The 144179-nt window shown below is 42.8% G+C and overlaps 5 protein-coding genes across 9 annotated transcripts in view; all 5 read right to left on the bottom strand.

The window, feature by feature from the left end:
- Window positions 1-3214, bottom strand: part of atp6v0cb (ATPase H+ transporting V0 subunit cb) — a 7960-nt gene extending 4746 nt beyond the window's left edge. The window contains exon 1 of the mRNA XM_044014567.1: window positions 2933-3214. Within this exon, the coding sequence (XP_043870502.1) occupies window positions 2933-3005 (73 nt within the window). The 5' untranslated portion in view covers window positions 3006-3214. The remainder of the gene's footprint in view (window positions 1-2932) is intronic.
- A 2602-nt stretch (window positions 3215-5816) lies between these two features.
- On the bottom strand, window positions 5817-16507 carry tbc1d24 (TBC1 domain family, member 24). 2 transcript variants are annotated; one of them, XM_044014342.1, is made up of 8 exons: window positions 16419-16507; window positions 13390-14502; window positions 13074-13079; window positions 12723-12881; window positions 12466-12529; window positions 9309-9404; window positions 7398-7644; window positions 5817-6808 (listed from the first exon to the last, which is right to left on the bottom strand). In XM_044014342.1, the coding sequence occupies exons 2-8, from the start codon at window positions 14370-14372 to the stop codon at window positions 6654-6656; spliced, it is 1710 nt and encodes a 569-aa protein (XP_043870277.1). In that variant the 5' UTR covers window positions 14373-14502; window positions 16419-16507; the 3' UTR covers window positions 5817-6653. The 2 variants fall into 2 exon arrangements, with proteins under 2 accessions (XP_043870277.1, XP_043870279.1); XM_044014344.1 differs by lacking the exon at window positions 13074-13079.
- A 22095-nt stretch (window positions 16508-38602) lies between these two features.
- On the bottom strand, window positions 38603-85061 carry ntn2 (netrin 2). The gene is made up of 7 exons (XM_044014230.1): window positions 84838-85061; window positions 72494-73713; window positions 61369-61557; window positions 55395-55544; window positions 53239-53292; window positions 42714-42788; window positions 38603-42631 (listed from the first exon to the last, which is right to left on the bottom strand). Exons 2-7 carry the CDS (start codon window positions 73569-73571, stop codon window positions 42246-42248), a joined length of 1932 nt encoding a protein of 643 aa, XP_043870165.1. The 5' UTR covers window positions 73572-73713; window positions 84838-85061; the 3' UTR covers window positions 38603-42245.
- A 12591-nt stretch (window positions 85062-97652) lies between these two features.
- Window positions 97653-99504, bottom strand: nog2 (noggin 2). The gene has a single exon (XM_044014231.1). It carries the CDS (start codon window positions 98303-98305, stop codon window positions 97670-97672), a length of 636 nt encoding a protein of 211 aa, XP_043870166.1. The 5' UTR covers window positions 98306-99504; the 3' UTR covers window positions 97653-97669.
- Window positions 99505-121733: 22229 nt separating this feature from the next.
- The window catches only part of LOC122759595 (ankyrin repeat and fibronectin type-III domain-containing protein 1), a 133502-nt gene continuing 111056 nt past the window's right edge, over window positions 121734-144179 (bottom strand). For all 4 annotated transcript variants that reach the window (XM_044014527.1, XM_044014528.1, XM_044014526.1 and 1 more), the window contains 16 exons: window positions 138845-139042; window positions 137684-137797; window positions 137068-137165; window positions 134992-135082; window positions 132458-132565; window positions 128843-128942; window positions 128598-128730; window positions 128369-128488; window positions 127585-127800; window positions 126671-126837; window positions 126335-126485; window positions 125547-125715; window positions 125260-125426; window positions 124575-124782; window positions 123725-124458; window positions 121734-122580 (listed from right to left, as the gene is read on the bottom strand). In XM_044014527.1, the coding sequence (XP_043870462.1) occupies window positions 122278-122580; window positions 123725-124458; window positions 124575-124782; window positions 125260-125426; window positions 125547-125715; window positions 126335-126485; window positions 126671-126837; window positions 127585-127800; window positions 128369-128488; window positions 128598-128730; window positions 128843-128942; window positions 132458-132565; window positions 134992-135082; window positions 137068-137165; window positions 137684-137797; window positions 138845-139042 (3077 nt within the window). In that variant the 3' untranslated portion in view covers window positions 121734-122277. The remainder of the gene's footprint in view (window positions 122581-123724; window positions 124459-124574; window positions 124783-125259; window positions 125427-125546; window positions 125716-126334; window positions 126486-126670; window positions 126838-127584; window positions 127801-128368; window positions 128489-128597; window positions 128731-128842; window positions 128943-132457; window positions 132566-134991; window positions 135083-137067; window positions 137166-137683; window positions 137798-138844; window positions 139043-144179) is intronic.

The raw sequence follows: 144179 nt of genomic DNA, 5'->3' as shown, positions 1-144179 counted from the left end.
TGGGCCATAACCTACATAGCCAGAAAATGTAATTAACATCTGATGCTATAAAAATAACCCAATTGACAAAGATAATAAACAACTTTATAACCAACACAGTTATGAATATTTAAGTTTCTTGAGAATAATCACTTCTCTTTGCAGATCTTTGACACTGCATCTCTGCTATCTTAAGACTTATTTGCTCTAGACAGAAAGGAAGATGCGGGTCAATCTTCATATATGCGCATGGTAGTCAGCCATGTCGCCATCTTTTTTCATCTACCTTTATCCTAGGGGGCGATTATAGCAGACATTCCTGTCCATCTACAGAAAAACATGTGACTATAACTGGGCACTGTTTCCACAAGCTAAACTTAGCATTTGGTTTTCCAACTTTGAAGTAATATCAACCCCTTTGTTCAGGGACTAAATTATTTAAAATCTAAATAAATTCAGACATCACATTGAGCAACTGTCTTACATCCGACTGTGGATGGACACAAACATGTCCGGGGAAATACAAAAGGTTAGGTTAAAAAGGGTTAAAGGTTGCAGTTAAGGTTCCTCCATCTAATCTTTCCTTGTATCTCCTCACACACTGTCATTCTGGAACAATTGCAATGTTTAAATTCTACTCTCCTAATGTTGGATAAAGAACTGTCCTCTACTTGCAGAATGAATAAATGTGATGCCCCTGTAATGTCAGAACAGTATTTGCTGACAAATCAGGATTATCTTGCAAAAGAATACAAATGAAATAAAAGAAATAAAGCAGAACAACAGTTATTCACTCTCAGGGAAGGCTCTCCAGTTTTACAAAATGGCATTTTGGTTGTACGGTGTAAGAAGATATGAGACCACAGCATTATGATACACAAACAGCTGAGGAATGTCTAAAGCAAAAGCAAGCCGCCATCAACAATTGCACCTCTTTCAAAAAGGGAGAGAATACAATATGAATCTATGGTTACACAAGTAAAACCATAACAATAATATCCAATTTATTCAATGTGTGACAAGTTCCTGGTAGAACAACAGACATACCTGTTCTGGAAAATGGAAAGAGCCCACACATCTAGATTTGTCCCATGGGTAATACCTTGTGACAGTCACCTGCTCTGAGTCAGGCATCTCAATGGACTCACAACTGTCACCAGACTCACACCCTCTTACAAGCCCAGGCCAACAATTACTGAATGTTAGGTTCTTTAAGTGTGGAAAAGCAAGCAATTAGGCATGGATTGGTTTGGGGTTTCAAGGTATACCAGTTTGAAATGACTGAATCACAGTGTTCCTGTCTGTCACTGCAGGTTGGTTAAACACAGAAGTATGCCAGCCAGTAGTCTACGTGCTCTGGATGAATTGTTAACAATGAGAGGACAACAAATATTGACATTTATATGCCCAATGCAGATCTTTAGAAGTGTGCGCAGCCATGCTGCCTTTCACTACACATAGAATGGAGAATGGACAAAAAGGTAGAAAACCCATGGAATACCAACCAGAGCATCGTCAGCAGATATGCATTTCCATCACTGAACCACAAAGCATCTACATGCACACTATTTACTATGGAGTGCTTGAATGTACCAACAACATACATATCTTGTGTGTTGGGTTGATATTCCTGTTGAATATACTTCAATCTCTGACTATAACATAGGTGTGTGGATCCACACAACAGTTCAAATTATAAAAAGGTGGGGACATAGTAAAACACATGGTCAAATATTTTTTACAGATAATTCAAATTGTCTAGGACGATGCATTTGCAACAGAGGGAAATAGCTGAGCAAACATGGTTATGGTCTTAGGAAAAACTCTAGTAGCGCTGGTCCTGAAAACCATATACATTATCACAGCATAGTTTTCAGAAATTAAAATAAAGTTTAAGACGGCTATGTTTCGCATGACCTCAAATTTGATTTGTAAAATGTTTCGTAAAAGAGTTTATCATTAAAAAAAAGACATAGCAGTAGTGGAATATAATTACATCTTGTTAACTTATGCGTTTTTAGTAATATAGATACTGACAAAGAGATGGAAATTCCAAGTCCGAGGTCTCATCATGTGATAATCATGTGACCGTGTGTCATTCCTTTGGGCAACAAGGAAGTAATCCAGTTGGTTCTGGTTTCATGTGGCGATTACATCTATGAAGTGAAAAATGCACGTTTCACTTTAATAACTCGGTATAAAAGTGGACATTTACAGTTCGATCCACGATGATCGATGCTTCAGGGCATAGCTGCTCACGTAAACGACGCCATTTAAAAAAGGGTCGTCTCTGGTTCGAGAATTGTCAATTTACGATATATTAAATGACATGTCATAATAGTCGTTGCATACTGTTGTATCGCTGTTTTATATTATGAACAGCGCATACATGAATCTGACACGTTACATTAACAAAGTGAAATTCAGCCCAGCCCGTCCAGCCAACTACAACATGCTAACACACCCGACATCTGTCAGAGTACAGATACATGGAAATCATTTTGACACTATGAGAACAGGCCACACTTTCTAGTCTGACACGTTTATTTATATTATATTTCCTTTAGATGAAACGATCAATCGACAAAACAGAACCGAGCTAATGTCGAAGCCACTTCTGTAGTCGTCATCAGCGGGCTAGCTAGCCTTGACGAATCTTTGCTATCGGATGTACAATAAAAATAAATAAATACATGAATGAATAAAATAGGAGCGACAGACGTACTAATTTTAAATAAACGTTTTAATAACAAAGAGCCCGCTTTCGTCGCACAACTCTAAATGACAGTTCGAGTTTAGCATTGCGACATTAACGAAAGCTAGTTTGTGCACACACACACATACACACATACACAGGCACACCATGGCGGATCATTCACAGTTATATCCTGTTGTGATGTCTGAATGCATTTAAGAGGTCAAAACAACGACATTGTGAAGGTTTGATAGTTACCGCTGAACACCATCGCCGCAGAGGCACCCATCACTGCGAAGAACGGAGAATATTCGGGGGCTTGGGTCGCCATTCTTCCTCTTTGGTACAAAAATAAAATAAATATACAAAATGAGTTATTAGCGGTGGATGAAAACCTACGACAGACCACGGTCTAGAAATGTAGCCTCTGGTATAGCGAGTGCAGACTAACCACCTAACTAACAGTGTAAACGGGCTTGTCACGACTCCTCCGATAAATACCCGGCACAGGACAAAATGGCGAGGCGGAAAATGTCACCTGACTGGCAGTAACAAGAACCACACGGCTGCGCGTGTGTGTGTGTGAACGAGGAGTGGGGTGGAGACAACGTGGGTTCAAGAAACACTACCACAGCCCGAATATGTAACAATGAAGGTGAATTAAAGTGAGACATAGTGTGTTGCTCTGCACGTAAAGACAGTGCGTTAACGTTGTGTTTATGTGTCTTTCACTTTGAAGATCACCCCTACCACACACCACGTTGGTGTAGTCCACTGCAGGCTTTCCCTTAACGACGCTCAGAAGCAGGATGGAATTATAGAGGGGGTCTAATCTATAGAACTGTTTCTGTCAAATGTGTTAGAGAATCCCACAGTTGATTTGTGTGATCTGCCCAAATTCCCTGTCTTGTATTCTTTATTCACACACAATCCCTTTTTTGTTGTTTCTATGCTTCTATGCGGCATTTTGAATAACAATTGGTTCTCATTCTTACCTGGTTAAATAAAGGTCAAATTAAAAAAACGTATCATGTTTGAACGTGGACTCGTCCATGCAGGCAGCAGAGGGGGGGGGGTTACAGTCAGGTGAGGCATGTAGCAATGTGGAGAGAATTCACTTGCTGTGGGGGAAGGGATAAGAGAATCTCCATCCCACTGTAGTGACATGTGCAGGGTCTCACTGTGTGTGTGTGTGTGTGTGAGCCACTTACTCCTCTACCTCCATCCTTTCATCCTCCTGCTCTCCCAGCAATTCTAGGATCCTCAGCAGCATTAGAGAATGACTCCGCCCACATATAACTAATATTATGCTATGATTAAAATCAATATATATATATTTTTTCACCTCCCTCTTTCATTTTCTGTCCCCCATTTTCCTTTCACTCCAACCAGACTCAGAGATGCTGCACATCTCTGAGTCTGGTGGTTGCGTCAGATATTCATTCCTGTTAAAAGGGATTTGTGCTGATGCTTAGAGCTTGTGTCGTGTGAACGGTTGGGTTTTCTCTTCCCTCCAGAATATTGTAAGGTTTCTATGGGCCTTGCTATGTACAGTGCCTTGAGATAATGTATGTTAGGATTTGACACTATACCACTAAAATTGAATCGAGTCGCCGTCAGGCCTCATCACTCACATGCAGTTTCTATTCCTGCATCACATTATCTGGCCAACATCTTTCTCGATATGTCAATATGCAACATGAATTAAGCATTTCACGGCCCGGGTGATCTTTGCACTCCTGACCAAAAGGTCATGGAATGAGATGATTTCACTTTATTTTCTCCCTCTCTCTTGACTGAATATGTATCGATCTCTGTACATGTAGTAACATGAGAGTATGTGTTGTCTATGTGGAATAATAAGGTGTATATCGAGTTATCTGAGAGCGAGCGAGAGAGGGGAACAGCACTTCTGCGCCTGCTCTGGCCTCACTAACAGGAGACTTTGACCTATGACAGAGCAGGATTTAAGAGAAGATATACGTAGATAATTTTCCTTGAGTGATCTGTATCTTACGACACAAGTGCAGAGGACAGAAAGGCACAATCTGCAGGTAACACTCGCCATCTATCTTGTTTGTAGTTTTAAGGAAAAGACAGGAGCAAATATGAAAATCAGGGAACTGTGATGGATTCTCGTTAGAAAATGATTCATTCAATATACTGAGGAGGATGCGCTCAAAAACAATCATTCTGAAAGACCGATGCAGGGGCACCTTCACTTTCTCCAACAACCAAACTGCATTACGCAGTCTGTGAATCAAATAAGCATGTGCAAATAAAAGCATGTGAACAGAACAGTCTTCACAAAACAGAGACAATGTCTTACTACTAAAAAAAGGAACTACTTAATCTCTTTATGAGATGCTTCCTTCACATGCAGAGGAGTCACTACTTCTGTAAATGAATTTACTTTACAGTTTTACATGAAAAATCTCTCATGCATTGACATCGAGACTGATTAGTGTGCGGTGTGGCTCACATCGGCCTGTCCGAGGTCTTAAAATGATTGAATCAAATTCTCAAATCGTTGGTATAGTGCATTTCCTGAAATCCATGCTTTCTGGCCACAAGGACCCCGGCTTTATGGATATATTTAAACCTGTATTTGACTAATATCTGCTACAATATTTTCCAGTCATGCACATCATTGTCAACTTCCACATACACAAATAGCCAGTGTCAATTCAACATGTGTGTGTGTCATTCAGCAGTTGTTTTTAACTATTGAGACAACATTTGTAAAATAAACATTTGATGTGTAATATTTAATCTGTTGCAAAGAATGTTAACTTTAAATATTAGGTTGAACCTTTTAAGACACATTCTTCTTTCAAAGAGCAATGTAAAAAAAAAACATCTACACCTAGTAACACAATAGTACTGTGATAATGTAAAGTAGTGAATATACAATCGTCATTTCTGCATATTTCAATGGTTTAGTCAACAGCCGGTCATGCTAGCTCGCACCAAACAAAAGTTGAAGATTAGAGGGTTGGACGCATGGTCACAACTGGTCAGCTGACCTTTAAAAGGCATCTGGCACATTTCTGCTACACACTGAAGAAATAAAATCCTCTCTGCAGGGACAGGGATGTGACAGATGTGCAAGAGAACACAGACAATAAAACAAACACTCTTCTGAATGTATAGTATTGCTGTATTTTCACACATTAAACACATTTGTAGTCACTCCACTGATAGTTTACAGTAACACAGATACACAATGTACAGTTGTGGACTCACTGAGGACAAGATAGAGATATCAGAGAAATGTACAAAGGCAGTGAAGGATGTGCGAGCGGAGTCAATCTTCTTTACAAACACATCCTTTGTGTTGCGACGTTTAAAAGGATTGCAATGTTAATCACATTAGTATTTACTTTACAGAAGAGACTACCACTCATTCAAAAGAAAACATTCACATATTGCGCAAAAAGAGGAACAATGAAATTCACCACTGACACACACACAACCATGGACAACATGGACTCATTTAGCAGATGTGCACAATACGAGAGGGCTTGGATAAAAGTGAACAGGGTACCACTGAAGTACAACCTTTCATCACTTATAAATACTCACTGACAACAAACTTCACTCATTGTACTCGCAGTTTATCAGCAGTCAGAGCTGCAGCGAGATACATGTGCTCAGAGCTAAACCACAGAACATCATACAGCATTTACATCAGAACATTTCAATGTTGTAGCCCAGTGTTAACATGGATACTTTAAACATGCTGTGCTTTAATTACCTAGTTCACATGACTACACATTAAAAACAATTGGTACACTGTACTACAAAAAGGATAAATTAAAAAACAAGTTCAAAACACAAAAAGCAACTAGAAATATCACAATGTTTACAGGCTGTACTTTGCATTAAATTAAAAATAAAGTAATAACTAATTCATATATACATTTGTGGGACGAATGTCTGCTGTATGAAAGTGTATTGTGCCTTTATTTGTGCAGTATTATGGCGCCATGGTGTCCTGGAAACCCCAGACCTCCAGCAGTGACACTTGGAAGCTCTCTGCACACAGGGGTGGATTGTCAAAGGTGGTGCACCTGCCAGTGCGACCATGGTTCAGTTCTGCATCAATGTACAGAGCATTGCCTTCACCGCCCCCTGATCAAACACAAGATACAGACAATTGGGAATAAATGCTGCAAATGACTTATGATTCAACAAAAAAACACTGTTACATTAACATGTGGTGACACAGTGATGGGAAGTGTAGTTATATCAAGTACTGAGTTTTTAGCCATAACCACTCTACTGCACCAATGTGCATTGAGAAAATCAGTGTTGAGCTGGCAGGGACACAGGAGTGACTGGTGCGCCGCTGCTTTGTTCGGTAGGTTCTTGTCACTGATGTATATCTGAACTAAAACATCGAAGTCATACAATAACACATTTGAACCTGAAGCAGCAGTGGATTAACAAGTCCCGCCCATGTGCGATGATGTAAGGCTGTAGATTTCCTTGATAACTTTGGTGTGGGGAAACAGTGGTTTACAACACAAACTCCAGTTTCCTGTCAGTCAAAGCAGCAAACAAATCCTTTTTTACATTTACTTCGCCATGTTTCCACTGAGTGGAACGGTTCCGTTTGGCAAGTAACTTTTTATTTTACGTTTCCATTCGCATTCATGTCTGTATACACAGTGCAGTACACGACTATTTAGTTGTAGTGATTACACAGTAGTTCACTCACCTACTATGATGGAGTCAAAGTTTCCAGCCATGAACATGGAAGTATTGTTGGAGTTAAGGTTGAAGTGGCGAGCAGAGAGAAAGGGCGACAGTTCTCCAGCACACTTCTCTGGCTGTTGTAAGCTATTGTTGTCTGAGTTTTGACCATCAGAGGGCGCAGTGTCCACTGGAGGCTGATTCTTGACGGAGGTGGCGAGCTCTGGGTGACGAATCACCACCCACTCATAGCGCTCCACCTCTGGCTTTAACTGACAAGGGAAACACAGCACAGATTGCTACTGCAGAGTAGACCTCATCAACTACACAGTAAAAGTAAGTAGCATCGCAAATGTCTTTACATACAGATAAACACTTGATACTCATCAAAATCAGTTGAATGAATACTGAAAAAAATCGTAAAATATGACAGAAAAATATTATATCGATGGTTCACTAAGCACAGGCTTTAAGGGGAGACATGCACTGACATCATGTGATTAAAATGTGAGTGAGGGCTACACATTTTGTTTTTTCAAAGTAAAACAGTTTAGAGTAATTTTGTTTGTGGGGTAAACTTGAAGGCTGGTTATTATTTCCTTCATGAGAGCAGGAGGTTTGTGTGGTGTATTTGAACTGGCTGGTTACAGCTCTGTGGTTAACGATAAAAGATTTTAAAACCACTGTGTTGAACTGATACAGTACTGGTAGATGTCATTAACACTCAGCAGTCTGGTTAAGTTAAGCGTTATGATGTCAAAGGATAAGGTTAGTAATAACACTTTGTTTAGTATGTCCAAATGAATGGATGTCAATGCAGTGTGTGTGTCATATATGTATGTGTATATGTATATATATATATATATATACATACATACATACATATACACACACATCTATATATATGTATATATATATATATATATATATATATATATATATATATATATATATATATATATATATATATACACACACATATATATATACATACATATATACACACATATATATACATACATATATACACATATATATACATACATACATACATACATATATACACATACACATATATATACATACATACATACACATTCACACATATATATACACACATATATATACATATATACACACACACATATATATATATACATATATACACACACATATATACACACACACATATATATACACATACATATATATATACATATATATATACACATATATACACATATATATACACATATATATATATATATATATACACACACACACATGCTTTACGTTGCATCATCACAATTAAATCAAATACAACCATTGAAAGCTTTAGCAGAGGAAGAACAAGCAATGTACTGATTAAAAAGGTAGGCGTTTGCAAATGGCGCAGATCATAAAGATCCCAAGTGAAGACATGGACACAGATACAAAGACCGGTAAATGGCACCCTCCGGTGGCTACAGTGCCATAGTGCTAGTAAAGCACCCTCAGGCTTAGGGTTAGAGTCTGATTTGCAGCCTGTAGCTCTCTCTCTCTCACCTTGATCCTAACCCTAACAGCCACAGGGGTGAGCCCACTGTTAGCTCGGTGTCACCACAGCAGCTCTGTCTCCGTCCTGTCCTCTCCCTTGTGTCCTCTTCTGTTGTTCCCAGCAGCTCCATCTTCAACATCCCTTGTTCAATATAATCACTATCACTTCTCTGCACGTGACCAAAGAATCTCAACCTTGACTCTCATTCTCAGTCTCAGTCTGAGCTGTCCCTCAAATTTGCTCATGTCTAATCCTGTCCATCCCAGTCTCTCTCAAGCACTGTGGTAAATATTTAGACAGTTGTAGCCTTGACACATTCGCAAAAAAAGTAAACATTATTATTATTTTATTTTTTTTTACTGAAAGAAATTGAAGTTAGGACATTAAACGCAAACTCACCTTAAAAACAAAACATTCCCCTGTGCCAAAGAAACTTAATTTGTTGCCTCCTCTCTTCCGCTCCTCCCAGTCTGTAGACAGGAAGGCTCCACAGACCTGTAGCAAAACAAATGTTTGATTTGCTCATTCTCAAGCAGCAGCTTTCCATCTTTAACACAGCAATGGCACCAATAAAATTGTGAACTTTGACACCAATGCACAAACGTCCATCTAGAAAAGCAGATAGCTGCTGCGGACCTTTTCTGCATAAAAGAAAACAAGTGAAGGCCAGGAACAATGTGGACGTGTTACAGACACAACATGTAATATAGTTTTACTTGAATTACAGTGGGTACGGAAAGTATTCAGACCCCTTTTTCACTCTTTGTTTCATTGCAGCCATTTGCTAAAATCAAAAAGTTCATTTTATTTCTCATTAATGTACACTCCGCATCACATCCTGACAGAAAAAAACCAGAAATGTGGAAATGTTTGCTAATTTATTAAAAAAGAAAAACTGAAATATCACATGGTCATAAGTATTCAGACGCTTTGCTGCGACACTCATATTTAACTCACATGCTGTCCATTTCTTCTGATCCTCCTTGAGATGGTTCTGCTCCTTCATTGGAGTCCAACTGTGTTTAATTAAACTGATTGGACTTGATTAGGAAAGACACACACCTGTCTATATAAGACCTTACAGCGCATGTCAGAGCAAATGAGAATCATGAGGTCGGAGGAACTGCCCAAGGAGCTCAGAGACAGAATTGTGGCAAGGCACAGATCAGGCCAAGGTTACAAAAGAATTTCTGCAGCACTCAAGGTTCCTAAGAGCTCAGTGGCCTCCATAATCCTTAAATGGAAGACGTTTGGGACGACCAGAACTCTTCCTAGACCTGGCCGTCCAGCTAAACTGAGCAATCGTGGGAGAAGAGCCTTGGTGAGAGAGGTAAAGAAGAACCCAAAGATCACTGTGGCTGAGCTCCAGAGATGCAGAAGTTCCACAAAGTCAACTATCACTGCAGCCCTCCACCAGTCGGGGCTTTATGGCAGAGTGGCCCGACGGAAGCCTCTCCTCAGTGCAAGACATGTGAAAGCCCGCAGAGAGTTTGCCAAAAAACACATGAAGGACTCCCAGACTATGAGAAATGAGATTCTCTGGTCTGATGAGACCAAGGTTGAACTTTTTGGCGTTAATTCTAAGCAGTATGTGTGGAGAAAACCAGACACTGCTCATCACCTGCCCAATACAATCCTAACAGTGAAACATGGTGGTGGCAGTGTCATGCTATGGGGGTGTTTTTCAGCTGCAGGGACAGGACGACTGGTTGCAATTGAAGGAAAGATGAATGTGGCCAAGTAGAGAGATATCCTGGAAGAAAACCTCTTCCAGAGTGCTCAGGACCTCAGACTGGGCCGAAGGTTCACCTTCCAACAAGACAATGACCCTAAGCACACAGCTAAAATAACCAAGGAGTGGCTTCGGAACAACTCTGTGACCATTCTTGACTGGCCCAGCCAGAGCCCTGACCTAAACCTATTGAGCATCTCTGGAGAGACCTGAAAATGCCTGTCCACCAACGTTCACCATCCGACCTGACAGAACTGGAGAAGGATCTGCAAGCAAGAATGGCAGAGGATCCTCAAATCCAGGTGTGAACAACTTGTTGCATCATTCCCAAGAAGACTCATGGCTGTACTCGCTCAAAAGGAGCTTCTACTCAATACTGAGCAAAGGCTCTGAATACTTATGACCATGTGATATTTCAGTTTTTCTTTTTTAATACATTTGCAAAAATGTCTACATTTCTGTTTTTTTGCTGTCAAGATGGGGTGCTGAGTGTACATTAATGAGAAATAAAATGAACTTTTTTGATTTTAACAAATGGCTGCAATGAAACAGAGTGAAAAAAAGTCTATAATCTGACTATTAATTTTGAAATAGTTATTCCATAAAATGTTGATTGGAACCTGGAAACAACAATGTATCGTCCAAAAACCACAATTAAAAAATCCTTCAAATTAAATAGATCTGATTTTGAGGACGTTTTGCATGATTAGGGGTTAAACCAGCAGTCGGGCTTCAAGGACAAGAGAACTAACTTCAAGAATTTGATCATTTTATTTGACAATTTGAGTGTTAAGCAACATTATTCTTTGCATTACTGTATTTAATTATATTTCATTCGACTTACTTTTTTCCCTGATTGTGTTTATTGGTGTTGACTTTTACTATAAGCCAAAGTGTTCCTCAGGGATCATAAAGACAATTAATCTATCCATACTCACCATTTCCTATTTGCATTAGGTGTATGAGGTATGGAGGGACTGAGGCTTTGAGAGTGTGCACTCTGATTCAATTCAATTTTATTTATAAAGCCCAACATCACAAACACAATTTGCTTCGGAGGGCTAAGGAAAACCCCACAACGAGTCGTCTTTCAAAACAAAGGTTGTTGGCTCAATTCCCGGCACCGCTGGTGTCCTTGGATAAGACACTTAACCCCACGTTGCTCCGGACGGCTGTGCTGGCAGCTTGTGAATGGGTATGAAAGATGAGTGATAGAAAATGTGCAGCACATAGATGCACTGTGTGAAAGTGTGAGTGGGTCAATGGCAAAGTGTGAAGCAGCTTTGAGTGGTCATCAAGACTAGAAAAGCGTTATATTAATACAGACCATTTACAAAAACATTCTTGCAGGGGAAAAAATGGGAGAAACCTCAGAGAGCGCCACAGAGAAGGGACTCCTCCTCATCATATTTACAGAGAGAAGAAAATAGAGCATTTCACAAATCAATAACATCAAGAACAATTATCATCATCATCATCATCAATATTAGATCCATGTCATTCAGGGTGCGACACCCGTTATCACCAATTCACTCACAGCAAACGCCTGTAAAAGCCATGTTATCATGTAAACATGGGGGGGAGACGATGGTCTAAAATTCAAGGTCGTGGGTTTGATTCCCAGCTCCATCTCTGCTCCAAGTGCCACACTTAAGCCCACATTGCTGGGCCTCAAAGGGTGAATAGCAAAAATTGTAGAGTTGTTGTAAAGCAGCTTTGAGTGGCCATCAAAATGAGACAAGTGCTACATGAATACAGACCAGTTACCATGAAACATGTCAAAAGGAATGATGACAGACAGAGCCGTCTTTGTGTGTTACTCACATCACCATCTGTGGTCCGGATAAGGAGCAGAGTAGGTTCATAGCCTTCACAATGTGAGTAGAATCTGGAGGAAAGACAAACAGCTGAAGGAATCATGGCTCTTTTACATGTATGTACAGTATGTATTGTTGGGGGACAACAGTTAATGGCTGTTAAAAAGCAGGGCTACTGTGCCAATCTCAGCTGACATAGGGCGATAGGCAGGGTACAAGACAGGGTAACAGCGTTATTGCAATAACTGTGACAGCCAAATGTACCTGTTTATGCTGCAACCATGGGTAGAGGTGGTGAAGAGTAGCTGTGGTTGACACAGGGCAAAACGCTCAGGGATCCAGGACCAGATGTCCCGCATCTCCTTGGCACTCACAATATCAGAGGAAAAGGTGTCAGGGTTAAGTGCCAGCTGCACGTTCTGCCTGAGGAGGCCCCAAACATATGGACACAAGGAAATGCAGAGGTACAGTATAAGACGCAAATCACAGGGCTAGAGGTGCATAAACCATTCAAAACTATCACATTTAAAATGAATGTGATATATTGCCATGATGAATGAAAACCAAAGTGCAACTGTAGCGACATTAGTACTATATGTGCAGAAGAGAACCCACCTAGACCTGCGAAAGAACCAGGATAGTGAACACAGAGGTGGAGTACAGATGAGACGCACAACGACAGATGGAAAAGTGTGGCCCAAACCAAATAAAAAGAAAACAAGAACATGATGCAAGGATGACCATTCATTTTACAAACACAAATTGCATTTATAGTGAAGTACATTCATCTCATTTTTGTGAGTAAGATTCTTAGATACGTGCATAATGGTACGTGTGTGATGGATTAGACACTGTCACTGTAGTCCAATAGATTTTAAATAAAAATGAAACACTTCTACATACTACATAGAAATCATAATATTGACTGTACCGCGTCTGTCTCACAGTGATTCCCTTCTGCTTCAAGGACTTTTCATTTGTGAGCTGCAGCAGAGTGATCTCCTTACGGCTGAACAGACGGATGGAGAAGGCTTTCTCTAGCAGCTTCTCAGGTGTGATGGTGGAGGCAATGCCCTTGATAAAAGCCTGAATGTCTTCTCTGACTTTGCTTGAATCTTGCTGGTTGCCTGGAAGCTTTTGGACTCCTACTTTATGCTTGCAATAGAGCTTGAGCAAGGCTATAGCCACACGGTAAAGGACTTTGTAACCCTCCACTAGGTAGACATCAAAGACTCTGACCACATGGCTGAAAGGCAGGTCACCAAGCACCCAGCGTTGCCAGTCTGAGTAGACGTCCGACACATCCTGGGCTGTAGCTACGATCAGTTTGTGGGCAGCTGTGCAATACTTGCTGGCTAGGTCACCAAAGGTCATGCAGCTGGACTCATAGGCCAGGAAAGTCTGGTCCAGCAGTCGCTTGCCTGGCTCATTGCAGGACAGCATGCGGCTGACGTGCTCAAAACACTGAGCTTCACTTATACTGAAGTGCAGGAGCAAAGAGGTGATGGCTGGAAGTGACGGGCAGTGGGAGATATCTGGAAACTGTCCAGCGACGCAGTTGATAATCTGATGGGCCGAGGCTACCGCCTCAGCTTTCAGGCAGTACCCTGGCACAGGAATTCCATTCACAAACTCTGGCAGGGGGATGTGGGAAGAGGGTTTCTTAGTGGCTGCCTTTCCCATAATGTCAAGGTATACTTCTGCATCTGGGGTAACTGTACGGCAGGGAATGTCTTTGATAAGCTGCTGGTAGACTTGTGCCCGTAGTTTGTGGTTTTTGGCCCAGTAACCTTGCCGAGCCATGGCCTTGAACTCCTTCAGGTCTTGGCAGTCTACCTTGCTGGGCCCAGTAGTCTTAGCCAGATCCCCCATCTGGGCCCAGTCCACAAATGTGCCATAGTCCTCTTCAGCCATGATGCTAGATACTAGATGAACTGCTAGAGTAAGAAGAGGAGGAGAACCACGCTGGTGGTTTAATGAAAAATCTTCTGTCCTCCACACAGCAGATCACCAGACGATCTGTCTCATCTGCCCATGCCGTTCACTGAAAAACACAATGAGAACAAAGTTCATGATCGTAGACAAAACATTCACATCAGCAGCATCATCAGAGCATAACAAATGTATTTGTCAACTGAGCAACGCTTAGAAAGAATAATATGTTCTAAAATCTTTTGAATGTACAAATATCCGCCATTGGTTAAGTGCTTAACAACTCATGTTGATTGCTAGCACCTGACCACACGGGTTTATGAGTTAAGGATAATGCAAATACTTGTAAGGGACACAACAAAGAATGGGAATAGAAAATCTGTTCTGCAAAATCATTAACCATTTTTATTAAATTTATGATCTTCAGATGGAAAAGGGACACACTGTGCAATGTATACATCTGAACTTCTGAAGAGAAAATAAATCTAATAAATGAACAACTTAAACGGAATGTAGTACAAGTAACGCCCTATACAAACCCACCGCAGAAAACATTTGAAGCTAAAATAAATCTCCAACATTTAATCAGTCCGAGTTCGACAGTTAGGTATTTTCATTTAAATTTGTAGTGGTCAAGGAAATACTACTTTTACAACAGAAATTGTAATGCTTCACTATCAATATAATTGAAAAACTGTCGGTGCTTATCCACAGGACACACAGAGAAACGCTTTTCAGACACAATAAACACTCATAAAATGATTACACAACTGCATGTCACATGAAGACTGCGTGCAACACTGGCTGTATTTATGCTGACTTTACAGGAAGACTACTTTTTTTAAAAAAACACAATGACCTTCTACAATGGTGGACAAAAAGCAGACTTGAATTAAGAGCCAACAGCAACAAAGCAACTGCATCCCTTGACATCAATGTTAAAAGATACTGTGCACAACTTTTATTTCACCTAGCTGTTCATGAGTGACCATAATGGTAAAGACTTCACAGAAGCAAGATACTGAGAAGGATAGGTTCTTCAGAGCACGCCTACATTTTAAACAGCAGGTGACTACCATGCTCTACAGTGTCTTAAATACAGAACACTACAATTGTGTTGTATTGTTAGTCAGGTGTGCAGTCAATTGTATTACACACACACACAATGAAGTACATTGAATTACATTATTTCAAAATCACTAAATATTAGTGACGTAGATGTATATACACAGGAGATTGAGCAAAGAAAAGCCGGAAAGCAGCTAATGTTGTGCTTCAGGTAACACAGCAAATCAATGTTAGCAGGTGCTTATGTACACAATGTGGAAAAAGTAGATCTACCTGGAAGCATTTTGTTCTTCAAACCCTTCAAATAAAAACATCAAATGTAGTTTTTATTTGTCTTTTCCATTTGTGTACTAAACACACTTGTTAGCGACTGTTACTCAAGTGCAAGTTCCATTTCAAACGAAACATTTATAATATACTGTTGGTGTACTGGAACACACGTAAACACGTTTGCAAACTGCTAAATTCAAAAGGCTCGTTATCATACATGACGAATAATAAATACACAATAAAACACAAACAAATGAAAGAAAAGCTGCTCAAGCTGTGTGTTCAGTGGACGGAGCAACAACAGTGCACTGCTCACGGGGCACGGGATTAATCTAATAGTCTTCAGCGTACACACGCTAGCCGTAGCGTTAGCTAGCCGCGAGTTGTTCCCGCCAGTGCGAACAGAAGCCAGACACAACACAACTAATAATATAACACACAAGACGAGACACAAAGCAATGACGGACACAACAGACACAACACAGCCCAGCAACATATCAGCGAACGGTGCTGTAGCTGTAGCAGCAGCAGCAGCAAGCGGCGGCTAACATGAGTGCTAACAAGCAGGGATTCATCACGGTCACAGTTGTCCACGGGTCCTCCAGTTTATCCATGTGGAGATATTTCAACTGGAATTTGTGGCCCGGCGGTGGATTCAGAGTCTGTCAGACACATACTCAATATTCTTACCTGCACATCAGCTGAGACAAGAAGCCGCACGCACGAAATCTCAAGCATGCGCATTTGCGCAGTGTATTTCTTCTGCTGCGTCTTCTTCGCCTTCTTTCTTTCTTCCTTCCTGAGGTTTAATGGCGGTTGGCAAACAACGATTTGGTGCATTACCGCCACCATCTGGTATGGAGTGTGATTCGAAATGTTAATCCAGCTGAACTATTTCTTGAAAAAAAACAAAAAACTAATAATAATAATAATAAGAAGAAGAATAGCAAATAAATAACATATATATATATATATATATATATATATATATATATATATATATATATATATATATATATACATATACATATACATATATATATATATATACTACTAATAGCCACAACCTGGTACGGAGTGTGATTCGAAATGTTAATCCAGCTGAACTATTTCTTGAAAAAAAACAAAAAACTAATAATAATAATAATAAGAAGAAGAATAGCAAATAAATAACATACATATATATATATATATATATATATATATATATATATATATGTATATATATATATACATATATACATATATATATATACTACTAATAGCCACCACCTGGTACGGCGTGTGGATCAAAACGTTAGCAATTCCACTACTGAAAAATACATTTATACAAAAAGTAGTGAAAAACGTACAAGTCATATACCTTACATCCCAACGTGTGTCCTCTCAATCAACGCTGTGGTTTTAAGACATTTATGACATTGAGTTAGATTATGAATAGTGTGCTGTTTAATCCTGCATGACCAAATCTAACAACTGGATAGCACTCCTACGGTGGCCCTGAAGTGCAAATCACCAACACAAATAGGAAAACACAACAAAATTAACTAAAACACAACAACCTGAACTGAAATGTTTATATTTAGGCTAGTGCAAAAGTTAGAATATCAACTTCTAAACACATTGGATCTTTTAAACAGTTAAAACCCTCAACATGCTGCCTTGATAATCTGCCTACGAATCTCTTAAAATTACTTTTACCTGCACACCACAGTACTGAGACCGCACATACTGTATATATGAATAATGGAGGTACTTTTTCTGTCGTGAAGATGCAACCGTGCCATGTCAGGCCGAGGCGAGCCGGACCGAGTCAGACTAGTGCGACGGACTGTTTTTACTTACGCCGTAAAAGCTGAGGAGAAATCAAAGTTGACCTTTTGACCTTTTCCCAGGCCTCCGCTCCCATGACCTCACAGATGTGTACACACACATACTCCCACACACTCTCGCCTCATCCACCGGGCGTGAACAACTACAACATACAGTAGATAAACACTGATACACCTCTTAATGATGAGTCTGAATATATTTGCTTAAACCTCTTATATAAAGTCAGATTTTCTGTCTGTGCACAATGTCATAAGTTGTTGATTTTGTTTTTTAAATGTTATTGTTAGATGTTTTTACATTTAGTCACTTTTCTGTGTGTATGTTTTTTTATTTTTTATTTAGTTTTTCATGAATAATGAGAAAACTCAATATTTGGTCACTTTTTACAGATTTGAGAGCAGCGGCAGAACGTCTTTGCTCAAAGCAAAAATCCTGTAGAGGCCACACAACTAGTGCTGTCAAACGATTCAAATATTGAATCACGATTAATCGCATTAATGTCATAGTTAACTCACGATTCATCGGAATTAATCGCACATTTTTATCTATTCTAAATGTCCTTTGACTTCTTTTTGTCCCGTTATTTTTTCTCATTTTAAAGCTCTTATCAACATAGAAAAGTGGATCGGCTTGCTTTGTGCACATGCTTTTTTTTTAATTGAGACAATATCTCTGTCACCTGCATATTTGGAGTTATTCCTCTTATTGTGAGAGCCGCACAATAATAAGAGAGGCTGTGTATCAGCCTGTGGTGTGTGGCACAGAGTCGTCAGAGGCCACAGAGGTCGAACAGGAACAGGAAATGCGTAGATTCAGTGATTTTGAAATCATACAGAAAGCTAATATGTAGAACAGAATAGATTTTCTTTTACCATTGTTAGTATTTTACTGCCTCCCCTGACCGCACACCACTGAACTACATGCCTGAGGTGGCGCTGAGGGGAGGGGTCTCCTTTAAACCTGGTTAAGCGTCTTCTTCTTGCAAATTTTGAATCCAGAAATATAAATTATTCTGAATGAAACCCTGTTGATGAGTTGAAATGACTTAGTAAGTCCCTGTCAATACATCTGCATGGAGTTTGCATGTTCTCCCCCGTGTGTGCATGGGTTTACTCCCTAGGTGTGTAATCATAATAACATCTTCCTTTTGAATTGTTATAGTTTCTTGCATTTTTTCACCACCAAGCCTTTATCTCACGGAGGATACACACGTGCATTTGTCAGGAGCCCGACGATTCGAGTAAAAATCGGGACGGCCTACGACGCAGTGCTGTGACGCATCTTGAGGACATCCTGACGATGAATACACACATGGAGGACGCAGCCTTGACGATTGAGACACAGCTACTGTCACTACATCCTCCACACAACGGCTGTGGAGCTGTTAATCCCAGCTGACACACGGTGAAAGACATATTCACTCTCTGTTTTTGATCGTCCCTGTGTGTGAAATGCGCTCTCTCCAAACAAAGCTGCCTGGCCTTGTCACAATAACAGTCACTCGAGTTACACAGAGGGATTATGATGAGCATAACTCACGCTTGTTTTTCCTCTCTGACAAGTTACGGGAAAATACCACTCGCAGGATGTTTATTTGCTGTAATGTACGATTGTGTACTATGAATCACACTGGATCTGTGTTTCCATCGGTCTTTCGGTTTGAAATGTGTTTGTTCCAAGATGCACCACATTTGTTTGTCATTTCAAGTTCACTGGTACAAAGACTTGCTTTTGTTTAGTATTTGAACTGATACAAGCGGGGACAGTAACACACACGCACACACACACGCACACACACACACACTTACTTCCGTATACCTTTGTGGAATGTCACATGGAAATGAAAATGACCAAACACACTCACATCTGGCCCACTGCACTGACCTTTCCGCCTTTGTTCGTTTGAGCAGCCCGTGGCTAAGTGGAAAGGGAACTTGACTTGTAACCAGAAGGCTGCCGGTTCAAATCCCCACCTGGCCAAAAAGGGCTCTAATCGGGCGCTACTCAGTGTGGCTACCCACTGCGCCTAATTCTAGGATGGGTCAAAATGCAGAGGAATACTTTCCCTAAGGGGGCTCCTGCAACAGCCAACTGTGCCCTGAAGAGGGCAGTGTGGTCAAGCTTAACCATCCTTGGTCAAAACCAACATACCAGTAAAATACCAACAGCACGCTGAAGAAACCTGCTCACTGGAAATGACTTAATGTGATGAAAACATGAATTGTTTTATTGAGAGAAGATGTCTGTGTGTGTGTGAGAGGAGGTACTGTAAATATGTTAGGACACATGGAGACACCTCCTGTCTCCTCAAGCTCTCAGTGCAAACAGACTTGCAGAAGGAGGAGGAAGTGATTGACTTTACTACCATGAGAAAGCAGCTGCTTTGATTGAACATGGTTTAGGCACCGAACAACAACAACAACAACAACGCTGCTTCCTGGAAGCCAATAAAACAATGACAACAAATGTTTGGCCCATGGCTCCGTTTGGCTTTAATGATACTTGGTAACTATTACAGACTATTAAACTTTAAACGAAGAGGAAGAAAACAATGGCGAGAGCAAACCAGCTGGAAAAGTTGTCAAAAGCTGTTTCCAGAAATAGAAGCTGACTCATGGTGCAGCTTGTGTACTGTTGCATCCATCAGCAGCAGCAGCAGCAGCAGCAGCAGCAGCAGCACAGGACACAGAGCTGTTGGACAGAGTACATGTTCCAATGTTGCAGCATTCGATTTTCTCCAAATGTGATCTGACGGAATCTGGCTCACCTTGTGGGTGTCATGGCAGACAGCATGCACAGCAGGGGGGGGGGTTAGTTAAAATACTAACCCGAAGACAAGGCATTCAGATCACTGCAGCGCGGAGGACATCAGTCTGGCTGTGGGGCAGAAGGTTGGACACAGCAACCTAGTCACTGAGACAAGAATCACAGATTTGCACCAAGGTCGTCCTGTCCAATGTCCCTCCCTTTATTACTGATGATTTTCTCCACAGAGACCTGGCATGGGATGGTGTCTCCATAGGTTTTTAGTGTCTCACTGCAGACACTTCAACAACAAGAATGAGGAGCTGAACCTCCATGTTTATGTTAATCATTTCCCACCTTTTGAGGGAAGGGACACATGGTGAAATCCTGTCCAGTGAAGGCAACACCTGTGGGTACTGAGGTGGGGGCCTCAAAACCTGCCTGGAAAACCAACCACTATGAAATTGAGTGACTCACCTGCCAACTGGGTAACTGGGTCACCTGGGTAATTCCCTTGTAAGTCGCTTTGGATAAAAGCGTCTGCTAAATGTATACATGTAAATGTAAATATTGGCATTGAGGGAGAAGCCCTCACTGTCGGTGAATACTGCAGCGGTTCGACAGTTTTTATCCCAGAGCCTTCAGTGGAAAAAGGATGGAATAAGTCACGTCAACTTTATTTATATAGCTCAACATCACAAATACAGTTTGACCTAAATAAAATAGCTGGGGGTGTTCCTACGTCGCAAAATAGAGAATAGGTGAACCTTTAAAATGGAAATAGCTACATCCTTGTAGCTGTATGTACTGTAGTATATAAATCAAAAAGGAAGGTTTTTTAAGTCTAACTTTAAATACAGAGAGAGTGTCCACCTCCCAAACCCACAATGGGAGCTGGTTCCACAGGAGAGGAGCCTGGTAACTGATGGCTCTGCCTCCCATGCTGCTCTCATAGGGGTAGTTCTGTTGTAAATGTGTTTCTGTTAGCCTGTTTATCTGTTTAAAATCGTGTTTTTTTGTGATTAAAATAATAAACATAATAATAATCAAAATCGTGTTTTTTTGTGATTAAAATAATAAACATAATAATAATCAAAATCGTGTTTTTTTGTGATTAAAATAATAAACATAATAATAATCAAAATCGTGTTTTTTGTGATTAAAATAATAAAAATAATAATAATCAAAATCGTGGGGTTTTTGTGAATAAAATAATAAAAATAATAATAATCAAAATCGTGTTTTTTGTGATTAAAATAATACAAATAATAATGATCAAAATCGTGTTTTTTTTTATAAAATAATAAAAATAATAATAATCAAAATCGTGGGGTTTTTGTGATTAAAATAATAAAAATAAATAATCAAAATCATGTTTTTGTGATTAAAATAATAAAATAATAAAATCAAAATTGTGTTTTTGTGATTAAAATAATAAAAATAACAATAATCAAAATCGTATTTTTTGTGATTAAAATAATAAAAATAACAATAATCAAAATCGTATTTTTTGTGATTAAAATAATAAAAATACTAATAATCAAAATCATATTTTTTGTGATTAAAATAATAAAAATAATAACAATCAAAATTGTGTTTTTTGTGATTAAAATAATAAAATAATAATAATCAAAATTGTGTTTTTTGTGATTAAAATAATATAAATAATAATGATCAAAATTGTGGGGTTTTTTTTGGCAAAAAGCCGGCTGATTTGCCCCCTTTTTTTGGTGGCACAAAAGAGAAAACAATTAAACATGTGTTTTTAATTAGTGCAGGGCAGAGAGAAAGGGGAAGGCCTAAGTTTAGCCTGTGTGCTTTAGGTTCGGCCTTAAAAACATGCTGTGTTGTCACATGCACTCTCTCTCACATCTGCTCGACTGTGATGCGTTCACTGATTGTAAAATCTCATAAAATCTGCACGCTCAAAGAAACACATATACATTTCCCTGTCTCTAATATCGACACTCTGGCTTTCTCCAAATATTGAGGTGGACTTCCACAAACCTACACCCTTGGTTTTTGGTTATGCGGTCGGGTAACGACCCCCACAGATGTACAGGTTTTATGGGAGCTCAGCTCCTATTGGCTCCCACGTAATTCAAACACAGTCTTTCACTTGGTTTTTGCTGTTAAGTTTTTGGGGCTACAAGAAAAAATGTATTGAGAAAAGTGGCAACTTTTAATTTAACTTTCTAGTGAAGCCAAAAAACAGACGGGCTGGAAGCAGTGGCAGTGTTTTTAGTGAAATTCTTTGGTTACAGTTCAGGTTTTATAAACATAGTGATGACCTAGAGTCTTGCTGTCATCCCACATTTCTCCTTCTTTTGCACTCATTATGCAGTGGACAAAGTTCAGAGCAAACACAGATCTACCAGCTAACGCTCACTATAGGCCTGATAAAGTCACCTCTGAATTGCCTTCATTTTCTTGGGGTCCATAAATGGCCCTTTATTGCCCCAAAAATGCCTCAATTTCAGGTGGTTTTTATAGTGAGGGAAGGTAATCAAAGTAAAAATCAAACCAGTAAAACTAGAAAACGTGCATTTGAGAACAGAAGGAAAATGAATACATTTTGGCTTTACTTTTAAAAACTCCCATGTCACAGTAAGTGAACACAGATCTTACACGGAGTGTAAGTGCCTGACGACAACAACAACCCTGTTGTTTTTGTGCAGTGATACAAACATATGTGCCGAGCAAGACCATTAAAAGCAAAGTCTTTCAATTAATTCTAAAATGCAGTTCATAGAAAACAGTGGCTCACTAATTTCTCTTCTACTGCACCTCTTATCCTGGCCTTATAGTTGTTTTCTTTTATCAAACTTGGAGTAGTGTATTATTTATTATTATTACTATTATTAATATTAATAATAGTAATAATAATAATAATAATCTCTTGAAACAAGAAGTCAGATCATTGACAAATTAAAGATGGCTTATATGTTGTGAAATTCGCGTGACAAAACGTTAATTAGTCACATGACCTTTTCTTTTAAATACACTTTTGAATGGGTTGGTTTAATTGTGGCTAAAGGTACTTTTAAGCCCATGAGGTTATGTCTATCATGTTAGCATGGTGGTTTCTCATATAATAACATATAATAAATTACTGTTCATGCACATTCAGCAGCAGTTTCCTGCCTTTGGGTCTGCATTCAAACTCAAATTCACCCATTCACACATCCCTCATATCCACTCACACACAGCTGTCAGGAGCAGCGTGGGGTTAAGTGTCTATTTTAAAGAAGCACCTGAAGGAGGCAGGCTGTGTCACGATGGGTCACCTTCTGAAGACAACTGCCCCTCGGCTGCCTTGGATTCAGGTCAAGATTCAGGTCAAGATTCAGGTCAAGATTCAGGTCAAGCAGGCTCCTGGAGCGGCTCCTGGTGGAGGTTTGAAAATCACGCTCTGTCTGACCAAAGGGATGATCAGTGTGAGTATGTATTTCCTCCTCTGCTCGTGTCCCCTGCTGTGAGACAGTTTCCGGATCCACAGTTAGGGGACTTTGAGTCTTTGGGAAGGAAAACAATGTACAACATCAGCGTGAAGGTTTGACTCCCCCCTGTACAAAGCCCCCATTGAAAAACAGGTGGGTGACCTCCAGTGGACGATCGTGCACGGGGGCCATAGCTCCGAACAGGTATCTGGCACGCTTCACTCTGGACACAGAGTCGCTGCAGCATGCTGACGCGGGGGTTTCATCTACTTCAGACATGGTTCCAACACTTTGCCGTCTCTCTGTTCATCCACGGACCACATTATTCTGCTCGTAAAGAGCAGATACACACCTTGGTCAACTATAGCTAACTGGGTCGGCAGGAAAAACAAGGTCAGAGGTCAGGGTTCAGAGGACACAGTCAGGGTCTGTGTCTTTCTGCTGGACTCAGAGTAGAGTTTGGTTTCTACAGACTTACTGATAGTGTGTGATGTGCTGTGCTCATTCATCTTCTATCGTCTTTTAATGGAATCTCTCCCTCGGTTTAATAGTTTTATTAAAGTCATTTGTGCGAGACTGATTATAAAATAAATCAAATCAAAGCATTCTTCTCTCTTCCTTTGTTTGTTCCCTTCTCTATCCCTCTTTTTCTGTCTCCTCCTCTTGCTCTGTCTCTCTGAAAAAGGCAGATGAGCCAGGTGATAGTGACAGAGCCAGCTGTATGCCAGTTACCATGGCGATGACAGCTACCGACACAGGTGCTCAGGCAGCTGGGAAGGCTAGGAATGTGTGTGTGTGTGTGTGTGACAGAGATAGGGAAACGGCGATGGGATGGAAGGAGCGTGGGAGAAGGCTGAGGAAGGAAAGATAAGGTGAAAAGGTGGGGGCCAAAATCTGAACTCTCACCTCTTGCCTCGTCTGGGAAGTTCTCTAAACTCATAAAGTATCTCATTGTCGAGACGTTAGTCCATCGTTGTGTGCTGGTGTAAGTGTGTATAAGTGTGTATGAGTGTGTATAAGTGTGTATGAGGGTGTATAGTGTGAGTGTGTATAAGTGTGTATGAGTGTGTATAAGTGTGTATAAGGGTGTATTAGTGTGTATAAGGGTGTATAAGTGTGTATAAGGGTGTATGAGTGTGTATAAGTGTGTATAAGTGTGTATGAGTGTGTATGAGTGTGTATAAGTGTGTATAAGGGTGTATGAGTGTGTATGAGTGTGTATGAGTGTGTGTGAGTGTGTATGAGTGTGTATAAGTGTGTATATGTATGAGTGTGTATGAGTGTATATAAGGTGTATGTGTATGAGTGTGTATAAGTGTGTATAAGTGTGTATAAGTGTATGAGTGTGTAGTGTGTATGAGTGTGTATAAGGGTGTATAAGTGTGTATGAGTGTGTATGTATAAGTGTGTATAAGTGTGTATCGTTGAGCAGCTCAGACGATGTCAGCGTGTTAAACTGGAGTCACTCGTCTCTTTCTTTACCACAGTTGGATTGAGGTCCTTCTGTGTGAAGTGTGTGTGTGTGTGTGTGTGTGTGTGTGTGTGTGTGTGCTCTCTGGCCAAAAGCATGCAGTCACCAAACTGACCATAGGTGTGAATGGTTATTGGTCTCGGTGTGTTTGCCCCGACCTGTATGACGGCTGCTGCGGTGCACCTGTGAGACAGTTGCGGATGATACAACTGCCCTTTATTTTCCTTACCGTTCCTTTTCCTGGGAACATTCCAGTCTACTCTTCTCCTGCACCTTCTCCTCTTCGCCTCTTCCTCCTCCCCTCCCAACCCTATTCCCTCTCCTGAGAGCGGGAGGCCGCTGTGCCATCACTCATCACTTGGTGATAACAGGCACAAAGGGGGCCTTGGTGGCCCTGGCTGAGGCTACTCTATATGCACCGCCACTGGGAGAAAGTGGAGGAAAATTCCCTCCTTCTCTCAGTTTGCCTCCAGCGCTCCGTCGTCCCCACCTTCTCGGACGATGAAAACCCTGTCAGTGCGTATTAGGAAGGAATCGTGCTGGCAGACAGAAACACAATGATAAAATCTGTGTTTAATGGGCACACAATCAATTTATTCTGATGATCAAAGTCTTTGAATTCTTTTCAGTCACAATGGATGATTTTTCATACTTCAAGGGGTAGTTTGGGTTTTTGAAGTGCGGTTGTATGAGGCACGGACGGACATAAACGCAACGCACTGTGCATGCCCCGCCCCCTGCACCCAGGACCAGCTTGAGTCACGGACGCTCAGGCCATGTGATAGTGCAGGTGTAGGGTTTATGAGGTGTTTTAGATGAGAGGGTGAATTATGTGTGAGTACCTCATACAGCGACACTTCAACTACGCCTTTAAAATGCAGTCATGTTATCTATATAGGTCAAAGTTTGGATTTGCAAAAAGACGACCACTTTGAACAGTAGGTGATGTCAAAGAAGGGGGTCTGGGTTACAATGATGGCACAGAACCTAAGGAGTCTGGGATGGGGACCGGGCCATTAGGTAGAGAGTGAAGTGATTTTGTCCTCAGGCTGGCACAGCAACCGTCTCACTTCATGGTGAGAGAAAAACCAGCGCCAAAAAGGGTGGTGGGAGTATGCAGACTCTGAAATTGATTTCATGCTGCGGTCGTACACATCCCCCAGGAAAGAAGGATATGTGTGTGCAGTTGTCTGCAAATATGTGTGTGAGAGGAAGAGAGGCAGAGTATGAGGGGTCAGTGTGAATTCTGAGGGCAACACAAAGACTGGAGAGAGAGACAGAGGGAGAGAGGGAGAGAGAGACAGAGGGAGAGAGAATCAAAGAGACTGAAACATGAGACGTAAGAAAAGGCATGATGCCCTTTTTGCGTTGGCATCAAAAAAAAAGTGGAATTAGTTATTTCCACATTCTTTCAGTGAATTGGAGAGATTACAGTTCACTCACTCACAAACACTGACATCACTTCACTGACTCTAACTAAGACTAAAATATTTCAGTGATTATATCGTCACAAGTGTCTTAAAAATGAAGGATGGCTGTTGTTTCCCAGTGTTTCCCACACACACACACACACACACACACATCACAGATCCCACCTCATTTCTCACCAGTGCATACCTTTGAAGACAGCTTCAAATGGATGTGCTGCCCACGGTGTACAATGCCGCTTTTATTTGTACTCATTACATCGATCATGAACCAAGCTGCTTAGGACTCGACTGCTTTCTTTCCGTTCTTCTCGTCCTTCTTTGAGATTTGTGTGTTGTCTGCCCTCTTGCTTTTTATTTTACTCTATCTTTCCCTTGATCTCCTTCCTTCCCTTGCCCAGCCTCTCTCCAGTCTCTCTCTCTCTCTCCCTCTCTCTGTCCTTTTCCCCCTTCTTGGCATCAGCAGCTGCATCTCTTTTAAGACACATATCAATGGAACTGTCTGATACTTTCAAAGGCCTTTGTGTCCATCCTTTCTTCCCCTTAATTTGGTTTCTTCAAAACACTTTCCCATAGCATGGCCGTCTCGCCCCCCCCCCTCTCCAAGTACCCCTCTCTTTTCATTTTCCCGCCCTCTTTTTCTTCCAACTGTCCTACATACGTTGAACTGGAGAAGTTATCGGACACAATTACTACACAAGCATGTTCATACGAGTGGAATCATTAGAAATGTAAATAATATTAAACATGTTCAAATTCATTGACTTTTTATTTGACAAATGTGCTCAATAGTGACTCAGATAGATTTAAATATAACCAATGTAGCCGTGAACTTGGAGCAGAGAAATCCAGTGCATCCGGTTTCAATGCTGCCCTCTTCCCATGACTTCTCTGCCTGCATAGGTTTCTCCCGAGAGCTTCTTGTCATGGCAACACAAAACCAGGCGGAGCCAGCGGGAAGATGACCTCTGTACAAAAGTGTGTCTTTTTGTATTTGTTTTGTGCGACAGGTGAAAGACAAGGTGTCGAGGACACACGTCAAAGGTTTTCGGAGGCAGAAGAAAGTTGGAGGGAGAAATAAAAACATGTATGCAGCATTGTGGTGTCCTCACCTCAGGCAGATACATGTGTTTTTGATCTACTATATAAACAGACAGACTCCTTCACTATATCTGCATCTGTTTCTTCCCCCAAAAGCTCTCTTTTGTCTTTTCATCTATCCCATCACTGCCTTCTTTCACCATGCATATTGCCTTTTTGCATTTCTCACATCCCTTGCCAACATCTTTTCGACATTGCTTCACCTTTTGTCTCCTTTTACGCCAGTTCCTCCCGTGGACACATCAGCTATCTAACTGTCATCCACTCGACTGTGAAATCTTTGAAATCTTTTTCAAAGCATCACAATTGGGTCATGATGGGAAGTGTGACTTACCGCTCACATCCCACTGCTCTGAGGGAGTTCTGTCAAAAACATTTCCTTCTTCAGAGCCGCGCAGTTGTTTCCGGTCGATTTATCGTTTATTCGTTCTGCTTCGACTCTGATTGGTCGACTTTTTGCCGCGTTAATTTCATGCAGTCTGTGGTTAATTTGATTTCATCTGGAGGAATGTACCAAGTGCTAATGGGGGGTGTTCTCAGAGCACCCCTTGTTTTCAGCATTTTGGATTAGCCCAACCCATAAGAGACAGATCCAGTAGATTAAAGAACGTCCGGTGGTTGTATTTCATGTTGAGCTACAGTCAAAGACATCGGCAGTGTGGCAGCATTTTACAAAAATAGATGGCGATAAAAAAGTCGAACGCAGACTTTGCCAGCATCAGTTTTCATATCACTGCTTGACAAACGTGGTATATCATATAAAAACGGTAGCTTGTCAGAATTGGCTTATTTCAATGTTGATATTTCTGGTGGTTGTGAAGCAAAACATTGAAAAACACATCCTCACGCCTGTGCAGGTTTTGACGTGGTCTCTGTTTTGACAGCCAGAAGAGCACCACTTCACATCACATTTGAAATTCTTTGAAGGCCGAACGGTGGGGACTGTGGTTGAGTTACAGCCACACTACAACGTGAGAAGTTCATTCTTCGTCCACATGAGAAGCACTTTGCGTCCACACTGACAAATGTGAGCAGGAAGCTGATTTACTTAGTCTCATAAAAAGATTATTAATGAGAAATGACATTGGTTGAGTGTCAATGCATGAATTTATTATGTGACAAACTGTAGTGGCAAACGTAAACTGGGCTCGACTCATAGGTACTGTTTCAATTCCTCAATCACTAAGGGATACAGAGTCATGTTTGCACGTTTATTTCCACTTGCCGTATACGTCCAGGTTACATTTCCATCCACATCCAAGCCTCTCTCGGATCAACAACACATAGAAATATTTCCTTGATGTTCCAGGAAGTGAATGACGATTTATAGATCGAACAGTAACATAACGGTAGGAAAACCCAGTGCGATTTCCTTGCTTTCAACCAGAGTTTGATTACTGCAAACCAGCACAGACATCTGAAACATGGCTGGAATGTCCCTCATCATCAAGGGGCAGCATTTGGCCAAATTTTACATTGCAGTGAAAAAGCAAAAAAGAGGGGAGGAGAGTGGGTTGGAATGGAGGGAAGAGGAGGAGAAGGAATGTCAGGCTGGATGTGCCATTGGCAAACAAGAAAGTGGGTGCACTATACCAAATATAACTGCAGCAACCTAGTGGCACTAGCCTTACTTTAATAGTTCTCAGTCATGGCAACGTCCCAGAGCCATTGGGATGTCGCCTTGCCAATAGAGAAGGGAAAGCAATAATATCTAATAGCATAGAGTTGTATCTATTATAATCCTCTGGACATCCAAATATGGCAATATAAGGAAAGACCTTTACAGAAGATAAACTCCCCAATGTATGATTCATTCAGGACCCCAAATGTTATTTGATGATATAATAACTTGTGAGTGACTGTATGGTCCATGGCCTTGGCATGGATTGGTCAGCCCAACCCTCACAGCAGCAGCACAACTGCTAACTGTGTCTCTGAGGCTGTGTCAGAATACTGCTGATACTAAACAGACAGGCAGCCACAGGGCGCAGAGGAATGCAGGCCTTCGGTGTGTTTGTACTGCTGCAGCTGGACTCGGCCACAGGTATTTATGAGGCTGTGAGGTAGAGCACGCTGTATGAGTGGAGGTCCAGGCCATCTGCAGTCTGTCTGTGCTCTGTAACGTGTGAGAAAAGCTTGAGGACATACACGGCATCAAACCTGGTGTTTAAAGATGTCAAGACAAACAGTCAGAGGGAGGGAAAGAATTAAAACCTTGTACCGGAGCAAGGATGCAGCTGGAAGACATGTAGGCTATCTTGAAGGGTCGGGACACACTTCTATGCATAAATGCAACTGATGTTGACGCCAACACCATTGAAACTTTATAATTTGATGATTGTAAACCTTACCTTGTTTTAAAGTTGAAATTATGAAGAAGTTCTTAATGAAACTTGTATTTACGTTGCTTTCGGTTGTGTATTTGCATCATTTCCTTGTCCATGAGTCCCTAAAGTTTCACAACAAACATTGTTTTTCCTGAGCTCTCACAAACAGATCTCAAGAGTGCCTGCTAGTTACGTAACCGGCACGTCTGAACACTCCCTCAACAGCAGCTCCTCCTCCTGCTCCGGAGCTGCATCAACTGCTCGTGTTCTGTTGTTGGCTATAAAAACCAACACTCGGAATGGCGCTGTTTCCAGGGTGATGGCTGACCTTTCTGCCCGTGAGAGATCTTCCACTGTGAGGAGCTGTCCACCAATTGCGGTCCTGAAGGTGCTGAGTTCAGAGCTCATCTTTACATAATACACAATACACAGCAAATACAACACTCACAGCTACAAGCACAGACATGAGAAGATAAAAACAGATTGTTGTAAAAACCCACACCTAACTAAGAGTCAAGTTAAGTTGCATTTGAAAGACTCCATACCATACCATAGTCTGGGGGCCACTGCTTGAAAGGCTCGATCCCCTCTCATTTTGAGGGTGTGGGGAAGGACCAAGCATTGATTAGAGGATCTGAGGGAACGTGCAGGATTACACAATTGCAGCAGATCAGAAATGTAACCAGTGGCATGACTATTTAATTTTCTAAAAGTGAGAGCTAATATTTTGAAACAAATCCTGAGATGAACTGGGAGCCAATGTAATTCTGCTAAAAAGGGTGTGATGTGTTTACTGGTGTGGGTTAACGTCTAGAAGCAGAATTCTGTACAACCTGCAGGCAGTAAAGATCTTTCTGGCTTAGACACATAAAAAGGCTGTTTGCAGTAGTCGAAGTGGGAAGTTCTCATCTCTAATTCTGGTTTGGAGACAAAGGTTCTCAGCTTGGAAAAACATAATTTTTTTTGTGAAGCCCGGTGGAAATTCATTCAGAAAATACAATGATATAAGTTGGAATAAATCATTGAATTGCCTAATGTACATCATTTTGCATTAAAAAGAGTTTAAGTTCATCATCAATACATGTTAAAAACAACTGTCCAACAATGAAGTCATGTTATTACTTTAATATTGTATTAATTAATAGTGGGTAATGGTTATTGAAATGTTGTATTTAATATGTTAATTTGTTCATTATAAATGTTTAACATGTTGAAGAAGAGGAAGAAATAGCCACCGGTTGTGATTTGATTTTATTTTGAAAGGAAGAGAGAGAGAGAGACCGTGGTAGAAGCTGCGGTGAAACTAACTGTTTAATTAAAGTCTGTCACCAGTTTCGTTAGAGTGTTCGACCAGGACTCTTTGAGAGCTTTTATGGTGACTTTTCCGTGAGTTTGTGTGGATTACTCAAGCCGAGAAGAAGAAGAAGAAGAAAGTTAAGCTAACTGCTAACCTAGTAGCTAGTGATGCTACGCAAGACCTTGCTAACGCGCTAACGAGCAGTGACCTCTACGGTGAAGTCTGTGTGGAGTTGCCGTCGACGGAGCTGAGTGCCAGAGTGTCATCACCCTGCGTGTGTGTAGCTACAGCACCTGTGGATTAAGGTACCATTTCTTTGTTTTGGCCCTTGTGGTGAAGCAGCCATTGTGTTTTCAGCTACCTGCATCTTTTGACCTGGGTATTTAACTGTGTTTAACTTATTGCCGGCTATTTTCTTTTCTTTGGGCACCATAAAGTTAATGTTCAGGTGAAAACATGTTTCATTTGAAAAAACGGAAGATGTGTAACTGCTGAACTTAATTTGTTGAGTAAATAATTTACTATATGTTATGACAACAGTTGCGGTTGCTGACTTGAATATTTTAAGTTCACTAAGGATAAGAGCAATTTTAATTGAAAACTGTTTAAAGAGTAAAGTGTTTAGATATTGGGTTAAAAGCTACAGTGCTTTAAAATCATATACATTTACTGGATTAAGTTCATTAGAGAAACCCCAGCTCAATACTTAATAGGGAAAGAGCTCAGGTTAGCCACCTCTCATCATAGTAAAACACACTAGAGAGGCGCTACATTTGTTTGATGCTCAAGGGACATTGATGAATCTAAAACAACACCCAGATTCCAAAAACTTGACTTGATGGACGAGCCTGGAGAACCCATGTGTTGTCTTATAAAAGTAAGATGTTGATGCTTGTCAGACAGCTGATTAAGGAGGACGGTTTGTGTAACTCAGAGTCCTTGAAGGAGCAATACAACTGAATATCATCAGCATACGTAGGTGATAAGAAACATTCTGAAACTGACTTATTATCTGTCCCAGAGGAAGAATATTTAATAAAAACAGAATTGGCCCTAAAACCTAGCCCTGGGGTACTCCACATGTCACATGTGCTGTTTTAGAGAAGATCTGATTCGCAAACACAGTAAAAGTACTTTCAGTCAGATAGGATTCAAGCCAATTTAAGACAGAACCAGCTAACCCTAGCTCTTTAAGTCTGTTGATCAGAATCCTATGATCAACAGTATCAAAAGCAGCAGAAAGGTCCAATAAAACAAGGACCGTGTTTCCACCAGCTGCCATCATGATGTCACCGGAAACTCTGATCAAAGCAGTTTCAGTAGAAAGTTTTTTTTACTAAAACCTGACTGAAATTTATCCAGGTCATTATTTTCCCCCAGGAACTCAGTAAGTTCCTCTGCCACTATTTTTTTCCCAAGATTTTGGTCATGAATGGGAGCTTAGAAATTGGCCTGTAGTTCCAAAGATGGCTTTTTAATTGCAGTTTCAACAACTGCATGTTTGAAAACGCTTGAAAACATGCCAGTTGAAAGTGAAAGATTGATTAAATGTACAACAGAGGTGTTAAGCAGCTTGCTCGGGATAACTACTACTACTACTATGATTTTTAGCAGCAGAGAAGTGAGATTCTGGAGGGTCATAGAGTTAAAAGAGGACCAAGTAGAGGATGAGGACATTGCACTGAATTTTTTTTCCCTGATGTCTCTGATTTTACCCACAAAGAAAGAAAGAAATTCATTGCTTGTCTGTTTTATGGTAAACAGGAATTTGGGGGACAGAAGGTTAGACAAGGGAATCAATTGTATCAAAAGGATTTCTTTCATTAAGAGATTAAGAGATGATTTGGGAAAAATACTGGGTCCTAGTCTTCTTCAGCATCTCATTTAAAGATGCTTCTAAGATCCTTTAGGTAGAGTCTGTGAACCTCTAGATGTATTGACTTCCACAGACTTCCACTTCCTCATTTATCCGAGGTTTAAAAAATAGAGGATAAGAAGTCTGTAAAATTGGTAAGAAAGGCACCTACAAGGTCAGGAGGACGGTAAATTAAAACACATATCAACCAGTAAAGCCAGGGAGCCTGTATCTGTTCGAGCAGGATGGTCTGACGAGCTCTGATGACAAGTCCATAGTCAACAAGGAGGGTCAAGGAGGGCCCAGCAGGTGAATAAACCCGTGGTGGCAGCAACAGCAGAGCGTCCGCAGCCGATTCCTGGAGGGAAACTGACCGCAACCACGGGACGCATTCATGGTGAATGAACCGGTGACCATGAGCTCATCTCCTAATCACCTGCACGATAGCTCTGCAACCCCTTCTCCTGGATTTCGTCCCAGGCTTATGCCAGGTTGCAAAGAGAGGACGAACACAAACGGTGGAGGAAAACTTTGTCTGTAGTTCCCTGAGCTGTCAAAGGATTAGAGAAGAGGTTGCGATAAGAAATGATGATGATGTTAAGAAAGACAATTAAAAACAGTGAAAAGGCGACACAGACTAGGAGCAGCAGAGGCCATGCCAAACGGAGGCGCCATATTCAAAGCCTCCCAAGGTTCCAATACCTTTGGAGCAATTCTACATTAGCATCAATACTGGGAAGCTTGACTTTGTTCAGGTAAGCCCCTGCCTTAAGTCTCTGCTTGGGGTTTCTGGCATCTCATTCTGTGTGAAAACATCTCGTAGAGGTAAGAAGTTGTCGCTGTCCAGTGCTGAAACTTCTATTCCAGAGATTATAGGAGATGGAACAGGTTTTGTACCGATGTGTCTTTTTACCTTTCAGGTTGAGCTGGGACGTGAGGGCTTCGGAACAGAAGGTAGCAGTGGAGCCAGGATCTAGGAGAGCATACGCTTGGTGAATGATTGAATGAATACACTTGTAGTACTTGAACTGGGGCGATGGATAACACATTCTCCTGTTCCCTGATCCCTGTTTGACCACATAACTCTACTGATGCTCCAGATGTACCAGAGAGTCTTTCAGTGTCAGTAGACGCAGCATTTGTCTTTAGCATTTATTTGCAGGACACTTGGATGTCCCCGGGTAACTGCAGGTGAGACATTTTTAACCGTCTCTGCTAATGTGTCCTGTGGGGAGACATCCAAAACATATTCCTTTGGTCTTTAAAACATTGAGCTTGTTTCTGTGTGTTTGTGGTTTGACACGTGATCTAGTCTTTACAACAACCTTGCGTATGGTCCTGACGGTCACCAAAAACAGGTTCAGCTGCTACGCAAGATCTAAAATTCTAGCACTACGACTGTGCTCCTCTTGCTTTGCCACACCGTTTCTCTCTGAGCTCAAAAGGCAGCTTAAGCACAATGCTTGTCATGTTGGATATTATGTCTAGTTCCTACACGTATCCTCACATTTAATTTGAGACCAAGATAAAACTGTTTCCAAAGTTTTCCTTTAGCAACTGTTTTGCCTTTTGATCTTCTCTGTCTGGAGAAATGTTCTCACAGCTTTTGACTAGTTTTTGCACTCGTCCTTTTGTATACTGAATAAGGAACTGGACCCTGTTTGTCTTATTTTCAACCATATTGTCAAAGGAGTGAATGAAGGACTTGCACTCCAATATTTGCCCATCGAACTGTGGAATATTTCCTTGTGGTAGTGTGGACATAAGCTGTTTCACAACAATCTTTGTCAGGCTATTCTGATTTTCCAGTATTTTTATCATGTGGTCATGAGCTGAGCAGGATACAGCTGTTGTGGCTGTTGCTGGGTCTAACTACTGACTTCAGGTTGAACAACAGGCTGATTTTGACCTACACCAAAATCCAAAAAGGAGGACTGAAAGTGGGTTCCTGCTTTGCCTTTAACAACTGCAGCACTTTCATCATGTAGATAGAGTGAGCTTTGCAGCTTCTTAAGAGGTTGTACATCTGCAGCTGCTGATGCACATCAGATATGCTAGATTCATCTGATTACTGGCTCTTCTAGAATTAAAATAAGAGCTATTTAGTAAACTCACAATGAAGGGAAAGCGCATGTGAACTCGACATCAGGGAAAGACAAACCTTGTACATTGATAGAATTGGTGTCTTTAAAATAATGCAATAATAGATAGTAAGAGTAGTAGGCAGTAGGCTTTATGACCACAGAGTATTATAGTATTTTATAGTAGTATTATAATATAGAGGTTTTTCAAACATTCAATAAATACCAATTATTCAAATGTTTTGTAGAAAATGTGCAAATGTTCATATTAAAGTGTCTTTATTTGTGCCATTATTTGTGTTCAGTGTTGAAAATGTTAAAAATACATTAACCCAAATGGTGCAACATCACCAGTAATGAAGTTCCGTTCATTACAGATCCACACTGGATTCATTCAGAGTAGCAGGGGCAGCATCAGCGGCAACCACGGCTCCTGGAGGGGTTACCAGCACATCTTGTTCCACCTCATCTCCAGGGGAGAAAATCACAGAGGAAAAGGTGCTTAAAACTCTTCAGCGCAGTAAAAATAAATAAGCGTCCTGAGTGCAATAATTAAAAAAGTATTAGTGCACATGTTCAGCACTCACTGTGGCGGGGAAAAGGCTGTTGAAAAATGATAGTGACGATTCCCTCTGCTCTTTTTCAACAGAGTCCATAGAAGGACGTGTCGTCCCAATGATCCTCTCTGCAGTCTTTATGAGCTTCTGTCTCTCGGTCCACATTCACAGATAAGTGTAGGCAACCCTCACTTCACACATAACATCACATGGTAGCAATCAGAGCGGGTTTTGACAGACAAATTAGGGCAGTTAATGTCGACTGGAGATCAGCGCAGAGGTGGGGAAGCTGGTGCTAAATGCCAACAGATGGGGCCTGAAGTGGGTTGGCCTGGCCTCGTCTTATTCCTTACTATGTTATTGTTTTTCGTATTTGACTGAAATGATATTATGATATAATGTTTTTTTTTTTAAAGCTTGTATTATTTTGTATTTTTTTTCTAAGCATAAAAATGTGCAAATGAATCAAATGTGGTACTTTATTTATTATTATTTTCTCATGATTAGTTTCCAGTTTGTCTTGTCACACTCGGTCTAACTAGCGAGGACAAAGGCTTCTCCGTCTGACATCCTGTCAAACTGAACTGTATTTTAAAGAGCATCGCAGTGACTTTTTTTTTTCTCTCTTTTCTCTACAGATATTGGTGAAATAAAAGCCAAGACAAATTAGTAAAAAGGGTGCCCCATGCAGGATCATGAAACAGTGCACCACACACACACACACACACAGTCCTCTTATGTTTCAGGCTATGAAGAGGCAGATTCATCCCCATTTTCAACAGTACCCAATCAAACACAAAGCTGAGGGGCAGATTAGCAGCGGGCTTGTGCTGCAAAATGCTCCTATCAGGGACCACACTGGTTTTAAATTACTCTCCAGTCACTCACTTATTTTCAATCAGTCACTGGCACAATAAAACGTGTTTCTCCAACAAAAAGGAACCCCAAATTCCAGTTGCTTCCAGCCCCGTGTGGTTGATATCGATGATATTTGTGGACTAAGAGAGTTTTCTAGTGGGAACTTTTTGAAGTTCAATGAAAATATGGAAATATTGAGAAATGAAAGAATGACAGATGCATGAGCCGAAGTGTGGTCAGTCCAGGAGTCGCGTGTCTCCAGATGACGGCTGCTTTCACTCTCTGAAAAGAGATGCAGAGGGGGCGAGAGAGCGAGATCGCTGAATATTTATGATTCAAGTCCACACACATTTCTCACCGCAGTTTGGTGGTAAGTATACACTATTACACACACACACACACACAGACACACACAGACTGAGAGTGCAAGAGAGAGGCCCTGGCTAATGCTATTGTTGAGCTTTAAAGTACAGTTTAATGAGACTCCATTTAAAGTCAATGAAGCCACTTGAAAGCATGAGTGGTAACCCCCCCCCTGTCAGCCACTGGGGTGTGTGTGTGTGTGTTTGAATGCTTATATTTGTTACCTCTTTAATAATTTCTCTGCCATAAACACTGGCTTAGACCAGTAGTCCTCATGGGGACCAAAATCAGGTTCCACTGAGGCAGAACTGATTAAGGTTGTTTTCACACCTAATATTGTCCACTACACTTTATTACGATTGGGGGGGGGTTGCAACATTCAGCCGGTGAAACGAACCGAACCTTTTGAATAACGTGTTCCCCTCCTCGCCTGAGGCGGCGCTGCATCAAGAATTACTGAAGGAGAAAACTCGCAGGGCAACTTCTGTTTCTTTTTCCTCCCGATACCGATTCCGATACTTGCTGTGGGTATCGGCCGATACAGAGTACCGATACCGATACCAGTGTGTTATAATAAAAAACATATATCATACTACGCCTGCATGACTGTGATATGATTATCATTGGTGGTAAGGTTTGGCTCAGGTTAAACCCTCTGTAAAACGTTTGTTTTGACTCTGGTCCAAACACCGCAGCACTGGCAGAGCTTCATGTTTCCATGACGACTGACCGGGAAAGGTGACTCCAGATTGTTAAAATGAGTCTCTGAAGTAACGCTAAACTTTAAAAACAGAGGCATACATACGCAGGACACAGCTACGCTGGTTAGTTGTCGCGCTGCTCTTTTTGTTTAATAAACGGGCCGCTCCAGTTTGACGGTAGGCGCGCTAACGGAGCTAGCGCAGCCAACGGAGCTAACTGGTAAATACTGCCAAACCGCCGACATGACAAGCTAACGTTAGCTCCTTGTCTACAGGTGTCGGGTGATCGGTTCTTCTTCACACCTCTAAAACAGCGCAGCGCAACTGTTTCAAGAGCGGCGAAGAAGAACCGCGTCAGAGCTAACGGAGGATCGTATCGTCCATTTCACTTTTTTTCGCTTAGTGTTTTTATTTATTTATGTATTGTACGGTGTCCTCGAGTGCCCAGAGAGGCGCCTCCAAATAAAATGTATTATTATTATTATTATTATTATTATTTCAGACAGCAGGGTAGTGTGATACTTTAAGGGCATTATTTTCACACAAAGCCCTTTTAAACTTCACTTTCTTGAGCATTTAGCATAGCTAAAAAGCTTATTTAAAACATTAAATCTGTTCAATATTACCAAGAATCAACTTATGAAATATATAACTATTTCTTAACATGTTCATGTTGGACTCAAAATGTCAGCCAAAGCATCTTTAAATATTTTATATTTTGTTGACGTGTGTGTGTGAACTCTTGAGCTCTGTTCATTGAGGTTTCTACATTAATGACATCTACACAGAGACGGATCACCAAGACAACACATGGCTCATTAACTTATAATTTATTTATTTTTTTACCATTGAGAATAAAACGTCAGTGGTTCATTGCCTCAGAGAACATGTACAAGGAAGACTGTGATTCAAAAACAAAGTGAAGATAAGGGCTGACATTAGGGATCTCTTTGTTCTCAAATGAAGGTAGTTTTTGTCTAAGGGCAATAATAAAACAAAGTGGTGGTTGGTTGTAATAGGTCCTGTTGTACCTCTATGGGAAAATAAGAGGGTTCCATCAGCCCATGTCACTTTTTTTTTTTTTTTCCCCAAAATCATCATTTTGGCAGATGTTGTCTGGAAACAACATCCAGCCAAGAGGAATACATTCTCAGTAATATCTGAACCACATCTGACGCTCACAGAAGCACATGTTCCTGCTTTCTACATCCATATCACATCATCTGGTTTGTTCATCCATCAAAGAGACCATTTACAAAAAAACGACAACACAGAAGGCAGCGGCAGCTCAGTACATATTTACAACACGTCAAGACCTAAACAAGGCAAATGTGGAAATGTAAGTGACACAAAAACCGGGGGAATCCAAATTGATTTGATTATTATTATTACTCTTAAAACACAGGCCGAGGAGGAGAGCACTCTTTACCCTCCATACTTGCGTATCATTTGTTTGGGTATAGGTAATTAGACACACATTCAAGAACACAGCTGTTAATGCCATGATTGCTGCAAAGGGGGGGTCCACTACCATGCCGCTAAGCTTGTTAATGTAAAGCAACAAGACAGCTGTACCTACAAGGCTCACTAAATAGCTTTCACAAGGCATCGCAACCATCCCCCTAACATCTGGCATTCTCCTACGTCTTATCTTTATTCCACCGTCCGTGGTGCGCACTTTAAAACAAACAGCAAATAGGAAGTTAAAAAAAATCAAGGACAATACCATTTTGGAGGATTTTTGTTCAGTCCCAGTGGCGAGAACTGTGTCCTGGGCACGACGCCGTAAACACTTCAAACGCTTTGTGTGTAATTCCATTTAAGGCCGTCACCAGGAATGACGGGGTGCGGGGAGAGAAGTCACACAGGGTTACATGATCGTTTTGGGGTACGTAAAAATACAGCATCGTCTGTGAGGGTGTTCACAATCCGACTCGACACTTGTGTGAGTGTGTTCTTCACAGTTTGACATGCATTCACATCAGATGTACAGTGCAGCGCTGTATACTGTATTACACCGTTAAGGGGATTTGGCCACCACGGACTCCAAGGGAATGAGCAGAGCAGCAGACAGACCACCGCACTCAAAGGAGCAGAACCACAAGCCGGCAGGACACACCAGCCCCTCAGCACGGTGTGTTTATCCTGTTCTCTATTTAAATAAATTAAAATATACTTCACAGGTAGATAAACAGTTTGAGAACAACCAGACAGGTCTGACCTTTCATTATCTCTGCAGGGAATTTAAAAATGGACAATACTTATTTGGTACAGGGTGATGAGATTTAAGAATTCAGGTAAGCAAGTTGGGGAAGATGACCAAAGATGCTTTTCTTTGGGTTTTCATGCTCATGTTGGGTTTCTCTACTCTTTCTCTACTCACTGCAATGTTTTGATAGACCAGCAAAAACCACAAACACGCAAACATAGCAAAGCACACGAGGAAGGAAATACGATCCTTTTTTTGTCAATATACAATCAGTAAGCACGGAAAATGTCCCGGACTCATTCATTTTGTCGAAATGTACTAAAAACATGTCCATGTTGTTTATGTTACTGTGTTTTCATTTTACTGCATTAAAGGTAAATCTTTTTCAATCTCTTATTTTGGCAAACAAAAAGTCTGCCAGTCACGAGACACATTAAAATAGTCCAAGACAGTTTATAAAAAGAAAAAAGAAAGAAAAGACAGTGGTCACACGACAACATCTGGAAGGACACTGCACAGCCAAAGACATTTCCCATGAAGCAAAAACAGTCTCCCTGGAAACACTGTTCTGAAATCCCAGCCATTTGTCCACACCACTTCATCGTTCTTCCAGAAGAAGTGACAAGCAATGAATCACGACGGGGATGCAGGACTTTAGACCAGCCTGGAATGTGGCTCACACAAGCTTCCTTTCCTTTGTGTTCTGATTCAAATGAAAGATCCGGGTTTCATCTGCGTTGATGAAATAACAAAATAGGTACATACCTGCACACACGGAGACACATGAACACCACCGCAATGACTTTGAAATGAAGCAATGAAGATGTGATTCAAGTGTGGACTCTCAGCTTTAATTTGAGGGATTGAACATAAAGATGTTTACTTTTTTATTGTCCATTTATTAGGGGCTCGGAAATAACTGACTGGACTAAAAAGCATATGCGTTTGGTGGCTTTAACTTGAGATCCAAAGAGTTGTCGGTGTGAGTGAAGAAGACCATAATCTGGCCTTCCACTGAGAACACACAACAACAGTAAGGCTACGTTAGAACTGGCTCGAAAATATCTAAAAGAAAAAGAAAAAAAAAACGATTCTGTGGTCAGATGAAACAAAGATGAACTTGTACCAGAACGATAAAAGAAAAGAGTGGAGAAGGAAAGCAACAGCTCATGATCCAGAGCATACCACGTCATCAGGCAACTATATGGATGACGTCTGAAGTGCACAAGATTATAATCCTGTCAAACTGACTTCAAATTACAGACGGATAACGACGCAAAAACCTACTGCAAAAGCAACACGAGAGCTTTTGAAGGGAATGAAGTGGAATGTTCTTCAGTGGCCAAGTCAGTCACCTGATCTCAACTCAATAAAGCAGACTTTTCAAGTGAAGGCAGAAAGACCTGCAAACAGGCAACAACTGAAGGCTGGAGGCCGCAGTAAAAGCCTGGCAAAGCATATCCACGGAGGAAACTCAGCAAAGGTTCCACATTTCAGGCAGTCATCAAGTATTAAAACAAGTCTTTTATTTAGTTAAGTTTAGTTTAGTTTTAAGTAGAGGCCACGCTTGAATCACATCTTGATTGTTTCATTCTAAATCCACTGAATGTGTGTCTTTATCCAAATATGTACGTACCTAACTGTATAAAGAGTGATAAAAGAAATGATAATTATGCATGACGGCATCAAATACTTGACGTGAGAGCCTGTATGAGGCTGTCCAGTGGCAGCAGCAGTGGTGAGGAGACCGAGCATCGGCACGGTTCCTCATAGGACGAGAGTCTTTTGTTGTTAGAGTCAGTAGAAGTTACAGCAGAGACCTGGAGCACGTCGGCCCATTGTTTCAGTCATTCAACCTTTGACAGCAAACCGCGGAAGACGTGTCAGACGTGCAGCATGTCGTACTCATCCGAGTTCAGGCTGGACGTCACTGTCGGAGGTGAGCGGGCATGACTGCTGCTGTCATCATGGCATCTGATTCTGTGTCCACTTCATACCCTTTTTAACGGTCCCTTTTCAAGGCAAACCAACGGACACAAAGACATGAGAGTTTCAAAATACAAAGTAAAATAATTATACACTATACACAAGATGAGGTCCTGAAAAAGGACGGGGCACAAACAGTCTTTGTAAGTTGCAGTGTTCCACTGATCGGGGAGGAGAAGGGATTTAGAGAAGGTGGTGGGATTAGTGGATCAGGGTTCATGAAGGTGGTTGATGGGGGAGAGGTAGGGATGGACGCTGCTTTCCCATCATGCTTTGCTGCACTTCCCCTTCTTCTCTTTGCGCTGAAACTTCCTCAGACGTCTTGTCCACACATCCCTCCACTGGATGACCAGGCTGTTCTTATCAGCCACCAGGCCCACATGCTCTGTCCCTGGAGTGGTGGTCCCACTCCCGGGACCGACACCTGGACCCGTCACCTTGGCTGTTCCACCGTCGCTGCCACCCATCACCAAGAATCGCTTGCTCATCTGGATCTTGGGACATTTGCAGGCGAGGTCCTTCATGTGAACCCACAGGATGTTGTCGCCTCGTTTCAAAGGCTCGCCGCGGCTCTTGTACACAGACGCCACGCTCACCGAGAACTTGGCCCAGTCTCCCACTGTCTCCATGTCAAGCACATTCACTTGGACCGCTGTGAAGACATTCATAAAAGGGTCAACACTCCCAATGCTGTTTATTTGTCGATTATAGATACGTAAGTAAAGCTCTCTTACCATAATCCTTTTTGCAATATTTCTTCATGTTGATCTTCAGGTTGCCCTTCACTGGTTTACAATAGGATTCACAATCTGAAAAAAATACAAACGCCACATAACTTTTGTAACTGTCTTTGAGACAGATTTCATTGTTATAAACTGGAGTTCTTTAAGTGTTCACATTAATAAATAGGAGACAAAAGGGGCTGTACATTTATGCATAAGTGAATTAAATTATGTCTGTATAATAATTTTAATGTCACTTAAATACCTTGAAGTAAGGTCATTTTATTTTGAAGTGCATGCTCACATGACTGGGGTCAGTTTGAGGTTAAACTGAGGGATTGTGGGTCAGAAGCGGGAACACTGTCATGGAGACATGAGGTTAAGATTTCGTAAGTTTCTGCACTGTGTTCAAGAGGCGCACACGGTAATTATACTCATATTAATTGTTATATGTATTTAATTTTTGGTTTGTTAAAATAAGCCTCAATGGACTTATATGGACTTTTATGTTTGTATTCATAGTTTTCACGGTGTCTTATGATTTATTGATGTCGACGGCGAAGGAGAAGAAAATAAACAGAAAATCAAGACAGCTGTACGAATCGTGGCCTTTTTGTTGAACCTGTGTAGCTACAGTGAAAACGTACCGCCGAGGCGGCCAAAAGTTGAGAAGCGAGAGCTGCGAGTGTCCGAGCCAGCGGGAAGAGTGACTGCTGCCGCTACGTGGGGTTGTAACGTTCACGGAGCCGACGAGAGAGAGGACGTCAGCGTCATCCGCAAAATACGGCGATTTCGTTACGGCTTGCTGACGAGAGAGAGGACGTCAGCGTCATCCTCAAAACACGGCGACTTCGTTACGGCTTGCTGACGAGAGAGAGGACGTCATCGCCAACCGCGACGTACCGCAATTCCACCAACAGAGGGCAGAGTTTAACAGCAGGTGCCACAGCGCTTCACATATCCTTACCTGGTTTCACCTGGCATTGTTTACAGCATTAAGGCAGACGAGAGCAGCTCTGCAGTAAGCATTTGATTTGACAATGTCAAGCCTTCAACTGTATGGACATTTATAAATGTTGAAAGAATTGAACTCTTTGAAATTTGTTGTGCATTGCAATAGAGGTTTATAAGAGTAACTATTGCCACTGGTACATATACATGTTTGTAGTAATTTAGTGATAGACACGGTAACATTTCTATCTCGTTACAATGTCAATGCTTAGTGAAAAATCACAGTGTGGTGGTCCTAGTGAATCAATTGAGTTCCTTCAAGCAGAGTTATCAAGGTTAAAGGAACGGTTAACATTACAAACAGATGAGATCGAAATAGAGAGATTAGAGTCACTTATAGGTGATATTCATGCTAGAATACAAATTCAAAGTGTATCACAATCTGAGCCTACCTTCACCAGCAAAGTTGAACCCCGTAAATCCTCAAGAGATAGAAGGTTAACCCCAAAAATGCTGGAGTTGAAGCAACAGGAGGCCTCTCAAAGGGAGAGTAAATTTGTCATACTGTATGACAAGTGGAAAGGTCAAATTAAAGATACCCGCTCCTCACTCAAAGATGAGTGTTCTGACAAAGACTTGTGTCACATGATGGACGCTGTAGAGGAGCTAGAAACTCAAGTGAAAGACGCATATGGAAATATTCGATTAGTGTCTGCACCTTCTACTGATATCAGACGAAAAATGGATTCCTGCACAGCGGTAACTGCAGATGTGATGGCGCTAATGAAAGTACGCATGAGTGAAGTGGGGCTAGAGGAGTTTGATGCTATGGCAGAAAATGCAAGATTGCACATGGTACTTGACAGAGAGTATGCCAAGTCGATATTTAGCACCTCAAACCCTAAATCTTCTGTTGGTAGCCACCACTCAAGATGTTCATCAGAACAACAAAGCATCACAGCAAAAAGAGCAGACTGTGTTGCACAATATGCCGCAAAAAGGGCAGAAATGGAAATGGAGGAGGCAATCGCTACACAAAAGCAGGAACTCAAAAGACTAGAAAATCAGCGCGATCTTCAAGTGATAGCTGCTAAGATGAAAGCTTATTCTGAAGCAGGCTCCGGTGAAGCCCCTGGAACTGTATGCAGTGAGGTTAACCATTGTCCTCCTGTGTCTATTAAAAAAGAGACCAAAGAGAAACAATTACATCAAATCTCCAACAATGAACTAGCGAGCCCTGCTAACAATGAAGTTTCATTAGTACAAGCCTTACATGACACAATGGCTCTCACTAGACTCCCAGCACCAGAGCCTTCGGTGTTCTCAGGAGACCCGCTTAAGTTCTTAGAGTGGAGTACTAGTTTCAAAGCATTGATAGAACGGCGATGCACGAATCAAGCCGACAGGTTGTTTTATCTACAGAAGTACATCAGTGGTGAAGCACAATCAGTTCTGGAAGGAAGCTTCTACAGGAAGGATGAAGAAGCTTACAATCAAGCATGGGAGGCACTGAATTCACGATATGGCCATCCTTTTGTAATTCAGCGTGCATATAGAGAAAAGCTGAACAATTGGCCAAAGATCAATTCACGAGATTCTATTAAACTCAGACAATACAGTGATTTTCTGACTACCTGCAGCAATGCTATGCCACACATTAAAGGTCTTCAGGTGTTAAATGACTGCGAAGAAAATCAGAAGATGCTCCAAAAACTCCCTGATTGGGTGACATCACGCTGGAACCGTCATGTTACAAAACAGTTGCAGGGAACACATGAATACCCCAGTTTTAAGGAGTTTGCCAAGTTTTTGGCTCAAGAGGCAGATGTAGCATGCAATCCTGTAACATCCTTTCACGCCTTGAAGTCATCGGAGGAAAGGCCATCCAGAGATATGAAGCGTCCAAAGGCAAGTGTGTTCGTCACAAACACAAAGGAGCCAGATAAATTTAAAACAGTAATGAGAACACAAGGCATTGTAGAGAACAGCCTTAAAGATGCCAATCAATCCAAGAGGACGAACATGTCATTTTATTCTGCAAGTCCAGTTAAATGCATGTACTGCAGCGAAAGTCACTCCATTCATAAGTGTCAGACATTTACTAATAAGTCAGCAGAAGAAAAGAAAAGTTTCATACTTCACAAAAACTTTGTTTTGGCTGTCTTAAAATAGGACACAATTCAAGAGACTGCAGGAACAAGGCAACCTGTACTATATGTAAAAAACACCATCCAACACCGCTGCATGAGTATCGCAGCACTACCCCAGACACAACCGCTCATACTGTCCAGGCAGAAGAAAATTCATCTTCACTTTCGTGCTGTGTAGACAAAGGTGATGGTGGGAGCACGTCAATGATAGTGCCAGTATGGATATCATCAGTCACGTCCCCTGAAACAGAGAAATTAGCATATGCTCTCTTAGATACCCAGAGTAGCAGCACTTTTGTAGACAAGGAGGTATGTGAGAAGATGGGTGTAGATTTAGAGCCAGTCAAGTTGAAGCTTACCACTATAATGGGAAAAGATTCCATTGTTCAGAGTGAGAAGGTTAGTGGGCTTAGAGTTAGAGGGTTTACCTCAAGAAGCTTTATCAACTTGACACCTGCATACACCAGAGACTTCATCCCACTTGAGCGCTCACATATCCCGACTCCTGCAACAGCTAAGAGATGGAAACACCTGAATGCCATAGCACAGGAAATGCCAGAGTTGCTAGATTGTGAAGTTGGACTCCTGATAGGATATGACTGCTGTAGAGCACTAGCACCACGACATGTCATTACTGGAGGTGATGAGGAGCCATATGCAGTTAAAACTGACTTGGGATGGAGCATTGTTGGCAGCTCACTAAATATGGCAAGGTCAACAGTAGTGACAGGGCTGTGTCATCGCGTAGCAGTCAAAGAACTCCCAGCATTAACACCAGCTGCTGTCATTAGCGTCCTGGAATCCGACTTCAAAGACACAAATCCTGGAGAAAAGACAGTATCACAGCATGACATCCAGTTCACACAATTTCTGAATGAAAGAATACAGCAGAATACAGAGGGTCACTTGGAAATGCCACTTCCATTTAAAACACGTCCACTTTTGCCTGGAAACAAACAACTAGCCCTGATTCGACTGAGGCACCTAAAAAGAAAGTTTGAGAGAAATCCCAAATTCAAAGCGGACTATGTTCAGTTTATGGCAGGAGTCATCGAGGGAGGTGAAGCAGAAAGAGCTAAAGAGTCACCAGATGTTGGAAATGTATGGTACATTCCACACCATGGGGTTTATCACCCAAGAAAACCTGAAAAGATCAGAGTTGTATTTGACTGTTCAGCCAAGTATGAAGGCACAGCTCTGAATGATCACCTGCTAACCGGACCTGATCTCACAAATGGCCTGACAGGGGTGCTCTGCAGATTCCGCAAACATCCAATAGCCATAATTTGTGATGTGGAAAAAATGTTCCACAGATTTCACGTGAGCAGGGAAGACAGAAACTATTTGAGGTTTCTTTGGTGGGAAAAAGGTGATACAGAGTCAGAGCCAAAAGAATACCGCATGAAGGTTCACCTCTTTGGAGCAGCGTCCTCCCCAGGGTGTGCCAACTTTGGTATGAGGTACTTGGCAAGCAAAAATGAAGAAGAGTATCCATCTGCGGCCAACTTCATTAAAAGGAATTTCTATGTTGATGATGGCCTCATCAGTGTGGAATCAGCAGACACCGCCATCAAATTAGTGAAAGAGATACAAACTGTGTGTGCAAAAGGAAACTTGCATCTGCACAAGTTTGTTTCCAATAATAGGGAAGTTTTAGAGTCAGTACCCGACAGTGCAATGACACCTTCTCCTTTAGTGTGACCCTTGATGAGAAACGAGCAACACGGAGAGGAATTCTTTCAACCGTAGCCTCCGTGTTTGACCCACTTGGCTTTCTAGCTCCCTTTCTTCTTTTGGGAAAGAAAGTGCTTCAAGAGATGTGTCAAAAGGGCATAGCATGGGATGAACCACTGCCCAGAGAGTTGCAGCCACAGTGGGAGAATTGGCTGAAAGATTTAGAGAATCTGCAAAAACTCCAGATCCCTCGATGCTTTGCTCCTGAAACCTTAGGGAAGGCTCAAAGAATTGAGTTGCATCATTTCTCAGATGCAAGTAGCTATGGGTATGGGCAGTGTTCATACATCCGAGTAGTCAGTGAGGATAAAGTTCATTGTTCCTTAGTCATAGGCAAGGCAAGAGTTGCTCCCTCAAAGGTAGTAACCATACCAAGGCTTGAGTTAACAGCTGCAGTGGTGTCCTCAGCAATCAGCAGCATGTTAAGGGAGGAGCTGGAGCTCAAGGTGGATCAGGAGTTCTTTTGGACAGACTCAAAGGTAGTTTTAGGCTACATTGCTAATGAATCCCGGAGGTTTCACGTTTTTGTCGCAAATAGAGTCCAGAGAATCAGAGAAACAACTGACCCAGCGCAGTGGTATCACATTGACACTGATCAAAATCCGGCTGATCATGCCTCCAGAGGTCTCAAGGTGGCAGACCTGATCAATTCAAACTGGTTTTCTGGACCAAAGTTTCTCTGGGAGAGACAGATTACCACCCCAAAAACAACAACAGAGCTCATGGTGGGAGATCCTGAGGTAAAAACAGTTCAAGCATTGCAAATCAATGTACTCAAGGATGATAACTTTCTAGAGAGATTCACACGATTTTCTAAGTGGTTTACTGCTTTGAACGTAGTGGCTCGGATTCTTCAGTTAGCAAAAAAGAACAAATTATCAGAGCGCATAATGGTTGAGGACAGGAGAGAGGCTGGTTTGGTGCTTGTGAAACTAGCTCAGAAAGAAGCCTTCAAAGAGGAAATACAGAAGCTTAAGCAAGGAAAACTGTCAAAAAACAATAATTTGTTTCAGCTTGATCCGATACTGCAAGAGGGTGTCCTTAGGGTGGGAGGGAGAATAAAAGCAGCATCCTTACCTCTAGACCTAAAACATCCTGCTATCCTACCAAAAGATGGTGTAATCACACGACTGATCCTGGATTACTGCCATGAGAAAACTCAGCATCAGGGCAGAGGTCAAACACTTAATGAAGTGAGAGCAAATGGCTTCTGGGTGGTTGGTGGCAGTAAAGTTGTGGCAAATCACATCAAACAATGTGTACCATGCAGAAGAGCTCGCAGACCAACAGAAACACAAAAGATGGCTGATCTGCCTGTGGATCGTATCGACCCCTCGCCTCCATTCTCATTTTGTGGGATGGACTGTTTTGGACCCTTTTACACAAAACAAGGTCGAAAGGAAAATAAAAGATATGGTCTGATATTCACATGTTTTTCATTGAGAGCCATTCACATAGAAATGCTTGAAGATCTAACAACTGATGCTTTCATTAATGCCTTGCGCTGTTTTATAGCTATCCGTGGAGCTGTGAGACAGATCAGATCAGACCAAGGGACAAATTTTGCAGGGGCTAAGAATGAGCTCTCAAAGGCTTTAAAGGAAGTGGACAAAGACAGATTGGCTGCTTATCTAGCAGAGAAGCAGTGTGATTTCATTATGAATGTACCTGATGCTAGTCACATGGGGGGTGTTTGGGAACGACAGATCAGGACAGTAAGGAGTGTTATGAACTGGGTTCTCTCAAAGAGTGTTGGGAGGTTGGATGATGCTTCCTTGAGAACATTCTTCTATGAAGCCATGTCAATAATAAACAGCCGTCCACTCACCACTGACAGCATCAGTGATCCAAAAGGTCAAGAACCACTCACTCCGAACCATTTACTTACCATGAAAACCTCTGTCCCTCTGCCCCCTCCTGGAAAATTTGTGGCAGAAGATTTGTACACCAAGAAAAGGTGGCGCAGAGTTCAATATTTGACAGAGCAATTCTGGAGTAGATGGAGGAAGGAATATCTGGCAAACATCATTCTTCGGCAACGGTGGCACTCTCCACAACGGAATGTTAAGATCGGAGATGTTGTTATTCTCAAAGAAGAAGGGACTCCCCGCAATGACTGGAGATTGGGAAAAGTGCTGGATGTTGTACAGATGATGATGGTTTGGTGCGGAAAGCGACCATACAGATAGGAAACAAGAAATTAGGGAAGGAAGGTCAAAGGCTCACTAATTCGTCTATTATTGAGCGTCCTATTCATAAGTTGGTCGTGATAGTGGAAAGTAACTAAAGGTAGTTTCATAGTTCTTTAACACATACTTGTGTAGGGAGCTTTAAACTTTGTGTAGGGTTTGATAAATTACTAGATTTATTTAAGGTTGAAGGTTTTCATAAATCACAGTAATTTGATGGGAGTGTAACTGTCTTTGAGACAGATTTCATTGTTATAAACTGGAGTTCTTTAAGTGTTCACATTAATAAATAGGAGACAAAAGGGGCTGTACATTTATGCATAAGTGAATTAAATTATGTCTGTATAATAATTTTAATGTCACTTAAATACCTTGAAGTAAGGTCATTTTATTTTGAAGTGCATGCTCACATGACTGGGGTCAGTTTGAGGTTAAACTGAGGGATTGTGGGTCAGAAGCGGGAACACTGTCATGGAGACATGAGGTTAAGATTTTGTAAGTTTCTGCACTGTGTTCAAGAGGCGCACACGGTAATTATACTCATATTAATTGTTATATGTATTTAATTTTTGGTTTGTTAAAATAAGCCTCAATGGACTTATATGGACTTTTATGTTTGTATTCATAATTTTCACGGTGTCTTATGATTTATTGATGTCGACGGCGAAGGAGAAGAAAATAAACAGAAAATCAAGACAGCTGTACGAATCGTGGCCTTTTTGTTGAACCTGTGTAGCTACAACTTTGATGTTTATGTAGTAAAGCTACGTCGTCCTGGATGACCTGTAAACTCTTTACATCCGGTTCCCCTGCATGGAACTTTTCTGGGTTCCTGTCAGCACGAGTTCTGACAGGAACGACCGATGGAGAGCAAGACATCCATCACAAGAAAATGGTTACAAGTAAAAACTGCCTACAATCGACAAAATGGATTGGCCTAATGGATGAGATTTTGAAAAAGAAAGATTCTTTAGGATTTGGACCAAATGGACTGAGTATATAAAAGTGATTAGATCTTATCCAGGTGATGGTTAGAAGGTCAGAGGTGGTGTGCTCCCCTGTTGTGTTTGGTTTTATATATACAGTAAGTAAAAATCCTAGAAGGGGAATCTAATGTTTAGGTTTAACAGCTCTGAAAAGCTGTGCTAGTTTAAACACAAACCCTCTTGATTCTCAATGATTTATGGGTTATAGGTCCAGATTGGGGCAGGACGGTGTCTGGGTCCACATCCGGACTGCAGTCCAACTGTTAATGTTCTTTGTCGTAGATCCTCATCTCAATAAGAGAGATAGTGTTAAATCATCTCTTTGTTTTGGTAAAATGTAAAAAGAACTCTTTTCGTGTTCCCTTTATTGAATTTGCAGAAAAAACTGCGCCTGCACAGTAAATAAACTCAACATTTTAATGAACACAATCCAGTCCTGGTCATTTTCAAGGTCATTCACAGAAGAACAATATGTGAATCTATATACTGAGTGATTTTAAAACCTGCTAATGAATCAACATTCAAATCAAAGAGCCACAAATGAAAAAAAAGAAAGGTCAAGTCATTGACCGGAGCCTAAATTGGAAAGTTAGATGGAGGTTTTTAACAAGTTTTCCCCAGTCACTTGCCAACACTCTTTTCATGCTTCAAAACTCTCCCCTCCAATATACTGTATGTCCCAGCTAAATCATCTCTGGTGCCTATCATCTCTGCTGGTCTTGGCTTTAAGGTGCAGCTACAGCTGGCGCACAGCGAAGCCCCGCTAACTTGGACAGTTGGGGAAAATGTGCCAAGGACACAAAGTGGAAAAAAAGTGTAATTATTCCTTTTGCACAACTTCAAAAGAGGGGGACCCACCCTCCACTAATGTTTATTGTTGTCTATTTCAATTACTATCTCAAAGTAATATAACTAATTACATGTGATTACATTTACATTTTCTTAATTAATTTAAAAGTGGATGATTAAAACCATAGATCATTATTTTTGGAATCAGCCACATATTTGTTCTTTACACAAATAATAAACTCATAACAAAACATGATGAAATGTGTACAGCATGTGGAAAACACAATACCATGTTGACCTCACAATTTAGACAGCAGCGCTTCATAGATGAAACTATTCAAAAGTCAATGTTCTTTTATGTGTTCAAAAGTTTAACCATACATTATGAGTCTAACCTGGTCTCACCTTTTCAAAATCTCAGATAAACTAATGAAAGATTGCACCACAAGGTGGCGCTTCGAGGTCATATCTGGGAAAACGATATCATGTTTGAGACTAATGGTGAGGCTACATCTTACCTCGTTGTTCACTGTTGTTGCATCAGAAATGATCAGAAACTAAAGCTGACGTTGTCATCATCATTGAACCACTGAGGCATGAAAAGGTTTGCCGCTTCTTCCTCATGTTATTGTGTGTGAGTGCTTGCAGTTACAGCTGTAGGCTAGTAGGCTACGTAGCTTTAGACGTGTCCTCCCGTTCGACATCGACACCTTCACTGCCGGTGTAACAGTGTAAATAATTAGTTTTCATTGTTAAATTCCTGTTAAACGTGGGACTACAACCGCATCGTTGTGTATTTTATTTTGAAAGTCCACAGCGGAAGTTACTGTTGTATGCCGCTCATTTTGCTTAGCGCTCAGAAGCTAAATGTTACGCTGAGGGTAAGTTGTCCTGTTCGCTCGGACTTAAAACTCCGCTGTAAACGCAAACTATGATTCATATGATGTGTAAACTCGATCAGCATTTACTGTGTGATATGTTTGTCTGATGAAACGCTGGTAAAACCCGTAGTTTTAATGCTTTAAGGCGGATTGTTGCCGCAGTGTGTAAAGTGTTTACGTTAGCTCATGTGTGAAGCTAGCTACTAACAGCGCGAGGTGTGCGTGGTGTGGATGTACTAATACGTAAAAACTCCTCTTTTATAGTTCGAGCAGTAAAACACACTTGACATCTTATTAACTGCACACTGGTTGTGTATTTGTTATATATTGTTGTGTGTTTATTAATTTGTTAATGTGAAAACTGAACTTTGACAGGTGAATGCTCTGATTTAATGTCGGATTAAGGTGATGTAATTTGACTGTTACTCTTTATTACAAATCATTGAGGTATTTTATGTTTTTATATTTTATTTACAATTTATTTACAATTTACAATTTGTTTTTTCTAAGCAAATGATGCCACTATACGATCACTGCGCTCAGAAGCAAAATGTTACGCTGTGGTTTGACATCTTATTAACTGCACACTGATTGTGTATTTGTCCCATGTTGCAGAGATAAACCAGTCTAGTGCTCCATCCAACAGCAGCAGAGCATTATAAGTCTACTAAAATGTGTGTTTTATTCTGTCTGTATAAAGTGGTTTTTTCCAACCCAGGAAATTGTAATCATGGAAATTTCCAAAAGCAACTGTAATTTAATGACACATTTCTCCCAGTAATGTAACAGATTACAATCACATACATCTTGTAATAAATTACGTAACGTCGTTACTCCCCAACACTGCATACACTAACCTGCTGGCTCTTCTGTGCTGCTCACCACTTGTGTGGGGTTGACCACTGGGATTTCTGAAACACACGCGAAACACAGTTATTTCAGTGGTTACATGTAAATTCATCTTCAAAGTGCAACAGTGCAAATGATATGGACAAAGAAGTGAAATGCCTCTGAAGTCTGTAAAACAGCTTGACGGATGGGAATAAGATGATTTAAAGTGAGCTTCTTCCAGCAGTAATCTGCATCCATACCAACACACCTAAAACATGAGGGGGAAATAGCTGGTACTGGTCGACTGCAGGGTTATCGGTGGAGGCCATTCAGAGGGGTTTTGTGGTTTCTCAAGAAACAATCCTAATTAAGATTTTGGATCCAGAAGAGTCAAGGTCCAGTGAGCATGTTACACCCGGAGAGACCCCAACGCCTTATGGCTTGGATTCATATAATAAACTAGAGAATAAACCACAAAACCCCTGTGAATGGACGCTGATGCATCCACCGATAACCCTGCAGTGGACCAGTAGCAGCTACTCCCCCCTCCACAAAAGCAGCCATTTCCCCCAAGTCTGTCTGGTTCTTTCTGCAGAAAAGATGAGTTTTCTTACTCTCTTCTAAAACAACAGGTTTTGAACGTGTTGTACAATGCTTATATGACTACATGTGGCTATATCCACGTCAACTGCTGTGATCTATGGGATCTATGGGACTATGGGTGGAGAGATAGTCTTCAACACATAGAGAGCCACTGTTATTTTTACTATTCAACCATCTGCTCTAGAGCTGCATGTGAGAGAAACACCTTGGCATGGTGTAGCACAGCTTGGTATGGCACAGGGATGCATGGCCATAGTTTGCTTTGCTGGAGGTTTTCTTGTCCGTTAAAAGCAACGAGTCCCCATTCTGCCTTTTATACAACTTAACCTAATGAAAAGGCTTATGTCATCACATCAGCGAAGGCTGTGGTTCCAAATACTGTTACTGTTACTATCAGCAGAGTCACATGTTTCATATGAGGTACTCATAACTGCATGTCTACTGTGAGCAGCAGTGTGCTCACTCGCTCAGGTCCAAAACAGTGAAATAATGATCCAAAAGAGCCAGGTTCTTCACCATGGTTGTGGTGTGGAGAACCTGTGTGATATGCCAGTGAGAGTGGGAGGGCTCCATGTACAGTATGTGTTATGAGAGAATGAGAATCAGTAAAAGCTAAAGTGCTTGAGAGAGCGTTGGACTTGCATAAGAGATTGATAGGAACGGGACCTGAGATGAAGCTCCTTTTGCCACAGTGTTTAACAGAATTGAAGTACAACCACCATGGAGTATGACGTCACATGGACCAAATCAGCATTTTTACATCCCAGCACAAAGACCACTATTGCCACCATTGCCAAGTATTGTTACCTGACTTAAATTCAGTATTACTCAGCCACAAGTACTGGTAAAAAAAAAATGTGCTCAACTAAAAGTAAAAACTATTACTCTAAAAATCTAATCAAGAGTATAAATTACTTTTTAAAGTGACGTTTAATGCATTCTCAACAAAAACAAATGGAAACTCATACTACCGCAGTCTTTATAGAACTCATAAAGGTGCTTGTATCCTCTCTGGAAACTCTTCAGAACCTTTTCTAGAACCATTCTCTTTCCTCGGTGTGTTTTTTCAAATACAACGCTACAAAGATACAACGCTGATATCACCGTACGTGCTGGTGAGCATATTTTACACTGCATTTGGATGCTGCCTCCTTTCCTCCTGTGGTAAATAAATCATTTGTGTTCTCCTCCGTCACCTTCTCTGTGTCGTTGTCTTGATTTTCTGTTCACCTTTCCGAACGCAAACTCTCTACTGCGCTGGTCCTGAGTCTGCTGCTTCCATGGGCACGTTCACGCGATGATGACATTAACATCATCACTGACATTTCCCTTAGTAACACAAACTTACCTAACAAGGCAGAAGATGACTGTGTAGGCAAAACAGGCAACATGTTCTTACGATACCAAAGATCTGACACGGGTCATAAGGTCAGCCTTTTGTTAAAGCTCCACGGCAGAATGTGTGAATACATCTTACAATCCCACTTCATAAAAACTGAAACTATCCCAGTTGTTTTTATTACTTTAAATGCTGTTCATTGGTGTGATGGACGTCTGCATGTTCACGGTAATCACTCACTGATGCAGGGGGCCACGGGTGACCGGCTCTGCTGGTAGCCCTTGGCACAGCGGTTGCAGGTGATGCCAGTGACACCGTCCTTGCAGGGGCACTGGCCTGTGGTCTGATTGCATGTCTTGCCGGCTGCGCCCACAGGGTGACAGTCACAGGCTGGGGAGAGAGGAAATATTGTCAATATTTGTGTTCGTTCACCTGTTAAAATGTCACACACAGGACTGGATTTATTCCCTGGGTTTTACAGTCTTGGCATGGTCTCAGAGTGAATTACTCTTTAGCGCTTAAAGGACTATATTTAGACCCATGTTTATGAAAATGATGTCATCTATGTAGTAGAAATGTGAAATTATTTTTAATAAAAAATATTTTTTATTATTAAGTAACCTTCTTAATAAAGGATTGGTAGAAAATGTGTTTTTGGCTGATGTGGATGAAAGGCCACTACGACAGCCATAGTCTACACCCAGTGCTTCCTGAAAGTAGTCAGAGCGCTGGTTGTGTAAACACAGATCCCAGTGATGAGTTACAGGCTTGTGAATTACCCACGTTTTCTTGCTCTTCAAATGCTGCTAAACTGCTTGTTGTGTTGGACAAGTCAACCCTTCGTGCACTCATGGTAAACTGCCGTGGGAATAATACTCCTTAAAACTCCTTAAATGGACATCCTGGGGGTGTGTTTATAGGTCACATATTCAGGTTTTTTTTCGTCTTATGTGTGAGTCAAAGTCATGATTCGTTTTATATCACATTTTTAGCAATTAGCAATAATTGTGCAGAAGTCACAAAATACAGCGTTTTTTCTTTTTTGTTCATAAAAATGAGCCAAGTGAACTTATACTGTGACGTATTTCAAAATTTCACATATTCAATTCGATATGAAACATTTTTAGTACTGGTTGCTCAGGTGTGTTTATATAGTTGGTGAAAATGTTTATTATTATTATGATGTTTTTTTTATCAGATTGCCTTGGTTGTGCTGAAAAAAAGGATTTAAGACCTCTGTATAAACTGCATTTAAACATAGTAATGGAATAAAGCAAAAGTCTCTGAGTTCAAAGGGTTAAATAAAGGGAAAGGACAAGCAGGAAGTTCAGAGATTAGAGCGGTGCAAACACTGGCTGTGGGCTATCAACCACCCAAAGTTTGGAGAGGACACGAAATGAAAAAGCGGGAAAAATACTGTCACTACACCTTTATGGTGACAGTTAGCACTCTTTCAAAGCTGCTGTGGTGTGGACGAAGGTCACGTGGGGCAGGCTATTATGAAGAGGAGACTTTTCAGACATGATTTAAATGTGGACAAGGATGTTATGGTCAGGCCTTGGTTGAATTTCTTGAAGGACATTGAGCTCGTCAAATGGAAGCTCTCTTCACATTTGTGAGTTACTATACTGTATACTGTTGTTATGTGTTCTTGGACGGTCATATAGATTAAACTACTTTTACAGAGTGACTGTAATGAATGCAACTACCTATTATTGCATTATTTTGTGAATATAAATGATACTGACTCATTGATCCACCTGACCTCTCTTTCTCTCCCCTTAAGGCATATTTGGAGTGGAAAGGTTTGTCTTTCCTTGATGTGGAGTTCATATGCGTTCTTTTTCCTTCATTGTGACTTTACTAAATAGTTCTTATTTTAATTCTAGAAGAGACAGTCGCAGATGAATCTAGTCTATCTGTCTCCCTCAGAGCACCAAGGTCCATGCAGCCTGTCTCTGCATCTCTTTCTCTTTCTCATACTTGAAGGTGCCACTTTTATATATGGCCTTACTGTAGGCCTAATTGTCTTATTTGTATTTGCACAAACAGTATATTTTATTAAACACTGAAAAGACATCTCTTCCAGTGTTCAATCAGTGTTTTAAACATGGCTACTCTCTTCCATGTAGGCCACTGTGATTCATTTCAATTAATCACAAATCCGCATATGGTATGAATAATCATGGTGCGCCGCCACGGCCAAAAGTGCCCTGATTCCGCCTGTGGGCGGGTCTAAAACATGCAGATTTTTCTCAGTTGAGGAATAAAGATGCATGTCTGTCTTTGTGGAAATATTGAAATTGTATTGTTGTAAATGAGTTAAGTAGTCAACAAAAGTGTGGGACATCACTGTCAGGGGATCCAGGAGAAGCACAGCGTGCCCCCCTCTCTCCTCTTCCCCACTCTGGTGACACTGCAGTGTGATCACTTCCCCGAAAATCCAGTCCATGCCAACGGCAACAAGCACCGATCCGGTTTTCATGAGCTTAGTCAGGTCCAGGTGATGTCCTCAAGCAACGTGAGTTTTTGACTTTAAAGAGCTGAGACGTGAGAGCGCTGGCATGTTGGTCTGAGATGTCTGACAGACTGTTGACAAAGACATGTCCTCATTGATTGGGATGCTTGAAGGGTGAGGGTGGTCTGTTGTCCCTCTTCATGTGTTTGTCCTGAGAAGCACTTTGAGCTGCATTGATTCGTATGAAATGTGCTAAATGAAATTGTCCAGGCTTATCAAGAAAAGGCAAGAATATGCTCGTTTCTGTTCATGTGTTTATTTGTGTCAGACATGCCACCTGTTGACTGCAGAGGGGAGATTAAGTGCAGCTCAGATCTTCAGACACATATTTGCCTTTTCCAACAAGGCTAAGCAGTCTGCAGGTGTCAGAGTGACCGCCCTCTCTTTGAAGCTGTGCACTGTGTCGTAAATCTGATCCTTTAGTGTGCAAAATCCACCATTTGGGTCATGCAGGCCCACCAACCATTGAACTCAACCTTCAGTGACAGTTGGGAAACATGTCTGACTGAGCTAAAGTGAAAACACATCTGCATATGGTCGGGTAAGACACAGGATAAAGTTGAAGGCCAGAGGTCAAGTCAAGCGGGCTCTCAGAACCATCTGTGTGTTACCCTGCAAGTCACGTAACATATATCATCACCGTACCCTCTATCCTGATTCACCAGTCCGAGGGAGATCTTTGGCCACTTCTCCCATGTGGTGCATTTAGGAATGTTTAGCATTCCTGTAGTTTGTGTCCTCAGACTCAGACCCAGACCCAGGACTGATGTGAAACCTGAGGCAAGGCTTGAACCTGTCATCACTTCAACCACTTCAACCTTTATCACTTTAAATTGATAATCAAATCAATCAAAAATGATCTGCGTAGTTCATTCATACAGCTGTCTTGAATTAGCGATCAGCCAATCAGAAAATAGTATTCACTGTTGCTGGGCAGAGTGGACACTTTCGTTTTTTTGGGGGGTTCTTCTTATACAGAAATACACTGTAAATGTAGCAAAGTGAAGTACGATGTGGTGTCAACACGGGATATTTTATTCTGAAAAGTTACCACATGTTTTATTTTCCTACTTCCTCTCCTGCTCGTGCTGAATTATGCGGCTCTGCTGCGAGTGCCGCGTATCGACTCTGACCCCTCCCTATATTGGGGGTGTGGCTAGAGGAGGACGATTGGTGACGAAAGCCTGGTAAGAGCCGGCTAATACGAAAATTACAATGGGAGGAGCCAGAGAAAACAGCACTTACGCCCATATTTAACACAAGATACATAATTCAAATACTTTACACAAAACTACTAAGGGTTGGACCTGGATCACGAAATAATATTACACTAGTTTTAAACTTAAAAAAGGGTTTAGAGGTTTAGTTAGTCTTTAATGTTCCATGGGCGCACACATGAAGCACAGTGGGTGCTTGCACACATAAATACCACAAATGCCACATTTGGCAAATGCAAGTGAAATTAAGGGATTTTAGCACTAATTCAACATTTAAGGTAAAAAAAAATGAGCAGCTCCACACTCTGTATATTCCAGATTAAGTACAAAAACTGTGTCATTTGCCCTGAAGGCATAATCACTTCCATACAAAATTATCCCATTCAATTAGCTTTTGTCCACGATCGGCGGAGGAAAAGCCCAAAGGGAGCGGCAGGATATTTCCCAGTGGCCTGGGAAAGTCATTTGAATAGTGCGATTGCTGTTGCTTATGTTGAATTTGACCGAACGTGTACATAGAACTGTTGGCACGGATGAAGACGTGTGTTTACAGCCGCGACATCAACAAACCGCTTCGTTGAGAAAGTAAGCGGTTGTTGCGTTGGCGAGCGCGGCCTCACTTTTGACTTCACTTTGACACTGTGTGTATTTGCTGTTTTCAAGCAGCCTGTTTCACAATAATCCAGAGAAACCTTGTGTCTCGTATCAGTGGTCAAGTGACACCGGTTATATGAGCTGTAATCACATAAAAACCTGGTGTCGGGCCAGGCTTTTTTAATCTCTTTGACATTGTAAAGGGCTTGTCATTCATGCAGATCCGCTATGAATTGGGATCTCAGTACTTCTGTATGAGAGGTTAAGTGGTCGACGGACGTGAAGTGGTTTTTCTTCTTCAAATACTCCGGTTGTACTCTGACATCCATCTAAAGCAGCCTTGATTTGAAACAGACACGGCCCACTCCTGTTCTGTTTTAGAGCCGCACTGCCCTCCAGCCCTTTGCACTCCAGTCTCCGCTTTAAAAAAAACACCTGTGTTTTATTGTCATAACTCCGTTTCAGGGGGAAACACTCGCCTCCCTCAGCCATTGCACACGTCTGACCTCTGTTTTGACCTTGACACATGAAGAGAAAACAGGGAGGAGCTCAAAAATCAGAGCTGGAAATAAAGTAAGGGAGGAAGACAAAGACAGAGGGTAAGTGAGTCAGGGTGAGAAAAGGCAGACGTTGGTGAGGAAGAGGAGATGGTGGCCATAAAGTGATCAGGAGAAAGAGAGCAAATGCTGAGGCAAAGGACAGTGACAGCTCCGAGACTGCAGTGGAATTGCTCTAATCAATCATGAAGTCAGCTGCTGAGCAGATGCTCGGGACTCGCTGACTGTAACTACCGTCATATCTGGGTCCTTTGTGAGAGAGGACAGAATAACTGAGCTCCTGTTAGGATCTAATATGTGTGTTTTGGGGTCTTTTCTGCTTCGTATCACTTTATAAAGTCTTCACTTCTCCTCAGTGTGTTCAAATGTGTAACTATGAAATCCTTCATTCAGTGTTAGCCAAGCGATACAACGCCGGCCAATGAGGCCGCAGTAAACCAACACTTCCTGTGTCCTTGCAAGCGAAGAACCTTCAACCGCCAGTGTGGACTTTATGGCTTTCGGATGAATCCACTTTTTTGATACTAATTGGAACTACCACTTTAAAGGCTGAAACTTTTCCATAGGGTTTCGGTGCAGTAACAGGTCAAGTGACTTAAGTTTGAAGCAATGTGATCAAGTCATCGTGTAGTTTTTGCCAGACAAAGGGCAAGCGAGGCTTGATCTGCTGCCATTTCAAAAGCTCCCAGTGTTGTGTTACAGCTCGGAAAAGTGAGCAGAAGCCAGGAGGGAGATTATCATCACGACATTTAGGCTGCAGATCATCGTGGATATCAGAGTTTGGCAGCTATCGCCAACGCAGTTTTGCAGAGCTCTGGACGCGATTTCTTTTTACATTTACTGGGATCAACAGGACGAAAAAGCACTCCCTGCTTTTGATTTGAATAGTTTCCCGAGCAACGGGCACAGGAAACTGGTGTTATTCTTGAGTCTAGTGAGAGGAGCGAAATGCTTCCAGCATAAATCAGGCAGAAAAATATTCACTGCAAATGTGAAATAATAAAGGGGTAAAACACATTTTCCATGAGGAACGCCTCAGCCAAGTGATAATATGATGTGGTGTGTGGGGTATGGGGAACATTTGGTGGAATGGCCAGAGAAACGTCAGGCACAGTATCAATGTGTTTTCCTCAGCTATGCTACAGCCAGTGTAATGTTTCCAGTCCTGACGTGTTGCTGCTTTCAGTAGCTTTTCAGTAATAATCTGTGTCTGACAGTTACAACTCCCATAAACAGTCATTGTCATTTAAAGACGCTCAAACGTTGCATCCAAAGTAAAGCAGTTCAAAGAGTTACACGAGGAAAACAGAAGCGTGAAATACTCTCACCCTTGCAGGCTCGTCGGTGAGTGATGGGTCTGGCCATGTCCCTGTAAAAGCCCTCCTTGCAGTAGTGGCAGTGGCGTCCTGCGGTGTTGTGGCGGCAGTTCATACACACGCCTCCGCTCTTCCTCCCCGACAGCTTGTACAATTCCATGTTGAATCGACAGCGACGGGCATGAAGGTTACAGTTGCACGCTGTGGAGAGGAGAGCAGAGTTATCGTCGCCGGTCTGCGTACAGGCCGAATTCATGTTTATCCACAATGAATAGGGAGAGCGCGTGCTGCCATGGAGAGGAGATTTTCCAGTAAAACAGGATTTGTTTAGAATCTGCACTGTGGCGGGCGGCCTTTGGTTGCCATTCCAGAACTCATCAGTCAAAATGGATATTTGCAGAGCTCATTTTCTCCATTTCATCATTAATGAGTTCAGCTCCACTCAGCCAATTAGTTATTAATCACTGGAAAGAGAGGACATTACTTTCATGAATCACTGATGATGAAAGACGCCCAAGATCTATTAAAAATGAGTTCAGATGAAAGAGTGGGCTCGACCTAGATGTCATGGAAATGAGGGGAGCCAAAATATGTGGGACATCATACCAGCGCACACACACCAGCTCTTGACGTTATTGATTATTGAACATACATATATGTATATATATGTATATATATATATATATATATACATATATACATATATACATACATATACATATATGTATGTATATATATATATATATATATATATACATACATATATATATGTATATATATATATACATATATATATGTATATATATATATATATATATATATACATATATATATATATATATGTATGTATATATATATATATATATATATATATATATATATATATATATATATGCGAATGTCTGTTACCTGAAAATCAAGTATGAGAATAGTATCCACGTTGGTGTCCGCGTCTCTCATCGATATGAGTAAAGCGAGTACTTCAAACCGGAAAATATTACACACTTCATCAGTTATTATATGAAAGTGTTTGGTATAAGGTGGTATAAAGCAGACTTTATTCAATAATTACTAACCAACTCTAATAATCTCTTATTAGAGCATTTCTGTTTTCATTTTTAGTTTGATTTCAGCCAACAATGTACCTGCTGTGTAACGCCATATTAACTGTATTTATTGTAATAAAGCAAGTTACGCAACGGGTTCAATCCAAGGCCCTGTCCACACGTAACGTGACCAATATTACGCCGCTACACCAAAAACGGACACATTACAATGTATACAATCACAGAAACAGAGACTGAACCGAACCAGGGGAAAGGAAGGGAAATAAAAGAACACATGACTTGTTGCTATATTTAGGGACTTTTCAGACCCCCCTAGCAACAAATCACATTTCTGGCACATTCTCAGACTGAATTATATTTTTAAATATGCAATCAATCAAATATTCTAGATATAATGCAGGATCTTTTGTATGCTCTTACAAATCTGAGAGCCCCAGACGAGGCCTTTGACCCTTTGACCCCCTCATTTAAGAGCTGTCGAGGCGGTTTCAGTATGGCATCACAAAGTAGAGGGAAACAGAAACAGAGTTTCAGATGTAACTAAGTGGCACAAACAGCAGTAGCTCCTGTGTCCCTGTGCAAGATCTCTAAGGACTTTAGTGCAGGAGTGTGAGCTGTTTACTAAAACCTGAACTCTCCCTTTAAATGCCTTTCAGATTAACTGTGAAAACAATGACAGACTGAAATAATTAGATAATAATTGGGTGTGGGAAGCAGCTGTCTTAGTTTCCTCGACAAGTTTGAATCCTGTCGAGGAAACCGTTACGTGCTTAACAGACAGACAGACAGACAGACAGAGAGTTCCTTACATTTCTAAATAATAATAATTCTATGGGAACGATAAGGACAACATACCCAATGTCTTCTCAGGGGAATGTGACAAAAAATCATAGCAGCTATAGCCAGATGTGCTGGGGGCGGGGCATCTCAAACACACGCACAGCTGTGAACACTTGTGTCATTCAACACCTTATAGCGGAACATCAAAGCGATGGATCGTTTACGCAGCGACCGCCTCTCATTGATCGATTTACTGCCTTGCAACAAGATCAGCCAACAAAGTCTGAGGGAAGAGAGGATCATGACTGTGAAGAGTTAAATGTTTTCACATATGTGACAGAAAGGGAATAAAACATTAACTATAGTAGCATCAAGTTTGTGTATTTGTACACAGTCATTTTCTGCAACAACGTAATAATACTTTGGAAAAGACTGTGTATGTACTTGGGTTGGAAATATTATACATGTGTATATACAATTGCAATGTAACCATTTAGAAATGATCAGAGCAATTCATTTAATGTCAGGCATTATCATAACCATTACGCTGTAGAGACCACATGAGAGAATCTGCAAAAGAGAGAATCTAAAATATAAAACAACTCATTTCAGGTTAATCAAAGCCCTGCCTGGCTACTAGCTTGGCTAACATTGGTCCTTGAAAACTGGAGGGCAGCCCTCTCACGGTTTAGGGCCAAGGTGACCTGGTAAGGCCATATAACAAGTAAAAAAATGTCACAGTAAAGGCTAGATTATGTCCTTGGATTACTCAGCACGTCACTTCCAATCCTCAACCCCCTCTCACCACTGTAATGCACCTTACTGACCGAGGCCTTGATCTTCTGCTGCTGCCTTGAGTTTCCTCTCCACTTGTGTTTGCCACATCTTTAGGACCTTTTCTGGCTTTTCCTCATGGACACGATAACTTGGTCCGGATGTGGCAGAACCTTGGTTAAAGCCCACATAGACCGGAAGCTCCAATTAACGCTGCGTTTGTGTGTGTATCTGCGTCATTAGCTCGTTTACCTAAAGTTTCAGAACAACAGTTCAGCCACTGCTGAGAAAATAGTGTTGTATTGTTTTCCTGGGCTCTTGCTTAATTTGATGTCGTCATCAGTAAACCTCACCACTCCTCTCACCACCGTAGCGCCTCCTGGTGCAGGCACTAGTCCGGGCACATCCGGTTGCGTACATTCAACCGCAGAAGAAGAAGAACTACTCTCGTTGTAGCTGCTGAGATGCAGAGCATCCACCGTGCCAGAGGGGGAGCTGTGTATCTGAGAGCTGGCCTATCTATTACGTCACTTCCAGGTACCTGGCCAATCACAGGACAGTAGGAAAGCTCTCGTTGGCTGGCCAATCACAACACAGTCCACGTTCTGGGGGTGTGATTTTGGTCTGAAACAGCGCGGCTGACGAGAGCGTCAGTGAGGAGATATTTTGATCGGCTCGTTTGCAGCGATTAGGAGGTTTTTAACCATGAAAACAAGTTAATATATGTAAGTAGACCTCTATAACTAACATATATGTGTGATACAAGCATTCTCTGTCGCCTTTAAGGTTAGGCATTAACTGCTTAGGGGTCTATATATCTATATAATCTATATATAGAATCTCGTGTCTTCAGAAGAATAGCGTCACAACAAACCCTGTATATGTGTGAAGAGGCTGAGGTGTCCCTGGCACTGGGAAACACCTGGTCAATTAGCTCCTCATTAGAGCCAAAGCAGTGCACACAGAGCCAGAAACTGCTCAGTAAATCACAAGAGCAACAAAAGATAAAAAAAATACTGAGACAACATAAACGGATGAAGGTGCTGTTCCTGGAACGAGCTGCAGACAACAATCCACGGGGGAAAAAACACAAGCTGAGAACAAACAAAAAGCATCACCGTCCGTAGCCCTGCTGTGCACATTCATTGGTTTTTCCTGCTCTCCCACAGACTTATCTTTCACTTTTAGCTGTGACACCATGTCGCTGCTCCTCCCCCTGGTTTCTGTGGTTCACCTCACACCGTGGGCTTCAGAGTCACATCTTGGGAACCCTCTCAAACTGAGAAGCCCCTTCAGTCTCCTCCCACTCCTCCCCTAATACTGCTTCACTTGTTTGTCTCTGCGCTCACTTTCGTACCAAATCTTCAACAGTTTGGCCAGTTAACCTCTTCATATCTTCACTTGTTTCCTTTCCCATCCCGTTTCCTCGCCACCTTTCCCCTTGTCTCTCTGGATGGCATCAGCCGGGGACAGAGATTAGCCTGGATTGGGGCCAGGTTGTGGGGCCTGGTGTTTGTGGAGAATTGAGTCCATAGCTGTGTTCCCACTCTTTTTGGTCCACTTCACTTCACCACATCTAAACATTGTAATCTTTGCCTGCCTTTGCCTTTACACTCTTCCTCTGTCTCTCTCTTTTCATATTCTGCAGTTCAGAGCACGAGGGAAAGATCAGAAGACCGCTGTGCAATCAAATGATCACAGAGAATGAGACGGGAGAACCAGATTAACTATTAAACGCAGAATTTGTCATAATTTGACTGAAATTATCATTTTTTCCTGAGAGATTAGATCATTTAGCCCTGACCATATTCCAGAGGGGCCTTTATGTGTGTGGGACCAGTGCAGCAAGGAGGGGGCGTGGCCTGAACATGTGGCGTAGCATCCAACAAAGTCACTGTTATTCTTCTTACGTATCAGGTTGTTGACATTTCATTCAATTACAAATGTTTCACTGTACGTGTAAATACAGGGCAACATTTGAGATTGTTGACTCACAAGCGCCCCCTACAGATACCACTCAGACGCCGCGACACGCCTCCTCCTCAGATCAGGACAACGGCGATGTCATTGTTCATGTTCTTTCAGGAACTGAACTGATCTCACACAGTTGGGGTTGTTTGGTGGTCAGGTTTACACTTCTGCATCGTAACCACGGGGAGTTTCCACCGTCGCCAAAAATCTGCTGCGAGAGTCTCCCACTCGCGCGTCATTCAGACCCAGACCTCGCTGTAGCTGTCAAGGCGACGCAGGAGTATAAATCAGCTGAGAGCCGTGGACTCACTGAAAACAGGCCATTTCACCGGTGAGCTCATAGAAGCTATGGCTGCCAGAGCTGTGCTGACGTGAACATTCATGTACAGCATGCACGCGATGCAGGATGTTGGTTCCAGTGTAGAGTATGCAAATGAGCTTGAGTTCAGTTATAATTTGAAGTTCATTCAAAGTGAAAGTGAATTTTCTGCCTTTGGAGGAAGAAATTTCCCCGTATAACATGTATTGAATCAATATTAGAACAAAACGTTTCACTTCTCTTCCAATAATCTGTTGTGCAAAGAGCATTTTTGCTTTAGCAGTACAGATCACCTCAATATGGCTTTGTGAGAAAGCAATTTTCAAATAAAAATGGGAACTGTGCAATTATAACTCTAACGGTGTCATTTTTTTAAACAATAAATACATTTGGATAACAAAGAATACTTTACCAATATCAATAATTTGCTGTGCAAATAACATGTTCTTTGTATTAGCGATACAAATGGTGGCATTTTCTCGTCTTGGGTTTTGGTCGTCGTGAATCATTGTTTTCTTTTTGCCCCTGTCAGAAACCTCTCTATTATCCAAACCTTGTCACCAGTGTAGATTTTGTTGTGGTACGTCACTTAAATGACAAAAAAAATAAAATAAATAACTGTTGCCCCCCTGGAACGTTTCCACGCCCCCCCAGGGGGCCCGCCCCACAGTTTGAGAAAGGCTGATTTAGAGTTATTTGGTCACTATTAACACTTAGTTTTAAGTTTTGTTATGTATGTGTGTCATTATGTGTTATTAAGAGAGAATACGTATTCTTGTGGTGCAGAATAAGGCATTAATAAGTACTTAATAAAGAGCTAATATGTTACTAATTAATGCTGAATACGTGTTCCCTTATCTAAAGTGTTACCATTTCTACTTTGCAAGCACAGAACACAATATTCAAGGGCAAAGAGGGAAACATGAAAACACACTTCCCGTGCTTGCACAGAAGCTGAAGATGAAATGCAGATGAAATCAGGACAAAGATAGAAACAAGGCAAATCAACACTATTCATTCCATATAAATGCATGTGGAGACGTCTGCTACTGGTCAGTTAAAGAACTGCAGTAACAAGCAATTGACATGCGCTCAATGTTAACAAGGAGACACATACTTTGTCTTTAAAAGCCTCAGAACCTCAGAGCCACCAACCACACCAGCTGCTAGTCAAAAACCACATACGGTGTCAGGCAACAGGCCTGTGACAACAAGAAAAGAGGGAAACTGTAACCGAAACACAACAAATTCAGACAGCGACGTAATGAGACGGGTTCCAGAAGAAAGGAGGAGGAGAAATGCATGCAAGTGAAAGACGGAGAGTGAACTCTGTGACGCAATGAAACGGAGGAAGAGAGTGAAAAGCAATGACTGGCACCTCGGGAGGCGATTGCTACCATCTGTGCAAGAGTCCATGGAGTTCTGGGAGAGCGGGGTGGGCACATTAAAGCTCCACCAGTTTGCTTTGGCACCAGGATGAAACACCACATCACACCACTAGATTACATGTGGCTTTCTCACACATGCACATATGTGAGCCCATGCATATTTAGCTCCGGGGCGACCACAAAGCATTTACTAGCCGACGTTAATGCTGTTATTTTACACGTCGCTGTCCTAAACTAATGTTCCCATGCTTGCCGGGGAACATTTACGAGTGTCTTCATAAAAACAAAAAAGTGCATCACGCTGAGTTTTTAGGTCGTACGCAAACAACGCGATATAAAGCAAATGGATCTGTGTGAGCAGGTCTATGTGCCGTCTTAAACTTTAAAAGCTTACTGCGATTCAGCTTATTATGTCATTACTCGTGTGTGTGTGTGTGTGTGTGTGTGTGTGGCCATTGCGGACCCTGGTGGACTCGCACATACGGGTCCTGTAGTATCTGACTTCACCATCGGGTGGCAGTACAAGTCTGAACACTTTGGTTCCCACCAAAGAAGAAGAGAACGATGCCACAGCTCCCTCTGACACGTCGGAAAGGTTCTGTTGGGCCGGGGAGTCGAGGGTCGCTGGGTCGAGGCTCTCGATGAGGGGCTGCACACGGAGCATGTGTGTTGATGAAGTATACCGGGGCCTTTAAGCTAGTGTTAGTGACCTGGTCCGATACTCAGGTAAACGCGATTATGCCAAGGACATCTCGTCAAAACAAGACCTTAACCAGACCGGTCCAGATGCATCACATGCAATGAATGAGAAACAACTATAAAATATGTACCGTATTTTCCGCACTATAAGGCGCACCGGATTATAAGGCGCACCTTCAATGAATGGCCTATTTTAAAACTTTGTCCATATATAAGGCGCACTGCATTATAAGGCGCATAGAATAGACGCTACAGTAGAGGGTGGGGTTACGTTATGCATTCATTAGATGGAGCTGCGCTAAAGGGAATGTCAACAAAACAGTCAGATAGGTCAGTCAAACTTTATTTATAGATTACAAACCAGCGTTCTGACAACTCCGTTTACTCCCAACATGAATAAACAGCTGTTTTATGTGATGTGGTATTTCGTTTATCTTTTAACAACAGCAGGGTATAACATGTAGTGCAACATTTATATCACATAGTGGAGGGGAACTTTTCCTGGATTCAATAAACACGTAAAAAACAGTCTGATACTGTTACGGTAAATCAAACGTTAGTGCTATCACAATATAGTAACACTCGAAATAGTGCAAAGCAATAACAATATATAAATAACTCAACGTTGCTCAAACGTTGGGCGAATACGGGATCCAACATGCCCGGCTCTGTCTCGTCCGGATTATACGGCGCACTGTCGGCTTTTGAGAACATTTGAGGTTTTTAGGTGCGCCTTATAGTGCGGAAAATACGGTATATATAAAATAAATATTCGTTCTTAATATAAGGACGAAGGTATATATTGAAATTCAATTTGTACTTCTGTGGTTTTCTGAGTTGTTGTTTTTGCTTCTGAACTTAATCAACTCAAAAGAAAATGAAGTTCTGCCTCTTTAGGACAGAGTTTGGTTCCAATGAGGACGACTGGTCCTGACAAGGTCAGTGCTCACACACACACACACACACACACACACACACACGGTAGGCTGACCGTATACAACAAGGCCCCACGACGCTTTCCACATCTCAACTTGTCTTTTGCTGTAAATGTGACATTTCAGTGTGAACGCTCTCCGTCATTAGCATAGCAGACGTGATTTTTCAAACATTTATTATGCAAAAAGAATAAACCTTTGTAGTGGTAATAAATAGTTTCTGGCAGTTTCATTTGGGGGACCTGGACTTATGAATAAAAGAGTACAGTGAACCGTTTTTACTACTTAAATATTCATCACCACACCCAGTCACTGGTGCAGAGCAGGAACACTCACAACCACAGCTCACCTTCATTCTGGCAAACCAAGTCCACCGGCCTCTACATGACCCCTATCTTTAATCCTATGAATGCATAACTGTATGCCTGGCGCAGAAATTGGAGCCCACTTGGCTTGCTGGGTCCTTTAGGGGTGGATGGTGTCTGAACCCTGGGCTCATAGTGTCCCACAGCAGTACTTTGGACTTTCTGCAGCCAGACGGGCTAACACGTCTGCATACAGAGCTTCTACAGCACCACAAACATACTGTCATTGACCCTCCATCTCATACAATGACTCCAGCAGACTCGATGAAGACAAGATATTTACTTTTAAGTAAACATTAAAGTATGGTCGTGATAGCAGAAAGGCCGATAATCCTCGTTCTGTCCTATTGCTCACAGAGAAATCAGATGCACTTTCTTTCAGCCCTAGCTAAGGATCTGTAAACCAATGTCCTGCGGCGGCACCAGAACCTGAACGTTTAGACCTTTGAACGATCAAACCGGCCTGATCTGTTTAAAACCGCCTACACAATAATGGTTGAAGTGGTGAAATATGGCTTCCAGGCAAACTCTGCCCACTCTGGATTCCTTCCACCCTCAGCTTAACCTTATCACCACCCCACAAAGATCATGATCTCAGGCCCCAGGTCTCTCAACCCCCACCTCCCCACTCCTCCAACCCAAACACCCCTGTAGCCTGTGGAAGGCGCGAGTGACACCTATGGGACCCTCCAGCTTTGTAACCCAATACTTTTACACACTTTCCTCGTCCAAATACTTGCACATCACTGCCACAGTGCAGGAGAGTCCAGAGCCATTTGTGCAAATCAGAAAGAAAAGTGAGCTGGGGGGGGGCTGGCACATTTTATGTATGGGCTTTTATATAAACAATAAAGCCTTTTAAAGTCTCTCCTGATATTTTGATTATATGCTGGAACAAGTTCTACTGGAATAAGCTGTAAAAAAGGCTCTCGTAACATGAGACTGGGGACATATGGGACAAAGTTTGGTGTGTTTCTGGATGTTTGATCAGGTATGATGTGTAATGTGCATTACGCTTTAACTTCCCTGTATCAATACTAGGATTAGATCACCAAAGTTGAGGAGATTTTTGGAAGCCACTGTGACATTTCGGAAACGGCTGCGGCGCATTGGAAAGTTTGAGTGTGGAGACGTGTGAGTGAAAATGCTGTGGGACTTAAAGAATATCGCTCTCAGTGGACACACTGTAGGTTTATGTGTTCCTGTGTATGGGAGCCAAGTCAATGAACGTGACACGGTCAGATGAGACGCCAGTGTGAGCAAAGGATCATCAAGTGTACGCTATACTAACACCCACAATGAAACGTTCAAAAACGAAAGCAATGACTGACATGCGTGAATCTATAAATCCTACAACGGTCTCTTGACACTTGGCAGGTGAGTTACAAAGGACACCGCGCAGTAACAACCTCCATGTTGTTTGGATAAGAAATGCCAGAGATATTGGATATAGGTATAGGCTCTGGTTGGCCCACCATTTGTTACACCCACAGTAATGATCTGTGCTAATTAGCTAAGCTAACAGGCCTGTCGCCACTTGTTTTTTTTCAATCTGACTTCATAGATACCATTGAACGCACCGGTGCACTGTGGATTTGAATCTATGATATGGATGAGCGATTGCTTCTGCCTGGCAACGCGGTTATTTTAAAAAGCCCATCTGGATGTTGAGCTAAAGGAGGAACCTTGAAGAAAGACTGCTTGTTTGGGTAGTAGCATCTTCATTATCATTAATGAGGATCCCCCAGTCAGAGTTGGACGATGTGGCCAGGGAAAGAGAATTCTGGGGCTCTCTCGGTCAGAGTCGCCACATGCTAAATGCTAACACATTTACTGTATATTGTGCATAGCATGATACAGATTTGAATTTAAAGTCAAATAATTCAACTTGAGCGTGTGTCATATCGACTTAAAGAGATGTCTTGCTGAAGACCAGTTATTTTTCCATTTGTATTTTCCTTTTGTGTATTGTTCTAGAATTGTTACCTTTAATTGAAGTGTTGTTGAACACCATTTCTGTGGTGTGTCATTTATTTGTGTTGGTAACATTTTAAATTGGGGAACAAACATTCACCATTAACTACATGCTTTTATATATATATATATATATATATATATATATATATATATATATATATATATATATACATACATATGTACATATATATATATATATGTGTGTGTATATATATATACATATACATATATATATATATATACATATGTACATATATATATGTATGTGTGGTTATATATATATATATATACATATGTACATATATATATATATATATGTATGTGTGGTTATATATATACATACATATATATATAATATCTACTAATAAAGGGCTAGTATGCTACTTATATGCATGTTAGCATATAGCTAATGGTGAATATGCGTTCCCTAATATAAAGTGTTGTAAAGTGTTATAAAGTTGAACCTACCCCAGCCATAATACTACAAACCTTTGTTCCTACATAATCAGGTGGAGCAGTAAATAGAAGAGGCTGATCAGAAATGAGAGGACAGGATGACACTGAGAAATGTTTTACCAGGACTAATCTCAATAAGTCCAAAAGCACATGAACTTGTAACAAAAAAAAAACAATTTTTCTTAAATTCCTTGACCTTACATCAAGGTTCTTGCATAAAGAATGTTCATGTGTAAACCTCTGAAGGATATTTCGCTAAAGACAAACATTGTGTTCTGCATTCATCTTCTTTGTTCTTCAATTAGTCACAACTGACATGACTGTATTCTTGCCATAATTTGTTTCAGAGCGGGCAAAGTAAAACAACATGAAAAGCTCATTTAAAAAAAAAGATGGAAGGACTTACGCAAACACTCATTGGCCTCGCGGGCGTTGGCCCTCTGCCACGGTCGGTCGTAGTGGAAGGGTTTGCAGCGGTCACATTCAGGTCCTTCTGTGTTGTGTTTGCAGTCACACACCAGTCTCCCTTCCTTCTCTTTTAAACAGCGGGACGCATGTCCGTTGCATTTACACCTCCCACCGACCTGGAAGTCTCCCACTGCATAGAAATACGACGGCAGCGTGGATGGAACCGCCATGGGGTCGTCGTCTCTTCCTCCGCCGTTGCTCCCAGCCCCTACGTCCCGCGGCGGCTGAGGCCGGTTGAACACTACACGGATATCGGTGACCGTCACCCAGTCTTGAAGGACCGGGCTGTTGTCGTAGTCTTTACCAGAAGGCCGTCCATCCAGAGTGCTGAACGCGATCAGTCCTCCAGACAGTGGGTAGAGGTCAGTGTGGCCATCCGTGCACAGAGCCTCCTGCTCATTCTGTTTAGTAATTGTTGCTTTGTTGGGGCGATTGTACATGCGCCGGCACTGTGACGAGTAAAACTGGTACGGCATCCAGGTTTTGCCATAGTCCATGCTCTTGTATATGGCCAGGGACTCAGGTCTTGGCGAACAGAACTGCAGGCTGACATAAGTGATCTCAAACTTTTTACCCAAGGACAGTGTCAAAGTCACATTGTACGGTGAGGTGTTCAGATTTTCTGACTGCCAACAGGTGAGGTTGTGGGCTGAGTTGAGGTCAGTGAGGTAGGAAACCGGGTGGGCACGCCGAGGGTCAGCTGCATCACAGATTTGACACGTGCGCACCGAAGGCCGGTCGTCGCCCCGCTCCACCACGCTGCAGGAACGAGATGGAGGTTGCCCGCAAACACTGGACACCGTCACCTCTTTGCCAAAGGCAGCGTTGATAAACTCGGGGATACAGCGGCGAGCCGCACCCGTGTCATCATAGCAAGGGTCTGCAGGTGTCTGCTGCCCTGCGAAGGGATTGGAGGCACTTTGGGTAGAAAATGAGCAGAGCAGGAGGCACAGGCCCAGCAAGCACCTCCAGGATTCCTTCATCATCTTTGTGAGTGTCTGTCTATATCTGTGCATGGAGGAGTCTTCGTTTGTGCGAGTACCCAAAAGTCCAGGGTGAAAAGAAGGTGTTGTTTGTGTGACTCTCTCTCATAGGTGTGTTTGACCGTGAGTCAGTGGGAGGGGACTGTCTTTAGTTCACTTCACACCGGAGTGCTTCCTGCAACACAAACAAACAAACATAGACATATTTGAATTATAGAAAGTGATTTTGTGTCTCTTATATATATGTATATGTATGTATATATATATATATGTACATATATATCTATCTCTATATATATATATATACATATATATATATATACATACTGGATATATATATATATATATATAAACTTACTGGATATATATATATATATATATATATATAGGAATAAGCTACATAGAAATAGTCTTGGAAAGAACTTGGAAAGAACACTAGATCTGACCAGTGGACTGATAGAGGATGAGTGCAGGGGTGGATCCAAGTGCAGAAGGAGAGGGGGTAAGGTAAGTGCCAGGACAGAAGATGCTCTTGGAAGAGTCGGGTCTGTTCTCACGCACTAGCGTGGAACGCCACATGAAAAGAGTCTGGATTGTCTTGTGCGGGGCGTTTACGGACACCTGACACGAGAATCAAACTAACAAACAATAGATAAGTTAGACAGACTTAAAAATCATGAACATTCATTAATCTCCATCATTTCTCCATCATCTCAACAGCACTGCCGAAAGCGGCATCACAGACGCTGCTGATTCTAATGATTCAGTTACACTGAAAACAACTGCTTCACAAGTCACAAGTCACTCGTTTGTGTGTGTGTGTGTGTAAAATGAAGTCACGGCAGTTTCATGCAGCGGTGCAGGGATGACTCCGCCCACGTTGAGTAGGTACTATAGTAATGAAAAACCATATCTTATGCAGAGGTGTGCGAGGGATTACACAGAATAAGTGAACCTGTGTCCAGTCAACTTCTGTTGAGTTACGTGACCTGCTTGGTTCGCTGTGAGGCAACAATATTAGTCACTGCAGCACCGTGTGGCTCCTAAAACTATGTTCAGTGTATGGAAAATAGATATCAGAGAATGTACAGCAATGATTAATGACGTGTCTGGAGACGGGGAGGTTAAAGTGGACACACACAAGGACACACATGCTGACACCGTCTGAGGCACATTTCCATTAGCATCTCATTAACGACGAGTTAATGTCTTAGAAAAGAGGCAGTGGTTAGGCTCTGAGGGAGAAAGTAGAGCCGCGGAGTCGATAATTAGTTAAATGCGTCTCAGGATGTAAAAAAACAGATGCGAATCCTCATATTGTGCAGCCCAAGGTAGAAGTGACGAGAGATGAGGGAAGAAAGAGACTTAAGAGAATTAAGAGACGTGGGTTCACTATAGAGACAAGAACAACCAGGTAAAGGAAAGCATCATTTTAGTGGCCAAGAGGGAGAGGAGGGACACGTGAGAGGAAACAGTGAGGGGCATGACAGTGATGAAGCACAGATGATTCCGAGTGAAGACAGAGATGAATGGAAGCAGAAGGAGGAGAGAGGGAAATGGCAGAGACCAGGAAGGAAGTAGACGTGAGAGAGGAAGAGGTAGATTAATAGATTAAGGTGGAAGAGAGCTTTGTGTGGACGTCGGATGACTAAATATGGTGCTGTCTTTGTGTCAGGCATGTCTGGCAGATGAGTGTGTAGGTGAAACACAGAGAGAACAGGCTGTTTAATTCCATTCTGTTTGCCCAACAGATGCAAGCCTTTCAGCAAGTGTTAACAACACAACAAAAAAAAACACTGCAAAATGAGAGCCAAGTCCACAAAATCCTTCTGAATCCATTGCCAGGATGTAAGCACAGCAGTGTGCCTGGGTGACCTTTGAAATGCACAAAATGCATCGCTATCAGCACTGACAGTGTGTTTAACAAGCCACAAGTTTGCTTAAGTGGAGACAGACATTGTCTTTCATTAAATGGAGTTGAAGCACTAATCGCTGCCGGCTCAAGTCTCAGCGATGCTTCAACAAGACGATGAGAACCACGAGTGCAACATTTCCACGAATCTACACATGACCAGATGAAGCTTTTCAAACATATTAAGTATTGTTTTCAGTGTCTGTGTGTTTGTGTTTCTGATTTATCCACTGGGTGTCACACGAGTGTCCTGTTATATTAGATCTGTCTGTCTGTCTGTCTGTTTGTGTTTCCGCCCTTGCCAATATGACCATATTAGTGTGAATGGGTTGAAATGAGCCATCTCATGTTTCTACATGTAAACAAATGCTGTCAAGATGAACACATTATTATAAAGCCACATTGCATTTACTTCCTGCGCTAACTGACCGGTGATTCATGATGATCCTGCAGATTCACAAACACGCTTGAATCTTCGTTTTGAATTTCGTTTGAATCTGCAGCTCGTTTCTCCTTCTGCATGTGTGTAGGGTCGTTACGGATGTATCAGTCAACACTCATGTCAACAATTAAAAAGGTGGAGGATGAATTCTCAATGAAACAATTAAAACAACATCTTGAAAGACACAACAAAACAAGACGACAAAATGGTCGGAACATAAAATCAGACCTCATATCATAATATTGATGTTATATTCCACAGCTGCTTAAATGAATCCTTTATCCATTAATAAACACTGAATAAGTCCGATATCTCATTGACTTTTTCTTAATAAAGCATGCTTTAAAGCATACATCCATCCTCAGCTTGTAGTTGTGATTTCCAGTGTTAACATCCTCCTGTTGACATTTCCATTCATTTTAAACCTGAGGCTGAAACACACGCCTCGCACCACGTGGCCTGCAAAAGACACGCAGTTCTGTGGCAACTCAGCCGTATACAAGTGAAGAGCTGCAGGGACAAGTACAATTTGCAGGGCCAATTTATCATCGCAACATTCTTCTGTGGATTACTGGCATGGAAAATGGACTTTGGCTGGAGAGCGCTTCTCCCCAGTGACTAAGCTACTGCAGCATTAGATCATTTAGCCATTAGTATTATGGGCACAGTATAAATGGCTGAGGTTTGTCTCCTGCACTTCAAAACAAACACTATACAGAAGCCAGGTGATGGACAGCAAAGGGAAGGTAAATTAGATCACAAAGAGGTTGTGAGGAACAGAAGGAGTGACGGAGCTGGGGGGGGGGTCGGGGGACAGGCACAGGAAGATGACAGGGTGGTCTCGTGGTTTCAGCAGAGACATTCTGGGAAAGATTTCTTCTGCTTTGTCCTGTCACTGGGAGATCATCCCATGTTGAGCTGTCTCTCTTTCAAGTGTGGGCGCCTCTGTCAGAGTTCACAGATTAGGAAAACACAAGTTGCTGAGAGGCTTTATTTGGCTTGGGCGTAAAGGGAGCTGGAGGAGGTGAGGATAGGCGATGGACAGCTGCGCTACTTTGTATCCCTAGTGGGAGCCTTTCAAGCTGCTCTAAGAGTTGACGTGGTGGCCCCCACTCAGACTGCGAGTGATTGGAGCTCCTCTGGGTTTCCTCTCTCAGATGACAGCGTGCTGAGGCCCCAACTGCTGCCCTGCTGTCCTTTCAGCCTGCTGTACACAAATCCCTGGTGGGAATATTAGTGGATGCCCCACAGCCAAGGAGGAGTTTTTGAACGGACTAACAACGGGGCCACCTCCGTTCTCATTATCATAATGGGCAGATGCATAAAAGAACAGTGAGAGCAGTGACAAAGTCACAGAAGGCAGACAACAAGGGATCGTAAGCATGCTTGTTATGGCCCAATGAAAAAATCATATGTCTTTTTATGGATTTTAAACAATTGTTAACATTGTGAGCTGGATATTTATCCTTTGATAAAACTTTGGTTAGTAATATAATACAAAAGACAGAGTAAAGTAGTAAAAACTGTATGACTGATGAATTGATTTTTGTTTGAAAAACATATTTGACTATGAAACTCAGTTTGAAATAATGCATTTAAAAAATCTGCATTGTTGATATTGATATTGTGAGGCCCCATCTAGTTTTAAATCTGTAACAGAAAATATTGAAATTGAAAAAGTTAGTTTCCCAAATCAAAATCCAAAAAACACAGTGCACAGTGGTCACGGTCACGTCTCCAAACCTGTGCCTGCTGCAGCGTTTTGCAGCTAACAAGTACCTGCTCGTCTAACGTGAGCTAGCTAAGCGAAGTTAGCTTAGCCCAACATTTTTTTAAACCCTTCTGAACTTGCTGTCTGGTTCACATCTGCATTTGGGTCCCGTTATATGTTAAATACTCAAAAAGGAATGGGACATTATGAAAAATAAATGTCCCAATAATCCTCAACAAATTATTTCCCATTCACAATGTTATAGCAATAACAGTAAAAATCTGCTTTAAACCCTCGAAAGGGCTCTAAAAACACTTCATATTTTTATTTCATCATTATAAATCAGGAGAGTTTATTGAATCAGGAAGATCAATGTCCTAGCAGGCCCGAGGTTATTAATGGTCTTACTTTGACTTGACGGTGACTGACTCCATCATGCTGTTTGCATGGCGTGTCTGTGTTGGAGGAGGGGCAATAATTATGGATGTCTGTTACAGGAAAACTAACACAGTTATTAGAACTGCTGAAAAACCTTCGTTACATCTACCTTTAGTAAATGGTCACTCAATGACCAAGAGTAAATTAAGATTATCTGGGGATGGGAATCGGTATCAATATCAGTTTCGGTATCAGTGCCAGTGCCAGTATCAATGTCAGTATCAGTATCGGTATCAGTGCCAGTGCCAGTGCCAGTATCAGCATCTGTATCAGAATTAGCATCGGTGTCAGTATCAGTATCGGGGTCAGCATCAGTATCAGTATTGGTGTCGGTATCAGTATCGGTATCGGTATCAGTATCAGTATCAGCATCTGTATCAGTATCAGTATCGTGTCGGTATCGGTATCCAGTATCAGCTCGTCAGCATCAGTATTAATCAGGGGTCAGTATCAGCATCATCGTATCAGTATTAGTATTGGTATCAGTATCAGTATCGGGGTCAGTATCAGTATCCGTATCTGTGTCAGTATCGATCCAATATCGGTTAAAATCACTGAATCGGATATCGAACAGATGAAAATGTAAAATCAGATATAATCCAAAAATCCTATAGATTGAATGCTTCACTATGCACAGACTGTAAAAATGTCAATAAATATCAGAAAAAGCATTTTAGCTGAGTCATGTTTAGGCTGGGGCCACACGGTTTCCTGCATGTTCTCCACGTGTGGGCGTGGGTTTTCTCCGGGTTCTCCGGCTTCCTCCCACTGTCCAAAAACATTCAAGAGGGGGATTAGGATTGGATTAAATCAGGTCAATTGGACACTAAATTGACCATAGGTGAGAGTTTGTCTCTATGTGGCCCTGCGATGGACTGGCCAACTGTCCAGGGTGAACCCTGCCCACTTATGTCAGCTGAGATTGGCACAGCAGCCCCGAGTGGTAGAAAATGTTTATTTCTTCTTTTTGTGAGAACAATGTCTTTGAAGTGACTCAGCACAGATGTGTCATGGTTCATAAATGGTATTGGTCGACACTGGAGTTTGTGATATCGGTGTCGGACACAAACCCGTGTCATCGTCCCATCCCCTGCTGCAACCGTGAGATGATGATGTCACAGGTTCAGGCGTGTTTAGCATTCGTTCTGCCTTCGTCTCCTGCTGTCATCTCTCTCCTTTTTACCACCTCCCCATTGCCTGAGTCTATTAATCTTCATCATCATCACCAGTGTCTGGACCCATAGCTACTGTTCAGGGCAGACTATCTCCCCCGTCATGTCCAAGCATCACTCACTGAAGACATTATCAAATCTGTAATAAATGACTTCTCCCTCCTAATTGAAAGTGTTTCTCACTGGTTCTCATCACCGAGACCTTCAGCGTGAGACACTGCAGGGAGAAATATTCAACGCCCAGCAGAGGAATGCAGCCGCTTCTGTAGCCCGGCCCACACAGCTGGACCAGAAACCGACAGCAGTTCCACAGAATCTGATCCACAACCAAACAGAAGAGGAGAGACTGCAGACAGCAGGAGACGGAAAATCATGTTTCAAAGACAGGAGAGTCGAGCTCGCGTGAAAGTCTTTGGACTGCTTGTGTGCATGCACACAATGTCATATAAATAAACACAGGGAAATTATGAAAGGACACCCTGTGGTGTACAGTCTCTAAATGAAGTGTGCGATGAGAAGAGGGCAATCGCATCCATAACGTTCCAGGTTAAAGGGATTGTGTTTGTATGAAGAGTGGAAACTACAAGATGAACTCAAGAATTCAAACATCAAAGTCATAAAATAACATCTGCTGTAAGAATCAATGCTTTTCTCCGTGGACGTGGTGCAGAGAGTGCTTTCACGCCGAACCCAATTTGAACCGGACAGCGAATTCAGACGGAAACAAATAGAAATACCTGGTTCTTCCCTGTGAACCGTGACATCGCAGTGACTGACAAGCATCATTATGTTGCCACTGCTGTGTTACTGTGTTAACATCCTCCCACTTTGGTTCCTCCCACTAAATTGAAATTGTGTCATGATTAGAGCCGAAACAAAAGCTTTTTTATCATTATTAAAAGGAGATTTCTGATTGTTTCCGCTTCTTAAATGTGAATATTTTCTATTATAACAAAGAAATCATTTAAACTGAATCATTTTGGTTTGTGGACAAAAACAAGACGTTCGAGAGCTTCATCATTTCCAGGTTTGACGAACCTAAATCATTTATTAACAATACGAATGTAACAATAACAATGTTTGAATCCAGGGTTGAATAAGGTCTCATGTCTGATGCTACAAACACGTCTACAGTGCTAGTTGTTGCTTTAGCGGATTCCTAGTTACGTCCCCGTCTTCATGCTGTGTGCAGAGCTGTCCTGCGACACAGTTCACGCGCGGCGGTTTTCTTGTGGACAACGCTAAAGAAGCGGGTGGGGGGGTTTCGAGTTCATGGTTACTGTTGGTCAGCGGAAGCCTCGGGTTAGCGGGAGGAGCTAACGTGTAGCCATGCTCCAACGGCTACGACCACAACACTGTGGACAACAGTGTACGTGTGACGGGACAGTAAGTGTGGTCGTGGAAGGACATCCCCTGCTCTCCAACACTGAGCAGATGTCACCATAAGGTGGACTTACAGAGAGACGCAAGAAAATGCCGAGAGGTTAAAGGTCACGTGGCGCCGTGCTGTTCTCAGAGACTGTGTGTGGACCGCAGGCTGCTTGAATGAAGCGTTCCCACACACTTGAACCACAGCTGGGAAACAGTGGTCAGGTGAGGCCGCTGAGGTGTTCTCCAATAAGAGAGGAAGTGGCTTGTTTAGAAAAATGAAAGGACTGAAGCAGAGAAGAGGTGAGCACTCCTTCTAAAGCCTTTGAAGCTGTGGTAGGCAGAGCTGTGGTTTCCACAAAAGCCCCCTAACAGGAAAAAAGGTCTCTCTCTTTTTTTTTTTTCCATTGCACAAGAGAAACCTCTGCCCTGCAGCCAAAAGCAAAGACCTGCTTTGAACTCACGGGGAAAAAAAACAAAAATCATTTTATTAAGTGCTTGGAATAGTTGCCTGCTTGTGTATATTACACTTACACGTGCTCTCAAGTTGTTGGATTCACAATATGTGCCCTCACTTACACACATAAGGCACATTGTGAAGGATGCCAAAGCTTGTGACTCACTGGACAACTCCCTTTCCCCTTTCTTCCATCTTTCCCCCATCTCCCCACTGCACTCCACTCATTCTCTTGCAACGTCACTGTTAAGGTTCAGCAGCGGTAAAACCTCAGAGAGTAAAAGGAGAGAAAGGCACGAGGTCTGTTAACTCTCTGTCGCCTGGAACACGCAACACACACGCAACACACACGCAACACACACGCAACACACACGCAACACACTGCAGAAGCATGTTCTGATATGACCGGCAGGTATTATTTCTCTGTGCCTCTCCAGCGCTATAAATAAGTGCTGTCAGTTAAACGCGTTATTAACGACGTTAGCGCAAACCCAATTTTTTTTTTGGCCTAGAAAACTTTGTAGTTTGACCATGTAGTGACAGAAATGCCTTTGTGTAAATAAGATAAATAGCATAAGGACTGTTCTATAGGAAAGGCTTGCTGTGGTGCTATAGAAAATAAACTTGACCTTTGGGGGTCAATATAGTGCATGCACACATATATATATAAGGCATTGGTATAAGTGTCTTTTAAAAATTAGTCTTTTTTTTTCTATTTATTTTATTTTATATATATATTTTTTTTATTATTATTTTATTATTATTATTATTCTATTGTGTGATTTTTATTCCTTTTGTACTGTGTGTCTTGGACCTTGAGTCTGAAAATAAAGCTTATCTATCTATATAATTGTAGGGGACACACTTCCCTTCACTTCACAGCATAAGCAACTCACACGACGCCGCATCAAAACGACAGGACTGTTGCCCCCACGGTCACAATAATAAGGTGTTTTATCTTGTACAGCCGTCACTCCACTACAACACTAGAAGTTGCTGGCACAAGTGACACATTTCAGTCAAACTGTCAAGAGGACACGCTCTGTTCGTGGGATCGCTGGTCCGACTTTATGGGAGCAGTCTGCTATTTTAACAGTGTTTTGCTTTGCCCTCAGCACTCGCATGCTATTAAACTGTCATCCAGATGGACGGCTTAGCGACCAGCTAACAAACATGCTTGCATAGCACTGGAAAGCTAAAGAAATGTTTTAAAAAAAAACATACAAAAGTAAAAGAAAATGCAGAGAAAAACAGAGACACAAGGAAACTTATCCAATGGATCACCTCATAAAGTCGACACCTGCTCAGGGTTTTTGGAAAAAAATGCCAAATAATTCCATCATGAACCTAAAATAAAGCGATTTATAAAACAAATGCTATCTTTTATTTGATCTTTTTGCAAAAACTACAGTTTGAGGGAGACTCTGATCTCTCCTCTATCCGCAGATACCACCCACTGCTTCAGTGGAGAGACGACAACCTGTGTACAAACACACACTGTGTGCTCTGAGCGTCTAAAAGAGAGAGAGAGCCACACGTCGTCCCGATCACGTCGATAAACTTGTGCTTGTATCAAATAATATCATACACTGACGGTGGATTTAACATGATTAGACATCATTAGAGCTTAGATGAAGAAAGGAGCAGGAAGTCAGAGCTCCCTGTTGTTCTCAGTGATTTCTCTGCTGACTGACCCATGTTTGTCGTGCGCCACTGTCAATAATGTGATGGTTTATATGGTTTAAACTGTTCATAATGTAAAGAAAACCATAATAATACAGATACACATCGAGCAGGGTCCACAAACAACCTTCACACACTCACTTTTTAGACGCGTTTCTTGGCGACGGCCCATTTATTGACATTAGAAAATGTAAGTTTTACTGTTGAATACTTCAGTACACAAGGTGTATTGAATAACGTGACATATGTGTGTACACGTACACATCATGAGGCAAAACTGCCAAAATTATAAAAGGTATATTACATTACATGTCATTTAGCAGACGCTTTTATCCAAAGCAACTTACAATGGAATTGAGTACATCAGCCAGGGGTGGATTCGAACTTGCAACCATGATGTCTTTCGCACACAGGGTACCGGTCTTAACCACCAACTGCCACCTTTTGATAATAGCCGCACCACAAAATGAGGTTGTCGTTGGAGTAGTTTTTATCAATATAATAATTGTTAAAACACTTGTTTTGTATGTTTTGAATAGTCACAGTTATTGATCGACATTTCATAATCAAGAGAATGATGGAATAACCGAATACTCGTGCCCAGTCCTAGAATTTATATATTGTTCTTATTGAAAATAACAAATATATAATGGCCCTACAGTGCAGATATAGAATGTAGATCGGTGAGACAGACGATTCGTTAGTTGGTTATGGACGAAAAGTCATTTTTGTGTGATTTATTATTATTTAACAGTTGTGTTTTATCAGATGAAGGAAAAAATGATCAGCCATTGGCTGCCTGGATCTCTAAAAATCTGCGTCGACCATAGAAACCATAGAATCGACGCCCTCTTGGTCAAACTCTGGCCACGTCAGACGACCCTGAGGTTCATCTGAAGGACATCCATCACACACGTCACACAACAACACATCTGGGCTGACTGACGGAGGCGGAACACTATCGCACAAATACAAATGCATGTATGTGGTTTTGGTCTTTGTGGACGTCGTTGCACAAAGTGTGTAGTCGTGCACCCGAGGATGAAATGGCAGCTCCTTCGTTCCTCTGATTTTGCACGTGCACAATTACCAAAACACCCCAATTCATCAAGTCAACACAGACATACGGATCCAGCACGACTTCACCCCTCTACGTCTGAGGAATCGCAAAATGTAACGCGGATGAAAATGATCTGCCGACATGTTTGTGCAGCTTTCTTCATCACAGTCACACACACACACACACACACACGCAGGAATGAAAGGAAATCTGCACTATGTTGCTTTGGATTAGCTTCCACATCATGTGCCCTGAGCAGCACCTGGCTCCACCTCCCTCGCTGTGATGCAGGTCAATCATGGTGATGAACTGCACCTAAAACCTGACCCTTAATTTCCGGATGATTCCGTGTGGCACACAGTGGTTCACAGTGATTCCAGTGAAGTGGGTCAAGTGGCTGACATTGCTTCACTTTCACCCACAGGCGTGTTGCTGCTTCAGTGTGAAAAGCAGGGCTTTTGTTTCCTGTCACACCTTCCTTGCCCACGGTGCACTGAAGTGTCAAATGAAGCCTCTAATCACTTCAGAACACTGCACTTTTTCTTTCTTCAGTATATCACACACAGGAGTGGCGTCAAAGGGGGAGAAAAAGGGGGAGAATGTGTGACAGAACGCATGCACTGGCAGCTCTGAGGAGGAAGGGAGCAGAGAGGAGAGCTGCTTGTTTTGGCATCGCTTCTTGGGTCCGAGTCCAAGTCGCTATTAAACCTCACTGGCTCCTTAAAGCCCACCTCTTGAACCCCGTATTAAACCCTCCACGCAGACTGTTGTTCTTGCACTTTCGCTGCGACCCGCGGGTCCGTCACAGCGGAGGAGGGTGACACCTGTCTGTGGGGTCAGGTCCTTTTGCGCAAAGGCGCACAAGTCTTTGCGCTTTTTCCTCCAAAACAACGCCAGTCACGGGTGACACTCTTGCTTTTAAAAACCACGGACCCTCTCGTGGAGCAACCCGTTACGCACGCACGCACGCACGCACTCCTCGCTCGACGCGCTGCGAAAACAACGTGACAACTGTGCTGTGAGTGATGCGCGTTTCAACAACAAAAAAAAACTTACCGCAGTGCAAGTGATGGCCAATGTGTGTCAATTTCAGGAGCGCGTCCCCTGAGGGAGATCCTCCAATTAGTCGAGGTTGTCCTCCGTTAAATAAACACAACAACAAACAAAAAAGCACGCTCCCATTCGAACCCGCGCGTCCGCTGTTTCACATTCGCCTCGTTGGAATATTTAAATAGAAGAGAAAACACATGATAGTCGAGAAAGAAGCACTGCGCCCATTCACACACGAAGCTCCAAGCAAATGAAAGTACTCCACTACATCCATATGGTTGTAAAGCAAGTCCGGGCTTTGGCTACTCCCCATTCAAATTAAACCCAGATTTCCCAAACCGTGTGTGTGTGTGTGTGTGTGTGTGTGTGAGAGAGAGAGAGGGAGAGAGGGAGGGAGGGAGAGGGAGAGCTAATCTCAAACCAGACCAGTTTTCTTCACACAACTTTCATTTTCACTTGGATCCGCTTCAAAGATGAGACCCGGTCTCCAGCAGCAGACACACCTGCTCTCACCTTCAAGCGCGGCAGAATCCGGCTGATCCGGATGCGCGTTCCCGTGCCGCCCGCTGCTCCAGGTGCCCCGTGGCTCGGTGCCGTGTTCACACGAGGACATGTGGAGGTCGTAAAGACAACGCGCTGGACGCTGAACCTGTTGCGGCAGCAGCGACTGTGAACTGTGGGGCCCCCGAAAACAAGAGGCAGATGCGGGCTGTTAAAACGGATTCACCCTTAAAGTGTTAAAAGGTCTGGCACACGTGTTGGACGCGACACACGCTCGCGCCAAACGTTAATAAGTTTAATTAGAGCTTTATATTTAATGGGAAATCAAATCAAATAGAAGTTATTCATAATAACACGAGAATGTGTGAAATATCCATATTCACTCATGGTTTGTTGGTCTGTTTGTATCCATGTGTGTTTCTGTCTGACAGCAGCAGCTCCAGGTAGAGAGTGTGTGTGTGTGTGTGTGTGCACCTTTACTGAACTTAATAACATTACTGTGAATGTCTAAATCACGTGTCAAACTGGTGGCCCGGGGGCCACATGTGGCCCACCCACCACTGATGGAATAGAGACAGAATATAAAATGTATTGGCCGACAATATCTTTATAATAGTCATTCAGAAAGACATTCAGTTGTAATCATTGCTTTATTAAATGTTTTTATTAGTTTAAGCTGTTTTAATCACAATTATCCTCGTCATTATTTGCTGAATTTTCAATTCAATTCTCCGTAAATATGTTTTTATTGTGAATCATTTCATATCAAAACAAGCACTTTTACTTTATAATTCTGTGTAATATCATAATGAATATCTTCTTTTGACCCCCAGCTACTAAATAGTTGTTTTTTCTACTTTTTTTCCTCTATGTCGGCGCCCGCTTGACCAGACTAGATGCTCATTGGCCCCCAGGTCATTTGAGTTTGACACCCCTGCTCTATTCCATCACCTCATGTAATCGATTGGAGTGATTTACAAGCTCCTGACTCAGTATCCCCTGCATTTGTATTTAGAATTAAATTGAATGTATGGAGCTCTGCTGGCTGGTGGCACACAATCCTATCATTGCAACAGACAATGCCAGTTTGTTACTGGCAGCACATGCACCAGGCAACATGTCCCTCTGCCAGCTGTATTCATGCAGTGAAAAAGTGTCAGGGTTAAGGTTGTGCTCCGCGATGCCAAAGCACTCGAGACAAGCAAAGAGGAGAGAGTTTGATCGCTGCCATAAAACTGCCCTGAAAAGCCTTCAGAGAAGCTGCAGCGATGGAAACCCATGAGCAACAGATTCCACTGGTTTGTATCCGGTTCACGATGCAGCTTCTACATGCTTTTACGGAGTAGGACGAGGGAACGTGTTCCAATACTGTTTACTTCAAATATTTGTATCGTGCTCTTCTTTAAAAGCTGCTCAAATAATAACAATAATACACACTCACAATTTTACAGGAGGCTTTCGACCATATTTGTGCTTTTTAAGGGGCCAGGACTGACATAACAAAGTGTCACAGTGTAGATTATCCCTCCAGATTAGACTGCTCAGTGCAACAACCAGCAACAGGGAGCTCTCCTCGGTTCTTGTATTTAGATGAGTGTGCTGGTGTTGGGCTCAGGGTCCTGGGTTCCCCTGCAGAAAATGTCAGCCTCTGTTTTTTTCTCACTTCTTTTTTTGCTGTTTGAAACTTAAGGAGAGGAAACCCCGTGTGTTTCAGTTGAGGAAGACTGCCCTCTTGTGGCGAAATAAATAATTATAGCACTCACTCAGTCAGACTGACTGTTGTTTCAGCTTCTTAAACGTGAATACTTTCTGCTTTATTTGCTCCATATCACAAAGAAATCATTCAAAACGGAATCATTTTGGTTTGTGGACAGTGAAAGCATACAGGGAAAGGTCAAAGGTCAGAGGCCGAATGAGCTGAACTCACTGGATCCAGGAATAAAATGATGACATTTGCCAGCTTGTTGGATGGAGCCCCAGACATGAGACGTCTACAAACACACTCTTTACACACCTGCCAAAAATACCACCTGTGGAACGAGTCATTTCTTACCCGACCAAGTCCAAGACCAAGCCATAATTTTGCCATTGCCATAGACAAATGAAAACATTTGGGTTTTGGCAATTTCAGGTTTTACTTCCTGGTATTTACATCTGGAACGTAGAATATTGCACCTTTTGTTTGAACCCACTCATATATACTGTAGATCCTCTCTTTGGTGTGGGAGCTCCTGTCATTGCTGCCAGTCCTCGCTCACATCCATCCTCTTTGTGCAGCACATTCACTTCCACTTTCCAGTGACTTGCTGCAAACGGATTCAACAAAATAAGGAAGACCAGCTCTGCACCAAGGAGGCAAGATGATGTGTGACTTTGAGCACCTTGGCGACCTCTTCTCTAACTGCCACCGTCTGCTCCTCAAAACTCACCTCATGAACTTATTGAGCACTATACTTTGTTTTTAGTTAAAGGTGACATAGAATGCTTGTATCACACACATATGTTAGTTATGGAGTCTACTTACATATATTAACTTGTTTTCATGGTTAAAAACCTCCTAATCGCTGCAAACGAGCCGATCAAAATATCTCCTCACTGATGCTCTCGTCAGCCGCGCTGTTTCAGACCAAAACCACACCCCTAGAATGTGGACTGTGTTGTGATTGGCCAGCCAACGAGAGCTTTCCCACTGTCCTGTGATTGGCCAGGTACCAATAGGTAGAATATACCAGGTAGAATATACGCAACCGGATGTGCCCGGACTAGTGCCGGCACCAGGAGGCGCTACAGTGGTGAGAGGAGTGGTGAGGATTTTTGATGACGACATCAAATTAAGGAAGTGCCGATCCACTTCGCAGAGCCCAGGAAAACAATACAACACTATTTTCTCAGCAGTGGCTGAACTGTTTGTTCTGAAACTTTAGGGTTTCATAAACGAGGTCATGACGCAGATACACACACAAACGCAGCGTTAATTGGAGCTTCCGGTCTATGTGGCCTTTAAAACGTCTCTTACAGAACACACTGTGTGTATATGTACAGAGACATTAATGTAAAACCATTGCAGAATAATCAGGTCTCAGATACTGTACTGCACATATTGGTGTAGAGGAAGTTTGACAAAATACAGGGTCACTGGGTCCGGTTGTAATTCACTGTATTCTATACATGTGAAAAAGCTTGTGTGTGTTTTTGTCACAGTTTGGGCTTCCACATGAGAGTAGAGCTTGACACCTGACATCAGAACTGTGCTCTCGTAGGTGCCTTCGCTGTTTCTGTGAATGTCTTTCAGTGAGACGGGGAAACCTCTGTGACCTTAGACAAGTGGCCCAAATACAGGAGTGTGGTGGCACCCAACCAAGTGATAATTAACGGCTGCTGGCAAGAACCCCATTGAGGAGTGGTGCATCAGGGGTAGGAGGGATTGGGAGAAGGTTTGGGAGAAGATGGGAGAAATGGAGGCCAAAAAAAAGAGATAAAATGCGAGACAGGATGTCAAGGGTCTGTGTAAAAAGGAAAATAGCACACACGGCTGTGAGTGGGAAGGGATATTAAGATATTATGGGTGTAATACCTGAGTGTGTCTCTCTCACTCACACACACACACAAACACACTCCCATTTCTTGGGGCGTGTGGTATCAGTGTGTCAACATTAAGGCAAGAGAGCTATCAATAGCTCTTCTGCCGGTATTATGGTCCCATCCATCACTCTGACTCCTCAGCTCACACTGATGACTCCACCGCAGAGACTTTTTAAATGAGGATACCTTGAGGCCACAGCTCGGACTCTGCTGTAACCCAATCCGCTCTCCCGACGACTCAGAGGATGTGTGCCGACCTCAGTGTGTACATGTGGGGGTAGAGTTGGGAGGGTACTGTTGACTTGCTGGGAAATTATTTCTGGATAAGCTGCTCACGTCTGACAGCAGCGACTGTCAAAGATGAATTTGGGAACGTTGCTTCCCAGGTTGGTGTGTAGTACATGTGTGTGAGAGAGAGAGAGAGAATGAATGAGGGGATTGCTTGGAAGTTTGTTCTTTAATACGTGCATTCCCTGTCTGTTCAATGAGAAGGGGGTTCAGGTAGATCTCTGGTGGTATGTGGGGCCTTCAGTGTGTGGAATCCAGCATCATTATCCCAAAATGTTGCCAGCTGGAAGCGCTTGGGAGTTCCTATTTGAACTCTATGTGTGTTCTAAAGATGGAGAGAGACTGAAAGAGACAAAACACTCTAATGAAAGCTCGTGTTCTGGTTCTCATTCCAACTTGACATTCATAAGCAGCAGAATCTGGCACTGTCTTGCCGGTTAGCTAATAAATTTTAAGACCACAACAATGCCACCCAAGGCTACAGAGCTGCTTTATAAAGTCACTGTAATCCAGTGAGTTGGAGGTGGATGATAGCGGTGGTTGAATTAAAGTCTCTGATAGTAAATAATGACCAAATACAGCTGCAATCAATTGAAAGAAAACCTTTAACGTGTTTCAATATTTTTCCTTGCTTGTCTAATTTCATCAGGATCAAAAACATAATCACTACCAGTGTGGAGAGTAAGTCGTCACTTATTGTTCCATCCATGGTAAATGGAAAGTGCACTGCATGCACTGTATTTCATCCTTGTGCTTATTTACACCACCAGCAGCAGGTAGATCACTGTGTTTTGCTCCATGTCATCTTAATCTAGATGAACTGGTGGAAGCTTTGGAGTAGAAACGCATGGATCCCAGGTGAGGCGCTGTCCTGATGTCCTGATGGACTGGATATGGGGGTTCTGGTGAGACGGGGACAGTTGGATGGAGGAACTATGATGTAGTAGGGCAGCATGACATCTCTCAGCCTGTTGAAAATGATGATTATGAGAAGAAGAAGAAGAAGAGATGCCATCCTGACCCTGACATCTCCTCTCACACTATCGCATCCATATTATTGTTGAATTTCCTTGAATCGCGATTTCCTTCATCCATCGGTGTGTTTTTTCTTTTCTGTTCCACCTGTGGAATAATGTCCTCCCTCCTGATTGTCTGTCCAGCCCTGATCAACCAGTGTCATACAGTGAGTCAAGTTCAAATACTTAACTCGGGTTCATGCTAACATGCTATTAGTAAGAAAAAAACAACACCATAATAACCAAACTGCATTGGTTTGGAGGCATCAACTCCAGCCAGAGATAACGCTATCTTTTACTCACTAGAGGGCAGTGTTAGTCTACTTTGACATCTTCCTACACCTGTTACAATGACTGCCAAACAGGTCAAAGTAAAGAAATAAATAGAAATGGACATAACGCAAAAAAAGGGGTTCCACGTGGGGGATCATGGAGCGGCTGCATGAAAACATTGTTACATCATTTCTGAAGCAATAACATTAAATATGGTCTTGAGGCTTCAGTATCTATGGCCAGCAGTATTCTTCAGTGGTCAGTGGTCAGCTCCCCGTAGCCATTTCTGTCCCCAAAAGGCCTATTACCTTGAGTATGCTCAGTGTTTATGGAAACCCTGCTCTGGAAGTGTTGGAAATTGCTTCTTTCTTTAAGGGCTTAACGCAGCATTGCTGAATTTCATTTGGTATATTCTCTTGGCAGTTGTCCAGCTTATTACCATAGTTTCACACTGTCTTGTTCAGTGTGGGCTCTTTCAGTGGAAATATGAGACTAAATGTCCTCTGATTCAAACAAGTTCACAGTGGCGTTCCCATGGGATCAACTTTGTGCTGAAAAGCATCGTCCATCAACCTTTTGGCTCTCCCTTTACATCGAGGTCCCATTGACAAGTGCAACTCTCTCTCTCACACACACACTCTCACACACACACACACACACACACACACACACACACACACACACAGAAACCTGTCCCCTTTGAGTCGAAACCTCTTTAGCTATATATGTCCAGTGCCTAATTGGAGGTTCTCCTTTCAAAGGATTGATTATGTGTGTATGTGTTTGGAGGCGTCCTCTCTGTGCGAGGCTTAATTCAGTCCATCTCCAGTGCCAGAGGGGACAAAAGAGACACCCGTTCCCCCTCTCAGGGTGAGGGGGCTGTTGACACCAATAAATCCCTCCCATCTACTTCCTCCCCGGTGTGTTGGGGTTATGTCAGGAATGCCATGAAGCCCATTGTCTCCTGATGCTCTGTTTTTGGTAACCCATCATCAAGTATTCTTTGGTGCGCAGAGTCCCCGCCCCCCCCCTCTCTCTCACACACACACACACACACATACATGAACACATGCATGTCCACACCCCTCGGACTGTGTGTCCCCTCACTCTGAATAGACCACCTCAACTGAACAGACAGACAGGCGTCAGGACATCAGGTTGTGCATGGAGAAAATAAAGCTACTTATTTTGGCCTTTTTGTCTAAAGGGAGAAAGAAAAGGACACAAAGGACTAAAGTGTTTACGACTCCACACTTCAGTCCTGTTAGTGAGATCCAGTACGACGTATACTTCATCTGTATGAAACTACACATTTAGCATGTGCTTACTTACTTCTCTATCTCGTGTTCCTGATCTCTGAAAGATACGTGTGAACAATTCAGACTTAACCAATCATTAATCAGGCATATATGGTAAAAGGACAGTAGCTGCTAATACACTGGATTATCACAGTCTGGTACATCCAGCTCAGATATTGCACACAATCTTAATGCCAGGCTATTTATATAATTCATTTCCATTTTAGTAAATGAAGTCTGTATGGAGCGTGACACAAGGAAAGACCAGCCCTATATCTTTATTTATCATTTTAAAGATAGCTTTTTCAGCATTGGCACCTGTGGAATGAATGAATAAATGTATGAATGAATGAATTACCCACCCAAACATGGAAACTTTTAAATCTCGTCTTTTAACCCAGCATGAGAGTTGTGTGGTCTTTGTTGTTGTTTAGTCTTTTTATGTCTTTTAATGCTAATTTAGGCGTGATTTAGTGTTTTGTTTTTTTTAGAGTTCTTTTTATATTTTTTAACGTTGTGCTATAACGTTGAGCACTTTGGCAACCATGTGTTTTTAAATTGTGCTATATAAATAAACTGGATTGTATTTTTTAAAATTATATTTATTATATATATCCTTTTGGTACTTTCCCTTTGCTTTGCATCCAGTTCCATTTCTCATTTGTGTTTGCGATGCACCATGAACGAGTTGTCTTACATTTTTCCTCGGCATAATGACTTTAACGCACAAACGTTTTAAATGTGCTCACACACTAACAGCCATTCAAGACATTGTGTTTACATTCATTCATTCATTCATCCATTCATTCATTCATTCATTCATTCACTGAGCCTCTTCTCCCTGTCTGATGTGTTCACTGTAGTCACAGAGAAGTGATGTTGCTGCTTCCTTGTCTCACATGGCTGCATAAGAAGTGACACTACTGCTATTGACGTGTGTGTGTGTGTGTGTGTGTGTGGGAGTCAGAGGGAGTAGGTGGGTTGTACACATGTTGCGAAGTAAGGCGCTATTGCAGCCTAAAAAACTATTAGGCTCGGTAAATACACACTGTGGCGAAAGTAAACATTCTCAGCATGCCATCTAGGCACACAGAGGGGTATTGGGAGACAGCCGTCAGGCGGGGGGGAGATGGGTATGGAAAACAGAAATTTTACTTAGGGAGAAAACTTTGTGTGTGTGTGTGTGTCTTGAGTAGTTAAGTAAATAACTTAGAGAAAGTTTATTTGTACGTGTCTGTTGTTATGATGACCAATTATGATGGGGACGACTTGAGGAACACCTAATGTTTGTGTGGGCCCGTGATGACCGCTGTCACATGTCTATATTGGGATTGTGTGTGTTACAAAAAGAGGATCTGAAAGTTTGCCCTGTGAGCTTATTTCACGCTGTACTCGTGCTGGCAGTGGGGAGGAGCCGCTCAAAACATTATCAAGGTTGTGACAGAATTTGGACATGTCCAAAACCTAATGAAGAATCTCTTCCCAGCAGTTTATCCTGTACATTCTTTTTGATTATCAACTAGATAATCCAGAAACATGCTACGTGAATAGCACAATGGTATAAAGCAAAGGAGAGAGTGGAGGTAGTGGATTAAGAAAAGGCTTAAAAATACTTGGTAATAAAAGCATTCCAGAATATGCTTTAAACATATATGAGCGTTGTTCTTCACCTCGGGTAGAGAGGTTTTTGAGAGGGGCACTGAGGTCTTTTAGGTACAGCCAAGAAGTGCTACAAGCTGTGTTAAACACCAGTTGTGAACACACACAAGCCAGGCACAGGAGCAGTGGGCAGCACTTATCTGTGCCCAGGGAGCAATGGGGGATTGGGGTACCCCAGCCCTTGGCCCTTCCCAGAATTTGGAGGTTTGTCTGGAGGTGAGAACAAAAATGTTAGTCCTCCTCACAGCTCCCTTATCAAATGTCCAGATAGTGTCCAAGATGTCATGTATAAATGCAATGGGAGAAAGTCCAGATTATGTGAGGTGTAGATCACACCAGCTGTGCTTCACTCACCACCAATGTGAATGTGACTTCATTTTCTGATTCATCTCTGTCAGAAAATGCCAAAAGCTCAAATACACAGACTGCACTTAAGCAACAAGCCCAAAAAAAAAGCTGCAACCCGTGATTATCAATATTTGTAAGTGTCAAACAGGTCAGTAGTGTTTTTGAGTCAAGTGGACAAAAAAGAGCCAGCGAGAATAACTTGATAAAAGGATGAATGTACAGCCATACGTAGCTCAAACAGCCGTGGTGTATACGTCTGCTACTGATTAAGAAAAAGCTGCTCCATGCGCGTCTCTCTGTCTGTCTCTCGGTCATTCAGTCAGTGCTGACTGCTGCGCTGGAAACATGGCGCTCAGCTGTGGAGAAAAGGCTCACCTGATCAAACCTATGGGAACTGTCAAAGATAAGCAAAGGTCAGTCAAACCTTTGCCAAAAGTGTTCACTCTACGCTGATTAAGATGATCATCCACACACCTTAATCTGGCCACAGTTTCAATGTTCAGTTCAATCCCTACATTTAAACAGTTCCTCAGAAAGGAAGTTCTTATCTCATTTCTTTTTGTAGAATATAAAAGAATACTTCACAATCCACACACACACACACACACACTCAGGAATATTCACCCAGTTCCAGACACCACAGACTGTGGCTGGTGGTCTGGCCAAGTATACGTGTGTGTGTGTGTGTGTGTGTGTGTGTGTTTGCACTCCCCTCTGTGTTCCATCTGATATCCTGGCATCATCAATAACCTCAGTACTGCTGATTCAACAGCTTCTACTACCATGGGGTTTGGGCTTTTTCAGCCATATACCATTGTCTCCCGTCTGTCTGTCTGTCTGTCTCTCTGTCTGTCTGTCAGCCCATTGCACACCAGCCTGAGGCAACAGTTACCCACACACACACACTCATACTTACACACTCATTGTCCAGCAGAGACGGGGAAGTCTCCATCACAGGGTTTCCTGCAGATGCATCCCAATTAATCCCAATAATAATCCCAGTGCCAGTTTCATAAATAAGTATGTGGTCAATCTGTTATTCACCAATCTTTCAAATAGAACAACCATGTCTATAATAATAGAGTCATTCCCTCAAGATCTCTGCAAACAAAACTTTAATTTCAATTTGTCAGTTTAATAACATGCTTTTAAAAGACTTAGAAGGTTTCTTTGTAAGCCTTGAACGATGACTCATACGCCACACAGTGGTTTTCATATCAACATAATAATAATAATAATAATACTACTAATAATAACCATTTTAAAAAAAACAACATCATTACAACAAACACAGTATATGAATATGTGTGTTGTTGCTTCCTGGTGTTTTCTGACACAGTAAAACTAATTAATGAACTTCAGTGTGTGTGTGTGTGTGTGTGTGAGAAAAGAAAGAGAACTGTTAAGAAGTTATTCAATTGCTGACTTCATTGACTTGGGTTAGGGTTAGGGATTGTGATTGTCACAAGTGTCAACGTCAGATTATTTATACATGATGAAGAAAACTGCACAGTTCCTCTGTCACATGATCGCACACATTTAACTGTGAAAGCCAGAATTCTGTGTGACATCTGGATTTAAAGGAGGTGTCAGATGGAACTGTGACGTCATCCAATCAGACAGCACTCTCCATGACTGTGCGACTTCTATTATAATAATAATAACACGTGTGACCTGATCATGTGTAGCTGTGTTTTATTTAAATACAGAATGACAAACATCTTTTTTTAAAAAATGATGTTAGTGTGCAGGGAGTATAGGAGCTGATACTGATAATAACGATAACAATAGTCACAATTCATTTATTTCTATTGCTGTGTCAGAGTGAGCTGTAGGGTCCACAGATAAACAGTGAGCAGCACAGATCTGCCTGGCTGACAGGCTCTGGTTCTAAAAGGTGCGCACCTTACTGACTGCAGTCAAGGCGATGTATTGCCTTTCACACGCTTCTAAAATACTCTCTGGGCAGAGTCTGAAAGGGTTACTGTTTCCCAAAGTGCCTCATTCTACGCAGTCGAGAGGGGGCGACTGAGTGGCGCCGTCGAGTCAGAGGCGCAGTTTCTAAAATCCCCGATACATCATCAAGAAACAAGCTGACAGTAGGGAAAGAGCCCCCCCAAAAAACCCACCCCCCTCCCCCCCCCTCTGGCGCACTGTCTTCCGTCTCCTCTGCTCTGATGTGCTTCTGTCACTGTATCCAGGCGGCAAGTGTCACATCCAACTCCACACACACACACACACACACACGCACGCACGCACGCGCGCTGTATAAATGACACCACATGTTGCTTTTGAGATTTCCAGGACTTTAATTGCCATTCTCTGTTTAACTCACATACAGCAGCTCTCCAATTAATAGTCTGCTGACGTCATAAACAGTTGACCATTGTTTTACGACTTTAAGATCTCCCTCTCTCTCTCTCTCTCTCCCCCTCTCTCCCCCCTCTCGCTCTATCTGCATGAAGGGCAGTCAGGCTTGAATCGGCGCCGGTCTGCTTCAGTCCACCTCTATTCAAATACCTCAGTGGAACTTCACGTGTGGAGTCCACGGAGCCGCAGAGCAGCGCGCGCGTGCACACTCCACTTCACCACGCTGCTCATATCGTCACGTGACACGGCTTGAAACATATTATAAACACCGTGAAGCCCCAAACTCGTCTGCGCGGAGAGAGGAGATGAGGGACGAGTCAGTGTGTGTGCGCGCGTGCGTGCGTGTGCGTGTGTGTGTAAGACAAACGCATGCCAGTTCTCTGGGAGCGCGTGAGGTATGTGTGGCGCGTTACACCGCGCAGTAGATCGGCTCTCTGACACGCGTGTGCCGGTGTGGACTCACCCTCCGCTCGCTGGAGTCTACACTGCAAAACAATCCCACTCTGACTTCGTCTCCGACTTTATTTGGTTCATAAAACGTGGCTGAATGACATGTTCACGTGCCCTTTTTCTTTATTCAACAGCATTTGCATGGCACCGATTTATAGTAGAAACCTGTGAATTAAAGTCCTGTGAGCTCGTCATCATCTCGTGTTGAGATGTTTTTTTTTGCAGTGCACCCTTCACATAGACACTCGTAAGCACTTGGTTTGAGGCTAACATGTTGAAAAGATCAACTTTATTGCTAAAACGTGTATCCATAACATGTACACTGATATGTTTTCCTTTTTTATCATTATTTTATTCCTTTATTTTTTTCTCATTTTTAGAAATTTTCAAGTAGACATCTCCCATATTTTTCTGTTATACTCTATTATCTTTCCTTATGTTCTATACTCACAATCGTTAAAATAATAAATAAAACATACAGATTTGTTTATTTCTACAATACTATGTATTCCAAAAAAAAGCTGAGTTCACGCCATTATATATATACATATATATATATATTTAACCTCAACCTTTTCTTCTTCCTTTTTTTACAATTTAATAATTGATATTAATATTATACAAAAACTCTAGGCAGCATTACAGTAAAATAACAGTCAGCATCAATGTTCAGTTGAAAAAAAAACAAAACAAGTTCACCTCTTGGAGAAGTGTAGCATATGCATTTCCATCTTCAAAGTCTCATAAAAAATATCAACAAAAAAAAAGCTCTTCCTCGTGAAGTGCTCGTGTTTCCCCCCCCCAAACATCAACGTTTCGGGGGTTGAGAATAAAATATGGTCCTGTTTCAATTCGAAAAAAATAGTTGCATTTTTCTTAAATATATACAATGTTGGTATTTCACTTAAAATGCTATATAAAAAAATAGATTTGCTATGGTGCCCACCTCTGTAGAGAGTTAACAGTGCAATAGAAACCGTATTTCCAGTCCACTCCGCCCCCCCCTCCCCAACCCCAATCCCCCCACCCTCCCCTGACCTTCCATGGAGAGAATCAGCACGAGCACTTGCACTCTGAGATGATTGGGTATTGCACCTGTATCCACAAACAGTGTTTCGGTCTTACAAAGCCCTGACAGTACCACCGCAGGAAAATCTTGTTGATTGACTTGACGGGTTTGCAGGACATGCCCTCAGGGAACGAGCACGAGCGCTCAGAGAAGCAGTTCCCCTCCTTGAGGTAACGCGGCCAAAATCTCACGCCCAAATCCTTCCAGGTGTACACCACCGGGCAGTGCGTGTACGTCCACAGCCACTGGAGGAATTTTCTGCGCGCTTTCTTGCCCACTTTGACCCGCCTTCCATACGGCGTCTCTGTGAGGTCCAGTTTTTTAATCTCGTTGGGCATGGGTCCCTGCAGCTTCACCTGGCTGTCTGGCGCAGACACATTCACCAGCATGGGCGAACTGATGGACATGAAGTTGGGGTCAAAGTTACTGCCAAGCTTTTTCCTCAGAGTCCTCTCGTCCAAGTCCTGCTCCCGGGGGTCGTTCTCCGGGTCCGGGTCCTCCTTCAGGTCGGGAACAGGGAGTTCACGACTGGGCTTTGGACGGAGGAGAAAATAATGTTGGGAAAGTCCAAGGTGAACACACACCAGCACGTACACGAGTAGAGTTTGTGAGAGGGCCATTATTCCTGTGTTGTTTTTGTTTGTTTGTTTGTTTGTTTGTTGTTTTTTTACGCACCGGCACTTTTTATTTACTCGCGTAAATACTTCTTCCCCGGTTACTGTATTCTCTGTAATGTCGAACCCGGACCTGCATAAATAGTAGAGGTTCAGTCATGAGCGAGGCAACACTTTTAATAGACCACCTCGGGTTTGAATGACATGGCGCGGCGTGCTTTGCTGTGAGAGCTCCTTCAGGTTCTGGTGCGCAAACAGTGGCACTGCTCTTCAGTCTAAGGCGCACAGAACAAATGGGGGAGAGAAAAAAAAAAAACTCCAGTCACTCTCTCTTCGGCCTCACCCGCTCCCCTGAATTCACTGAGGGTTTCTCTCGGTTGTCATGGTTACCCCAGGGACTCCAAGCCACGACAAATTGTCTATACTGGATGACAGCGGCCAAGGCGAGAGCTGCATGGAATGAAGTGTTTTCTAAAGAGGCAGAATAGATCCACAGCGTCCCCCCCACCCCCCAAAAGAGAGAGCGAGGGCGAGAGAGAAAGCGCAGGGCGCACAACAGAGTATCTCACCAAGTTTGAAATGTCACGCGCCCGGCAATGAGAGCCGCCTTGGCCAATGTTATTTTTACGTACGGGTTTTATAAACGTGGCTTAACGACGCCTGACGCGCTCAGGTTTGACCAGAGTCCCAGCGAACACAATCCACGCGCTGAGGGCTGAGTGTGCGCGCGCTCGGTCTCCCCGTGGTATTCCAGCAGCTGAATAACGCACCCTAAAGAAAATGTTCAAAAAGAATTAGAAGAAGAAGAAGAAGGAGGAAAACTTGGAGGGAAAGACGCTGCAGTCAGAGGCAACTCCAGCTCATTGAAAAACGAGCATTTCTCTCGCGCTCAGGCTGTAATCCTCGCGCAGGACTCTCCGCTGTGCATCTCACCCCAAAAACAAACAAACAAATGTCAGAGTTGAGTTCCATTCACTGTGGCATCGCCGGATCATTCCACAGGACGACACAGTCCATGTCGCGCACCACGCGGCGTGTTTTCCCGGGTGTTAGTGGTGAATTCCTTGTCTCTGGTGGAAACAGAAGCAGAAGCCGCGTCTGAGTCGCTCCGACGTGAGCAGTGCGAGTGACTTGGCGCAGGAGCGTTTCTTTGCTTAGGCACACACTGTGTGTGAGTGTGTCTGTGGAGAGAACGCTGCTCAGTCCCAAGTTAAATATCCCCCTCTGACACTTTGTACCGTCAGACGGACCTGCCCACTCCGTCCACTTTTACTATGATTGACAGCCCAGCTCCGGGCCACCCTCCTCCTCTCCTCCTCTCCTCCTCTCCCAACGTGGAAAACACATCAGCCACAATCAGAGACGAAACATCATTTCATTCGTAATACTGAGTAACCCCCGCCCCCCCGCCCCCCTCACCGGCAGACAGTGATGTCCTAATAGCTCCAATATTCAGCTGAAGCCTCTCAGTTTCTTTCCCATGTCATTAATGAGGAAACGTTTAGTCGTTTGTCCGCGGAAAGAGGGAATCACATTCCACCTATGTTCGTCGGGATTTGGGTCTACACAGGAACTGGCCCATTGAACTCAAGGGTCACTAAATAGGCATGTAATTAAGGGCTATAAATGGTCATGGATAACTAAGGGGTACTTTCCATGCTAAGCAGTCATTAGTCCATGCTGTTTTTTCCCCCCCTTTAGTTGTTCTCGTATTGTGTTGCTAATCAGATAAATGCATTTAAACACGTTTTTGTTTGGTCCTAACAAATCTTAAAAAATACACTTTTCAGTCTGAACACGTCATTTAATTACAACTCATTTAGTGATAAAGAAAAAATATAAAATAAAAACCCAGTGATGCTCTGTTTAAGCCTGCACCGTTCATGGCAGCACCGAGCTGTCATTGTATCGTCTATTGTAGTGGTCACTAGAGGGCGTCGATCCAGCACTGAGTGGACCTGCAGTCAGAGCCTCCCCACTCTCTGCCTCTCTCTTTGACCACTCATGGGTTTGAGTGCATGTGGAAGGAATGTGCTCATAGTTATGGCATGGCTCAAGTGAAGCTGCTCACCAGAGTTGTGATTAATCACTAATGTTGGGGCAATTCTACCGACATCTGCCACTGAACCTGAATTATCCCCAAACTGAGTATATATACATATATATATATATATATATATATATATATATATATATATATATATATATATATATATATATATATATATATATATATATACATATATATGTATATATTGAGGATTACTCTTAGTTAATGGCTTACTGGTTGTATAATAAGGCCCACGCAGATTAATAATGATTAATTAAGAGCCGAGATGTCATTAATTTGCATGCTAATAAGCGATTAATTAATGCTGAATATGTTCCCTAATCTAAAGTGTTACCTTTACAATGTTCTTTATTGTATTTCCATTATTTTAATCACAATAAAAGCATAATACATGTCACATTCATGCAAACACAGCTTCGATCAAACAGAAGTTATAATCAGCTGATGAACAACCTGCTACCGCTGAGCTAACCGTTTTTTTTTCCTGCTGCTACAAATTAAACCCGAAACATAATGAAATGAAATGTATTCATCATTTCACCACTGAGCAGCAGACTAGTGCCACGGGTGTTTTCTCTTACGCTGTCTCGTGTCTCGTGTGCAGGAGTCAGTCGTAGAATCGCCGTGGCCTAATGTAATCAGCCTTTCTCCAGGGGCCCCCTCTTAGCTTAGGGCCCCCGGGCGAATGCCTGAGTTGCCTTTGCTGTTGTAACACCCCTGCTGCCAACTTGTATGCAGACACACTAAGTCATAATCTGGTTAATGATTAGGGTGCCAGCGTAGACAGAGCTCAGTGGGCAGCCGGGACAGTAAGACTGAGCTAGCTACTGTAGAACCGGCCCTGTCTATTGTCTCCAGGGTCCTGTCATTATGGGTCTTGGGGTGGTGGGTGGACTCAGAGAGAAAATCCCATGCAGGGAGAGACACTTTGCCCCGTGTATACAGTCTCAAGCACTAACTGTGGCGCACTGAGTCTTTCCCTGTCCCTCGCTAATTACAAGAGATAAACACAAGAGGAGGAGAGAGGGAGGAAGGCACCAGTGAACACAGTGCTGCTGATGGTGTCGAGTATAGGCCGCGGCGACGTCTGATTGGTGGCGGTCTCAGAAAAGAGAAGTGGTCTGGGAGGTGTCAGTAGCGTGGTGCCGGATGGCAGTTTGCTGTGGAATGACTAATTAAATGAAGCCATAAAGGAGCCCGGCTCGCTTTAACGAAGCCCGTCAGCCTCTGACGTGCGGGGCCGGGGCACTGGGGCGGGGGTGGGATGCACCTTGGAGGAGAGAGGTGGGGCTGGTGCTAAACACTAGGCTTGTATAACAAGGGGACTTAGCTCTTTGGTTTTGCAATGATTGTTCACGCTTCCTTAGGTCTGAATAGGGCACATGGTGAGTGTGCACTGGGGGTTAGCCCTTAGGCAGAGATAGGAGCCCCTTCTCCCTTTCTGTTGTGACTGCAATACACACATCCACAGCCACACATAAAACACACACACACAGGCATTTACACACACACACCCATGGCTTCATACAAAGGGACTCTAGCCGATGTCCAGGTAAGAGTTTATGCCTGGCCAGTTGGCGGAGTGTGCCCACAGGAGACTGGAGGAGCAGCTAAAGGGAAGATAGATGATAGATACGTATAGTTACACACTTGAATGTACAGAAAGGACACAAAGGACATCAGAATGTTTATTTTCTCAGAATTAAAGAAGGTAAGGAGGAATTCAGGAATTTGGCAAAGTGCAGGTAGCAGAGAGAAGAGTCTGACTGTATGTTTTTTTTATTATTGTCAAAGTTGCCATATTATTGTTTTTTTTAGTTTGTGTGATCGGAACAAAGCACATGGTACAGTTCAAGTGTGTTGCATGAGGATTTGCATAGACAGTGAGACACACACCACAGAGAGTGAGTCATTTACACACGGCAGTTTCCAGTGACTATGTTTCAGAAGAAAAGCTAAACCATCACTTTAACAAACATTCAATTGTAACTGTATGTTACAAAATTATTATGTAATTGCATGAATGCAATTTTCGGAAGGTTGAGGGTTTGATTCCTGGCACCTCTATATCCCATTTACTATCATGGTGCTTGTGGTGGCAACAGTAAATATGAGTTGACAGCCTGACAAGCCCTGTAAGACGCAGTAATTAAGTTACAGTCTAATCCTAATGATCACCAACACTAACCCTCTGCATGTGAACATGTATAAAGTAAATAGCCGATGCAGTTCTGCAGATGCTGATGTGTTTTGACTCGTTCACCTCGGAGCGAACAAACCCTGCTCATTTTGGTCAAATTAAAAACAGAACAACAAAAAAAACAAAAACTTAACCTCAAAAATTGAACAATAACATGTTTGTTTCTTCAGTAAAATACAATATAATAGCCCACATAAATATTTCCAGTGTTATAGCTATTAACTGGCAGGGCAGATATTTGTTTTCTCGCATACATGTCGACATTGTGCCAAGTATTAAAATAGGGTTTGCAGAGCACATAAACAGCTTTTTCACCATCGCCTGTCGATATTACGTCGCCTCTTCTCCCTGCTGTCAGTGCTATTTTCTCCAGTCATAGCCCCGCCCCCACCCCAACGCCGCCACCACCCATATTCCACTCTGTCTCTGAGCCTTAACCCAAAGCAGATGACATGGGAGGCATGTCAAAAATCTGTCTCCCGTTAACACCACTTTTGAAGCCCCTACATTTTTCTCTCTCCTAAAATTCATCATAAAGCTACTTTTGCAAACACCCTGTAAACAGCATCAAAGTGATATTTTCACCCTCTTCTGTGATGAAATAAAGCGGCCGTAATTGTGCGGCTTGTCTTTTGTCCATTGAAAGATCGCCACGCCGCACTCATGTGCACTCTGAGGTCGCCTGAGTGAGGGCTACACTGGGGCTACATGAATGAATGAATGAATGAATGAATGAAGAGCCCGTTATTTGATGAGTGCTTGTATGAAAGTACAGTGCGTACACCCGGCGTGGCCCCTGCACCAGGAACCAGTTTGAGACTGAAAACAGGGTGAGGACACAATGAAAGACAGATTTTAGCCGCTTACCAGAAGACTCATCTATAATAAAATACGTCTTAATCTTGCTGTTATACAGCCTTTCTTCACTGTTTGTAAACCGTTCAATCTGCTGCATCTACGTTTGTGTCAGAGCAAGCCAGGGGCCAGGGGCCAGGGGCCAGGGGCATGCAGACGGTGCCCACATCACTGACGGTGCCGTATATTTGTCAGTGCCGTATTCAACCACACTTAAGAAACTCTTAACTGTCCTTTCTAAGATCACACATAGTCAATGACTTTGCAAAGACAAATGTCTTCAAAGCTTAGTGGCAGCATGGAAGTGTCACTGGCTCCAATGTAATCACAACACAAAGGGAAGACGACTGAAAGTCAGAAGAACAGAACGTGCCTCAGTGCTGCAGTAGCATCCAGTGTGTGTCTGTTTAGACTGAGTGTTTTGGGCTAGTGGACTCACTTGGAGTTAGACATCGTGGGCCCTCTTTGAAAGATCTCCAGCAAACGGTCCACAGAGCATTCGAGCGGGTCCTACTCCATTTTTGCTTTAGTTACACAGTGTGTAGTCTACGTGCAAAGGCCTTAAATTTAATGTCTGAATTATTTGTAGGTGTGTTTTGGGCAGTCTTGTATGAAGTACTTGAACGTGATACTTGAGTAAAAGTACAAGTATCTTACTAGAAAATGACTTTGGTAGAAGTTAAAGTCACCGTTTACTACTTATACTAGGGGGAAATTTAAAAGTTGTCAGAAATATAAATAACTATGTACAGTAACGTATTTAAAGTATTTGTACTTCGTTATATTACAACACTGGTTTTGGGCAAACATTAACTAAGCCATCAGTTTTGCTTGTCATTGCCTTTAAACGCGGGGTTCGTCTGCATCTGCATCGAGATGGTGTCGAGTCTCGAGGTGTTTTTCACCCGGGACGAGATGATGGAGAAGATAGTTATGATGAGAGTTATTAATGTTATCCTTTAAAGATACTCCTATTACACAACTGTCCCTGGTCTCTAGCACGCTTGCCTTTGAAGCAAGAAGACCTGGGTTCAATACCTGGTATGAACAATGTATGTATGTACCCTACGTCAGCTGAGATTGGCACAGCACATTTGAATTGAATTACAATTGACTGATTTTGGACGACATACTATACTATGACTTTTGACAGATTTTGGACGACATAGTATACTATGACTTTTTTGACTGATTTTGGACGACATACTATACTATGACTTTTTTGACTGATTTTGGACGACATACTATACTATGACTTTTTTGGGTGATTTTGGAAGACGTACTTTACTATGGTGTTTTAGTGTTATTTAGGACAACATACAACCAAACCAGTCCACAAGGTTGGTGTAGTGGTAACACTCCTGTCTTTTAGACAACAGACCCGGGTTCAAGCCCTGTTTGGAACAAGTATCTTCTGCAACATTGGAATGTGATGTCATTTTTGACGACATACTATACCATGACTTCTGACTGATTTTGGACCACATAGTATACTATGACTTTTTTGACTGATTTTGGACGACATACTATACTATGACTTTTTTGACAGATTTTGGACGACGTATGACCTTTTTGACTGATTTTGCACGACATACTATACTATGACTTTTTTGACTGATTTCGGACGACATACTATACTTTGAATTTTCTGATTGATTTTGGACGACATAGTATACTATGACTTTTTTGACTGATTTCGGACGACATACTATACTATGACTTTTTTGACTGACTTTTGACGACATACTATACTGTGACTTTTTTGACAGATTTTGGACGAAATACTATAGTATGATTTTTTGACTGATTTTGCATGACATACTATACTATGACTCTTTTGTCAAATTTTGGACAAAATACTAAAGTATGACTTTTTTGTCACATTTTGGAAGACATACTAAAGTATGAATTTTGTCACATTTTGGACGACTTACTAACCTGTGACTTTTTTGTCACATTTTGAAAGACATACTAACCTTTGACTTTTTTGTCACATTTTGGAAGACATACTAAAGTATGAATTTTGTCACATTTTGGACGACTTACTAACCTTTGACTTTTTTGTCACATTTTGAAAGACATACTAAAGTATGAATTTTGTCACATTTTTGGATGACATACTTACCGACATACAACTGAATTGAAATGATATTGCCATCCAAATGGCGAATGCAGGAAAGAGGAAACGTGAGCAATTCTCTGCAGAGGAGACGGATTGCTCATGTGTGAGGTGAAGACGTGTGAGCAGATCATCTGTGGGCGCAGTGAGAAGCCTTCACTGAACTGATGCACAGATACGTGGTCCTTGGCTCGAGCACACTCTGTCCCATCAACAACTCCATTAACTGCACAGGATAAGGGACTGTAACATTCAACCTGCACTGAATTGAATATGAAGAGGAGGAGGAGGAGGAGTGCTGAAGCACGGCCGTTTGTTTAACAAGCAGAATGTGAACAGGGCACACCTCATTTTAAGACCAGCACACCCACGGACGCAGTGATGGCTACACACCGTGGCATGAAAGTTACAAACTGACAATTTGACATGTGCACAGTGGCCTGCTGTGCTGTGTCTGTGAGATAGAGGCCTGTGAGCATCTCTGAGCTTTCTTCACGAAACATGTCTGTTCCTCTTCTTCTGTAATGATACCCAGCAGTCTTTAATTGAAGGGTTGGTGTGACCTCACAGTATTCCAGCTTCTCTTTTCACATCTCACAAGAGCTCAGACCATCCCATGCTCTTCTTCCCTTTCGCTTCTTTTGTCTTACTTTTTGTATAGCTAGAGAGAGAGAGCGAGAGTGAGCCTCATCCTTATTCTATTCTCCCCCGCCTCCTTATGCCACCTTCCCCTGCAGGGAGTGATGAGGGTGGAATTAAATTGATCACCGCCTTCCGGAAAACAACAGGAAAAAATAGTGCATTCCAAACGCCAGGAGGGTGTTCCCCCGGTCTTCCCTGTGGCAGGATGACATCATTGGCCTGCTGCCCAGTTCCCACTGTTCACAATAGGGTCACTGTTGCCTTCTCCACGGTGGCATGTCAGCCAAGAGAGGCAGAGAAAGAGAGTGAGAGAGAGAGAGAGAGAGGGAAGGAAAGAAAGAAAGAAAGAAAGAAGGGTGTCAGAAAGGGTAATACCTAAAGACTCTTTCATTTTGAAACATATGCAAACAAACATCTTTAGACAGCCATGCAGACCATGTCCCCCCCCCACACACCCACACACACACACCAGAATCCACTGAGAAAAATTGAATTTATCTCAGAAACAACAGGAGTTGTTGATCCACTGCCGCCACCATCTGTTTGTTCAAATGTGTTCTTTATTTGGATGTTGTAAATGGACAGGTGAGCAGTTTACAGAAATGATACGATAACTGAGTTTAAATTCCCTCATTTATCTGATTATTTGCAAATATAATTGTGATTTTAATTTGAAAAGCATTGATTGTTAATCATTGTCTGTTTGAGATAAAGTTGAAAGTTGTCAAGTTCATTTCACTGTCTAAATATCATTTGGTGAAAAACAGTGTATGTCCACATGTCTTTCAGACGTTGTGTTCAGCGTAGGTACATCTGACCACAAGTACTGGCAGTTCAGCCATTGTGTTGCTTTAGGCCATCTTGTTGAAATGAAACCTTTTGCCCACAGCCACTGACCACAACACATGTTCTCTCTCGTCAGCATGTGTGTTCTGTTGAGTCTAGAGCCAAGATACTTTCATATACTGGCACTGCATAACAAAAACAAAGAGAGGGAAATTCTACGATGGCATCTTCATGGGTGTGTGACAGGATTCAGATTGAGGTTTTACCGTGTTTAAACATGGCAGCCTGTTAAAACGCATTCAAATCTCCCGTGTCCTGGATGGAATGTTGTCTTATAGCCCTGCAGGTGGCGCAGACACCAGAGGTGGGTAGTAACGCGTTACATTTACCCCGTCACAAATACTTGAGTAACTTTTTGGATAAATTGGAATTTATCGGTTGTTACTTTATTTTTTAATATCTTTTTTTGTTATTACATGCACAATCTATTTCTCTCCCTGTTGGTTATGGCTGACAAAATCTTGCCAATCAAATGCAGCCAGTCACATGACAACACTTGTCACCAGCTGTTAGCCACTCAGCGCTTTGTAGATGTATCTGAATTGGATAATCTTAATTTATTGTACTTTTAGTTAAAAGGGTGATGCATTATTGTTTTAGTTCAAGGGTTATTTATTTTATTATAATGTATATGTGTATTTATTGTTTTATTTAAAATATTGTTATTTAACATATCTTAATTTGAACATAGCTGTTCTATATTATGTTGTGTCCATTTTGTACCATTTGTGTTGCTCTGAATATTTCAAAGAAAGTCAGTACTTTTCACTAAATACTTGTTTACTTATTATTTTCATTGACTTCTACTTGAGTAATTATCATCGTAAAGCAACAGCACTTTTACTTGAGTCATTTCCTTGGCTACTCGATCCACCTCTGACAGACACTATGTGCCACACCAGTGTCATGACCTGGACAAGTTCTGCCTCCCCCAACCCCAATCAAGCATGTCGACAAATTGGCAGCGCTGGCCCCTGCTTCCCTTTGGCCTATGTTTGTGGAACATGCAGGAGGGTAAGAAGGTGACAGCCTGTTGAGATGCCAGGAGGACTGGGAAGGTTTTGGCAAATGTCTCGCTAATGTGCAAGTGCACTCTGCCACCCAGGGGGGTTCCTGCCTGCTCGAGAGAAAATCGACGAGGAGGGACGGGGTCTGACAACAGTCTGAGTGTGCACTGAGAGACATAGTTTGTCCAAGGGATGTACCAGATGTTGACTCACACTGGTTTACTAATCGGGAGCCACAAGTCTCTGGAGCCACGAATAAACGAGAACGTCTGCCTTTCTCCATCACCACAACAGAATGGAAGTGGGCTTTGTCTCTGGGTAATACATGAAAAGTGAGTCATGTAGTGGAAAAAAAAAACTGTCTCTTGACTCAATCAAGGATTTGAAACAGGAAACACCTTCTAACAAACCGCTTGTCATTCAAAATTGTCCCCGTTCATAGATAAGAACACTCTTTTTTACATGACGATGTCTCTGCTCGAGACATTTGTCTTAAAGAAAAACCTTATGTCCACTCCTCGATCTGAACTTTTCCAAACGTGAATGGAGTTTCAACACAATTCTGTATTACCCTGCTAACAACTCAAAGGTTGTGGGTTAGATTCCCGGCTCCGCTAGTCTACATGCCGACGTGTCCTTGGGCAAGACACTTAACCCCACGATGCTCCTGACGGCTGTGTGAATGGGTATGAAAGATGGGTGATAGAAAATGTGCTGCGTTTGAGTGCTCATCCAGACAAGAAAAGTGTTATATCAATTAGTTAAGAGGGATTCAAATATTTGTAATTTATCTATCTGAGGTTGACACACTATTTCCCAGCTGAATTTGAAACCTATGCTAGAGAGAGAGTGAGAGACCGAGAGGGACAGAGAGGGACAGAGAGGGACAGGAAACTGCACGGCCAGACAGATCAAAAAGGAGCTAGTGATACCACAGATCTGAGCTGGTCTCGGAGCCAAACAGAATCCCAACTGTGGTTTGAGCCAATAACCTTGCTGACCTTATTACTGCTGCCAAGAAGGTAATGTTTTTCATGGCTTATATCTGTTTGCCTCACTCAGAAAGTTTCCATTTCATTTTGTGGCTGGAAAAACCAAGTTTGGAGGAGATGTGATGGCGGTGGCGTCGGTGGTGTGTCGTTCAGGGACGTGTTAGGACTCCGTGCTGTCGTCTACGCACGAGCGTAAGTTCATGCAGATCTGGTGTCACGAGCAGTGGGAATAACAAATAGTGCAAAAACCTTGAATAGTGATTCCTTCTATCAGCATATATCTTTGGCGGCCGCCATGTTAGATGCGTAAAAAAAGCTGCTCGATGTCACTTGTCAGTCGTCATCCCTTTAAGCCCGCCTCTCTAGTGCACCAGGGGTTTGTGATTGGTTCCCTCTTCTTTTTTTTTTTTAAGAGATTCTGAAGTTAAAGCTTAAACGGCGTCCTTCACTGGCAGACACAGCCATCCATGGTTCTCAAACTGTGGTACATGTACCACCAAGTAGTATGTGGGTAGCATGTACAGATATACTGTACTGAATATACCAGGGTATGATGATTGAAATACTAAATAATAATGATTAGAGTCATCTCCATTGCTCCAAAATTGAATTTCACTCCACCAGTGTGTGAAGTATATGTGAGGAAGAGGAGGATGACGAGAGAATAAATCTGCCTCCTGTGAAAAGTCAGTAGCTGATTGGCTCGACCTATTTACGCCACTGTGTTTTAACGTTGGTGATGATGCTGTTACTTTGAAGCTGTACTTCTCTACATTCAATACGTTACGTTACGTTACGTTACGTTACACTACGTTACGCTACGTTACGCTGCGTTACACTACGCTACACTACGCTACGCTGCGTTACACTACGCTACGCTACGCTACACTACGCTACACTACGCTACACTACGCTACGTTACACTACGCTACGCTACGTTACACTACGCTACGCTACATTACGTTATGTTACAATACGTTATGTTACAATACGTTATGTTACAATACGTTACAATATGTTATGTTACGTTATGTTACGTTACGTTACGTTATGTTACGTTACGCTACATTACGCTTCGTTGCGTTATGTTACGTTACGTTACGCTTCGTTACGTTACGTTACGTTACGCTTCGTTACGCTTCGTTACGTTACGTTACGTTACGTTACGTTACGTTACGTTACGTTACGTGTCATTTAGCAGACGCTTTTATCCAAAGCGACTTACAATAATTGCATTTTAACATTGGGGTTACTCGTCTGATATCTAAATGCATGCTCTGCAGCTGCCTGACTATGTTCCTCACAGCTCTGTTTCCTGGATGCAGCATTGACAAGTAACACCATGTTCAATGATAGATTAACAATACAATAACCTACAGAAATATTATAATCTGTTAAACAAGGTTAAATCAGGACTGTTGTGTTTTGGCGGATTACTCAGAGGTTTCGCATCGGAAACGTAAATTTGTCATCCTGATAAAAAACTGATCGCAGGGATAGAAACATGACACCAACCTTCATATTCATATTGGTCCACTCTAAACTCGGTCCTGCTGTAACTATGCTTTTCTCATTACTGCTGCGTCTCTGTGACAGAGCCACGAATGACATTTTAAGAGAGTGAAAGAGATAATAATCAATCACTGGGTTTGCAGATCTGCCCAATATGAGCATTCTCAACTGGCAGTGGAGCAAATCAAGCAGCCAGTTTCTAAATATTTCTAATCCTTCCTAGATTTTGAAGACATAGAAGACATGGTTATAACTGAAGACACACAACAATAATGTACAGCCGTAAATTTATGTGACCCTAACCTTTTTTCACAATGAATATTAATATGAAAGGAGTTGTGCACCTTCCTCAGTCTGTCTGGTAAGTGTGTGCATGTGTGTGTGTGTGTGCGTGTGTGTGTGGTGTAATTACAGCCAGGTCCCCGGCGTGGAGCCCAGTAGAAGTATCGTCAGTCTGTCTGTGGCATGCGGCGGTGCTGACCTTCACTCTCTCCTCCTCTCCTGGAGCCTGGTGACTCTCTGACTGGCTCTGGCTGCAGCAGACACTGCACTGCTCACACACAGGTGTTAACAGCGCGGTGCGTGTGAGACGTGTCTGATGAAATCTGTGCACGTACTGTGTGTGTCATGGGTTTTACTGAAGAATGTGTTGTATTCTGACATATCAAGTCTGTTGGATGTCAACGTCGTCATCGGACTAAATTTAGAGTTGGAGTAGCTGCCTCCTGAAATTGTTTTTAGGACCTGCGACGGACACATTTCCTGTGAATATTCCTATTTCAACACAAGCTTTTATATCAGTTTGTGTTTGTATGTGAGACACCTCCATAAATACAGTACACACACACACACACACGACTACATTCTGTCATTTGTGACATCACTGAAACCATTATATCTATACATTATATACATAAAAGTACAAAGAAAGTATTAAAGTTGTTTTGGAAGTTTTCACAGAAACAGTTTATGATACAATGAAAAGATTCAGGGAGTCACGGGAAAGCTCAGTGCATTAAGACCTCCGTGAAAATGCTTCCGAGCCCAGGATTTGTAGAATCATTGAGACTACGTTAGCCACTCAGAGAGTCACAGCTGAGTTTTGTGGGCCTGGATTTACCTGAGATGGACGGACAGACAGAAGAAACACATATATATACATATACATATTATGTCCAAGTGATGAGAAGGCCTCTATTCCCAGAAAAAAATATACATATGTAATATTTATACATTATAAAAGGAGAACAGCAGCAAGAATGGGCAACGATTCAATTTGAAAAACTATTACAATTGGTAAAAAAAAATAAAAAAAATGTGACACACATTTAAGACTTTATTTTCAGAAAGTATCTCAACTTTTCTGGAAATGGTGTTTGAAAAAATGACCAGAAAAGATCACACTGAGGTAACACACACACACACAAACACACACACACACATTTTAGGTTGATTTAAAGCATGACAAAGTGGGGACCTGAAAAATGTCCCCTGTTCAAAGGTGAGTCCCCTCTTTGTGTGTGTGTAACGACGCCGAAGTCCCCTGTTCTAATGGTTGACGAGTACACACACACACGCACACACACACTATAGTGAGTCCATATAATAATGTGGTAACTGTGACTCATGAAGTTCCTCTGAGCCTCTTTTTCACGTCTCATTTGCATGTGTAAGTGTGTGTGTTGCTCACAGCGTTGAGAAAGTGTGTGTCAAAGAACGTGTTGCTACAGCTTTACATGCCTTTGTTTGTCTATACAGTGTGTGTGTGTGTGTGTGTGTGTGTGTGTGTGTGTGTGTGTGTGCAATCAGCCGGCCCGGAATGTCTCAGGACATTGTGACTCCTGATGATCAACATGGTGATCCTGTGTTAGATGTGCTGTATTTACCATAGACCTCAGTGACCAAGAACGCCTCGGATGAGATCAGCTGAGGTCGCCCAGCCACAACACACGTTATCTCAAGACGCTTCTGTCATATAAGGCAGACATCTTACAATTATTATGAAAGTTTCTTAATCTCAGACAGAGAGGAACACGCTGAGAATCCATTGTCTTTGTTTTGATTATTTCAGTGTGGCTGATCAACTCGGCGCCGCCCAGGTTTTTGGTTGCTTAGTAACAATGGATGCAAGAGAAATGTGACCCATACCATGAAACAGACAGATTTTTCAGGTTTTTGTGTGGTCTGACTGTAAACACATTTAAACGAGTTCAGGAGAATCTGCACTTTTTCTCTTTGTTTACACGGAACCGCTGTTCAGGGAGCACTGAAACTTTTGCAGAGGAGGCCCCAGAGTGTAGAAAACCGAAGATGCACTACTTTGGGAAAACGATGATGTCATAATCCCAGGTCTCGCGCTTGCATTCGCATTGAGAAATATCTTCCTTCTTTTCTTTGTTACGTGTGGAATTAGCGTTGCAGTTTCAAGATATTTCTCGGCTCAAGGGAAACTGAGGTTGGGAAGCACAATTTTTCTAAAATACTGCCGCTATTCTAGTAATACAAATCAGTGAAGTGTTCCTTTAAGTGTTTTGCCAAAGGACACATCAGAATGTACACTCAAACCCACAACCTTCAAGTTGAAGGACGACTCACTCTACCACTGAGCTACCTTCGCCCATAGATTTATTATGAACAGATATAGAGATGACGTGTTTCTGCTTCCATCACACATCATCATTCACACATCATTCACACATCATTCACATGCTGCCAGACTTGTGAACAACAGACTTGAGGCGCTGGGGGATTCTAACACTGACCTTCTGGTTATAGGATGATCGACTCTACCTCCTGAACCACTGTTCTCAACTGTCACAGCAGAGTGGTAGTTAGCAGTGGTTAGCAGTGGATTATCATTCATGTCACACACAAAAATACATCTCTACAAGAACATACACACAAAACAACACAAGTTACAAAACAAATGTGACCCTTTTGAGAGCTACGTCACAGAAATGTGCGCTCGCAGTTTGGAGTCAGAAAACACACATTCCAACACATAAGATGCTACCAGTGATATGTCTTATACTTGGAGTTGTTCCAATTCCGATACCGATGCAGAAAATGTGGGCATCGGTATCGGCGAGTACTGGAGTCCATGCACCGATCCAATACCACGTAATTTATTAGAGCTCCGTTAGCTCTGACGCGGTTCTTCTTCGCCGCGCTGACCACCCGACCACCCCTGTAGACAAGGAGCTAACGTTAGCTCATCATGTCGGCGGTTTGGCAGTATTTACCAGTTAGCTCCGTTAGCGTTGTTAGCTGCGCTAGCTCCGTTAGCACGCCTACAGTCAAACCGGAGCGGCCCGTTTATTAAACGACAAGAGCAGCGCGGCAACTAACCAGCGTACCTGTGTCCTGCGTATGTATGCCACTGTTTTTAAAGTTTAGCGTTACTTCAGAGACTCATTTCAACAATCTGGAGTCACGCGCGTCCTTTCCCGGTCAGTCGTCATGGAAACATGAAGCTCTGCCAGTGCTGCGGTGTTTGGACCAGAGTGAAAACAAACGTACAAGCTGAAAAACTAAATAACATATCACTGGTAAGAATAATAATGGTGTATTTGTTCATGTTTATTTCAATGATAATCATATCACAGTCATGCAGGCGTAGTATGATATATGTTTTATTATAACACACTGGTATCGGTATCGGTACTCTGTATCGGCCGATACCCACAGCACAAGTATCGGAATTGGTATCGGGAGGGTAAAAATGGTATCGGAACATCTCTACTCATTCTTAGGACTTTTCAGTTAAGTGTGAACATTAGATAGCTTAGGTAGACACATTCAGAGTGTGTGTGTGTGTTTGGGTCATCATGCCACACACACACACACACACACACAACCTCCATCCACCGCACCCCCTACAGCATCCAGGGGGATTTATTTGACCCCTTATTGCCAGCAGTGAGCCTGGGGTGGAGATGAAAGCATGCCTTCCCAGTGTGGCCCCAGTTTCTATAGCTATGGACACAGACTCATGCTGATCGTGGACAATAGAGGGGCCCTGCCACTCACCTCTGCCAGAGCCCTCTCCCCACCCAATCCGTCACAGCAATCATATTTTCAAAACAATAACAAAGCCAGAAGGGTGAGGGTGGGGGGTTGGTATGCGCGTGTGTGTGTGTGTGTGTGTGTGTGTGTATGCATGTGTGCTGTTATGTTTAGACACGTGTTTTGTTCCATCCGTGTGAGGATGCTTATTTCACTTGTGACAGAGTGAGTGTCCTGACATTCAGTCAGGGCACAACTTTTTACTGTGTGTGTGTGTGTGTGTGTGTGTGTGTTGTGAGCCAGGCCTTTGATGGCACGGCTGGAGCGTGCCTAATGCTGCTTGCTGGGGTAGAGTGGGATAAAGGGGGTGGCAGCATTGAGCCTCCTGCCCTCGAACTGTCTACCCTGCCATGGCCCAAGGCTCCTCCTGCAAACTTGAAAGGACCTAAACCAGCTACCCCGGTCCCCCACCCCAACCCCAACCCCAACACCGCACGAAGGCATGACATCATCCTTTGCAGAAAAGGGGGCTAAAGCTGAGGTTAATATGTGTGTAGAGCATGGAGAGTACAAGCCCATCAGTCACAGCCTTCAGCTGCAACACAAGATTTGCCCCTGTTCTTCTTTCCTGGAGGATCTGCCACCTGACTCAGGGCTAAATTCATAATACTTTTGTTTTTGTTTGAAAACGTACATTTAGCTCCACGCGCGTCTGCCGTCCACACTGCGCTTGTGCTTTATGGCACAAAGCTTTTAAATGATTTGTTTTCATTGTTTTATTATATTTTTTGTGACGCACTTATAAAATAAAATGTACTGACTTAGTTAGATGAATGCATGTTTTCAGCATTTTGAAGTCTTTTGACCTGATCTACAGTTCTGGCTCAGCTCGCTTAGAACCTCCCCAGAGCAGGTACTGAAAAAGTACCAGGTACCAGGTACGATCCCTGCTGTGCTGGAACTGTGTAGTAGAAATGTGGCACAAGAGACTTTTGGAAAGGTCTTTCAGTTTCAACCCCTAACTCAAATTCATAACCCATGATCAGTCTTTATTGTTATTTATTATAAATATAGAACTAATGTTATTGTACAGACTGAGCTAGTTTCAAGGTAGACTCCAAATGAAAGCTATTGTGTTCAGTCCTGGTGTAAAACCAAAATATAGACAATGCGGATCATTCCAGAGAGAGTTTGTCGTCCTGATTCTAATGAAATAGGTCAAAGGTCATTGGACGGATGATTATATGTGTCATCTTTCAGATTTATAGGTAGTGTCAGGCTGTGTATGTGCTGATGTTGATGTTCAAGTATATTTGAATAAACTCCTTTCAACGTAAGTCATCACAGACTCCGGGGCCTTCTTCACTCTTTGCCAAAAGACTTGGTAGCAAACATTCCCCGACCGCCGCAGTTTACTGCTCATCTGGAGCTTAATCGTTCATCTCGATGCGGATCAGGTTCCATCTTTTCAAAATAAAGTGCAATCGCGCGGATGTAGCCTCGGCACTTTTTGCATTTAAATTGTTAAATTGTGAGGTTTGTCTCCAAACCTCCACAAGAATCTGGGGTGAATGGTTATTTCAAAGACACCAGCAGAGCAAATGTCATGGTGAGTGAGTTACAGCACACGGATCACACACACACACACACACACACACATAGCATAAATAATGCAATAATGCTCCCTTCTCTGTGTCATACTCTCTCCTCTTACAAGTGTTTCCCAGAGGTGAGGGCTCGCTGGCCTCGCCTGTTTAATACGACAACCGTTTGCCAACTGTTCCTTTGAGGGGGCTGATGGTTGGGTGTCGGAGCCGGGATTTGGGAAGGGAGAGCCGGTGCCGCAGGATCAGACAGTTGGAGGGGGGTCCGGCTCCATTCATTTACTTCTATGGGAATAACAGAGCCCCACTTCAAACAGCAAGGACACAACCTGCTGCCCCCATCAATTGTGAACGCGGGCAGGCGCGCACATATGCTGCAACACATGCACGCTTGTTTTCAAGCACACATGTGCTTTTATTAGAGCTTTCTAATGATGTATTTGATCAGATGTGTGTGATATCTGCATGTAAGGGTGTATTGGCGCACACACACACACACACACACACACACGGGGGGCTGGGGCTGGGGGAGGGCATAGAAACACAGGCTCCACAGTGCCCACCCCATTCCAAGCTCTGCCTTCCCCGGGACTCCCTCTTCTGCTACCACCGCACACCAACCCCACCCCACCCCACCCCACCCCTCACCACCCTGAATTCACTGGCACTTCCAGAAAGCTCTGAGGCGCCAGCGGAGCGGGGCTCATCTCTTGAGAACAATAAAGCCAGATCTTCATAAAAACTTCAAAAAGGCCTCGCCAAGTGTTTTATAGGTGCTTTAAAGGTTTATGGGCCTGGGGTGGGGGGGTAGGGGTGGGGTGGGAGCAGTAGTGCCAGGCTTCACTTTTCCCACCCAGTGCAACACACACACAAATGCCAGCACAGACACACATTGAGTATGCCGCGACTGCGATATTGGCTTAATTAACATTAATAAAACATAAAATAATAAAAACTCAGTGTAAGCTGCTCGACAGTGACGTCGAACGGGACAATTCTCTTCCTCGGGTTGATCCGGATCCTCTGAAAAGCAGTGTTCCAGCTGAGTGTTGGAGGAGTTGCTGCCGCACATGTCACCTGACAGCCGGCGACCGCCAGGTGTGTGAAACAGGTGACACCAATATCTACGTGTGCTTTTATATTTAAATAGTGTGTAAAATGTGTGCGCGCGTGTAACCCTATCTGGACAAGGTGAGGGGCGGCCCCACTGCTCGCTAATCCCCAACAACGTAAGGCAGGGTCAGGTGGAAGAGCACGGAGGTGAGGAGCTCTAAAGGCGCACGCGGATCACGGACCTGAAGCCGGCTCACTTTCAAACCGGTTGCTGTTTTTGCAGGTGTATCAGTTGAAGCTGCATGCGAGCCAGAGCCCGGGCTCATATTTAATTAACAGACAGGATACTTACGGCTCCAGAACGGAAGCTTAACAGCCTCTGAAAGCCACGTCTGTGCCAGGGGAAGTGCTGACAAAATCACCTATCAAATGATGCGTCCACATACGCAGCTTCACACGTTCTAACTGGCTGCAGATATTTGGATGAATCAAGAGTCGCTGGGCATGAGCTCAGCACACGCCCGTTTAAATCTTTTTTTTATGAGACACTATTTAGGGCAGTTTTGAAAGGTTTTCTTTCTAAGTATTCAGATATATACCAGGGGTTATATTTAGCACGTGTCCTCCTGGAGTCTGGAGGTTTAAATTAGGAGGTGTCAGAATTCCAGTATAATTCTTAAGTTACTGTCAATAAATGGTAAATGGCTGGTCTTAAAGGCGCAGTGTTTAGGTAAGGATGCCTCGCGGCGTGATCTGTATGTGATAAGCAGTTTGTCTTGATACGGTGCAAAAGTGTTCTACATCTATGCATGAAGATTCCCGAGTGTGTGCCGCCCGTGTGCATGTGGCGCATGTTTGCAGCTGCACATTAGTGTTTGTCAGATCTGTTGACAGGGAAGCACGCAGCATTTTATTTGCCCAAGTGCAGGAAAAACATATGGCGCGCGTGAGGGAGGGGCCGCGTTATGAGTCTGTTGAAAGCAAGCTGGCCCGCCGGAATTCAACACTGGGATCGGGCTTCAACTTAGCACTGCTGTAACATCTTTGCATGACGACAAAAACACAGTTTAATGATCATAAAATAAAAAGAAATCAATCAATTCCACAGACATGTCAACATGAGGTCAGTGCTGACGGCTGTGTGTGACACTAACATCCAGCCTGCGGCACTAAAAACATAGCTATAGCTAGATGTATTATATATATAATACATGTATATATATATATATATATATATATTCACAGATATACAGGATATATCTCATTTAGCCACATGGTTGGTGTAAGAAGCCCCGGGTTCTCACAAGTGGTAGAAAACAGATTTATCATTTAAAAAATAGCATTTAAGTGTTTCCATGTGCTACTAATATGATGAGTTAGCTCCCTGAGATAAGCACTAAATGACGCCATGGAAGTATACAAAGGCACGACTTCGTGGCATAAAGTACAACGTGCCATGTCGCCGTGGATTCACTGCCGCTCCCATCGACTGTTGCGGTCACATTTGCTTCTTGCACTTTGTCAGGGAATGTTGTGGTTTCTTGATCAGTCTACACATTCCCCCCCCCGCTCACCAGCTGCTTTTGTTTTGGTTTTTAAATGCGGCAAAAAGCAGAAGTTAGAGGGTTTTGGACTATTTCAGGTGAGGTGTCATCTGAAGTTGTAATCGAGTCACATGATTTTAAAGCATCAATCTTTACTTACTGTTTTCATTGCATCTTTTATTGATACGCTAACACTCCCACAAGCAGAAAACTGTCACGGAAATGTATTTATAATACCTGAACTGTCCCTTTAAGAGGGTAAAACCACTATAATCCACATCCCACACTGTTGGATCACATGTTTCCAAACAAATGGACAGTGAAGCGTAGTGTATGTCGCTGCAGGATTCGCGTGGCCACGCCCCACCGCTCATACCGAAGCTCTGCAGCTGCCCGCCGCTTCTCGTTTCTTCACTCGTGAGGTCGCATCTGTGGGACGACGTGCCGTATATTTGTCTGCCACATGCCGTCATTTCAGTGAAACTCTGACCTAATGTAATGAGCCCCAGTGAGAACTGTATCTGCTCACAATGGAAAGAGAAGCTGGCTCTGCTCCTGTGACGGATGAGGCGTGACGACGTCTCGTCTCGCACACACTGCTGTGGGATCTCCAGCTCCAGAGCGACATGCCGTCCCTGCACTGATTACACACAGGAAGTGTAAGAAACGGTTAAACCTCCAAGCTGCAAAGTGTCAAAAGAGAAGAAAACCCACATTAACAACCAGGGCTTTTGTTTTGTAATATTCATTTATTGTTCAATAAAAATAGAGTTAAAAAAGTGACGTGATGTCTCCTTCGTGACTTGGCCTGGTGGATCTGCCACCAGCTCCTTGTAAACATGGGGCTTTTTTTTTTGTTTGTTTGTTTTTGACTCTAAAGGAAATTAAAACCCTCATCTTCCTCTCCTGCCTGCTGACCTTTGACCTCTGTAGCCACACGACAGCCCCACATTTACTGTCGTTCACAGTACAGTCGTCTCCTCTTGTGTGTCTGTGTACATGCTTCAGTTTGTGGTTGTGCGGCGTGTGTCGTATAAAGAAGACGTCTAAGCTCTAACACAAGTTCAAACCATCAGTAAAACCACTTACAACTAAAACACTGCCTGAGCTACACGTAAACACATTTTTGAAAAAGGGGAGGACCCTGTAAACACACACACACACACACACACACATCATTACGTCACATTCATCCTGTTCACCTGGAATGCTACGGATGGCGAAGCCACGCCCACAGACTTCACTCTCAGTTCTTTTTTTAGAACGGTACGACGTTGAGGTTTCTGTTTGAATGCGATACTGACGTATAACCAGCACTGACTTCACTCAGGCTGCCAGCAGGGACGCAAGGAAAAGCTCATTTTTAGCCACTTACCAAAACTCAGTCTGGAAAGGGTGAAGTCAACTCCCACTTGCGAGGGGCGTGACCAACAGACGTAGGTGAAAAGGCCTCTGTATGCACTTGGATAGACCGACGACCCATCAGACCAGTGATCCAGATGCAGGGCGACAAAAAAACGCGTTGACTTACTAGTACAAGGAGCGAGTCGAGTACTAAAGCTGTAAGATGTCGCCTCTCTGTCCCAAACTAAGCATTTCAAACGCTGAAGTTTGAACGTCAAGACGGAGGCGGCGGTAGATTTATGTAAAGTCGATGACTTCCTTCCGTCTCCAGCTGGAAACGGCAGACAATGGCAGACAATGAAGATATCCCGGATTCAAATGAATGGGTGGGCCAATGAATTTTCCTTGTGTCTCCACTGGCAGACATGTGTGTCGCTGGTGCAGAGCTGACTGTATGTCAGAAACCCTCACACGTCCACACTGTAAAGAACAGCATTTTAATCAGATACTGAAGAGCAGCTCATAGGAAGAACACAGATGTGGAAGTGGCACACGCTACAGTTCACTGTTAAACGACAAACCAAAGACTCCCAAACGTATAAAAAGGATGGTGTCCATTGTTAAGAGGCTTGATTGACCTGACCTGAGGGAGGGGGGCGTGGCTTGGCTGTGTGATGAGGTCACTGAGACGAGCCTCTCGATCGCTCACGTTGCGCTTTCAACATCACCCGGACCAGGAAGAGCGCGATGAAAGCTTGTACTTGGACGACGTTAATCTGTGACGTCGTGTTAGAATTATTGATGAATAACACACAAAACAAATCCTGTTTACCGCACATTTAACTCCGTGATATTTGATGGTTTTCTCCCTTTGCTGACGTGAACGTTCTAGGACATTTAAAATGGACTTCTTCACTGTTTCTTTCCATTGAGAAGACAAAGTTAAACACTAGCCTACTTACTGCTCCCTCTACTGGTCGCAGTGATTCTTCCATGTGTCTTCATGGTTTAAATGTTTTCTGATGGTAAATCGTTTTTGTATCATTTATTTCAGAAGGCTTTTGAGAGACAGCTTGGAATGTGGAGTGTGTGGCTTTGCTTACAAATGTCTGGCCTCTTAACAACTTGAGTCATCCCTTTTACACTTGAGTCCCTTTGGGGAGCCGCTGCTCTAGACTGACAGGCTCCATTTTCTGGTGCATCTGGGAATACGTCGAAAACCAAACACAACAAAACACTAAACGGATTCACTTTTAGGACATTATTACTACAATACTTCAGATGTACAATTCTGGACGTTTCCATCACGAGTCAAGTATTGCTTCTTTTTTTTTCTCCTCTGTGTGTTTTGTGTTCAGTTGAAATGATCAGTTACATATTAGTTATTAGCTACACTATGACTGAGTCTAATATACGTAGGATTTGTTGCTGTAAAAAGGAGGAAGAAGCAGGCAAAAATCCAGCACCAGGTTTCTAAAATACTCCTCTGTCTCTCTCTCACACCATAGTTCTCTGATAATGTCTGTCTCCCTTTGCTTGGCGTCTTGACTCACATTCAGTACAGTGGCCAAAAGCAGTTGATGTTGGGCTGATTGCATCCCAGAGTGGAGAAGCCAGCCCCCACTCTGACCCCTCCCTCTTCTGCCTTCCTTCCACCCCTCTGGGTCAGGTCCAGAGCCCACATCCTGGGAACATGAGGCTGGACAGCTGCAGCCGACAGTTCTCTGGTAATGGCACAAGGAGCATGTGAGCCTGAGGAGCCGAAGATACTGCCCACATCAGTTTGGCAAAGTGCCCGACGGTCCAATGTGCCGACATCAATAATTCCAGAAGTCAAAAGTGACGCTCAATTAATCTTACTGAGCATCACAAGCTTTTCCCCCCGACGATATCTGACAGCACAAAAACTATTTTCTTTGTTCCATTTTGTTATTGTTCATTTGGTGTCCATATGAGGGTCTCTGATGTTCATAAAAAAAAAAAAAACACACTCTTATGTATGGGAGAAAATATTTCATGGAAACAGATTCTCGGTGTCGTGTTTCAAAACATACATCATGTTATAACTACAGTTAAAGTCATATAACACAACACATACAACACACCAAGAAAAGGAGTTTGTACAACGGTAACAATTCTCCAATTTCAATATGCATTCATCAGTGGAGAAAATGCATGCAAGTGTCACACTGTGGTGGCCCGGCTGTTTTGGAGCGCTAGTGGTGAATACTCCTTAATGCGAACACACAGTTTGCCCCTCAGCCACGGGTTTTGGAGCTCCAGTGGACAGAAGTCATCCTGGAGCCACTTCTCTCTGTCGTCCACCACCAGCACGAGGCCAAAGTGCTTCAGCTGTTCGTGGCCGTAGTGGACGCACTGCTGATGCTGTTCGCCGCTGCCACTGAAGACACGCCGCGAGACAATGTTCATCTCCTGGACCACTAACTGGACCATCTCCTGTGCTGACGTGTCTGGAGTCACACAAAGCTGACACACAGGGCAAGGAATGCATTTAGTGTTTGTTCACAAAACACAAACATACTCATTACTAGTGCTGTCGCATTAATGTCAACGTTAACTCGCGATTAATCGCAAACACGACCAAAACATACTCATTACTAGTGCTGTCAAACGATTCAAATTAATCGCATCAATGTCAACGTTAACTCGCGATTAATCGCAAACACGACCAAAACATACTCATTACTAGTGCTGTCAAGCGATTCAAACATTAATTACTCAATTAACAAATAACTCGCGATTAATCGCAAACCGCGACAAAACATACTCATTACTAGTGCTGTCAAACGATTAAAATTAATGCATTAATGTCGCGTTAACTGCGATTAATAAACATTACTCATTACTAGTGCTGTCAAACGATTAAAATTAATGCATTAATCGAAAACACGACCAAAACATACTCATTACTAGTGCTGTCAAACGATTAAAATTAATCGCATTAATGTCAACGTTAACTCGCGATTAGTCGCACATTTTTATCTATTCTAAATGTCCCTTGATTTCTTTTTGTCCCATTATTTTGTCTGATTTTAATGCTCTTATAAACATAGACAAGTGGATCTGCTTCCTTTGTGCTAATGTTTTTTTTATTCTCTTTTCTTCTTATTGTGAGCGGCGCACAATAATAAGAGAGGCTGTGTATCAGCCTGCAGTGTGCGAATAAAGTGGCGTTCTTCAACGCAGACGGAGTCTCGCGGTTTAATGTGTTGTTGCCCTAAACGAGCTAATCCGAGCTAAAGGAGCTAGCGGTCTTCTGTGGTCTCCTTACTGCGGTTCGGGGGTCTGCCAGCTTGGTTGCTAACGCTGCATACATCATGACTTGGATGTGGGGAGTGTGGAGAAATGATCCAGGCGGAGACGGAGAAGCGCACGGCGCTCGCCATCCACTCAAAACAGAACGTTAGCTTAGTACTCTCTGGCGGCTCTAGCTAGATCCGGTGTGGTGTTGTAGTTTTTCTAACGTTTCTAGTTGTCGCAACAGCGTGTGAAAAAAACTACAAAGTTCGCTCGGCCAAAAAGAACGTTAATCTCGCGATAAAACATTGACGCCGTTCAAGCGGGTTTGTTGTCGTTAATAACGCGTTTCACTGACAGCGCTATTCATTACCTTAACACTGGTGTCCTTGGGCAGGCCTGTGTTATACTGTGGGTACACTCTGAGCGTGGCATGACAATCCTTCCAGAGGGCAGCAGGTGACGATGAGGACAGTCTCTGTGTGCCACTGTCCTCAGATAATGTCCGAGCAGGCGGACGCCGCGGCGAGCAGTGCTCGGCGGAACAACACCGGTCCACTGACGAGGGTCTGTGCCACCTTCGCTGTGGCGAAGTGGCGGGTGAGTGGTACGCAGTGTGGGAGGAGTAAGGCTGGTGGTGCGCTGAGGTGGCGGAGGGAAACTCCAGGCTGCTGGTTCTCACACAGAAGGCCTGTCTCTTCTCTGTGATGTGCAACAGCTCAATCTGCCTGCTGGGCAGGATGAAGTCACTGTCAAACAGCTCTGGGGGCCCCCTCCGCCTTTCTCCTCCACATCGAACTCCTCCCCCTCCTCCACACCATTCCCCTTCCCTCCCGTGCGGCAGCTCGGAGGCCTGCAGGACGTCTGGTGTGGAATCCTTCCGTGCCCGCCCTCCACGTCCACTGCCGCCAAGACACGTCCCTCCTCCTGAGCTGCTCTCATCACTGCGTAGGTAACCACAAGGTTCCATGGGGGTGGAGGAGGAAAGTGGCGATGGGGGCAGGAGGTCCAGTTCTCGCGGGCTCTGGGCTCGACTGGAGTCATAGTCACTGTCAGTTGTGAGAAAGACCTCAGAGGAGCCCTCCTCATCTGACAGTCCAGCAAAATCTGCAAAATCAGGAACATAGCTTACTTACAAATCACCTATTAGATGTTATTGTAAATTAAACTGTGGCGTCTTGCAGCCTCAGAAACGTTAACAGGTTTGTCCATTCGGGTCTGACCTGAGTGTTTGCGGCAGGGTTCAGGTGAAGGTATGGGCGAGGGCATGAAGTCTGGTTGGGAGGAGGTGGACGGAGGCTTTTCAAGCAGCACTTCCTTAGAGAAGTCAATGATCCAGCTTATGGAAATGCCTCCTGTGGGCTGCTTGTAGCGGGCGTGCTGCAAGGCATCCATTATCCACCTCACATCCCGCCACACCTCCTCCATTTGCTGTTGTAGAGTTCAGAGCGTGAGAACACAACATCATCTCGCACATTCATTTGGATTCAACTCCCAGATGTTTCAATTCGGAACACAACAACGCTATTCCAACAGTAGATAACTCCTGAACTAAGGTCGACTTTGAAGTGAAGAGTAGCCAAGAACCAGTCGGAGCTACCTGAGCTAACAAGGGACTCACCTAATAAATGTAGTCCAACTTAAATCATTACATTTACATTAACTGAAAAACTCACTAACTCACAGCAAAATCAGCGATTTCCATGAAGTTCAAACCTGCTATTTTATGATTTTGTTTGAAATCCCAGAACTTAAGTTAAAATACACAGTGGACTTTGACCTCAGAAAAGTTTGAAGACCACGTCTCAAGCTCGGTCTTGGTGCAGATGGTGCACACAGTGCTGATAATCATACCTCATACCATCACGCGTTAGAAGGAGGACGTCCTCTTTCTTACAGTGCTCCTACCTGTATGTATTCCTGGACCTCGTGATGTTTCTTCTTAGCAACAAGGAGCTCGGCCTCGGAGAAGGCCTCTCTCAGTGCCTGCTGGGACACGAGCGCCTCCAGCTCCAGCAAAGCTGACACTCTGCAGTACTGGCCTATGAAACTCGGGCAATAGGCATTAAAGTGGACTGTGGGAGAAGAAGGAGTCGAGAGAGAGAGAAGTCAAAATGCTGTGTCCGTGTTTGCAGAAACATCTAGATTCTCGACAGTTGGTGTCTCGCGTCTGCTGATGAGTTTGTAATACTGACCCAGTTCAAAGGTTTGCAGGGGCAGGGTGAGGAAGCCAGAGCGGGGGGAGTATGGGTTGTTCTGACCAGGGGCTGAGCAGACCTCGTCTGAGGGAGGCAGGAGGAGCAAGAAGGACACTTTCTCCCCTAACTCCAAAACTTCTTGGCTATATATGCGGAAATCCTGTGCCTAGACACACACAGACAGTACCTTCAAATAACACTAACATAGTTTCCTACTGAGCTCTTACTCTTTCATTATTTAAGATGACTTTTTATTTTATACTGTAGTAAAGATTTGTTTTTATCACAGATACTCATGGACCATAAAGTACATTTTTACTCATTTAAATATCTAAAATACAAAGCTACATACTTAAATGCAGATGGTGGAATGTAAAATAAAGAATATGGCAACAGGTTTGCTATAATCCATGGTTACACTACAGTGCTTTATTGTGTAGGTGTTGTTTTTAAGCCTTTTAACATCAATGTTAATATTTCAGTCTTATTTGCATAAACGAGCATATGTTCATGTTTTTTTTTACATGTCACTCCACATAGTAGCAGAGTCATGGGTGGAACAGTAGTTTAAAGCCACATGGACGATGATTGCTGGAATTCACGCCGTGTTCTTTTACAGAAATCATGTAGAATTAGTGGTCTAACCAGAGGCTGGCTCAGTATCATGTGGAATCATTTCATAGCTTTGAGCCGTTGCTACTGCTCGCCTCTGGAACTTGGCTTCTTTTGACTTCTTCTGAATCTTGATGAGGTCACACGGTCTGCGATCCTGGCCTCACTCTCACCTGATTCCCAGGGATGTTGATGTGTGCCATCAACTCCTTGATGGCGTTGCGCAGGTCCTGTAGGAGGCAATGTGGAGCACTCTGCACGTCGAGATCCATTTCCAACGACTCCTCAAGAGAGCTGAGGGCCTGCAGCCATTGCCACTCCTCTCTGAAACCACACACACACACACACACACACACACACACACACACTTCCAGTAAGTGCACACGTGTCTTCTCATTGTTGGAATCAGCTGTTGGGACAAAACTACTATAAATATGAAAAGAAACACTTTGAAACACTGTGTGACCTTCAAAGGCACACTGCTAAATCTCCGGTCTGTTGTTCCCCACCTGGACACGTTGCTGTTGTCCCGGATTTTTGTATGACAGAGGATGTTGGGAAGTTTCTGCGGCACCAGGACCCTGATCTGCTCCACTGATGTACACAGCTTCAGATAGCCCAGGTACAACCCTGGAGAAAGCAGCTTCTTGCTCCGTCTATGATAAGCCAGCTTCTCCTGAAACGAGGCAAGGAGATGGTCTGATGGTGCTGTCATGCTGTTTTCATCGAACATTGAAAAAACCGCCCATCCGTGCATTTCTATGTATTCCATTATATGATATGAGGCGATGGTGGATGAGCGGTAGAGGAAGTCGAGGGTCGGATTACTGGCTCTGCGAGTCTACATGCTGATGTGTCTCTGGGCAAGGCACATAACTCTGGCAGCGTGTGAATGGGTATGAAAGATGTGAATGTCTTTGAGTGGTCATCAAACCTGAAAAGTGCTTTATGAATACAAACCATTTAGCATCACAGTTTGTTTATAACCCAGTAAACAAAGATTTGAGAAAACGGTGGTTTTGCTGAAGATAATCTCCACCATTGTTTTGCAACCACAAGGAAAAAACAACTCACAATGGAGACAAAACACCACTGTAACAAAGGCGACATAGTCAAAATCAACGTGCGGTTTTGTTCCTGATTGTAGCCACTGTGAACAAAACAAGCACACAGCATGGACTGCAACACACAACAATAATCAGTTCAATAATCTCTTGTCCATCACACTGAAATTACACAACAAAAAAAGTGTCTTTCAAGCTGAAGATGCAAATATTTGACCTGGAAATCTGAATTTGAATGAATGTGCATCATAAGACTTTTCCACTCTTTCTGCTGTTTTTATCTTCCTTAATCTCTGGAGATAAATCAACAACCACTGCTGGCAGTACCATTACCAGCTGTGTGTTCCTGTAGCACTCACATGCAGTGTGATGAGGAGCATGTCTAAGGCAGTGGGCTCCTCAGGGGATGAGATGGACTTCCGTTGGAGCTGGAGTTTGCTGAGCTGTGTCCAGCGTACCCCGTCCAGGTTGGGACCGGCATTCATGTCTTTGAGGAGAACCAGCAGGGCGTTGCCATGCTTGTCTTTGATTGGCTCAAGGTACACCTGACCAAGATCCTGGGTTCCAAGCATTCCCTGAGACAAGACAGCAGATAATAAGAGTTCTGATCCAATACTTGTTTCTTTTCTTTTCTTTTTTCAGAGAGAACGACGCATAGAATAACATCCATTGTACATTCAGTGTACAGTAGCATCATTTGAAAACATTAGCTGGTGTTATCACAAAGAGTGTTTTAATACTTTGCACTAAACTGTGAAGATTTCCGCCTGGATCAGCAACTATTGGCGTATTTCCACCGGCTCTACTCGCCTCGCCGCGGTAGCGTTTCCACTAGCATAGTACCTGGTACTATTTTTAGTAGTTGCTCCAAACGTGCTCAGTAAATACTATGTGATGATTGGTCCGACTGAGTGGCCAGAGTGCAGTCACACGAAGAGACGGCCGACACAGAAATCAAGCCGAACAAATGCCGAACTGTAGATCAGTTAATGCTACTTAACAATTCAGTTTCACGCAGCCGTGCAGTGATGACTCCGCCCACGTTGAGTAGGTACTAAACTGTGCCGTGCCGTGGCGAGTAGAGCCGGTGGAAATATGCCATAATATTACTAGATACACTTGAAGTTCCACACTGGAGCTTACCTGCAGATGGGAGACAGCCTGCAGCATCTTGAGGCGTGTCTGCAGGGTACAGGAACAAGAAGACTGGGAGGAGCTAAGACACTGCTGCAGCCAGGGAATCTCCTCCCACAGAAAGGACATCTGGTGCACGGACAGAGAGCACACAGAAACACATGTACCTCACGTTAACGTACATGTAGTAAGTCGCGTTTACTACTTTTGAGAATCATTTCCACAGCTGTGTGTCTACCTTGGTAAACCAGAGGAAGTCCTGCATGAGTGAACTGGAGTATGAATCTTCAACCTCCACAATCGGAATCTGGTCCTCTGGAGTCACCAACACGTTGTCATCTCTGTAGAATATGGACGTCAGGTAGAGACCTCTGTAGAGAGGCAACGGAAACATGTACATGATACAAATGTGATGTTGGTGCTGGCAGAGAAATCATGACACAATAGTCACTGGTGACAAACTGTGCAAAAACAAAGACGAACCTTTTCAAGGTTTTAACAAACTTGTTGGTAGCTTGGAAGAGGTGCCGCAGGCTTTTGGACACCGAGTGCTTCCTGCCTTGTGCTGGAGCTTTGCATTGTTCTGTGTTGACATGGAAGACGAGAGTTAGTTCTAGTGCTGTCAAACGATTCAAATATTTAATCGCGATTAATCAAATTAATGTCATAGTTAACTCGCAATTAATCGCATTGTTATCTTTTCTAAATGTCCCGTTATTTTTTTCTCATTTTAATGCTCTTATCAACATGGAAAAGTGTGGAAAAATATGTTTTTTTTATTGAGACAATATCTCTGTCACCTGCACATTTTGACTTATTGCTCTTATTTTGAGAGCCGCACAATAATAAGAGAGGCTGTGTATCAGCCTGCAGTGTGTGAATAAAGTGCCGTTCTTCAAAGCAGGCGGAGTCCCGCGGTTTAATCCGAGCTAAAGGAGCTAGCGAGCTAACCACCTAAACCGAGACCAAGTCGAGACCAAGATCACAGTGTATCGAGACCAAGACAAGACCAAGACTTTGAGGAGTCCAGACCGAGACAAGACCAAGACTTTACATGTTGCGCTGTGTTTTCTTTTGGAGGTCTTTATGCACAAAAATCTTTGTGGTTCAGGGTACCACATTTTATTATGGATGAGTCAGCTGACATCTTCTCACGGCCTCTTCTCCTGTCACTCACATGCACTTTTGTGGGGGGGCGTGTGAAAGGGGGCAGGAGGGGTGACAGCCGCTAACGGTGAGAAAAATTTCAAATGATAAATAAGTCAAAGTTATTGGTTGTACCTGAAGCAATATGATTTACACAAAATCACAGTAATGATATTAACACGTTCATCCACAATTTATTGATATCCCTACAGTTGTGGTCTTGAACGGTCTTGAAATAAAATCCTGGGTCCGCTTTGTCGATTCCGAGACAAGACCTTCAAAAAGTGGTCTCGAGACCAAGACCGATCTTGAGTACTCCAACACTAGTTTCTGGTCTAGCTAGATCCGGTGTGGTGTTGTAGTTGTTGCATAGCAAAAGTTTGCTAGGGCAAAAACAACGTCAACCTTGCGATAAGAAAATGGACTCCGTTAAAATAGGTTTGCGTTAACGCCGTTAATAACGCGCCTAACTGACAGCACTTGCTAATTCCTATGCTAACAGTTTGACAGAGTCCCATTTTGTGAAACGATTACACCGAGGCTCTTAGTGTGGAAGTGAGGACATTGGTGACAAACTCCTCCAGCCAGGACCAATGAATACCTCGGTCCTGACAAACCCTAGAAATATCTCTTTCAGTGGCAGGCTGTTAGTTAATTGACAACAAACTTGACACGTCCAAAAACACGGTTGGAGGGGAATGTTTTTCAACATTTCATGCGCTCCAGTGGCGCGGCACCATTTGACAGTCATGCTGGCTGCCAACTGCAGACTATGGGCCTTGAGGGAACCACTAGCGCTCATGTCCCACAGGAATACTGACTGTGTGTGTGTGTGTGTGTGTGTGTGTGTGTTTACATGCATATGGCATAACTTGAGCTACAGCCATATGAGTGCAGCCAAGGAGCTGTAGTAAATTCTGTGTGTGTCTTAACCCTTTGCCACTCACTGACAGGGAGGTCAGTTAAGTCTGTGGGGACATGTTTATTTTTAGTGGGCCTGCAAGGGGTTGGGGTGAGAGAAGGAGGTGTGGGTATATATGTATGTGTGTGTTTTTATGGGCGCCTGTTGGTGAGATAGCGCACCTCCCAACTCATTAGAAACCTCGAGTCCCAAACCCTTCGCAGACTGGCCTCCCCTCTCCTCCCCTCTCCTCCCCTCCCAGGTGATCTTACTTCAGCCCCAGGCCACTTAAAGTCAATAAATCCCCCCATTCAGGACCCAAAAAGAACTAATTTTCTCTTCAGGTGGACGAGTCGAGGTGGAGTAACAAAAAAAACAGCACCCCTTGACCCCTCTCACCTCCCCGCGTTTCTCTCCAGTCGCTGTGGCCTCAGCTTCTGTTTGACACTGAGTAAGACAGACAAGTTGGGCTGACTGCTGGGGTGCCTGTTTTAGTCAAGGCCTCTTTCAAAGTTTAATTAATAGTGTTTGGACAAGAGAAGGTGGCATGGGCTATATGCTGGGGACGGCGACGGGGGGGACGGGGTCATGTGGGAGAAGGACTGATTTGAAAGTGAGCATGTAGAGGAATATTTGTGTCTGTTCATATACACATCCATCTATGTGTACGCCTGTCTAGCTATCTGGTTGTATATGTATGGACAGTAGACAGGATGACTGGCGGGCCATGGGGGTTGGCGGGGGTGTGACGCAGCAGCAGCAGCAGCAGTCACTGTTAATTTATGCTCTCTCCTGACTCCAGCCCAAGACTCGTCTCTTACAGGAATAACAAACATGACCCCGGGACACGCCACCTTGGCTACCGTGCCTGAACTCTCAAGCACAATCAGTCACCGTCTTAGGAACTCGGGGGCCACTCAATACCGACTATTATACTGCGTTTTGCCCAGTGGCAAACGCGTCTGGCCACAGTGGACAATAGTAAGTGGGTGTTTGCGTTTGGCCGTGTGGGTGTGATAGAAAAAGACATGCGACTTGTTCGTCATATAAAAGAGGCAGTATGGACAGGTCCTGACACTCGTGAGACACACTTACTGCCGCCAGTGTTTGGAGATATAAACAGCTCGTGTGCGAGACAGGCTGATCTGCATTTTGTCACCGAGAGTGAGACGTTTTCAAAGGAGGAAGGGCTGAGTCATGGAAAGACGCAGACGTTGAGACATTATTTTTGAGGCAACGTGTCGTCTTGAGTATGACCCACCCCCCCGCCTGCTCCCCCCGCCCCTCACCGACCCCAGCGTACTTGTCGTGTCTGAAATTGTAAAGTGTCTGTCGAGGTGAGACAAAACAACACTTGGTGGTGCGTTTCTTTGAAGCGTCCTCTTCTCACGTTTGACACGTTTGAATTCAGATGTGTTTGTGTAACATACGGCAGGTGCAGTGAAAATGTCAGAAACTCAAGCTTCAACTTTGCGTCAGGTTAGGGGTCAAGTGTAGCCCTGTACTCTCAAACTGTTATTCTCCCTTAGAATTTACCCCAACACTTTAGATGAGGGAACACATATTCAGCATTAATTAGTTGCTTATTAGCATGCAAATGACTTACATGAGTCATTATTAAGTACTTAATAATACCTACTTATTAAGTATTTATTATTAAGTACTATTTAAGCAAAGCATATTAAGATCGTAATTGATATACAACAACTTCCTCACTACTAATAAGCAATAATTCTGAGGTTATTGAGGGAAAACTCTTAGGTAATGGATTACTCATTTTATAATAAGGCATTAATAAGTACTTAATAATGACTCATTTTCATGCTAATAAGCATCTAATGAAGGTTGAATTTGTGTCTAAATCTAAAGTGTTACTGAATTTACTGCATGTAATTCCATCATTTGAACCCAAGTCAAACTACATACACCAGGTATTACATGCTCATATTTAGTTAAACGAGAACATGGTCAGATTGGAGGATTAGGTTTCACTGGGAATGTTAAAGCGCTCGTATTGCTGTTTGATCACATGATCACAGAGCTGCTGATACCATGGCAGACGCAGTGACGGTGAGATTCTTTTATCTGTCCCAGCAGCTGGTCCAGCGTCTCCTTCTGGCCTCTCTGTCGCGGAGCACGACCATCGATGTCTCTCCAACCTGCAGAGTCAGACACAGTGAGGACCAAAGGGTATCACTCCATTTTGACAAGTGTTCAATATCATGTCAACGTCATGTGGAGCTGTTATCTACTTATTGTAGTAGAAATGTAAGTCTAACAATCTTTCATTTAAAATAACATATCATCTTAAATAGTCGTTAAATAGTAATCTTTAATCCTGTTTTGGTATGTTCCACCATCATTCGCTTACTGACACATAGGTTGGGAACTTAAGACCAGAAGGGAGAAAAATGCTCTTTTCTCGTTCATCTTGTTCATCTTCAGTTAATTCCTGCATCAATGCTAGGTTGCACATTCAACTATACGCATGAATGTTGAGGCAATCCTTACTTTTTACAAGACATGATTAGGAACCACTGTAACATTGTCACTGAGCTCCATGGTGTTGTTGTGCTCTATACACAGCTAATACAGGGGCGGAAATAAAACACCTGAGGGCAGAGCAGCCACATGAACATGGGAATGTTAAAAAAAAGTTATTTTCACGGATCCCAGGTCCACCTGCTGAAGTGACACACAGTGAGTAAAGTAAGTTCCATTTTAAAGTAATGACTCCTTCTCTTCCTCCATGTCTTTGTACCTTTCTTTGTTTTTGTGTATCAGGCAAAGTCTCATCATAAAAACACAAAAACACACCAAACCGTGTCTTTCCCTGTCACAGACGACTACGTAGGACATTATTCTTCAAAACATTCCCCCTTTTGTGTTAGCAAGACTGCATCTTTGCTTGCTTGTTGAAGGATGTCAGTGATAACTCCACGCCCGCCTCCAAACCCCCACACACACACACACACACCCCCAGCCCAACTCCGTCTTCTGGAGCCCCCGGAGGGAGGCCCCTGAAACACGGTGAGCTCTATTCCCAGAAAGGTGCCTGTCTCAACAGGACAAGCGGGCCCTTTAATGGGCGTCCATGGGCTTGTATAAGGCCCCCACTGTTGGGGCTGCGCCGCATGCTGCAGCACAGACATGCAAATATTTCCAGTGGTAGGACCAAATGGAAAACACAAACACGCAACATCGAAATTAGCTCTGAGAGAGGGAGGGAGATGGCAGCGAGGGAGGTGGACAGTACGAAAAAAGTGAGGGAAAGCCCAGTTTCTCAAAATGAAGACACACACACACACACACACTGATGAGGACAAACATGTTCATGTGTTCCCCAGATGTACTATGAGTGTGCCAAGACACCGACAATCACAGCACCTATGTTCACTCTCTTTCAATGTGTGTACTGACTACACAACACACAAACAGCAACTGTTGAGAATCACACAAAACATGTACAGTATGTATTATTTTGTTTGTTTATGAATGAATGAATATGCACTAAACGAGGAAGAGTCTTAAAACTACAGATTACAAAATGTCTCTAATCTACTTATTTTTTAAATGGTTTTGGTTGGTGGACAGACAGACAGACAGATAGATAGATAATGTCCACCATCATACATGGAAGGCAACACCTTCCGTGGCGTGGTCCCAGTATGCTAATTAAATGTTTAAATCCAGGTTACTTTACTCCGAATGAGGACGCAACAGTTGCCTTTGGAAACTGAGCTGTTTTCGTAGTTACGTCTACATCCCTAATGCAACTTAGATAGCTGGCTAGCCAATTAGCATGGCTAGATAGCTAGGTAGCTAGCTAGCTAGATAGCTAGCTAGCTAGATAGATAGATAGCTAGATAGATAGATAGATAGATAGATAGATAGATAGATAGATAGATAGATAGATAGATAGATAGATAGATAGATAGATAGATAGATAGATAGATGGCCGGACAGACAGACAAACAGACAGCTAGCCAGTTAGCTATTTAGCACAGACAGACAGATAGATAAACAGACAGACAGACAGATAGATAGACCGATCAATTGCTCAGTGGAAAGAAAGACGCATAAACAGACAGACAGACAGATAGTCAACACCTCAGCTGTCGTGCACATGACTTCACGGTTAACTTCTTGGCTGAACTCAGGCACCATCTTCTGCCAGCCAACCCCTAACACGATGTCTATGGTTACACTCAATGACGTCCGCAGAGGGGGTCCCACTACCCGGCCCGCTGGCAGGAGAGCCGCCCAGCTGTCACCTCCGTAATATCGTCAAAGCAACACTGGAATGATGCTGGAACCACTGAATCAATCAAAGGAGCCAACAAGAGATGATGCAATGGCCGAGCTCCTTTATGTGTGTGGGAAAGCTATGAGAGATTGCATAATTAATGCAGGACTCACACACACACACACACACACACACACACACACACACACACACACACAGTGGTGATCACATCTTGCTGTTGTTGACTGGAGGTTTTACGTCTTGTGTCTTTATGTGAAGTCTTGGCACGTGAGAACATACACACATATACACACACATACACACACAATGGAAACTTACTGGAAGGTGCAGCGCAGGCCGGTGTGGAAACTACTGGAGGTCCCCAGCCCTTCATGTTGTAGGCAGACACTTGGACGTAATAATAAGTCCCCTGAAAGGACAGGACACAGTCAAGTCGTGGTTAAGGTTAGGGATAAATGAATGGAAGTCACTGCAGAGTCCTTAAAAGGATACTGTGTGTGTGTGTGAGAAAGAGATAGATTTAAATGATACATCAAGAAGCTCGTCTCTGTGTCCAGTGTGCAGACAGCAGGTCTACGTCTTTCTTGGCCAGATCAATCAAACCAGATGCTGACACTTCCTGACCTCGCCTTGACCCCTGTCATGTGACAGAAATGAGCTTTGGTTTGCAATGGGGGCCTTACAAGGGGTGGGCTTCTCCCACACAGTAACAAACAACCAACAGAGTGTCCATTTGTCTGCGTGCCTGCTTAAAAAGGCCAACCATAAATCAGCTGGCAGGCAACCAAGCTGCTCTGTTTTATCATTTTGGAGGCTGTGAGTCAAGACTTAAGCAACACACCAGGTTTTCAATTGTGTTTTGGGCATGGACGTACATCTCGGACTGAATTGAATGTGCAACCTTGAATCGATGGTGACTGCATCCCGTGTCTGATGTATGTAGTAAAGAATTGTTTCAAAGGAGAACAAACACACGCTGACGTAAATATATCAGGGGCTCTCTGGTGCAGAGGAACATCTAATTTGTTTACTGGGCAGCACCAACAGCTGGTGAAGCCAGAGTTTAGTGGTGTATTGTGTAGCTCTGTCAGACATAATATACATACCGTATAAATCAAGATTATATCCTTTCTGGTTTGATTTAAAAAACGTGAAAAAGGGTTATTTGCAGAGCTGTGTAAATCCACTGGGATAGGTGATACGGTACATGCAAGACACAATTAGGGGCCGTCCACACAGAAACAGCTTTAGATGAATACGCACACTTTTCTTTTGTTGGAGAGCCGTTCCGTCCACATGGAGACAGCGTTCTAAAAAATCTCAAAACGAAAGTCTCAAAACGCCAGCCTCATGTTTCCGTGCGGACAGAGAACACGCTACTTTAGGAAAACGACGGCGTCAATTTCTCGTGTTTTCTAGTTACTTGTCAGTGTGAAAAGACGCTAGCTATCACGAGGTGAACCGTAAAATAAAGAGAGGAGAAAACAAAACAACAGTTTTACTTGAATAAACAAAACAGATCAGTGATTGTTCCGCGCACAGTCTGCGGCACTGCACATCCACAGCTCGTTTATGTGTGTGTGTGTGTGCGCTGCGCTCACACTGTGCTTCTGTGTGTGTGTCCCGATATTTCCTGATTTCCGGCAACTTTTTGAAAACGGCTAAAAGAAAAAGATTGTTTACGTTTGGTGTCGTTTCTGTCTGGACGTGGCGTTGTTTTGAGGGCAGCAGCTACTGCTGTGACCTCACAACAGTGGTGTGATACAATAGTTTCTTCCTGACTCTTAACTTATCATACTTATCATACTTTACATATCACTAGGACACGTCCTGTCTTTAGAGATTTCACACACGGGGGGTGTAAAAAGTGTTGAACCGTAACATAAAGAGAGGAGAAAACAAAACCTATTTTTACTTGAATAAACAAAACAGATCAGTGATTGTTCCGCGCGCAGTCGACTGCACTGCACATCCACAGCTCGTCTGTGTTCATACATTTATATACGGGATGCAACAATATTTGGTGTTTTACCGAACCGTTCGATACGCCACGGTTGGTGTTAAGTAGTTTCTGTGAGTGAGTTAATATTTTGTTGTATTTTTATTGGATAGTACTAAACTTTATATTTATATTTAATTTGCAATTTGCGTGGTTTTATGTTTGCTGTTTAATTTGATCTGATGGTGCACTATTGTTCAAATAAAGTTTGTGGTTTGATTTGATTTCATCAAAGCAATATTGCCTTTGCTAGTCTGAGTAGTTTTATATTAAGATTTCGAAACCGCACCGTTACCGTGGCCCAGAAACCGCGACGCATACGGACCGTGGGAAAACTGTGCCGTTGCATCCCTAAGTCATTTATATGGTTGAGACAGAAACCTGGTACAACTTACACAGGTGAGCGCAGTAATGTTGCACTGGAGCAGATTGATGTCCTCCACCACCGTCTCACCCAGCAAAGGACTGCATGATGGAGCAGTACTCCAACACACTGCAAACACACACACACACACAAGGGAAGCTTCAAATGTTCACTTGAAAACACTATGTTGACAGTCTCACAAGCTGTGGGTGTACGATACAAACAATTGTTTGCATTAAGACGACTGGCCCTCCTGCACGTGCCTGATCGAGTGTTGATAAATGACTGTAATTTGAATTCCATGCCAGTCAAATATTCATGGTGAAGAGAACTTGTCCCTGTTTTTCAGCCTAAAATCATCAAAGGAAGTTTGCAATATCCTGCAGTAGAAGGTGTACCTCAGCACCCAACCTCTCATGCTCGTGTTATTTTAATTGTCACAGTGTAAGACGTCAAGCTACTGCTAACTCACCCCCCTTCCTGCACTAATGGGTTCTAGTGGTAAACAAATTATTCTGGGCTGTAACCTCAAAATTGGAGGGGGCGGCTCAAGTGGGTCTATTGAAAAATGTGCACCACAGCTTCACATATGATGATAGTGAGTGGCATGTTCTAAATGAAGCAATAGAATGGACACAGTTGCTGACCTTTGTACTTGGTAACCACAGCAGAATTGACACAAAGAGGTTCCTGGAAGTCCACTGTTAGACTGGTGCTGCTGCTGACAGACAAGCAAACTGCACTGGGAGAGTCTGGAGGGTCTGAGGAGGCAGGCAGGCAGACAGAGTTAGAGCGATAGATGGGGCAATAGAAGCAGACTCAAATATGTCAGTTGCTCGAACCCTTCAAATAATGTGGTCAGAAATGGAACAATTTTAAACTAATTAAAGTAGTACATTTTTTTTTTCCAGATTTAATGTCAGTAATGGGTGAAAATGACAACGAGGTCACATCTCTGATTTGTTACCTTCACAAAATAACGTCAATTCAACAGAGTGAGGATTTATTTCAGGACTGTAAATGTGATTATTACTCTACTTATTTACTTATTAAAACTACGGAAGACGATAAGGGCCACAGAGGAAACAAATATTTGAGTTCTGACATTAAACTCAGAGTCAGAATATCTGATTTTAAAGTCAGAATTCTGAGTTTGAAGCCTGAATTTCTGATTTTAAAGTCAGAATTCTGAGTTTAAATTCAGAATTTCTGAGTTTGAAATAAGAATTCTGACTATTCACATAATTCTGAATCAGAATTTCTGATTTTAAAGTCAGAATTCTGACTTTATTCTCAGAATTCTGACTTTATTCTCAGAATTCTGAGTTTAAAGTCAGAACTTAAATATTTTTTCCTCTGTGGCCCTTATCTCCCTCTTCCATATAAAACATCGCATTGACATGTGGTGTATAATTTTCACAATCAAATGACATGTGCACATTGAATTATAATGTGAGGGAAAAAAGGCTATTTTGTATGAAAGTACAAAGACTTGTTTGGTTGGAAGAGTATGCATGTGAGTATGTCTGTTTTCACAAGGTGGCAGTCTGCTGTGCCACTGAGCCTGTTATGAAATGATTATAAAACAATGAAAGCAGGAAAACAAAGCACATGCACACACATGCAGCCGAGTGTGGAAGCATTTAACTCAGCGCTGCCAGAATGCCAGCAGAGAAAAAGGAAAGGGTGTAAGGATTAAAACCAAAGATGACTGCTGCACTGCTGTATTGATCTGACGTGTGAAATTCCCTCAGCATGTGAAAAAAAAAAAAAATCTCCGTAACATCAAAGTTGCTCTGAGGGCTTACTAGCATGCTCAAAGCCCAGCTGCATGCGACGGAAGAGCCGAAGCCTCCACTCCCAGGCTTTTAGCAGCCTTTCCCGGTCAGATCCTTCCCGCTCACAGGGAGCCTCGCTCCGCACCTGGGCCTGAAGCTCTGACACCCTCTGCTCAGCCTCCTGCACCAAGGTGGCCAAATGTACGGCTCTGCCTTCCAGACTCACAACTGAGAAACACATGGGAGAGAGAAAGAGAGAGCGAGAGAGAGAGAGGTCAGTGAATGCATACTGTTATCACCCGACATGCAGCGTAGTTTGTGCGTCCCATTTGTAGTAGGTACTCGGACATTCCTGAGGTCATGGAGCGTTCCGTACACAGGAAACTCTCTGAGCACAGTTAGCGGGTTTGTGTGCGCCAAATACCAAGCAGATACCAAGTTATAGAGCGGTGTTGCTAACAGCGGCTAACAATAGCTAGCCCAGTGGTTCTCAAACTTTTTCTGTCGGGCCCCCCTTTGGAGGGAGAAATTTCCCGGGGGCCCCGCAACGCTCACGAAATTGTAACAATGTGTCAAGTATAACATTTACTGAATAATAAAATAACAATTTTTTAGCATTTTGTAGCTATACAAATGCTGTCCCCTGCCAACGTTTTGAGACACAACACACATTGTTCCGTTCGGCTGACGTCGGCTTGTTGTTCATTCAATCATTGCAAAGTTTTCTCTTTGCCCCTCAGAAACTGCCCTATTATCTAAACCTTGTCACCAGTGTAGATTTTGTTTGTGGGACGTCACATAAATGAGTCCGGGTTACAACGAGACCAAAGGTTCCGCCTGCTAAACTTAAGTTAGGACTTAAAAACCTCAGTACAGTCACTCCCAGTTCCAAGTTCTCAGTTCTGATGTAAATGGAATGCAGCATAAATTGACTTGAACACCGTGAGGAATGTTTGCTGTGTGTTTATACAGTAAAAAAAAAAAGCTTAGCATTTGCTATAGAATGAGACTCCAAGAGCAAATGTAAAATACCGTATGTGAGCAGTTGATAGTAAAATCTCATGATTGTTGTTCAGAACCATTTAATCCAAAGGGTTAAGATAATCCAATCAGTATTGCGTTGGTTGGTCTCATTATCAAATGGTTCACATATGGCTTTACTGATACTGTGAGGAATTTACTGCACTGCTGCAAAATGCTTTTGCAGGCCTCGCGTTGACTTTTATGTCTCTGTCGGGGTGAGACGTTGCGGTCGATTCCTAAATAAACTTGAATTAATGCGATGACATCATCCAAGAGATGCCACAGAGAAACGGGGCAGTGAAAGTGAGAGAAGTTATTCTTCATGTGCCGTTATGAGGGAGCGCAGACATGGTGGTAACGTGTGCGGCCACTGTGAGTATATACAGTATGTGTGTGTGTAAATGAGGTATTTATACTGTATAAGACAAACTCACACAGCGTCCAGCACACAAAGCAGGGTTAGGGGGGATTTACTAAAGCAATGTTACGCACACAGAAGCACAAACACACTGCTGAAACTGTGTTCCACTTGCATCGTAAGTGTTATTTTATTTTACAGTTTATTTTATCTTGGCTTATATTTATTCTGCTGTATTTTACTGCTATTCTGTAGTTTTTTAGTTGTAGATTTATATATTATATTTTTAACACTTCCCAGCCCCACTCGTGTCCCTGGGCAGGTGCGTGTGAATGGGTGAATGGTCAAACTGTGAGCATTCACCATCCATACCAAATAAAAACATGGCAATGATGAAGTCACTGGCCGACACAAACAGGTCAATGAAAGCTGATAAGATCAGGACAGACAACAGTAGCGTACTGTCCTTCCTCGGTGGCTGGAGTGTTTGAGGCTGCTGTGTGTCTGTGTTTAGTCTGTGTGGTCTGTGTTTGTTCATTGTAGATTCCACTGTTGAGCGTTAGATTCCACTGTTGACAGTAAGTTTAAAGCTCCGTGTTAAAATGTCCATCTGGGTGTTTCATTCTGCGGCTGTCTCCGTGTCTCCTCAGTGGCTGAGAGCCTCTCCTTGACTGTGAGATTCTTTTGTGGGTGTCACTTTTGTTGTTCTCTTCAGCCACTTGTGTGAAAGTCTTCAAGGCGGTTTGTCACTTGTCACCTAAGAAGAGGTAAAGGAGGTTGGAGTTGAATTTTAAGGGATTCTCAATCGAACTCTTCAAAAATCCTTCTTGAATTACAATTCAAGCCGTTCCATTGCCTCAAAGCAGTTTCAGATGTGCCATGATTAGTCCTTATTTCACATGAAGGCAAAGCATATTAAAGGGCTTGTTCTATTGAGAACCATTGAGGGCTTTGTTAACGTGTATATGAAGGAGACTGGTTTGTCTGCTAACCACACACTCTGAAGTCGAGCGTGTCCACATAAACAAAAGCATCGGTTGTGTTTCTTGAGGGAAAACGTGCAACACACACGACTTCAGAGGACATTACAGTCCTGTCAGTCTCTTTAAAATGAAATTCACACTTTCAGCCATGACGTTGGATCCTGGCTGAACCCTCTATCAAAGCTGATTAACACCATTCCAACACCTATGGTTGCTTTGCTCCGGGATGACAATTAAGACTCAGAGGAAGAAGAAGACACAGTTACAGTGTCACAGTGGTTGCTATTTGGTATGTTTGACTGTAGTCCGTCTTTCAATCGATCTTTCAGTTAATCCAAATGACGAAATAAAAAATATTGAGCCCTGACGCGCTGCAGGCAGGAATTGACGAAGACTAGTTTGCTTTCCCACAAATGCCGATTGGCGCTGAAGCCGAAAAACAACCTGCATGCTTTGCAGAGTCCTTAAACCCTTTAACCAGAGATAACCAAGTAAACTGGTCCAAACCCGCTTTAACTTGTTCAAACAGAGGGTTTGCAGTCCCTTCTTGAAGACTTAATGTAATGGTAAATGGTCTGTATCTTTACACCACAGTTTTGCCATTCACTCATTCACTCATTCACTCATTCACTCATTCATTCATTCACTCATTCACTCACACTTTCATACAGCACATTTTCTGTCACTCATCTCTCATACTCAGTCACATGCTGCTGCTACATCCGTCAGGAGCAACACGGGGGTTAAGTGTTTTACCCAAGGAAACATCGACATGAAGACCAGTGAAGCCGGGAATCAAACTCACTACCTCTGAGTTGAAAGACGACTCGCTCTACCACTGAGCTACTGTCACCCTTACCGAACATCTTAATCTTAACATTAAAATTTTGGGACAATACGGAAACACACACACATACACTCCCATTCATCTGTGTTATCCCTAACCTCATTAGGACCAGGTTTTGGTCTCCATGAGGATGACTGGTCCTGACAAGAGCAATGTTTATGCCAGATGAGGTCCTAAAGAGGTAACAAATACAAGAACACACACACGACGCGCGAGGCAGAACCTCATTTCTGAGGAGCTGGTTCAGGGTTTCGAGGATTGAGGATTGATATTGTGGTTGGTTATGGTTTGGGACCAGACTTTGGTCTGACTGTTGAAGTGAACGTCAATGTAGAGTCCTTACAAGGACAGCTGCACTAACCTGTGTGTGTGTGTGTGGGTAGAAACACAAACAGCCGAGGAGCCTGACTGGCGAGTTTTAATCATTAACAGAAGAAAGGAGCTGAGACTCAGCAGAACACAGACAGCGGAGTGCTTACAAAGATGACTAATACTGCATCATGATTACCAGCCCTTCATCATGTAATATGTTTCCACTGGCGGCAGAGAACGGGGGGAATGTGGGGGTTCATCAACATGTTTCAAAGGTGTGTGAGGTCGTTGTGTTGAGTTGAATCTAATAATACGGAGCTGTTGTTCTCACAAGCATCACAACAAATCTACGTACCGCAGTCTTTGAAAGTTTCCGTGATTAAAGCCCCACCCACTCCCGACCCTGATGTTCTGGCTAATTATCGTCCTATAACTAATCTCCTGTTCTTTTCTAAAAGTTCTTTGAGGACTTCCAGTCAGGTGTTCAGTCATAGCACGGAAACAGCACCAATGGATTGTATCTATACTGGCACGGCATCTTTTCAGGAGATATCTCCGTCCACACGCTGAAGACCCCTGAAAACGCTGTAATACATATGCCAGGACTGTAAGTGGCGCTGTAACGTTACACCAAGAAGAACGAGAAGAAGACGTTGTAAACATTAGATATGATAACAGAAACAGAGATTTACATTTACAGTTTGTGCTGTTTCCGTGTGCATATTTAGCGACTTTATAGACCACTAGTGACTTTTGTTTATTATTAGTGACAAATTTAGCAACTTTCTGTCGTAAACCTAAATACTTTACGAGAAGGAAATGCACAATTCTGCCACACGAGTGAGATCCATCTAACTGTATTTACTGTGGATGTCGGACACACACACACACACACACACACAGAGGAGCAGCACACACACACACACAGTCATAGGACACAGACACACACACAGAGGAGCGTAGCACGCACACACACACACACACAGTCATAGGACACAACACACAGAGGAGCAGGCACACACACACACACAGTCATAGGTGACAGACACACAAACAGAGGAGCAAAGCACACACACAGTCATAGGACACAGACACAGACAAACACACACACACACAGTCATAGGACACAGACACAGACAAACACACACACACACACAGTCATAGGACACAGACAGACAAACACACACACACACACAGTCATAGGACACAGACATACAGAGGAGCGCAGTGCACACACACACACACAGTCATAGGACACAGACACAGACACACACACACACAGTCATAGGTGACAGACACACAAACAGAGGAGTGCAGCGCACACACACACAGTCATAGGACACAGACACAGACACACACACACACAGTCATAGGACACAGACACAGACACACACACACACACACATAGGACACAGACACACACACACACACACACACACAGTCATAGGACACCATCGCAGGGCCACACATAGAGACAAATAACCATTCACTCTCAGTCAATTTAGAGGGACCACTTAACCTAATCCCCATATTGCATGTTTTTGGACTGTGGGAGGAAGCCGGAGAACCCGGAGAACACCCACGCACACACAAAGAACCTTGCTCCAACCGGGTCTCAAACCTCGGTCTTCTTGCTGCAAAGGCAAGAGTGCTCACCACTACACCAACCGTGTGGCCCCACCCTGGACAAGATGATGAAGGTAATTGTTATAAAAGCGGCCATGACATGGTCCTATCTCACTTCTATGTGAGATATGGAGGTGTACTTACAAACATGAAGTGGTTTTTATGGTCAAAAACGTCCTAGTCGAGAACACCCGCAGAACACGGACTGTCTTGTGA

The sequence above is a fragment of the Solea senegalensis genome, linkage group LG18 (genome assembly GCF_019176455.1).
Source record: "Solea senegalensis isolate Sse05_10M linkage group LG18, IFAPA_SoseM_1, whole genome shotgun sequence".
In the NCBI taxonomy this organism is placed as follows: domain Eukaryota; kingdom Metazoa; phylum Chordata; class Actinopteri; order Pleuronectiformes; family Soleidae; genus Solea; species Solea senegalensis.
Note: the sequence above shows the minus strand (reverse complement) of the source record. Positions and strands in the feature narration are given on the sequence as shown.

Bases quoted from the DNA above. Each gene is read 5' to 3' on its own strand.
- tbc1d24 (XM_044014342.1), bottom strand. From the start codon at position 14,372: ATGGCTGAAGAGGACTATGGCACATTTGTGGACTGGGCCCAGATGGGG. The intron at 9,405-12,465 runs GTGAGTAACACA...GTTTTGCTACAG, and splicing joins TCCGGACCACAGATGGTGAT to GTCTGTGGAGCCTTCCTGTC. The intron at 7,645-9,308 runs GTGAGTTTGCGT...TTCCCTTGTCAG, and splicing joins GGGAATGTTTTGTTTTTAAG to TTAAAGCCAGAGGTGGAGCG.
- ntn2 (XM_044014230.1), bottom strand. From the start codon at position 73,571: ATGCACAGATATAGACAGACACTCACAAAGATGATGAAGGAATCCTGG. The intron at 61,558-72,493 runs GTAAGTCCTTCC...TCCTCTCCACAG, and splicing joins CGAGGCCAATGAGTGTTTGC to CGTGCAACTGTAACCTTCAT. The intron at 42,632-42,713 runs GTAAGAGAGCTT...ATGTCTTCACAG, and splicing joins ATATTGCAAAAAGGATTATG to CGGTCCAAGTGAATGTGCTT.
- nog2 (XM_044014231.1), bottom strand. From the start codon at position 98,305: ATGGCCCTCTCACAAACTCTACTCGTGTACGTGCTGGTGTGTGTTCAC.